Source organism: Oncorhynchus kisutch, linkage group LG10 (assembly GCF_002021735.2).
Source record: "Oncorhynchus kisutch isolate 150728-3 linkage group LG10, Okis_V2, whole genome shotgun sequence".
In the NCBI taxonomy this organism is placed as follows: Eukaryota; Metazoa; Chordata; class Actinopteri; order Salmoniformes; family Salmonidae; genus Oncorhynchus; species Oncorhynchus kisutch.
The window spans coordinates 6,319,634-6,457,700 of record NC_034183.2 but is presented as its reverse complement, the minus strand read 5'-3'; the positions used below and the strand labels follow the sequence as shown (position 1 = coordinate 6,457,700).

The 138,067-nt window shown below is 42.8% G+C and overlaps 1 protein-coding gene across 2 annotated transcripts; it reads right to left on the bottom strand.

Annotated features, from left to right (window-relative positions):
- Nucleotides 1-56,745: 56,745 nt before the first annotated feature.
- LOC109881126 (plakophilin-3) lies at nucleotides 56,746-129,860 on the bottom strand. 2 transcript variants are annotated; one of them, XM_031832950.1, is made up of 17 exons: nucleotides 129,179-129,860; nucleotides 96,648-96,739; nucleotides 92,742-92,927; nucleotides 92,507-92,629; nucleotides 91,555-91,746; nucleotides 91,064-91,309; nucleotides 90,318-90,475; nucleotides 80,712-80,835; nucleotides 79,420-79,624; nucleotides 77,337-77,511; nucleotides 74,370-74,487; nucleotides 71,340-71,504; nucleotides 71,001-71,183; nucleotides 69,976-70,129; nucleotides 69,154-69,349; nucleotides 63,114-63,201; nucleotides 56,746-58,295 (listed from the first exon to the last, which is right to left on the bottom strand). In XM_031832950.1, the coding sequence occupies exons 1-17, from the start codon at nucleotides 129,405-129,407 to the stop codon at nucleotides 58,254-58,256; spliced, it is 2,676 nt and encodes an 891-aa protein (XP_031688810.1). In that variant the 5' UTR covers nucleotides 129,408-129,860; the 3' UTR covers nucleotides 56,746-58,253. The 2 variants fall into 2 exon arrangements, with proteins under 2 accessions (XP_031688810.1, XP_031688811.1); XM_031832951.1 differs by lacking the exons at nucleotides 96,648-96,739; nucleotides 129,179-129,860 and adding an exon at nucleotides 96,076-96,641.
- Nucleotides 129,861-138,067: the final 8,207 nt, after the last annotated feature.

The following is a 138,067-nucleotide window of genomic DNA, read 5'->3' as shown; positions in this document are numbered from 1 at the left end:
CGACGTAGTATGGAGCGCGTGTGAAAAAGTACCCAATTCTCATACTGTAATCTCACCGACGTCGACCCGACGTAGTATGGAGCGCGTGTGAAAAAGTACCCAATTCTCATACTGTAATCTCACCGACGTCGACCCGACGTAGTATGGAGCGCGTGTGAAAAAGTACCCAATTCTCATACTGTAATCTCACCGACGTCGACCCGACGTAGTATGGAGCGCGTGTGAAAAAGTACCCAATTCTCATACTGTAATCTCACCGACGTCGACCCGACGTAGTATGGAGCGCGTGTGAAAAAGTACCCAATTCTCATACTGTAATCTCACCGACGTCGACCCGACGTAGTATGGAGCGCGTGTGAAAAAGTACCCAATTCTCATACTGTAATTTCACCGACGTCGACCCGACGTAGTATGGAGCGCGTGTGAAAAAGTACCCAATTCTCATACTGTAATCTCACCGACGTCGACCCGACGTAGTATGGAGCGCGTGTGAAAAAGTACCCAATTCTCATACTGTAATCTCACCGACGTCGACCCGACGTAGTATGGAGCGCGTGTGAAAAAGTATCCAATTCTCATACTGTAATCTCACCGACGTCGACCCGACGTAGTATGGAGCGCGTGTGAAAAAGTACCCAATTCTCATACTGTAATCTCACCGACGTCGACCCGACGTAGTATGGAGCGCGTGTGAAAAAGTACCCAATTCTCATACTGTAATCTCACCGACGTCGACCCGACGTAGTATGGAGCGCGTGTGAAAAAGTACCCAATTCTCATACTGTAATCTCACCGACGTCGACCCGACGTAGTATGGAGCGCGTGTGAAAAAGTACCCAATTCTCATACTGTAATCTCACCGACGTCGACCCGACGTAGTATGGAGCGCGTGTGAAAAAGTACCCAATTCTCATACTGTAATCTCACCGACGTCGACCCGACGTAGTATGGAGCGCGTGTGAAAAAGTACCCAATTCTCATACTGTAATCTCACCGACGTCGACCCGACGTAGTATGGAGCGCGTGTGAAAAAGTGCCCAATTCTCATACTGTAATCTCACCGACGTCGACCCGACGTAGTATGGAGCGCGTGTAAAAAAGTACCCAATTCTCATACTGTAATCTCACCGACGTCGACCCGACGTAGTATGGAGCGCGTGTGAAAAAGTACCCAATTCTCATACTGTAATCTCACCGACGTCGACCCGACGTAGTATGGAGCGCGTGTGAAAAAGTACCCAATTCTCATACTGTAATCTCACCGACGTCGACCCGACGTAGTATGGAGCGCGTGTGAAAAAGTACCCAATTCTCATACTGTAATCTCACCGACGTCGACCCGACGTAGTATGGAGCGCGTGTGAAAAAGTACCCAATTCTCATACTGTAATCTCACCGACGTCGACCCGACGTAGTATGGAGCGCGTGTGAAAAAGTACCCAATTCTCATACTGTAATCTCACCGACGTCGACCCGACGTAGTATGGAGCGCGTGTGAAAAAGTACCCAATTCTCATACTGTAATCTCACCGACGTCGACCCGACGTAGTATGGAGCGCGTGTGAAAAAGTACCCAATTCTCATACTGTAATCTCACCGACGTCGACCCGACGTAGTATGGAGCGCGTGTGAAAAAGTACCCAATTCTCATACTGTAATCTCACCGACGTCGACCCGACGTAGTATGGAGCGCGTGTGAAAAAGTACCCAATTCTCATACTGTAATCTCACCGACGTCGACCCGACGTAGTATGGAGCGCGTGTGAAAAAGTACCCAATTCTCATACTGTAATCTCACCGACGTCGACCCGACGTAGTATGGAGCGCGTGTGAAAAAGTACCCAATTCTCATACTGTAATCTCACCGACGTCGACCCGACGTAGTATGGAGCGCGTGTGAAAAAGTACCCAATTCTCATACTGTAATCTCACCGACGTCGACCCGACGTAGTATGGAGCGCGTGTGAAAAAGTACCCAATTCTCATACTGTAATCTCACCGACGTCGACCCGACGTAGTATGGAGCGCGTGTGAAAAAGTACCCAATTCTCATACTGTAATCTCACCGACGTCGACCCGACGTAGTATGGAGCGCGTGTGAAAAAGTACCCAATTCTCATACTGTAATCTCACCGACGTCGACCCGACGTAGTATGGAGCGCGTGTGAAAAAGTACCCAATTCTCATACTGTAATCTCACCGACGTCGACCCGACGTAGTATGGAGCGCGTGTGAAAAAGTACCCAATTCTCATACTGTAATCTCACCGACGTCGACCCGACGTAGTATGGAGCGCGTGTGAAAAAGTACCCAATTCTCATACTGTAATCTCACCGACGTCGACCCGACGTAGTATGGAGCGCGTGTGAAAAAGTACCCAATTCTCATACTGTAATCTCACCGACGTCGACCCGACGTAGTATGGAGCGCGTGTGAAAAAGTACCCAATTCTCATACTGTAATCTCACCGACGTCGACCCGACGTAGTATGGAGCGCGTGTGAAAAAGTACCCAATTCTCATACTGTAATCTCACCGACGTCGACCCGACGTAGTATGGAGCGCGTGTGAAAAAGTACCCAATTCTCATACTGTAATCTCACCGACGTCGACCCGACGTAGTATGGAGCGCGTGTGAAAAAGTACCCAATTCTCATACTGTAATCTCACCGACGTCGACCCGACGTAGTATGGAGCGCGTGTGAAAAAGTACCCAATTCTCATACTGTAATCTCACCGACGTCGACCCGACGTAGTATGGAGCGCGTGTGAAAAAGTACCCAATTCTCATACTGTAATCTCACCGACGTCGACCCGACGTAGTATGGAGCGCGTGTGAAAAAGTACCCAATTCTCATACTGTAATCTCACCGACGTCGACCCGACGTAGTATGGAGCGCGTGTGAAAAAGTACCCAATTCTCATACTGTAATCTCACCGACGTCGACCCGACGTAGTATGGAGCGCGTGTGAAAAAGTACCCAATTCTCATACTGTAATCTCACCGACGTCGACCCGACGTAGTATGGAGCGCGTGTGAAAAAGTACCCAATTCTCATACTGTAATCTCACCGACGTCGACCCGACGTAGTATGGAGCGCGTGTGAAAAAGTACCCAATTCTCATACTGTAATCTCACCGACGTCGACCCGACGTAGTATGGAGCGCGTGTGAAAAAGTACCCAATTCTCATACTGTAATCTCACCGACGTCGACCCGACGTAGTATGGAGCGCGTGTGAAAAGTACCCAATTCTCATACTGTAATCTCACCGACGTCGACCCGACGTAGTATGGAGCGCGTGTGAAAAAGTACCCAATTCTCATACTGTAATCTCACCGACGTCGACCCGACGTAGTATGGAGCGCGTGTGAAAAAGTACCCAATTCTCATACTGTAATCTCACCGACGTCGACCCGACGTAGTATGGAGCGCGTGTGAAAAAGTACCCAATTCTCATACTGTAATCTCACCGACGTCGACCCGACGTAGTATGGAGCGCGTGTGAAAAAGTACCCAATTCTCATACTGTAATCTCACCGACGTCGACCCGACGTAGTATGGAGCGCGTGTGAAAAAGTACCCAATTCTCATACTGTAATCTCACCGACGTCGACCCGACGTAGTATGGAGCGCGTGTGAAAAAGTACCCAATTCTCATACTGTAATCTCACCGACGTCGACCCGACGTAGTATGGAGCGCGTGTGAAAAAGTACCCAATTCTCATACTGTAATCTCACCGACGTCGACCCGACGTAGTATGGAGCGCGTGTGAAAAAGTACCCAATTCTCATACTGTAATCTCACCGACGTCGACCCGACGTAGTATGGAGCGCGTGTGAAAAAGTACCCAATTCTCATACTGTAATCTCACCGACGTCGACCCGACGTAGTATGGAGCGCGTGTGAAAAAGTACCCAATTCTCATACTGTAATCTCACCGACGTCGACCCGACGTAGTATGGAGCGCGTGTGAAAAAGTACCCAATTCTCATACTGTAATCTCACCGACGTCGACCCGACGTAGTATGGAGCGCGTGTGAAAAAGTACCCAATTCTCATACTGTAATCTCACCGACGTCGACCCGACGTAGTATGGAGCGCGTGTGAAAAAGTACCCAATTCTCATACTGTAATCTCACCGACGTCGACCCGACGTAGTATGGAGCGCGTGTGAAAAAGTACCCAATTCTCATACTGTAATCTCACCGACGTCGACCCGACGTAGTATGGAGCGCGTGTGAAAAAGTACCCAATTCTCATACTGTAATCTCACCGACGTCGACCCGACGTAGTATGGAGCGCGTGTGAAAAAGTACCCAATTCTCATACTGTAATCTCACCGACGTCGACCCGACGTAGTATGGAGCGCGTGTGAAAAAGTACCCAATTCTCATACTGTAATCTCACCGACGTCGACCCGACGTAGTATGGAGCGCGTGTGAAAAAGTACCCAATTCTCATACTGTAATCTCACCGACGTCGACCCGACGTAGTATGGAGCGCGTGTGAAAAAGTACCCAATTCTCATACTGTAATCTCACCGACGTCGACCCGACGTAGTATGGAGCGCGTGTGAAAAAGTACCCAATTCTCATACTGTAATCTCACCGACGTCGACCCGACGTAGTATGGAGCGCGTGTGAAAAAGTACCCAATTCTCATACTGTAATCTCACCGACGTCGACCCGACGTAGTATGGAGCGCGTGTGAAAAAGTACCCAATTCTCATACTGTAATCTCACCGACGTCGACCCGACGTAGTATGGAGCGCGTGTGAAAAAGTACCCAATTCTCATACTGTAATCTCACCGACGTCGACCCGACGTAGTATGGAGCGCGTGTGAAAAAGTACCCAATTCTCATACTGTAATCTCACCGACGTCGACCCGACGTAGTATGGAGCGCGTGTGAAAAAGTACCCAATTCTCATACTGTAATCTCACCGACGTCGACCCGACGTAGTATGGAGCGCGTGTGAAAAAGTACCCAATTCTCATACTGTAATCTCACCGACGTCGACCCGACGTAGTATGGAGCGCGTGTGAAAAAGTACCCAATTCTCATACTGTAATCTCACCGACGTCGACCCGACGTAGTATGGAGCGCGTGTGAAAAAGTACCCAATTCTCATACTGTAATCTCACCGACGTCGACCCGACGTAGTATGGAGCGCGTGTGAAAAGTACCCAATTCTCATACTGTAATCTCACCGACGTCGACCCGACGTAGTATGGAGCGCGTGTGAAAAAGTACCCAATTCTCATACTGTAATCTCACCGACGTCGACCCGACGTAGTATGGAGCGCGTGTGAAAAAGTACCCAATTCTCATACTGTAATCTCACCGACGTCGACCCGACGTAGTATGGAGCGCGTGTGAAAAAGTACCCAATTCTCATACTGTAATCTCACCGACGTCGACCCGACGTAGTATGGAGCGCGTGTGAAAAAGTACCCAATTCTCATACTGTAATCTCACCGACGTCGACCCGACGTAGTATGGAGCGCGTGTGAAAAAGTACCCAATTCTCATACTGTAATCTCACCGACGTCGACCCGACGTAGTATGGAGCGCGTGTGAAAAAGTACCCAATTCTCATACTGTAATCTCACCGACGTCGACCCGACGTAGTATGGAGCGCGTGTGAAAAAGTACCCAATTCTCATACTGTAATCTCACCGACGTCGACCCGACGTAGTATGGAGCGCGTGTGAAAAAGTACCCAATTCTCATACTGTAATCTCACCGACGTCGACCCGACGTAGTATGGAGCGCGTGTGAAAAAGTACCCAATTCTCATACTGTAATCTCACCGACGTCGACCCGACGTAGTATGGAGCGCGTGTGAAAAAGTACCCAATTCTCATACTGTAATCTCACCGACGTCGACCCGACGTAGTATGGAGCGCGTGTGAAAAAGTACCCAATTCTCATACTGTAATCTCACCGACGTCGACCCGACGTAGTATGGAGCGCGTGTGAAAAAGTACCCAATTCTCATACTGTAATCTCACCGACGTCGACCCGACGTAGTATGGAGCGCGTGTGAAAAAGTACCCAATTCTCATACTGTAATCTCACCGACGTCGACCCGACGTAGTATGGAGCGCGTGTGAAAAAGTACCCAATTCTCATACTGTAATCTCACCGACGTCGACCCGACGTAGTATGGAGCGCGTGTGAAAAAGTACCCAATTCTCATACTGTAATCTCACCGACGTCGACCCGACGTAGTATGGAGCGCGTGTGAAAAAGTACCCAATTCTCATACTGTAATCTCACCGACGTCGACCCGACGTAGTATGGAGCGCGTGTGAAAAAGTACCCAATTCTCATACTGTAATCTCACCGACGTCGACCCGACGTAGTATGGAGCGCGTGTGAAAAAGTACCCAATTCTCATACTGTAATCTCACCGACGTCGACCCGACGTAGTATGGAGCGCGTGTGAAAAAGTACCCAATTCTCATACTGTAATCTCACCGACGTCGACCCGACGTAGTATGGAGCGCGTGTGAAAAAGTACCCAATTCTCATACTGTAATCTCACCGACGTCGACCCGACGTAGTATGGAGCGCGTGTGAAAAAGTACCCAATTCTCATACTGTAATCTCACCGACGTCGACCCGACGTAGTATGGAGCGCGTGTGAAAAAGTACCCAATTCTCATACTGTAATCTCACCGACGTCGACCCGACGTAGTATGGAGCGCGTGTGAAAAAGTACCCAATTCTCATACTGTAATCTCACCGACGTCGACCCGACGTAGTATGGAGCGCGTGTGAAAAAGTACCCAATTCTCATACTGTAATCTCACCGACGTCGACCCGACGTAGTATGGAGCGCGTGTGAAAAAGTACCCAATTCTCATACTGTAATCTCACCGACGTCGACCCGACGTAGTATGGAGCGCGTGTGAAAAAGTACCCAATTCTCATACTGTAATCTCACCGACGTCGACCCGACGTAGTATGGAGCGCGTGTGAAAAAGTACCCAATTCTCATACTGTAATCTCACCGACGTCGACCCGACGTAGTATGGAGCGCGTGTGAAAAAGTACCCAATTCTCATACTGTAATCTCACCGACGTCGACCCGACGTAGTATGGAGCGCGTGTGAAAAAGTACCCAATTCTCATACTGTAATCTCACCGACGTCGACCCGACGTAGTATGGAGCGCGTGTGAAAAAGTACCCAATTCTCATACTGTAATCTCACCGACGTCGACCCGACGTAGTATGGAGCGCGTGTGAAAAAGTACCCAATTCTCATACTGTAATCTCACCGACGTCGACCCGACGTAGTATGGAGCGCGTGTGAAAAAGTACCCAATTCTCATACTGTAATCTCACCGACGTCGACCCGACGTAGTATGGAGCGCGTGTGAAAAAGTACCCAATTCTCATACTGTAATCTCACCGACGTCGACCCGACGTAGTATGGAGCGCGTGTGAAAAAGTACCCAATTCTCATACTGTAATCTCACCGACGTCGACCCGACGTAGTATGGAGCGCGTGTGAAAAAGTACCCAATTCTCATACTGTAATCTCACCGACGTCGACCCGACGTAGTATGGAGCGCGTGTGAAAAAGTACCCAATTCTCATACTGTAATCTCACCGACGTCGACCCGACGTAGTATGGAGCGCGTGTGAAAAAGTACCCAATTCTCATACTGTAATCTCACCGACGTCGACCCGACGTAGTATGGAGCGCGTGTGAAAAAGTACCCAATTCTCATACTGTAATCTCACCGACGTCGACCCGACGTAGTATGGAGCGCGTGTGAAAAAGTACCCAATTCTCATACTGTAATCTCACCGACGTCGACCCGACGTAGTATGGAGCGCGTGTGAAAAAGTACCCAATTCTCATACTGTAATCTCACCGACGTCGACCCGACGTAGTATGGAGCGCGTGTGAAAAAGTACCCAATTCTCATACTGTAATCTCACCGACGTCGACCCGACGTAGTATGGAGCGCGTGTGAAAAAGTACCCAATTCTCATACTGTAATCTCACCGACGTCGACCCGACGTAGTATGGAGCGCGTGTGAAAAAGTACCCAATTCTCATACTGTAATCTCACCGACGTCGACCCGACGTAGTATGGAGCGCGTGTGAAAAAGTACCCAATTCTCATACTGTAATCTCACCGACGTCGACCCGACGTAGTATGGAGCGCGTGTGAAAAAGTACCCAATTCTCATACTGTAATCTCACCGACGTCGACCCGACGTAGTATGGAGCGCGTGTGAAAAAGTACCCAATTCTCATACTGTAATCTCACCGACGTCGACCCGACGTAGTATGGAGCGCGTGTGAAAAAGTACCCAATTCTCATACTGTAATCTCACCGACGTCGACCCGACGTAGTATGGAGCGCGTGTGAAAAAGTACCCAATTCTCATACTGTAATCTCACCGACGTCGACCCGACGTAGTATGGAGCGCGTGTGAAAAAGTACCCAATTCTCATACTGTAATCTCACCGACGTCGACCCGACGTAGTATGGAGCGCGTGTGAAAAAGTACCCAATTCTCATACTGTAATCTCACCGACGTCGACCCGACGTAGTATGGAGCGCGTGTGAAAAAGTACCCAATTCTCATACTGTAATCTCACCGACGTCGACCCGACGTAGTATGGAGCGCGTGTGAAAAAGTACCCAATTCTCATACTGTAATCTCACCGACGTCGACCCGACGTAGTATGGAGCGCGTGTGAAAAAGTACCCAATTCTCATACTGTAATCTCACCGACGTCGACCCGACGTAGTATGGAGCGCGTGTGAAAAAGTACCCAATTCTCATACTGTAATCTCACCGACGTCGACCCGACGTAGTATGGAGCGCGTGTGAAAAAGTACCCAATTCTCATACTGTAATCTCACCGACGTCGACCCGACGTAGTATGGAGCGCGTGTGAAAAAGTACCCAATTCTCATACTGTAATCTCACCGACGTCGACCCGACGTAGTATGGAGCGCGTGTGAAAAAGTACCCAATTCTCATACTGTAATCTCACCGACGTCGACCCGACGTAGTATGGAGCGCGTGTGAAAAAGTACCCAATTCTCATACTGTAATCTCACCGACGTCGACCCGACGTAGTATGGAGCGCGTGTGAAAAGTACCCAATTCTCATACTGTAATCTCACCGACGTCGACCCGACGTAGTATGGAGCGCGTGTGAAAAAGTACCCAATTCTCATACTGTAATCTCACCGACGTCGACCCGACGTAGTATGGAGCGCGTGTGAAAAAGTACCCAATTCTCATACTGTAATCTCACCGACGTCGACCCGACGTAGTATGGAGCGCGTGTGAAAAAGTACCCAATTCTCATACTGTAATCTCACCGACGTCGACCCGACGTAGTATGGAGCGCGTGTGAAAAAGTACCCAATTCTCATACTGTAATCTCACCGACGTCGACCCGACGTAGTATGGAGCGCGTGTGAAAAAGTACCCAATTCTCATACTGTAATCTCACCGACGTCGACCCGACGTAGTATGGAGCGCGTGTGAAAAAGTACCCAATTCTCATACTGTAATCTCACCGACGTCGACCCGACGTAGTATGGAGCGCGTGTGAAAAAGTACCCAATTCTCATACTGTAATCTCACCGACGTCGACCCGACGTAGTATGGAGCGCGTGTGAAAAAGTACCCAATTCTCATACTGTAATCTCACCGACGTCGACCCGACGTAGTATGGAGCGCGTGTGAAAAAGTACCCAATTCTCATACTGTAATCTCACCGACGTCGACCCGACGTAGTATGGAGCGCGTGTGAAAAAGTACCCAATTCTCATACTGTAATCTCACCGACGTCGACCCGACGTAGTATGGAGCGCGTGTGAAAAAGTACCCAATTCTCATACTGTAATCTCACCGACGTCGACCCGACGTAGTATGGAGCGCGTGTGAAAAAGTACCCAATTCTCATACTGTAATCTCACCGACGTCGACCCGACGTAGTATGGAGCGCGTGTGAAAAAGTACCCAATTCTCATACTGTAATCTCACCGACGTCGACCCGACGTAGTATGGAGCGCGTGTGAAAAAGTACCCAATTCTCATACTGTAATCTCACCGACGTCGACCCGACGTAGTATGGAGCGCGTGTGAAAAAGTACCCAATTCTCATACTGTAATCTCACCGACGTCGACCCGACGTAGTATGGAGCGCGTGTGAAAAAGTACCCAATTCTCATACTGTAATCTCACCGACGTCGACCCGACGTAGTATGGAGCGCGTGTGAAAAAGTACCCAATTCTCATACTGTAATCTCACCGACGTCGACCCGACGTAGTATGGAGCGCGTGTGAAAAAGTACCCAATTCTCATACTGTAATCTCACCGACGTCGACCCGACGTAGTATGGAGCGCGTGTGAAAAAGTACCCAATTCTCATACTGTAATCTCACCGACGTCGACCCGACGTAGTATGGAGCGCGTGTGAAAAAGTACCCAATTCTCATACTGTAATCTCACCGACGTCGACCCGACGTAGTATGGAGCGCGTGTGAAAAAGTACCCAATTCTCATACTGTAATCTCACCGACGTCGACCCGACGTAGTATGGAGCGCGTGTGAAAAAGTACCCAATTCTCATACTGTAATCTCACCGACGTCGACCCGACGTAGTATGGAGCGCGTGTGAAAAAGTACCCAATTCTCATACTGTAATCTCACCGACGTCGACCCGACGTAGTATGGAGCGCGTGTGAAAAAGTACCCAATTCTCATACTGTAATCTCACCGACGTCGACCCGACGTAGTATGGAGCGCGTGTGAAAAAGTACCCAATTCTCATACTGTAATCTCACCGACGTCGACCCGACGTAGTATGGAGCGCGTGTGAAAAAGTACCCAATTCTCATACTGTAATCTCACCGACGTCGACCCGACGTAGTATGGAGCGCGTGTGAAAAAGTACCCAATTCTCATACTGTAATCTCACCGACGTCGACCCGACGTAGTATGGAGCGCGTGTGAAAAGTACCCAATTCTCATACTGTAATCTCACCGACGTCGACCCGACGTAGTATGGAGCGCGTGTGAAAAAGTACCCAATTCTCATACTGTAATCTCACCGACGTCGACCCGACGTAGTATGGAGCGCGTGTGAAAAAGTACCCAATTCTCATACTGTAATCTCACCGACGTCGACCCGACGTAGTATGGAGCGCGTGTGAAAAAGTACCCAATTCTCATACTGTAATCTCACCGACGTCGACCCGACGTAGTATGGAGCGCGTGTGAAAAAGTACCCAATTCTCATACTGTAATCTCACCGACGTCGACCCGACGTAGTATGGAGCGCGTGTGAAATAGTACCCAATTCTCATACTGTAATCTCACCGACGTCGACCCGACGTAGTATGGAGCGCGTGTGAAAAAGTACCCAATTCTCATACTGTAATCTCACCGACGTCGACCCGACGTAGTATGGAGCGCGTGTGAAAAAGTACCCAATTCTCATACTGTAATCTCACCGACGTCGACCCGACGTAGTATGGAGCGCGTGTGAAAAAGTACCCAATTCTCATACTGTAATCTCACCGACGTCGACCCGACGTAGTATGGAGCGCGTGTGAAAAAGTACCCAATTCTCATACTGTAATCTCACCGACGTCGACCCGACGTAGTATGGAGCGCGTGTGAAAAAGTACCCAATTCTCATACTGTAATCTCACCGACGTCGACCCGACGTAGTATGGAGCGCGTGTGAAAAAGTACCCAATTCTCATACTGTAATCTCACCGACGTCGACCCGACGTAGTATGGAGCGCGTGTGAAAAAGTACCCAATTCTCATACTGTAATCTCACCGACGTCGACCCGACGTAGTATGGAGCGCGTGTGAAAAAGTACCCAATTCTCATACTGTAATCTCACCGACGTCGACCCGACGTAGTATGGAGCGCGTGTGAAAAAGTACCCAATTCTCATACTGTAATCTCACCGACGTCGACCCGACGTAGTATGGAGCGCGTGTGAAAAAGTACCCAATTCTCATACTGTAATCTCACCGACGTCGACCCGACGTAGTATGGAGCGCGTGTGAAAAAGTACCCAATTCTCATACTGTAATCTCACCGACGTCGACCCGACGTAGTATGGAGCGCGTGTGAAAAAGTACCCAATTCTCATACTGTAATCTCACCGACGTCGACCCGACGTAGTATGGAGCGCGTGTGAAAAAGTACCCAATTCTCATACTGTAATCTCACCGACGTCGACCCGACGTAGTATGGAGCGCGTGTGAAAAAGTACCCAATTCTCATACTGTAATCTCACCGACGTCGACCCGACGTAGTATGGAGCGCGTGTGAAAAAGTACCCAATTCTCATACTGTAATCTCACCGACGTCGACCCGACGTAGTATGGAGCGCGTGTGAAAAAGTACCCAATTCTCATACTGTAATCTCACCGACGTCGACCCGACGTAGTATGGAGCGCGTGTGAAAAAGTACCCAATTCTCATACTGTAATCTCACCGACGTCGACCCGACGTAGTATGGAGCGCGTGTGAAAAAGTACCCAATTCTCATACTGTAATCTCACCGACGTCGACCCGACGTAGTATGGAGCGCGTGTGAAAAAGTACCCAATTCTCATACTGTAATCTCACCGACGTCGACCCGACGTAGTATGGAGCGCGTGTGAAAAAGTACCCAATTCTCATACTGTAATCTCACCGACGTCGACCCGACGTAGTATGGAGCGCGTGTGAAAAAGTACCCAATTCTCATACTGTAATCTCACCGACGTCGACCCGACGTAGTATGGAGCGCGTGTGAAAAAGTACCCAATTCTCATACTGTAATCTCACCGACGTCGACCCGACGTAGTATGGAGCGCGTGTGAAAAAGTACCCAATTCTCATACTGTAATCTCACCGACGTCGACCCGACGTAGTATGGAGCGCGTGTGAAAAAGTACCCAATTCTCATACTGTAATCTCACCGACGTCGACCCGACGTAGTATGGAGCGCGTGTGAAAAAGTACCCAATTCTCATACTGTAATCTCACCGACGTCGACCCGACGTAGTATGGAGCGCGTGTGAAAAAGTACCCAATTCTCATACTGTAATCTCACCGACGTCGACCCGACGTAGTATGGAGCGCGTGTGAAAAAGTACCCAATTCTCATACTGTAATCTCACCGACGTCGACCCGACGTAGTATGGAGCGCGTGTGAAAAAGTACCCAATTCTCATACTGTAATCTCACCGACGTCGACCCGACGTAGTATGGAGCGCGTGTGAAAAAGTACCCAATTCTCATACTGTAATCTCACCGACGTCGACCCGACGTAGTATGGAGCGCGTGTGAAAAAGTACCCAATTCTCATACTGTAATCTCACCGACGTCGACCCGACGTAGTATGGAGCGCGTGTGAAAAAGTACCCAATTCTCATACTGTAATCTCACCGACGTCGACCCGACGTAGTATGGAGCGCGTGTGAAAAAGTACCCAATTCTCATACTGTAATCTCACCGACGTCGACCCGACGTAGTATGGAGCGCGTGTGAAAAAGTACCCAATTCTCATACTGTAATCTCACCGACGTCGACCCGACGTAGTATGGAGCGCGTGTGAAAAAGTACCCAATTCTCATACTGTAATCTCACCGACGTCGACCCGACGTAGTATGGAGCGCGTGTGAAAAAGTACCCAATTCTCATACTGTAATCTCACCGACGTCGACCCGACGTAGTATGGAGCGCGTGTGAAAAAGTACCCAATTCTCATACTGTAATCTCACCGACGTCGACCCGACGTAGTATGGAGCGCGTGTGAAAAAGTACCCAATTCTCATACTGTAATCTCACCGACGTCGACCCGACGTAGTATGGAGCGCGTGTGAAAAAGTACCCAATTCTCATACTGTAATCTCACCGACGTCGACCCGACGTAGTATGGAGCGCGTGTGAAAAAGTACCCAATTCTCATACTGTAATCTCACCGACGTCGACCCGACGTAGTATGGAGCGCGTGTGAAAAAGTACCCAATTCTCATACTGTAATCTCACCGACGTCGACCCGACGTAGTATGGAGCGCGTGTGAAAAAGTACCCAATTCTCATACTGTAATCTCACCGACGTCGACCCGACGTAGTATGGAGCGCGTGTGAAAAAGTACCCAATTCTCATACTGTAATCTCACCGACGTCGACCCGACGTAGTATGGAGCGCGTGTGAAAAAGTACCCAATTCTCATACTGTAATCTCACCGACGTCGACCCGACGTAGTATGGAGCGCGTGTGAAAAAGTACCCAATTCTCATACTGTAATCTCACCGACGTCGACCCGACGTAGTATGGAGCGCGTGTGAAAAAGTACCCAATTCTCATACTGTAATCTCACCGACGTCGACCCGACGTAGTATGGAGCGCGTGTGAAAAAGTACCCAATTCTCATACTGTAATCTCACCGACGTCGACCCGACGTAGTATGGAGCGCGTGTGAAAAAGTACCCAATTCTCATACTGTAATCTCACCGACGTCGACCCGACGTAGTATGGAGCGCGTGTGAAAAAGTACCCAATTCTCATACTGTAATCTCACCGACGTCGACCCGACGTAGTATGGAGCGCGTGTGAAAAAGTACCCAATTCTCATACTGTAATCTCACCGACGTCGACCCGACGTAGTATGGAGCGCGTGTGAAAAAGTACCCAATTCTCATACTGTAATCTCACCGACGTCGACCCGACGTAGTATGGAGCGCGTGTGAAAAAGTACCCAATTCTCATACTGTAATCTCACCGACGTCGACCCGACGTAGTATGGAGCGCGTGTGAAAAAGTACCCAATTCTCATACTGTAATCTCACCGACGTCGACCCGACGTAGTATGGAGCGCGTGTGAAAAAGTACCCAATTCTCATACTGTAATCTCACCGACGTCGACCCGACGTAGTATGGAGCGCGTGTGAAAAAGTACCCAATTCTCATACTGTAATCTCACCGACGTCGACCCGACGTAGTATGGAGCGCGTGTGAAAAAGTACCCAATTCTCATACTGTAATCTCACCGACGTCGACCCGACGTAGTATGGAGCGCGTGTGAAAAAGTACCCAATTCTCATACTGTAATCTCACCGACGTCGACCCGACGTAGTATGGAGCGCGTGTGAAAAAGTACCCAATTCTCATACTGTAATCTCACCGACGTCGACCCGACGTAGTATGGAGCGCGTGTGAAAAAGTACCCAATTCTCATACTGTAATCTCACCGACGTCGACCCGACGTAGTATGGAGCGCGTGTGAAAAAGTACCCAATTCTCATACTGTAATCTCACCGACGTCGACCCGACGTAGTATGGAGCGCGTGTGAAAAAGTACCCAATTCTCATACTGTAATCTCACCGACGTCGACCCGACGTAGTATGGAGCGCGTGTGAAAAAGTACCCAATTCTCATACTGTAATCTCACCGACGTCGACCCGACGTAGTATGGAGCGCGTGTGAAAAAGTACCCAATTCTCATACTGTAATCTCACCGACGTCGACCCGACGTAGTATGGAGCGCGTGTGAAAAAGTACCCAATTCTCATACTGTAATCTCACCGACGTCGACCCGACGTAGTATGGAGCGCGTGTGAAAAAGTACCCAATTCTCATACTGTAATCTCACCGACGTCGACCCGACGTAGTATGGAGCGCGTGTGAAAAAGTACCCAATTCTCATACTGTAATCTCACCGACGTCGACCCGACGTAGTATGGAGCGCGTGTGAAAAAGTACCCAATTCTCATACTGTAATCTCACCGACGTCGACCCGACGTAGTATGGAGCGCGTGTGAAAAAGTACCCAATTCTCATACTGTAATCTCACCGACGTCGACCCGACGTAGTATGGAGCGCGTGTGAAAAAGTACCCAATTCTCATACTGTAATCTCACCGACGTCGACCCGACGTAGTATGGAGCGCGTGTGAAAAAGTACCCAATTCTCATACTGTAATCTCACCGACGTCGACCCGACGTAGTATGGAGCGCGTGTGAAAAAGTACCCAATTCTCATACTGTAATCTCACCGACGTCGACCCGACGTAGTATGGAGCGCGTGTGAAAAAGTACCCAATTCTCATACTGTAATCTCACCGACGTCGACCCGACGTAGTATGGAGCGCGTGTGAAAAAGTACCCAATTCTCATACTGTAATCTCACCGACGTCGACCCGACGTAGTATGGAGCGCGTGTGAAAAAGTACCCAATTCTCATACTGTAATCTCACCGACGTCGACCCGACGTAGTATGGAGCGCGTGTGAAAAAGTACCCAATTCTCATACTGTAATCTCACCGACGTCGACCCGACGTAGTATGGAGCGCGTGTGAAAAAGTACCCAATTCTCATACTGTAATCTCACCGACGTCGACCCGACGTAGTATGGAGCGCGTGTGAAAAAGTACCCAATTCTCATACTGTAATCTCACCGACGTCGACCCGACGTAGTATGGAGCGCGTGTGAAAAAGTACCCAATTCTCATACTGTAATCTCACCGACGTCGACCCGACGTAGTATGGAGCGCGTGTGAAAAAGTACCCAATTCTCATACTGTAATCTCACCGACGTCGACCCGACGTAGTATGGAGCGCGTGTGAAAAAGTACCCAATTCTCATACTGTAATCTCACCGACGTCGACCCGACGTAGTATGGAGCGCGTGTGAAAAAGTACCCAATTCTCATACTGTAATCTCACCGACGTCGACCCGACGTAGTATGGAGCGCGTGTGAAAAAGTACCCAATTCTCATACTGTAATCTCACCGACGTCGACCCGACGTAGTATGGAGCGCGTGTGAAAAAGTACCCAATTCTCATACTGTAATCTCACCGACGTCGACCCGACGTAGTATGGAGCGCGTGTGAAAAAGTACCCAATTCTCATACTGTAATCTCACCGACGTCGACCCGACGTAGTATGGAGCGCGTGTGAAAAAGTACCCAATTCTCATACTGTAATCTCACCGACGTCGACCCGACGTAGTATGGAGCGCGTGTGAAAAAGTACCCAATTCTCATACTGTAATCTCACCGACGTCGACCCGACGTAGTATGGAGCGCGTGTGAAAAAGTACCCAATTCTCATACTGTAATCTCACCGACGTCGACCCGACGTAGTATGGAGCGCGTGTGAAAAAGTACCCAATTCTCATACTGTAATCTCACCGACGTCGACCCGACGTAGTATGGAGCGCGTGTGAAAAAGTACCCAATTCTCATACTGTAATCTCACCGACGTCGACCCGACGTAGTATGGAGCGCGTGTGAAAAAGTACCCAATTCTCATACTGTAATCTCACCGACGTCGACCCGACGTAGTATGGAGCGCGTGTGAAAAAGTACCCAATTCTCATACTGTAATCTCACCGACGTCGACCCGACGTAGTATGGAGCGCGTGTGAAAAAGTACCCAATTCTCATACTGTAATCTCACCGACGTCGACCCGACGTAGTATGGAGCGCGTGTGAAAAAGTACCCAATTCTCATACTGTAATCTCACCGACGTCGACCCGACGTAGTATGGAGCGCGTGTGAAAAAGTACCCAATTCTCATACTGTAATCTCACCGACGTCGACCCGACGTAGTATGGAGCGCGTGTGAAAAAGTACCCAATTCTCATACTGTAATCTCACCGACGTCGACCCGACGTAGTATGGAGCGCGTGTGAAAAAGTACCCAATTCTCATACTGTAATCTCACCGACGTCGACCCGACGTAGTATGGAGCGCGTGTGAAAAAGTACCCAATTCTCATACTGTAATCTCACCGACGTCGACCCGACGTAGTATGGAGCGCGTGTGAAAAAGTACCCAATTCTCATACTGTAATCTCACCGACGTCGACCCGACGTAGTATGGAGCGCGTGTGAAAAAGTACCCAATTCTCATACTGTAATCTCACCGACGTCGACCCGACGTAGTATGGAGCGCGTGTGAAAAAGTACCCAATTCTCATACTGTAATCTCACCGACGTCGACCCGACGTAGTATGGAGCGCGTGTGAAAAAGTACCCAATTCTCATACTGTAATCTCACCGACGTCGACCCGACGTAGTATGGAGCGCGTGTGAAAAAGTACCCAATTCTCATACTGTAATCTCACCGACGTCGACCCGACGTAGTATGGAGCGCGTGTGAAAAAGTACCCAATTCTCATACTGTAATCTCACCGACGTCGACCCGACGTAGTATGGAGCGCGTGTGAAAAAGTACCCAATTCTCATACTGTAATCTCACCGACGTCGACCCGACGTAGTATGGAGCGCGTGTGAAAAAGTACCCAATTCTCATACTGTAATCTCACCGACGTCGACCCGACGTAGTATGGAGCGCGTGTGAAAAAGTACCCAATTCTCATACTGTAATCTCACCGACGTCGACCCGACGTAGTATGGAGCGCGTGTGAAAAAGTACCCAATTCTCATACTGTAATCTCACCGACGTCGACCCGACGTAGTATGGAGCGCGTGTGAAAAAGTACCCAATTCTCATACTGTAATCTCACCGACGTCGACCCGACGTAGTATGGAGCGCGTGTGAAAAAGTACCCAATTCTCATACTGTAATCTCACCGACGTCGACCCGACGTAGTATGGAGCGCGTGTGAAAAAGTACCCAATTCTCATACTGTAATCTCACCGACGTCGACCCGACGTAGTATGGAGCGCGTGTGAAAAAGTACCCAATTCTCATACTGTAATCTCACCGACGTCGACCCGACGTAGTATGGAGCGCGTGTGAAAAAGTACCCAATTCTCATACTGTAATCTCACCGACGTCGACCCGACGTAGTATGGAGCGCGTGTGAAAAAGTACCCAATTCTCATACTGTAATCTCACCGACGTCGACCCGACGTAGTATGGAGCGCGTGTGAAAAAGTACCCAATTCTCATACTGTAATCTCACCGACGTCGACCCGACGTAGTATGGAGCGCGTGTGAAAAAGTACCCAATTCTCATACTGTAATCTCACCGACGTCGACCCGACGTAGTATGGAGCGCGTGTGAAAAAGTACCCAATTCTCATACTGTAATCTCACCGACGTCGACCCGACGTAGTATGGAGCGCGTGTGAAAAAGTACCCAATTCTCATACTGTAATCTCACCGACGTCGACCCGACGTAGTATGGAGCGCGTGTGAAAAAGTACCCAATTCTCATACTGTAATCTCACCGACGTCGACCCGACGTAGTATGGAGCGCGTGTGAAAAAGTACCCAATTCTCATACTGTAATCTCACCGACGTCGACCCGACGTAGTATGGAGCGCGTGTGAAAAAGTACCCAATTCTCATACTGTAATCTCACCGACGTCGACCCGACGTAGTATGGAGCGCGTGTGAAAAAGTACCCAATTCTCATACTGTAATCTCACCGACGTCGACCCGACGTAGTATGGAGCGCGTGTGAAAAAGTACCCAATTCTCATACTGTAATCTCACCGACGTCGACCCGACGTAGTATGGAGCGCGTGTGAAAAAGTACCCAATTCTCATACTGTAATCTCACCGACGTCGACCCGACGTAGTATGGAGCGCGTGTGAAAAAGTACCCAATTCTCATACTGTAATCTCACCGACGTCGACCCGACGTAGTATGGAGCGCGTGTGAAAAAGTACCCAATTCTCATACTGTAATCTCACCGACGTCGACCCGACGTAGTATGGAGCGCGCGTGAAAAAGTACCCAATTCTCATACTGTAATCTCACCGACGTCGACCCGACGTAGTATGGAGCGCGTGTGAAAAAGTACCCAATTCTCATACTGTAATCTCACCGACGTCGACCCGACGTAGTATGGAGCGCGTGTGAAAAAGTACCCAATTCTCATACTGTAATCTCACCGACGTCGACCCGACGTAGTATGGAGCGCGTGTGAAAAAGTGCCCAATTCTCATACTGTAATCTCACCGACGTCGACCCGACGTAGTATGGAGCGCGTGTGAAAAAGTACCCAATTCTCATACTGTAATCTCACCGACGTCGACCCTACGTAGTATGGAGCGCGTGTGAAAAAGTACCCAATTCTCATACTGCGCGTGTAAAAAAGTACCCAATTCTCATACTGTAATCTCACCGACGTCGACCCGACGTAGTATGGAGCGCGTGTAAAAAAGTACCCAATTCTCATACTGTAATCTCACCGACGTCGACCCGACGTAGTATGGAGCGCTTTTGAAAAAGTACCCAATTCTCATACTGTAATCTCACCGACTTCGACCCGACGTAGTATGGAGCGCGTGTGAAAAAGTACCCAATTCTCATACTGTAATCTCACCGACGTCGACCCGACGTAGTATGGAGCGCGCGTGAAAAAGTACCCAATTCTCATACTGTAAATTCACCGACGTCGACCCGACGTAGTATGGAGCGCGTGTGAAAAAGTACCCAATTCTCATACTGTAATCTCACCGACGTCGACCCGACGTAGTATGGAGCGCGTGTGAAAAAGTACCCAATTCTCATACTGTAATCTCACCGACGTCGACCCGACGTAGTATGGAGCGCGTGTGAAAAAGTACCCAATTCTCATACTGTAATCTCACCGACGTCGACCCGACGTAGTATGGAGCGCGTGTGAAAAAGTGCCCAATTCTCATACTGTAATCTCACCGACGTCGACCCGACGTAGTATGGAGCGCGTGTAAAAAAGTACCCAATTCTCATACTGTAATCTCACCGACGTCGACCCGACGTAGTATGGAGCGCGTGTGAAAAAGTACCCAATTCTCATACTGTAATCTCACCGACGTCGACCCGACGTAGTATGGAGCGCGTGTGAAAAAGTACCCAATTCTCATACTGTAATCTCACCGACGTCGACCCGACGTAGTATGGAGCGCGTGTGAAAAAGTACCCAATTCTCATACTGTAATCTCACTGACGTCGACCCGACGTAGTATGGAGCGCGTGTAAAAAAAGTACCCAATTCTCATACTGTAATCTCACCGACGTCGACCCGACGTAGTATGGAGCGCGTGTGAAAAAGTACCCAATTCTCATACTGTAATCTCACTGACGTCGACCCGACGTAGTATGGAGCGCGTGTGAAAAAGTACCCAATTCTCATACTGTAATCTCACCGACGTCGACCCGACGTAGTATGGAGCGCGTGTGAAAAAGTACCCAATTCTCATACTGTAATCTCACCGACGTCGACCCGACGTAGTATGGAGCGCGTGTGAAAAAGTACCCAATTCTCATACTGTAATCTCACCGACGTCGACCCGACGTAGTATGGAGCGCGTGTGAAAAAGTACCCAATTCTCATACTGTAATCTCACCGACGTCGACCCGACGTAGTATGGAGCGCGTGTGAAAAAGTACCCAATTCTCATACTGTAATCTCACCGACGTCGACCCGACGTAGTATGGAGCGCGTGTGAAAAAGTACCCAATTCTCATACTGTAATCTCACCGACGTCGACCCGACGTAGTATGCAGCGCGTGTGAAAAAGTACCCAATTCTCATACTGTAATCTCACCGACGTCGACCCGACGTAGTATGCAGCGCGTGTGAAAAAGTACCCAATTCTCATACTGTAATCTCACCGACGTCGACCCGACGTAGTATGGAGCGCGTGTGAAAAAGTACCCAATTCTCACACTGTAATCTCACCGACGTCGACCCGACGTAGTATGGAGCGCGTGTGAAAAAGTACCCAATTCTCATACTGTAATCTCACCGACGTCGACCCGACGTAGTATGGAGCGCGTTTGAAAAAGTACCCAATTCTCATACTGTAATCTCACCGACGTCGACCCGACGTAGTATGGAGCGCGTGTGAAAAAGTACCCAATTCTCATACTGTAATCTCACCGACGTCGACCCGACGTAGTATGGAGCGCGTGTGAAAAAGTACCCAATTCTCATACTGTAATCTCACCGACGTCGACCTGACGTAGTATGGAGCGCGTGTGAAAAAGTACCCAATTCTCATACTGTAATCTCACCGACGTCGACCCGACGTAGTATGGAGCGCGTGTAAAAAAGTGCCCAATTCTCATACTGTAATCTCACCGACGTCGACCCGACGTAGTATGGAGCGCGTGTGAAAAAGTACCCAATTCTCATACTGTAATCTCACCGACGTCGACCCGACGTAGTATGGAGCGCGTGTGAAATAGTACCCAATTCTCATACTGTAATCTCACCGACGTCGACCCGGCGTAGTATGGAGCGCGTGTGAAAAAGTACCCAATTCTCATACTGTAATCTCACCGACGTCGACCCGACGTAGTATGGAGCGCGTGTGAAAAAGTACCCAATTCTCATACTGTAATCTCACCGACGTCGACCCGGCGTAGTATGGAGCGCGTGTGAAAAAGTACCCAATTCTCATACTGTAATCTCACCGACGTCGACCCGACGTAGTATGGAGCGCGTGTGAAATAGTACCCAAATCTCATACTGTAATCTCACCGACGTCGACCCGAAGTAGTATGGAGCGCGTGTGAAATAGTACCCAATTCTCATACTGTAATCTCACCGACGTCGACCCGAAGTAGTATGGAGCGCGTGTGAAATAGTACCCAATTCTCATACTGTAATCTCACCGACGTCGACCCGACGTAGTATGGAGCGCGTGTGAAATAGTACCCAAATCTCATACTGTAATCTCACCGACGTCGACCCGACGTAGTATGGAGCGCGTGTGAAAAAGTACCCAATTCTCATACTGTAATCTCACCGACGTCGACCCGACGTAGTATGGAGCGCGTGTGAAAAAGTACCCAATTCTCATACTGTAATCTCACCGACGTCGACCCGACGTAGTATGGAGCGCGTGTGAAATAGTACCCAATTCTCATACTGTAATCTCACCGACGTCGACCCGACGTAGTATGGAGCGCGTGTGAAAAAGTACCCAATTCTCATACTGTAATCTCACCGACGTCGACCCGACGTAGTATGGAGCGCGTGTGAAAAAGTACCCAATTCTCATACTGTAATCTCACCGACGTCGACCCGACGTAGTATGGAGCGCGTGTGAAAAAGTACCCAATTTTCATACTGTAATCTCACCGACGTCGACCCGACGTAGTATGGAGCGCGTGTGAAAAAGTACCCAATTCTCATACTGTAATCTCACCGACGTCGACCCGACGTAGTATGGAGCGCGTGTGAAAAAGTACCCAATTCTCATACTGTAATCTCACCGACGTCGACCCGACGTAGTATGGAGCGCGTGTGAAAAAGTACCCAATTCTCATACTGTAATCTCACCGACGTCGACCCGACGTAGTATGGAGCGCGTGTGAAAAAGTACCCAATTCTCATACTGTAATCTCACCGACGTCGACCCGACGTAGTATGGAGCGCGTGTGAAAAAGTACCCAATTCTCATACTGTAATCTCACCGACGTCGACCCGACGTAGTATGGAGCGCGTGTGAAAAAGTACCCAATTCTCATACTGTAATCTCACCGACGTCGACCCGACGTAGTATGGAGCGCGTGTGAAAAAGTACCCAATTCTCATACTGTAATCTCACCGACGTCGACCCGACGTAGTATGGAGCGCGTGTGAAAAAGTACCCAATTCTCATACTTTTTAAACTATCAAAAGTAAATGCAAATGCTTTAATATACTTTAGTATTAAAAGTAAAAGTACAAATCATTTCTAATTCCTTATATTAAGCTAATCAGATGACACCATTTAGTTGTTTTTTAAATGTCCGGCTAATCAGGGGCATGCTCCTACACTCAGACATCATTTACAAACGAAGCATGTGTGCTTAGTGAGTCCACCAGATCAGATGCAGTAGGGATGACCAGGGATGTTCTCTGTTTAGTGAGTCCACCAGATCAGATGCAGTAGGGATGACCAGCGATGTTCTCTGTTTAGTGAGTCCACCAGATCAGATGCAGTAGGGATGACCAGGGATGTTCTCTGCTTAGTGAGTCCACCAGATCAGATGCAGTAGGGATGACCAGCGATGTTCTCTGTTTAGTGAGTCCACCAGATCAGATGCAGTAGGGATGACCAGCGATGTTCTCTGTTTAGTGAGTCCACCAGATCAGATGCAGTAGGGATGACCAGGGATGTTCTCTGCTTAGTGAGTCCACCAGATCAGATGCAGTAGGGATGACCAGCGATGTTCTCTGTTTAGTGAGTCCTCCAGATCAGATGCAGTAGGGATGACCAGCGATGTTCTCTGTTTAGTGAGTCCGACAGATCAGATGCAGTAGGGATGACCAGCGATGTTCTCTGTTTAGTGAGTCCACCAGATCAGATGCAGTAGAGATGACCAGCGATGTTCTCTGTTTAGTGAGTCCACCAGATCAGATGCAGTAGAGATGACCAGCGATGTTCTCTGTTTAGTGAGTCCACCAGATCAGATGCAGTAGAGATGACCAGCGATGTTCTCTGTTTAGTGAGTCCACCAGATCAGATGCAGTAGGGATGACCAGCGATATTCTCTGTTTAGTGAGTCCACCAGATCAGATGCAGTAGGGATGACCAGCGATGTTCTCTGTTTAGTGAGTCCACCAGATCAGATGCAGTAGGGATGACCAGCGATGTTCTCTGTTTAGTGAGTCCACCAGATCAGATGCAGTAGGGATGACCAGCGATGTTCTCTGTTTAGTGAGTCCACCAGATCAGATGCAGTAGGGATGACCAGCGATGTTCTCTGTTTAGTGAGTCCACCAGATCAGATGCAGTAGAGATGACCAGCGATGTTCTCTGTTTAGTGAGTCCACCAGATCAGATGCAGTAGAGATGACCAGCGATGTTCTCTGTTTAGTGAGTCCACCAGATCAGATGCAGTAGAGATGACCAGCGATGTTCTCTGTTTAGTGAGTCTACCAGATCAGATGCAGTAGAGATGACCAGCGATGTTCTCTGTTTAGTGAGTCCACCAGATCAGATGCAGTAGGGATGACCAGGGATGTTCTCTTGATAAGTGCGTGAATTGGACCATTTTCCTGTCCTGCTAAGAACTCAAAAAAGGAACGAGTGCTTTTGGATGTCATGGTAAATGTATGGAGTAAAAAATACATTATTTTCTTTAGAAAAAGTAAAAGTTGTCAAAAATATAAATAGTTTAAAGTATACTTTAAAGTATTTTTTACTTAAGTACTTTACACCACCGCACCTTGGCCAGATGCCTGGCCGATGTATAAACGATGTAGACCTGTAGAATGTCGGTATTAGATCACATTTGCCCTTCAGCCGCTGTTTGGACGATGCGTGTCAAAGCTGCTAAATTATACTGAAAATATTTTTTTAAACTACACGGTTTCCATGTTAGTCATTTAGCAGACACAATTTACAGTAGTGAGTGGGTACATTATATATATATATCTTTTTTTTTCATACCTGAGCCCCGTGTGAATTGACCTCGCAGCCCGTGCATTCTAAGCACTATGCTCTAGCAATGCTTTTGTTTGTGGTTAAAATGAAGAGATAAAGATTCAAGTTAATGTCACGTTTATTAGGCTATTGCTATAACATCAAGTTGTTAAAAGATCTGCAGCACAGAGAAGAGAGAAACAAGGAACTGGGAAACAGAAACATCACATTTCACCAATATATAGCTGATGCAGAGGATGTGCAGTTAGTTCGATAAAGATGGATTTAAGGTTTTATTACAGGCTAAGCGCAGTGAATATATTTACCGAAATAATTAACATTTGATCCACCTGGTGAAAAGAATGCACGAGACAAGCACTGTAATCAGAAAAGGCGTCTTGTTAATTAATGTAAGCTTATGGGCTTTATACATATTTTGTGATAAAAACACTGCACAAACATGACCCGAAACTGTTTGACTGGCCATGGGTAGGCTATGAATAAAATATGTGAAACGTGCCTCCCACGGGTGAGAAATAGTTATGGATTGAGAGAAGACAGCATTGTGACACTAGTCCCCAGTCACCACGCTCACCTTTGGTCGACGTATCAAACTGCGTAGGGAACATGTCGTTTGGAGAGCGTTTGTACATCGGCAAGATGACACCGAGACATCAGAATAGATTGTTGATGCCTGGCCGATGTATAAACGATGTAGACCTGTAGAATGTCGGCACTCTACATTCTTCTGAAAGACGTCTTGACAATGTGCTAAACGCTCTCCATACTACATCTTCCAGATGTATCATGCATACATCGTGTCTACGTTGGGCAGACGTATTGTGCTTTCAATTTGGACGTCTACACAATCTATGGTCAAATCTGTGGTGCTGAGCGGCCATGACGGTGCAGGGCGCATGCATTTCAACCTCCCACACTCACAGCCGCCCACCCGCCGCCCCTCTAAACCGAACACAATCTACTAACGATATACCGCTTTCATGTCGACGCCTGGGAGATGTAGGTGTGCTGTCTGGGTACTGTAGGTGTGCTGTCTGGGTACTGTAGGTGTGCTGTCTGGGTACTGTAGGTGTGCTGTCTGGGAACTTTACGGAACAGGATCCCCTTGTGTGCTGGAGGTAAGAATCCGTTCTATTGCCTTTCCAATCTGTTGATAATGTTGTGTAATATATCAAACTATGTCTTTTTTTTTTATCAGAAAATTAGATGTTTTTGGCACTTATAAAACCTTCCCAGCAAACAATTCTAGGGAAAATGTTGTAATGTTATTCGTAATGTTTTTGCAAAAATCGTTAGTTAGGAGAACATTCCCTTAATGTCAAACATAATTTACCCAGAAAGTGATTACAATGTTCTCAGAATAAACAGTAATCACTAACTCAGAGAGTTGACAACAACCCCCCAACCCACTGCCTGTTCACACCTCTATCATCCAAAAGGCGAGGTCAGTACAGGTGTTCACACCGCTATCATCCAAAAGGTGAGGTCAGTACAGGCGTTCACACCGCTATCATCCAAAAGGCGAGGTCAGTACAGGTGTTCACACCGCTATCATCCAAAAGGTGAGGTCAGTACAGGTGTTCACACCGCTATCATCCAAAAGGCGAGGTCAGTACAGGTGTTCACACCGCTATCATCCAAAAGGCGAGGTCAGTACAGGTGTTCACACCGCTATCATCCAAAAGGCGAGGTCAGTACAGGTGTTCACACCGCTATCATCCAAAAGGCGAGGTCAGTACAGGTGTTCACACCGCTATCATCCAAAAGGCGAGCTCAGTACAGGTGTTCACACCGCTATCATCCAAAAGGCGAGGTCAGTACAGGTGTTCACACCGCTATCATCCAAAAGGCGAGGTCAGTACAGGTGTTCACACCGCTATCATCCAAAAGGTGAGGTCAGTACAGGTGTTCACACCGCTATCATCCAAAAGGCGAGCTCAGTACAGGTGTTCACACCGCTATCATCCAAAAGGCGAGCTCAGTACAGGTGTTCACACCGCTATCATCCAAAAGGCGAGCTCAGTACAGGTGTTCACACCGCTATCATCCAAAAGGCGAGCTCAGTACAGGTGTTCACACCGCTATCATCCAAAAGGCGAGCTCAGTACAGGTGCATCAAAGAGAAACAGCTTCTATCTAAACGTGTCAGGCTGATGGAGGTAAACACTGGACTGACAATCCCCATAGACCCCACCAACCAGGGAATGTGTAATTGTGTCATGATAGAATGTGCAGACTGTGAAGGTGATCGTGATGCGTTTAGGAGTGTTTGCACTTCTTCCAGGCCACAGGAGTGTTCCAGGGAAAGATGTGGCATTTGATATACAGTGCTTTCGGGTAATGTTTTCCACATTTTGTTACATTACAGCATTATTCTAAAATTGATTATATTGTTTTGTCGTCTCATCAATCTACACACAAAACCCCATAATGACAAAGCAAAAACGGTTTTTTTAGACATTTTTGCACATTTATTTATATCTACAGTAACTTGCGAAAGTATTCGGCCCCCTTGAACTTTGCGACCTTTTGCCACATTTCAGGCTTCAAATATAAAGATATAAAACTGTATTTTTTTGTGAAGAATCAACAACAAGTGGGACACAATCATGAAGTGGAACGACATTTATTGGATATTTCAAACTTTTTTAACAAATCAAAAACTGAAAAATTGGGCGTGCAAAATTATTCAGCCCCTTTACTTTCAGTGCCGTAAACTCTCTCCAGAAGTTCAGTGAGGATCTCTGAATGATCCAATGTTGACCTAAATGACTAATGATGATAAATACAATCCACCTGTGTGGATTGAGATTTGTCTTCCAACAAGACAATGATCCAAAACATAAAGCAAAATCTACAATGGAATGGTTCAAAAATAAACATATCCAGGTGTTAGAATGGCCAAGTCAAAGTCCAGACCTGAATCCAATCGAGAATCTGTGGAAAGAACTGAAAACTGCTGTTCACAAATGCTCTCCATCCAACCTCACTGAGCTCGAGCTGTTTTGCAAGGAGGAATGGGAAAAAATGTCAGTCTCTCGATGTGCAAAACTGATAGACATACCCCAAGCGACTTACCGCTGTAATCGCAGCAAAAGGTGGCACTACAAAGTATTAACTTAAGGGGGCTGAATAATTTTGCACGCCCAATTTTTCAGTTTTTGATTTGTTAAAAAAGTTTGAAATATCCAATAAATGTCGTTCCACTTCATGATTGTGTCCCACTTGTTGTTGATTCTTCACAATACAGTTTTATATCTTTATGTTTGAAGCCTGAAATGTGGCAAAAGGTCGCAAAGTTCAAGGGGGCCGAATACTTTCGCAAGGCACTGTATATATAAAACCTAATCTCCACCAGGCACAGCCAGAAGAGGACTGGCCACCCCTCATAGCCTGGTTCCTAGCCACTGTGCTTCTACACCTGCATTGCTTGCTGTTTGGGGTTTTAGGCTGGGTTTCTGTACCGCACTTTGAGATATCAGCTGATGTAAGAAGGGCTATATAAATACATTTGATTTGATATTTACATAAGTATTCAGACCCTTTACTCAGTACTTTGTTGAAGCACCTTTGCCAGTGACTACAGACTTGAGTCTTCTTGGGTATGACACTACCAGCTTGGCACAACTGTATTTGGGGAGTTTCTCCCATTCTTCCCTGTTGATCCTCTTAAGCTCTGTCAGGTTGGATAGGGAGCTTCGCTGCACAGTTATTTTTGGTTTCTCCAGAGAGGTTCGGTTGGGTTCAAGTCCAGGCTTGGCTGGGCCACTCAAGGACATTCAGAGACTTGTCCCGAAGCCACTCCCGTGCTGTCTTGGCTGTGTGCTTAGGGTCGTTGTCCTGTTGAAAGGTGAACATTCAGCCCAGTCTGAGGTCCTGAGTGCTCTGGAGCAGGTTTTCATCAAGGATCTCTCTCTTGTTTGCTCCGTTCATCTTTGCCTGGATCCTAACTAGTTTCCTAGTCCCTGCCACTGAAAAACATCCCCACAGCATGATGCTGCCATCACCACGTTTCAACGTAGGGATGGTGCCAGGTTTCCTCCAGATGTGACGCTTGGTATTCAGCCGAAAGAGTTCAATATTGGTTTCATCAGACCAGAGAATCTTGTTTCTCATGGTCTGAGAGTCCTTTAGGTGCCTTTTGGCAAACCCCAAGTGGGCTGTCATGGACCTTTTACTGAGGAGTGGCTTCCGCCTGGCCACTCTACCAGAAAGGCCTGATTGGTGGAGTGCTGCAGAGATGGTTGTCCTTCTGGAAAGTTCTCCCATCTCCACAGAGAAACTCTGGAGCGCTGTCAGAGTGACAATCGGGTTCTTGGTCACCTCCCTGACCAATGCCCCTTTCCCTCGATTGCTCAGTTTGGCCGGACGGCTTCTTCCATTTAAAAATGATGGAGGCCACTGTGTTCTTGGGGACCTTCAATGCTGCAGACATTTTTTGATACCCTTCCTCAGATCTGGTACCCTTCCCCAGATCTGTGCCTCGACACAATCCTGTTGCGGAGTTCTACGGACAATTCCTTCGACCTCATGGCTTGATTTTTGCTCAGACATGCACTGTCAACTGTGGGACCTTAAATAGACAGGTGTGTGCCTTTCCAAATAATGTCCAATCAATTGAATTTACCACAGGTGGACTCCAATCAAGTAGAACAAACATCTCAAGGATGATCAACGGAAACAGGATGCACCTGAGCTCAATTTCGAGTCTCATGTCAAAGGGTCTGAATACTTACGTAAATAAGGTATTTCATTTGTTATATATTTTTATATATATATATATATATATATATATACATTTTCTTCTAGCCCACAAACTTAGACTTGGTTTTTCAAATGAGCGAAGTCCTAGGGATTCCTTCCTTGCATCTCAGCTCATAAACACAGACAAGACAGGCAAATAAAAAAGGGGGAGGAGCCCATTATTGTCAGGTGACTTCCTGTGTATAAATAATATTCATTTCCTTTCTCCGGCAAAAGTGAAGAAGAAAAAAAAAACCAGAGTGATAGGAAAACATAACTATACAATGAGACTGTCAGTTAGGCCTACGGTGTCACAGGGCTGTTAATTAATAACGTGACATGAAATGGACATATTTATGGAAAGTACATTGTAATTGCATTCGCCAATATTTATCTGTCATTTTCTCAAAATGACATGTACCCGGTTTGCGCCAAATCCATTTTTCTCAGTCTTCTAAAGACATTTTGAGAAATATTTTGACATTTCCCATTATTCCACACACGGGTTCTTAGGTCTTTCAGTCAGACTAATACAGAGGCTCTTTTTTTGATATCGTGTATCGTTTCGATTTTTAAGTGTAACGCTCATCTGTAAATATATGCAAAAGGACAATATTTTGATGAACTGTTCTGTTAAAAGTATGACCCTATGGTCATACTGCCTTGAAGCAATGTGTTGCAATGTGTTGTATAAACTGATTCTCCTCATTTGCATATTCTGCAAATTTGCGCATATTTAAAGGAGGGGTTTGCCTCATTTGCATATTTTAATTCAAAAAATAAATCCAACTTTGTAACACAAAAAAATATATTGTATTTCTGTATACTTTTCAGGTGGTAATGTTTCAGTCTGAAAAACTTTACCAGTGTTGTGCCAGAATAGTCTCTATCAAAATTCTTAACTTTTATTAAAAGGTCTATACATTCAGAATGATAGTTTAGCCTACAGTGATCTGCACAGGTTGTTGATGACAAATAGGAGACTAACGTGTTGGGTTACTCAACGATCAGAGGTTTAACTAGTTGCCCCAGGGTAGGTTTCACTATGAGAGGTTTAACTAGTTTTCTCAGGGCAGGTTTCACTGCAGCCTACTCATTGCCATAAATGAATATGTTGACAAACTGGTCATTGAAGAGAGGGAAAAGAAAGAAAGAGACATCTCTTAATCCTCTGGGTGTGTTTGTACTATATATATCCTGCTGTGTTTACCATTCAAATAAAACTATATTTGTACATGTGCTGAATACAACAGCTGTAGACCTTACAGTGAAATGCTTACTTACAAGCTCTTAACCAACAATGCAGTGTTAAGAAAACAATAAGTGTGAAGTAAAAAATGTAAGTAACAAATCATTAAAGAGCAACAGTAAAATAACAAGAGCGAGACTATATACAGGGGGTACCGGGGGTACTCGGTTAGCCGAGGTAATTGAGGTAATATGTACATGTAGGTAGAGTTAAAGTGACTATGCATAGATAATAAACAGAGAGTATAGATTGATGCTGATATTAATGGATCTGTTGTTGCCGTTTATGGCAGGATATGCAGGACCAGCTAATATGAACACTTTTTAACAGGCTAGAATATAAGAAAATATTATAGGCCTGTTATAGACTAACTCTTTATGTTTTAATCGGTTAAACTTAGAATTGTTCAAATCAGGCAGTAGAAAGACAAATCTTTCAGTAGAAAGACAAGGAACTTACGGACCAAAATGTTCTGGTTCCCCCCCCATTTTGTTTTTATAGAAAACACTTTTTCTTTAGAGGAACTCTTGAAAATTGCAATAGTAGAATGCACAGGGTGCAATTTCTAAATTGGGTCGTGCATCATCAGTTGTCCTCTTTGTCAAGTCATTGCAGACCTTAGACTCTTAGAGAGCTATTGTCACGACTTCCGCCAAAGTCGGTTCCTCTCCCTGTTCGAGCGGCTCTCGGCGTCGCCGGTCTTCTAGCCATCTTCGATCCACTTTTCATTTTCCATTTGTTTTGTCTTGTCTTCTCACACACCTGGTCTCAATTTCCCTCGTTACATGTTGTGTATTTAACCCTCTGTTCCCACCATGTCTTTGTGTGGTATTGTTTACTGAAAGTGCATGTGTGTGTTTTCTCTGGTGCGCGACGGGTTTTGTTACCCATTTGTTTATTGTTCTGGTTTCCCGTGGTTTTTATGAATAAAACTGCCCCGTTGATCACCCAGTTTCGCTCTCCTGTGCCTGACTTCCCTGCTGCCAGTTTTGAACTCCCTTACAGCTATAACGTCAGAAATGTCTAGATCAATTAGCCCATGTCAGCTAATGTTTTTTTAATCTAAGTTTTTAGCCCATAGATTTTGTTGTAATGTTTGAGCCAATGTTTTTTATGATCTAAGTGATTTAAGACATCATCTAGAACAGGGATGGGCAACTTTGATCTGTGTGAGGACCACAAAATGTCTGATCTCATCAGCGGCCCCTTACCCACATCCACACATAGTCAGAGCCGGCCCTAAGCCTTTTGGGGGACCCTAAGCAACATTTTGTTTCTCCCACCTTGCGAGCAAAACATTTTAGAGGCCCCCTCTTGAGAGTGGAGAGAAAAATGTTGCAGTTTTTGACTTAATATCCTGTAAATCTACACATTTTGCAATGGGGCAGAGAGAAGATTTAGCCATTTTACTACAACATTTAATGCAATTCTACACATTTTGCCATAGTATGATATCTGAGTGAAAGTGACTAAGAAAATCTAAGGATGTACACAGAGTCGGGAAGCAAGTTCAGGAAGTGAAGACATTTAATTAATAAACGAACACAACAAGAAATACGAACAGCGCACCGACATGACGCAGATGCAGAAACAACGACGACTGGGGAAGACACCAAAGGGAGGGACATATAAAGGGCAGGTAATCAAGGAGGTGATGGAGTCCAGGTGAGTGTCATTACGCGCAGGTGCGCGTAACGCTGGTGACAGGTGTGCGCCATAACAAGCAGCCTGGTGACCTAAGAGGCCGGAGAGGAAATACACTTGACAGAAAATCAATGGGGGGGGAGCGACACATTTGGTAATTCGACCATGATTACTACAAGTTTAGATAGCTGGCTGCTTGACTAATTTATCAATCTAAAAAAACTGTTAGCTGACGTGCTAATTGTGTGACTGCCAGTGACTGACAGAACAAGAGAGAAACTGCTGATGCACAACCCGAATGTTGAAATTGCACCTTGCGTATTCTACTATTCTAACCTACAAAAGTGGAGACGCCAACTGCCCATCCCTGATCTAGGACAAATCAAATCACATTTTATTTCAAATACATTTTTATTGGTCACATCCGCTGAATACACCTTACAATTAGACCTTACAATTCCACCTTGCAATTAGACCTTACTAACCAACAGGTGTAGACCTTACAGTGAAATGCTTACTGACAGGCCCTAACCAACAGGTGACCTTACAGTGAAATGCTTACTGACAGGCCCTAACCAACAGGTGACCTTACAGTGAAATGCTTACTGACAGGCCCTAACCAACAGGTGACCTTACTGTGAAATGCTTACTGACAGGCCCTAACCAACAGGTGACCTTACTGTGAAATGCTTACTGACAGGCCCTAACCAACAGGTGACCTTACTGTGAAATGCTTACTGACAGGCCCTAACCAACAGGTGACCTTACTGTGAAATGCTTACTGACAGGCCCTAACCAACAGGTGACCTTACAGTGAAATGCTTACTGACAGCCCTAACCAACAGGTGACCTTACTGTGAAATGCTTACTGACAGGCCCTAACCAACAGGTGACCTTACTGTGAAATGCTTACTGACAGGCCCTAACCAACAGGTGACCTTACTGTGAAATGCTTACTGACAGGCCCTAACCAACAGGTGACCTTACTGTGAAATGCTTACTGACAGGCCCTAACCAACAGGTGACCTTACAGTGAAATGCTTACTGACAGCCCTAACCAACAGGTGACCTTACTGTGAAATGCTTACTGACAGGCCCTAACCAACAGGTGACCTTACTGTGAAATGCTTACTGACAGGCCCTAACCAACAGGTGACCTTACAGTGAAATGCTTACTGACAGGCCCTAACCAACAGGTGACCTTACTGTGAAATGCTTACTGACAGGCCCTAACCAACAGGTGACCTTACTGTGAAATGCTTACTGACAGGCCCTAACCAACAGGTGACCTTACTGTGAAATGCTTACTGACAGGCCCTAACCAACAGGTGACCTTACTGTGAAATGCTTACTGACAGGCCCTAACCAACAGGTGACCTTACAGTGAAATGCTTACTGACAGCCCTAACCAACAGGTGACCTTACTGTGAAATGCTTACTGACAGGCCCTAACCAACAGGTGACCTTACTGTGAAATGCTTACTGACAGGCCCTAACCAACAGGTGACCTTACTGTGAAATGCTTACTGACAGGCCCTAACCAACAGGTGACCTTACTGTGAAATGCTTACTGACAGGCCCTAACCAACAGGTGACCTTACAGTGAAATGCTTACTGACAGGCCTTTAACCAACAGGTGACCTTACTGTGAAATGCTTACTGACAGGCCCTAACCAACAGGTGACCTTACTGTGAAATGCTTACTGACAGGCCTTTAACCAACAGGTGACCTTACTGTGAAATGCTTACTGACAGGCCTTTAACCAACAGGTGACCTTACAGTGAAATGCTTACTGACAGGCCCTAACCAACAGGTGACCTTACAGTGAAATGCTTACTGACAGGCCCTAACCAACAGGTGACCTTACAGTGAAATGCTTACTGACAGGCTCTAACCAACAGGTGACCTTACTGACAGGCCCTAACCAACAGGTGACCTTACAGTGAAATGCTTACTGACAGGCCCTAACCAACAGGTGACCTTACTGTGAAATGCTTACTGACAGGCCCTAACCAACAGGTGACCTTACAGTGAAATGCTTACTGACAGGCCCTAACCAACAGGTGACCTTACAGTGAAATGCTTACTGACAGGCCCTAACCAACAGGTGACCTTACAGTGAAATGCTTACTGACAGGCCCTAACCAACAGGTGACCTTACAGTGAAATGCTTACTGACAGGCCCTAACCAACAGGTGACCTTACTGTGAAATGCTTACTGACAGGCCCTAACCAACAGGTGACCTTACTGTGAAATGCCTACTGACAGGCCCTAACCAACAGGTGACCTTACAGTGAAATGCTTACTGACAGGCCCTAACCAACAGGTGACCTTACTGTGAAATGCTTACTGACAGGCCCTAACCAACAGGTGACCTTACAGTGAAATGCTTACTGACAGCCCTAACCAACAGGTGACCTTACAGTGAAATGCCTACTGACAGGCCTTTAACCAACAGGTGACCTTACAGTGAAATGCTTACTGACAGGCCCTAACCAACAGGTGACCTTACTGACAGGCCTTTAACCAACAGGTGACCTTACTGACAGGCCCTAACCAACAGGTGACCTTACAGTGAAATGCTTACTGACAGGCCCTAACCAACAGGTGACCTTACTGACAGGCCTTTAACCAACAGGTGACCTTACTGACAGGCCCTAACCAACAGGTGACCTTACAGTGAAATGCTTACTGACAGGCCCTAACCAACAGGTGACCTTACTGACAGGCCCTAACCAACAGGTGACCTTACAGTGAAATGCTTACTGACAGGCCCTAACCAACAGGTGACCTTACTGTGAAATGCTTACTGACAGAACGTAACCAACAGGTGACCTTACAGTGAAATGCTTACTGACAGGCCCTAACCAACAGGTGACCTTACAGTGAAATGCTTACTGACAGGCCCTAACCAACAGGTGACCTTACTGACAGGCCTTAAACCAACAGGTGACCTTACTGACAGGCCTTTAACCAACAGGTGACCTTACAGTGAAATGCTTACTGACAGGCCTTTAACCAACAGGTGACCTTACAGTGAAATGCTTACTGACAGGCCCTAACCAACAGGTGACCTTACTGTGAAATGCTTACTGACAGGCCCTAACCAACAGGTGACCTTACTGACAGGCCCTAACCAACATGTGACCTTACTGTGAAATGCTTACTGACAGGCCTTTAACCAACAGGTGACCTTACAGTGAAATGCTTACTGACAGGCCCTAACCAACATGTGACCTTACTGACAGGCCTTTAACCAACAGGTGACCTTACTGACAGGCCCTAACCAACAGGTGACCTTACTGACAGGCCTTTAACCAACAGGTGACCTTACTGACAGGCCTTTAACCAACAGGTGACCTTACTGACAGGCCTTTAACCAACAGGTGACCTTACTGACAGGCCTTTAACCAACAGGTGACCTTACTGACAGGCCTTTAACCAACAGGTGACCTTACTGACAGGCCTTTAACCAACAGGTGACCTTACTGACAGGCCTTTAACCAACAGGTGACCTTACTGACAGGCCTTTAACCAACAGGTGACCTTACTGACAGGCCTTTAACCAACAATGCAGAGTTTTTAAAAAGTAAGTAAGAACATGTGCTAAATAAACGAAAGTAAAAATGGTAACACAATAAAATAACAATAACGAGACTATATAGAGGGGGTACCGGTACCAAGTCAATGTTCGGGGGTGCAGGTTAGTTGAGATAATTTAGGTAATATGTACATGTAGGTAGGGGTAAAGGTAGGGGTAATATGTACATGTAGGTAGGGGTAAAGGTAGGGGGTAATATGTACATGTAGGTAGGGGTAATATGTACATGTAGGTAGGGGTAAAGGTAGGGGGTAATATGTACATGTAGGTAGGGGTAAAGGTAGGGGTAATATGTACATGTAGGTAGGGGTAAAGGTAGGGGTAATATGTACTTGTAGGTAGGGGTAAAGGTAGGGGTAATATGTACATGTAGGTAGGGGTAAAATGTACATGTAGGTAGGGGTAAAGGTAGGGGTAATATGTACATGTAGGTAGGGGTAATATGTACATGTAGGTAGGGGTAATATGTACATGTAGGTAGGGGTAAAGGTAGGGGTAATATGTACTTGTAGGTAGGGGTAAAGGTAGGGGTAATATGTACATGTAGGTAGGGGTAAAGGTAGGGGGAATATGTACATGTAGGTAGGGGTAATATGTACATGTAGGTAGGGGTAAAGGTAGGGGGTAATATGTACATGTAGGTAGGGGTAAAGGTAGGGGTAATATGTACTTGTAGGTAGGGGTAAAGGTAGGGGTAATATGTACATGTAGGTAGGGGTAAAGGTAGGGGGTAATATGTACATGTAGGTAGGGGTAATATGTACATGTAGGTAGGGGTAATATGTACATGTAGGTAGGGGTAATATGTACATGTAGGTAGGGGTAATATGTACATGTAGGTAGGGGTAAAGGTAGGGGTAATATGTACATGTAGGTAGGGGTAAAGGTAGGGGTAATATGTACATGTAGGTAGGGGTAATATGTACATGTAGGTAGGGGTAATATGTACATGTAGGTAGGGGTAAAGGTAGGGGTAATATGTACTTGTAGGTAGGGGTAAAGGTAGGGGTAATATGTACATGTAGGTAGGGGTAATATGTACATGTAGGTAGGGGTAATATGTACATGTAGGTAGGGGTAATATGTACATGTAGGTAGGGGTAAAGGTAGGGGTAATATGTACATGTAGGTAGGGGTAATATGTACATGTAGGTAGGGGTAAAGGTAGGGGTAATATGTACTTGTAGGTAGGGGTAAAGGTAGGGATAATATGTACATGTAGGTAGGGGTAATATGTACATGTAGGTAGGGGTAAAGGTAGGGGTAATATGTACTTGTAGGTAGGGGTAAAGGTAGGGGTAATATGTACATGTAGGTAGGGGTAATATGTACATGTAGGTAGGGGTAAAGGTAGGGGTAATATGTACATGTAGGTAGGGGTAAAGGTAGGGGTAATATGTACTTGTAGGTAGGGGTAAAGGTAGGGGTAATATGTACATGTAGGTAGGGGTAAAGGTAGGGGGTAATATGTACATGTAGGTAGGGGTAAAGGTAGGGGTAATATGTACATGTAGGTAGGGGTAAAGGTAGGGGGTAATATGTACATGTAGGTAGGGGTAATATGTACATGTAGGTAGGGGTAAAGGTATGGGTAATATGTACATGTAGGTAGGGGTAAAGGTAGGGGGTAATATGTACATGTAGGTAGGGGTAATATGTACATGTAGGTAGGGGTAAAGGTAGGGGTAATATGTACATGTAGGTAGGGGTAAAGGTAGGGGGTAATATGTACATGTAGGTAGGGGTAATATGTACATGTAGGTAGGGGTAATATGTACATGTAGGTAGGGGTAAAGGTAGGGGTAATATGTACTTGTAGGTAGGGGTAAAGGTAGGGGTAATATGTACATGTAGGTAGGGGTAAAGGTAGGGGGTAATATGTACATGTAGGTAGGGGTAAAGGTAGGGGTAATATGTACATGTAGGTAGGGGTAAAGGTAGGGGGTAATATGTACATGTAGGTAGGGGTAATATGTACATGTAGGTAGGGGTAAAGGTAGGGGTAATATGTACATGTAGGTAGGGGTAAAGGTAGGGGGTAATATGTACATGTAGGTAGGGGTAATATGTACATGTAGGTAGGGGTAATATGTACATGTAGGTAGGGGTAAAGGTAGGGGTAATATGTACATGTAGGTAGGGGTAAAGGTAGGGGTAATATGTACATGTAGGTAGGGGTAATATGTACATGTAGGTAGGGGTAAAGGTAGGGGGTAATATGTACATGTAGGTAGGGGTAATATGTACATGTAGGTAGGGGTAAAGGTAGGGGTAATATGTACATGTAGGTAGGGGTAATATGTACATGTAGGTAGGGGTAAAGGTAGGGGTAATATGTACATGTAGGTAGGCGTAATATGTACATGTAGGTAGGGGTAAAGGTAGGGGGTAATATGTACATGTAGGTAGGGGTAATATGTACATGTAGGTAGGGGTAAAGGTAGGGGGTAATATGTACATGTAGGTAGGGGTAAAGTAACTATGCATAAATAATAAACAGAGGTTACCAGCAGTGTATATGAAGAGCGTGAAGGAATGTGAATGTATGTGTGTGTGTGGCGTCAATATGTGTGTGTGTTGGATTGTCAGTGTAGTGTGTCTGTGTGTGTGTGTGTGTGGCGTTAATATGTGTGTGTGTTGGATTGTCAGTGTAGTGTGTCTGTGTGTGTGTGTGTGTTTATAGAGTCCAGTGAGTTTACATTGAGCCTGTGCAAGAAAGTCAGTGCAAAACAATCACAATAAAATGAAGGGGATCAATGCAAACAAGCTGCTTCTGTCCAGGTCTAAAAGTAGACTGGTACACATTATTAACAATGAGGAGTTGGAAAAGTTATTCTCTTAGAGTTGGCCAGAGATTCTAAAACTTTGGAAAGGCAAGATAACTTCTCTTAGAGTTGGCCAGAGATTCTAAAACTTTGGAAAGGCAAGATAACTTCTCTTAGAGTTGGCCAGAGATTCTAAAACTTTGGAAAGGCAAGATAACTTCTCTTAGAGTTGGCCAGAGATTCTAAAACTTTGGAAAGGCAAGATAACTTCTCTTAGAGTTGGCCAGAGATTCTAAAACTTTGGAAAGGCAAGATAACTTCTCTTAGAGTTGGCCAGAGATTCTAAAACTTTGGAAAGGCAAGATAACTTCTCTTAGAGTTGGCCAGAGATTCTAAAACTTTGGAAAGGCAAGATAACTTCTCTTAGAGTTGGCCAGAGATTCTAAAACTTTGGAAAGGCAAGATAACTTCTCTTAAGCGTTGGCCAGAGATTCTAAAACTTTGGAAAGGCAAGATAACTTGGACGTTCAATCAATCGATCAAATGTTTTGATAGAGCCCTTCAAAAAATATGTTTTAATACAGAAACCCACAGAGAGCAAGCAATGCAGATGTAGAGACATGGTGGCTAGGGAAATATTCCCTAGAAAAGCAGGAACCTAGGAAGAAACCTAGAGAGGAAGCAGGCTCCGAGGGCTGGCCAGTCCTTTTCTGGCTGTGCCGGGTGGAGATAAGAATACAAATAAGAGTGTTCTTCAAGATACAGTACATTGGACGGTAGTTATCTAAGTCAAAAGGATCTCTGTGCCACTTTCCCAGACTTAGAGATAACACCAGAAACAACTGTCAAGTAAAATCATCTAGGTTAATGATTCTGCAATAAGTGGGGCAGAGAGCTGCAGTAAGAAGAGATCAGCAGTTTGAGTTAATTTTATTTTTTACAGGGACAGTGCACATTAATCAACATTTCAGTAAAAGTGTCGGTTTTAGCCAGCCGGCTAATTTTCAACCGCAGTCCCTGGGCAGGTTATTAAAAACAATTACAATATAGACAATCATTGAGCAGTGAGCACACGCAGAGCAACATAGAACAAGAAAGACATAGCATACAGACAGAGCAACATAGAACAAGCACGACATAGCATACAGACAGAGCAACATAGGACAAGCAAGACATAGCATACAGACAGAGCAACATAGGACAAGCAAGACATAGCATACAGACAGAGCAACATAGAACAAGCAAGACATAGCATACAGACAGAGCAACATAGGACAAGCAAGACATAGCATACAGACAGAGCAACATAGGACAAGCAAGACATAGCATACAGACAGAGCAACATAGAACAAGCAAGACATAGCATACAGACAGAGCAACATAGAACAAAAAGCAGCAAGACAAAATTCATAAAAGCAACAAAGTGTTTCCACACCTCACAAGCTACAGACAACAGACAACATGGAAGACGGCAACACACAGCTAGAGATTATGATCACAAATCTGATTGACCTTTAGCCATGTCTTCATGCATTTTGTGAAAGTGTGATATGTGGTGCAGTTATGTGTGTCTGATGGCAGTGTATTCCAGACATGGGAAGCTCTCACAGAGAATGCAGATTTACTAAAGGTGCTTTTCCTTAAGGGAACTATACAGTCACCTCTCATGGCAGACCTTGTGGATCTGCTGCCATATGTTTGGGTTTTCTGTTTAACAAAAATACTGAGTGGAGGGGGAGCCAGGCCATTGAGGATCTTGAATACAAGACATGCGTCGGTGGATTGCACAAGATTTTCCCAACTCAGGAGCTCATGCTTTCTGAGGATGTAACAGTGATGATGGATATTGGGCTTCCTATCAAGCACTTTGAGAGCCTGTTTGTAGACAGACTGAATAGGTCTTAATGTTGTACAGCAAGCCTGGGCCCAACTAGTCAAGCTGTATGTTAAGTGGGGGAGTATCATAGATTTGAAGTACAGTTTTGCTACCTCTGTAGTCAAATAATTTCGTATAAATCGGAAATTAGCTAGGTTGATTTTGGTTATTTGAATGACCTTTTTCACATGCTTTTTAAAAGAGAGGTTGGAATCAAGTATGATACCAAGGTACTTAAACTCAGATACCACCTGGAGATTCTCCCCTGACACATAGACATCTGGTTCAGTAGCATCTGTTGCCCTCTTTGTGAAGAACATGCAAACAGTTTTTGTCACATTGAGACGCAAACACGAATCTCTGAGCCACTTTGTAACCTGGACCATTACAGTAGTGAGTCCTTGTGCATCTTGTTATTTGCTCTTTGCACATATCACTGTATCATCTGCATACATTTGAACTTCAGACCCAGTACAGACAGAAGGCAGATCATTAATGTACAGGCTGAACAAGAGGGGCCCCAGTATTGACCCTTGGGGCACGCCCACATCATAACTAAGAGTGGGCGACAGCTCATTGCTCACTCTGACACACTGAGTTCTGCCTTCAAGTTGTGATTTCATCCATCTCAACGCATCGGGGGAGAAGTTGAACTTGGACAATTTTGTGATGAGAATCTCATGGTTAACAGTATCAAAAGCCTTCCTTAGGTCCAGAAACACAGCCCCAACAACGCCCCCTTTGTCCATCTTGGACTTCACAGTTTCCAGAAGAAAGCAGTTGGCCGTTTCTGTGGAGTGTTTCGCTCTGAAGCCAAACTGCATGGAGTGTAATGTGAAGGGGCTGTTGTTGAGGTCGGCAATCAGTTGTTCTGCTACACACTTTTCAACAACCTTTGACACCACAGGTAGTATACTAATGGGCCTGTAGTTACTCACGTCAGCAGGGTCGCTTGATTTAAAGATGGCCGTTATTATGGCCGACTTCCATACCCTTGGAAACACCCCGAGACCAATAGATGTGTTGGTGACCTTAGTAATGGGGCCAATGAGTGACTCTTTGTAGTTTTTAAGTAAGGTAGAGTCCAGCCCAAACACATCTTTGACTTTAGAGTTCTTTAGTGAGCTAATCACCTTGTTCACCTTTGACTCAGAAACCTCCCTTATATGATGAAGACAGGTTGAGCGTCATTCACTAGCACTGAGCCCAAGAAACCAGTGGAGGGCTTCTGTGTCAGTACCCTGACAGAGTCAATAAAGTAGGAATTGAAGGCTATTGCTATTTCGACTGCATCCTGTGTTAGATTGTTATTCACCATGATTTCTAGTCTTTTTGCAGTGTTACTATGGTCTTTCCCTGTTAACTTTTTTAGATTCTTAAAAATCAGTTTAGAATTTCCCTTTGCTTCATCAATTATGTTAATAAAAAAGTTTGCCTTGGCCTGTCTGATTTCTTTCATCACCTTATTTCTCAACATGGTAAACCTACGTCTGTCATGCTCTAATTTAGATCTTAGGGCTATTTTTAGAGCACAATCTCGTTCTTTCATCAGTTTCCAGATTTCTCCATTTAGCCAAGGAAGAGTTCTCTTTTGGCCAGGTTTGGATTTGATTTCCTTTAGGAAACCATTTATTGTAGTCTGGATTGTGGATAGAAAAACCTGACTATCTATCAGCTTCCACGTCTGTATAGGACAAGAGATCATTCCAGTTAATTCCCTTCATTACATTTTCAAAATAGTTTAATTCACTCTTAGGTATTCTTAGTAGATCCGGCATTCTAACAGTAGAGAGGTTAAACCTGTTCTTAGACAGCTTTCTGGCTATAAGTGTCAGATTATGATCAGACAGCCCAGTAACCATATTGAATGATTTAGTCACTCTCTCTGGTTTATCACTGAACACCAAATCAATCTGTGTTTTAGAGCAACAAGTCACCCTGGTTGGCCTTTTAACTAGCTGTGTAAGGTCAAAGGTATTAGTGATCCGTTTGAGGGTTTTCCTACAAGTCTTGTCTTCATAATTAATGTTAAAATCTCCCATTTAAGATGACCTCTTTCCCAAAATCACATTCCCTAAGCATGTTATTGAGGATCAGGCCCTGTGGATTTTTTAACATAGATTTTTTTCCGCAAGGAACATAGTACATCATATAGATATAAAATGGTTGAAATTAAAATAGAGAACGTGTATCTGGGAGTGCATCGTTCCCTACAGTCTGTTTCGGAGGTGAATAAAGCACTCCCTCTACTGGTAGAACCAGGGATAGACATATATTTCTCAAACGCCTGAAGCACTGCCAGTCAGACGTAGTATCAGTCAATCTTAGCCCAAACTACATTTATTTTCAGTAAATTTCCAGGATTATCCTTTAGTCTTAGTTTGTTTTATATGGAGAATGGTTTTCTGCAACAGTGTTAAATAGAGAAGTAAAACAAGTTAGAGCCTGATCCGAGTCACACCCTCCCAGTCACACAACCCGCAGATCAGAATTTGCTCATTCAAATTCCTAAAATGTTTCTTTGTAAGAATGTGTGGGCGGGACTTAGGTAGTTTAGCATTTCTTATGCGAGAAATGAGACACGGTTCACTGAGCACAATAGCAAAGATTCCAGTGGTGTCACGCCTTGGTCATAGTATTTTGTGTTTTCGTTATATATTTGGTCAGGCCAGGGTGTGACATGGGTTTATTTAGTTGTGTTTTGTATTGGGGTTTTGTAGGCATTGGGATTGCGGCTGTGTAGGGGTGTAGCATAGGTTTGGCTGCCTGAGGCGGTTCTCAATCAGAGTCAGGTGATTCTCGTTGTCTCTGATTGGGAACCATATTTAGGTAGCCGGTGTTTCACTGTGTATTTTGTGGGTGATTGTTCCTGTCTCTGTGTAGTTTCACCAGATAGGCTGTAATAGGTTTTCGCGTTCCGTTTGTTGTTTTGTTTATATATAGTATTTCATGTATCGCTATTCTTCATTAAAAGACATGAGTAACCACCACGCTGCATTTCGGTCCGACTCTCCTTCAACAGACGAACGCCGTTACAAGTGGCAGTATGTTTAGATTTTTAAGCGTGTTTGAGGTTGGGGCGTGTTGGTTTAGTTATCAGCTGAGTTAGGCTGAAAGATATTTGTAATGAGCTAAATCTATCTGATACTGGCATCAACCAATCCAGATTAAAATCAACCAATATTAATAATTCAAATGTAGCATAGTGACTCAGATTTAATCATTCAGATTTAGCATAGTGACTCAGATTTAATCATTCAGATTTAGCATAGTGACTCAGATTTAATCATTCAGATTTAGCATAGTGACTCAGATTTAATCATTCAGATTTAGCATAGTGACTCAGATTTAATCATTCAGATTTAGCATAGTGACTCAGATTTAATCATTCAGATTTAGCATAGTGACTCAGATTTAATCATTCAGATTTAGCATAGTGACTCAGATTTAATCATTCAGATTTAGCATAGTGACTCAGATTTAATCATTCAGATTTAGCATAGTGACTCAGATTTAATCATTCAGATTTAGCATAGTGACTCAGATTTAATCATTCAGATTTAGCATAGTGACTCAGATTTAATCATTCAGATTTAGCATAGTGACTCAGATTTAATCATTCAGATTTAGCATAGTGACTCAGATTTAATCATTCAGATTTAGCATAGTGACTCAGATGTAATCATTCAGATTTAGCATAGTGACTCAGATGTAATCATTCAGATTTAGCATAGTGACTCAGATGTAATCATTCAGATTTAGCATAGTGACTCAGATTTAATCATTCAGATTTAGCATAGTGACTCAGATTTAATCATTCAGATTTAGCATAGTGACTCAGATTTAATCATTCAGATTTAGCATAGTGACTCAGATTTAATCATTCAGATTTAGCATAGTGACTCAGATTTAATCATTCAGATTTAGCATAGTGACTCAGATGTAATCATTCAGATTTAGCATAGTGACTCAGATTTAATCATTCAGATTTAGCATAGTGACTCAGATTTAATCATTCAGATTTAGCATAGTGACTCAGATGTAATCATTCAGATTTAGCATAGTGACTCAGATGTAATCATTCAGATTTAGCATAGCGACTCAGATTTAATCATTCAGATTTAGCATAGTGACTCAGATTTAATCATTCAGATTTAGCATAGTGACTCAGATTTAATCATTCAGATTTAGCATAGTGACTCAGATTTAATCATTCAGATTTAGCATAGTGACTCAGATTTATTAATTCAGATTTAGATCATAAGGTAGAGCCGAGGTGCCAGATCTATAACCCTTATAACCAGTCAGATACACATCAGAATTCAACATAAACTTCTTTAACCAAAATTCCATAATAATCAGAATTTCCGCGTTGGTTTGAGAAGACAGAGGTCCAATAAAATACCTTTTCTAAATCAAACTTGTAGCATTTACATCAATCAGCTCAAAGTCACAGTTGCAGGATTTCAGATCAGACGGAGTCTCGAAAATAACCATGCTATCTATGTTCAGTAGGTAACCCTCTGTTTCAAGATACCATAGAGCCGGCTTGAATTGGTATAGATACAAGATTTCCCAGGACTGTACCTTAAGCCCTATGCCTCAAACGAGGACATGACTTAAAACAAGAGTCAATGAGGGTTACCTGTTGCGGGCCATGACTGAAATCCCGGTACTAATTTCTTAGTTACTGTGTATACTACTTAGTTACTATTTAGACTACGTAGTAGTTACTATGTAGACTATGTAGTAGTTACTATGTAGACTATGTAGTAGTTACTATGTAGACTATGTAGTAGTTAGTATATAGTAGTGACTATGTAGTAGTTACTATGTAGTAGTTACTATGTAGTAGTTACTATGTAGTAGTTACTATGTAGAATATGTAGTAGTTAGTATATAGTAGTGACTATGTAGTAGTTACTATGTAGACTATGTAGTAGTTAGTATATAGTAGTGACTATGTAGTAGTTACTATGTAGAATATGTAGTAGTTACTATGTAGTAGTTACTATGTAGAATATGTAGTAGTTAGTATATAGTAGTGACTATGTAGTAGTTACTATGTAGAATATGTAGTAGTTACTATGTAGACTATGTAGTAGTTAGTATATAGTAGTGACTATGTAGTAGTTACTATGTAGAATATGTAGTAGTTACTATGTAGTAGTTAGTATATAGTAGTGACTATGTAGTAGTTACTATGTAGAATATGTAGTAGTTAGTATATAGTAGTGACTATGTAGTAGTTACTATGTAGACTATGTAGTAGTTACTATGTAGAATATGTAGTAGTTAGTATATAGTAGTGACTATGTAGTAGTCACTATGTAGACTATGTAGTAGTTACTATGTAGACTATGTAGTAGTTACTATGTAGTAGTTACTATGTAGAATATGTAGTAGTTAGTATATAGTAGTGACTATGTAGTAGTTACTATGTAGAATATGTAGTAGTTAGTATATAGTAGTGACTATGTAGACTATGTAGTAGTTAGTATATAGTAGTGACTATGTAGTAGTTACTATGTAGAATATGTAGTAGTTACTATGTAGACTATGTAGTAGTTACTATGTAGATAATATAGTAGTGACTATGTAGTAGTTAGTATATAGTAGTGACTATGTAGTAGTTACTATGTAGAATATGTAGTAGTTACTATGTAGATAATATAGTAGTGACTATGTAGTAGTTAGTATATAGTAGTGACTATGTAGTAGTGACTATGTAGTAGTGACTATGTAGTAGTTAGTATGTAGTAGTTCATATATAGTAGTTAGTATGTAGTAGTTAGTATATAGTAGTTAGAATGTAGTAGTACTCTAGTATGAAGTAGTTAACATGTAATAGTATATAGTAGTACTGTAATATGTAGTAGTACTGTAGTATGTAGTAGTTAGTATATAGCAGAGATGTAGTATGTAGTAGTTAGCATGTAGTAGTTAGTTTATAGTCGTTAGTAAATAGTAGTTTGTTTATATTAGTAGTTAGATTATAGTTGTTAATACATAGTAGTACTGTAGTATGTAGTAGTTAATATGTAATAGTTATTATGTAGTAGTATTGTAATATGTAGTAAAACTGTAGTATGTAGTAGTTAGTATATAGTAGAACTGTAGTATGTAGTAGTTAGTATATAGTAGAACTGTAGTATGTAGTAGTTAGTATATAGAACTGTAGTATGTAGTAGTTAGTATATAGAACTGTAGTATGTAGTAGTACATTAGTATATAGTAGAACTGTAGTATGTAGTTGTACTATAGTATATAGTAGAACTGTAGTATGTAGTTGTACAATAGTATATAGTAGAACTGTGGTATGTAGTACTGTAGTATATAGTAGAACTGTGGTATGTAGTAGTTAGTATGTCGTATAACTGTAGTATGTAGTAGTACTATAGTATATAGTAGAACTGTGGTATGTAGTACTGTAGTATATAGTAGAACTGTGGTATGTAGTAGTTAGTATGTCGTATAACTGTAGTATGTAGTAGTACTATAGTATATAGTAGAACTGTGGTATGTAGTAGTTAGTATGTCGTATAACTGTAGTATGTAGTAGTACTGTAGTATGTAGTAGTTAGTAGGTAGTAGAACTGTAGTATGTAGTAGTACTGTGGTATGTAGTACTGTAGTATATAGTAGAACTGTGGTATGTAGTAGTTAGTATGTCGTATAACTGTAGTATGTAGTAGTACTGTAGTATGTAGTAGTTAGTAGGTAGTAGTACTGTAGTATGTAGTAATTAGTATATAATAGTAGGTAGTAGTACTGTAGTATGTAGTAATTAGTATATAAGTTAGTATATAATAGTTTGTGTGTAGTAGTACTGTAGTTAGTATGTAGTAGTTAGTATATAGTAGTTAGTATATACTACCCCACGACTAACCCTAACCACCCCTGAGGCCTGAGCCCTAACCCTTACCACCCAGACCCTCTTCCAGGACGATAAGCACCCCCATGCTCACCCTAAACCCAGACTACCTGGACTGTCGCCCTGACCCAGACCCTGCAGGAGACATGGGGCTGCCTGGCATTGGGTCCTTGGACCTAAAGCATATTGGATTGGGATAGATAGTGTAGTGGACAACAAAATTACAAAGTGAATAGTTCATATTCATGCACAGTATCCACATGAATGATATTGGTATGTGCTTGTCTAGCTAGAATAATCAGCTATGACAGCGTGGTTGGTAAGATTGAGGGTTCATTTGGACTTTAACCTTCTCCTTTCCTCTCGCCTGTGGTCCAGGGCTGCCTCTCCCTGTCTACAAGGCCTTGACGTCCAGAGCTCCTGTGGTCCAGGGCTACCTCTCCCTGTCTACAAGGCCTTGACGTCCAGAGCTCCTGTGGCCCAGGGCTGCCTCTCCCTGTCTACAAGGCCTTGACGTCCAGAGCTCCTGTGGTCCAGGGCTGCCTCTCCCTGTCTACAGGGCCTTGACGTCAAGAGCTCCTGTGGTCCAGGGCTACCTCTCCCTGTCTACAAGGCCTTGACGTCCAGAGCTCCTGTGGTCCAGGGCTGCCTCTCCCTGTCTACAAGGCCTTGACGTCAAGAGCTCCTGTGGTCCAGGGCTGCCTCTCCCTGTCTACAAGGCCTTGACGTCCAGAGCTCCTGTGGTCCAGGGCTGCCTCTCCCTGTCTACAAGGCCCGCGATGACTTCTACTGCCTGGCCATGGAGGAAGACATCTGAAGAAGAAGAAGAAGAGGAAGAAGCCCTACTCTTCAGAAGGAAACACTTTAATTGCCTTTGTTTCTGATTAACCACTGACATGAAATAATGTATGCTTGAGAAGAACATGATCGGACTGAGTGAGTGAATGCAAGCTGATGTATGGTGGATGTACAGTTACTATGTTTTGTAGTTTAGATCTGTTGGTCCTGTGGGTACCTTTGCCACTGTCCTTGTGTGTTGCGTTGTCTTGGTGTATTTGTTCATGTTGTTCATCATGTTGTTTTGTATTCAGTGTATGAAATGCAGTTATATTCTCTCTCCAACAGTATCTGTTACTTCATAGTGTATATTTCCACACTTAAGGAAGTGTTACATTTGTAATATATGAGTTATGGCCTTTAATCTTGTAAACCAGTAATTCCAACTATAGTAGTTATATCTAGTTCAACTAAATACAACACTTTAAGGGGTGAAATTGTTCAAATGAAAGGTTAGGGAAGAGCTGCATCGTTTAATTTAGTGTTTCTTTGGATAATTTAAGATTTTTATCACAGATTTATTCAATTTGTGCATATAAAAAAAAAAAATCATTTGCATATTATTTATCGATTTACTTTTCTATCTAAAGTTAGATTTCAATTTAATTACGTCAGCTAAAAACATTAAAGACATTAAAGACATTATTGTCCGATCTGGCATCAGCCAAGGCGCAAACAAGACCAGTCCCCTGCTTATTCCTCCCCGGCAACAAACAAGACCAGTCCCCTGCTTATTCCTCCCCGGCAACAAACAAGACCAGTCCCCTGCTTATTCCTCCCCCGCAACAAACAAGACCAGTCCCCTGCTTATTCCTCCCCGGCAACAAACAAGACCAGTCCCCTGCTTATTCCTCCCCCGCAACAAACAAGACCAGTCCCCTGCTTATTCCTCCCCGGCAACAAACAAGACCAGTCCCCTGCTTATTCCTCCCCGGCAACAAACAAGACCAGTCCCCTGCTTATTCCTCCCCCGCAACAAACAAGACCAGTCCCCTGCTTATTCCTCCCCGGCAACAAACAAGACCAGTCCCCTGCTTATTCCTCCCCGGCAACAAACAAGACCAGTCACCTGCTTATTCCTCCCCGGCAACAAACAAGACCAGTCCCCTGCTTATTCCTCCCCGGCAACAAACAAGACCAGTCCCCTGCTTATTCCTCCCCGGCAACAAACAAGACCAGTCCCCTGCTTATTCCTCCCCGGCAACAAACAAGACCAGTCCCCTGCTTATTCCTCCCCGGCAACAAACAAGACCAGTCCCCTGCTTATTCCTCCCCCGCAACAAACAAGACCAGTCCCCTGCTTATTCCTCCCCGGCAACAAACAAGACCAGTCACCTGCTTATTCCTCCCGGCAACAAACAAGACCAGTCCCCTGCTTATTCCTCCCCGGCAACAAACAAGACCAGTCCCCTGCTTATTCCTCCCCGGCAACAAACAAGACCAGTCCCCTGCTTATTCCTCCCCGGCAACAAACAAGACCAGTCCCCTGCTTATTCCTGTGTGTGGCAATTGTACTCAATGTCAGTACACCAAACATATGAAGTTTCTCGTGCCCATCAGTTGTAATTGTCACAATGCGATCTATGTGATTCGCTGCCCGCGCGGCTTATTTTACCCAGGAGAAACTTCAAGGGAGTTACGGCAGTAGAATGTGTGAGCACCGAAGTGCCTTTCAACTGCTGACTCCACCAGCCCAGTCGTCCTCTTTTTTTGTTTTGGAATTAGAACAAAGTCGGTGAAACCAAACGCGGTGGCTATGTTGACAAACACCGAAAAGTCCAGAGAGACATTCTGGATCCATTCCTTAGATACTTTAGTCCCCAGAGGTCTTAAAACTTCTTCGGGATCGGTGTCCTGTCCACGGGACGGGAGCTAACATATGCTAATCGCATTAGCCTGAGGTTGTAAATAACAAGAAAATCTCCCAGGACATAGACATATGATATTGGCAGAAAGCTTAAATTCTTGTTAATCTAACTGCACTGTCCAATTTACAGTAGCTATTACAGTGAAATAATGCCATGCTATTGTTTGAGGAGAGTCCACATTTATGAACTTGAAAAGTTATTAATAAACCAATTAGGCACATTTGGACAGTCTTGATACAACATTTTGAACATAAATGCAATGGTTCATTGGATCAGTCTAAAACTTTTTTTCTCGTGGCCAAAATCTAAATTTCAACTGAGCTGGAGTAATACATTATGGCCTTTATCTTGGATTTCAAAGAGGATGGTACAAAGAAAAGCAAAACAAACCTTTTTCTTTTGTATTATCTTTTACCAGATCTATTGTGTTATATTCTCCAACATTCCTTTCACATTTCCACAAACTTCAAAACTTTCAAATGGTACCAAGAATATGCGTATCCTTGCTTCAGGTCCTGAGCTACAGGCAGTTAGATTTGGGTAGGTCATTTTAGGTGTACATTTTTTTTTAAAGGGCGGATCCTTAAAAGGTTTTAATTGTGAGAAGAGATGCTTTTGTGAAGGGCCCCATCCCTTTGTTGGTTCAGTGACAACACCCCCCCATCCCAACCCTATTTGCACTTCTTGTTTACACATGGAGGGAGATTACTAGGCCGCCATTGTAAGTAAGAATTTGTTCTTAACTGAAGTGCCTAGTTTAAATAGTTTAAATGTCTCAGCCTCCAGTATTTATGCTGCAGTAGTTTATGTGTCGGGGGGCTAGGGTCAGTTTGTTATATCTGGAGTACTGCTCCTGTCCTATTCGGTGTCCTGTGTGAATCTAAGTGTGCGTTCTCTAATTCTCTCCTTCTCTCTTTCTTTCTCTCTCTCGGAGGACCTGTGCCCTAGGACCATGCCCCAGGATTACCTGACATGATGACTCCTTGCTGTCCCCAGTCCACCTGGCCGTGCTGCTGCTCCAGTTTCAACTGTTCTGCCTTATTATTATACGACCATGCTGGTCATTTATGAACATTTGAACATCTTGGCCATGTTCTGTTATAATCTCCACCCGGCACAGCCAGAAGAGGACTGGCCACCCCACATAGCCTGGTTCCTCTCTAGGTTTCTTCCTAGGTTTTGGCCTTTCTAGGGAGTTTTTCCTAGCCACCGTGCTTCTACACCTGCATTGCTTGCTGTTTGGGGTTTTAGGCTGGGTTTCTGTACAGCACTTTGAGATATCAGCTGATGTACGAAGGGCTATATAAATAAATTTGATTTGAAATAAAGTTTTCACAAGCTCACTAACTGTGGTCCAAACCAGTTGTTAGACCTCTTTGCCTAAGCTTTTAATGTTTTTGTTGTTGTTATCCCTAGTTTTCCTTAGCCCTGTTGTATATTTTTTTAAACCCAACATCCTTGTATTATATACTGTTTTAGTAGTTGTATATCAATTCCACATACTGCAGTTGAAAAAGCAGTTGTCCAGTTGTTGTTTATTGGATTCGGTCCTGTATTTCAACACCAGGTGGAGACATTGATCACAGCACACACTGAGTACCAGCCTGTATCGGCTACCACACTGGCTCCTCATTAGCACCACCAGCTGAAGAGTTTTGTCCCTGATTGTCTTCCTCATGCCCTATGTGAACTCTGGCCCAACCTACTAGACTAACCCTTATATCTGGCCCAACCTACTAGACTAACCCTTATATCTGGCCCAACCTACTAGACTAACCCTTATATCTGGCCCAACCTACTAGACTAACCCTTATATCTGGCCCAACCTACTAGACTAACCCTTATATCTGGCCCAACCTACATCTGGCCCAACCTACTAGACTAACCCTTATATCTGGCCCAACCTACTAGACTAACCCTTATATCTGGCCCAACCTACTAGACTAACTCTTATGTCTGTAATATTCCATCCATCCTCTCTGAGAACCAGCTAGTATGCAAACAAGGACATCTCACAGGTAGTGTTTGAAAGCAACAGTCCAACTCCTAAATTGAACTCAACCACTGAAAACAGATTTTTTATTCAATAGGGTTTTCAGTACATGTGTCTAAAACCATCCTTTAAAAAAAACAATAAACCTATAATTCAACATTGTTTCGGGGTCAGAAAAAGGATCAATGAAAGAAAACCACGTATATTGGTGGATTTACTCTAATCTGGTATATTATTTAGGATTAGGAAAGTATTTATGAAAAATATAAACAGGTTTGGAACGCCTTTACCCACAACATATCTGATTCATCTTGAAAGTTGCCTTATTCAATTGTTAAATCCATGAAATATTGAAAGGTGAGGAAAGTGATAGGAGTTGAACAGTAGTCTATATAGTAGTCTATACATTTACCAGTGGCGTCCGGTGACGTTTAATATGGAGTACTGCTATTTTTTTTAATGAGCATGGCCGTATACTTTTATAGTGTACAGTCAGTAATCAGTTTAGCAGTTACACCGACAGGCCCCTTGGCAATAAATGAATAAAACCAAAAGCTTACCTTGACTTGGAAGAGTTCCGGTGTTGGATAGCCAGCTAGCTAACATAGCATCCCTCTCTGTTGGATAGCCATAGCCAGCTAGCTAACATAACATCCCTCTCTGTTTGATAGCGACAGCCAGCTAGGTAACATAGCATCCCTCTCTGTTTGATAGCCATAGCCATAGCCAGCTAGCTAACATAGCATCCCTCTCTGTTTGATAGCGACAGCCAGCTAGGTAACATAGCATCCCTCTCTGTTGGATAGCCATTGCCAGCTAGCTAACATAGCATCCCTCTCTGTTTGATAGCGACAGCCAGCTAGGTAACATAGCATCCCTCTCTGTTTGATAGCCATAGCCAGCTAGGTAACATAGCATCCTTCTCTGTTTGATAGCCATAGCCAGCTAGGTAACATAGCATCCTTCTCTGTTTGATAGCCATAGCCAGCTAGGTAACATAGCATCCCTCTCTGTTGGATAGCCATAGCCAGCTAGCTAACATAGCATCCCTCTCTGTTTGATAGCCATAGCCAGCTAGGTAACATAGCATCCCTCTCTGTTGGATAGTCATAGCCAGCTAGCTAACATAGCATCCCTCTCTGTTGGATAGTCATAGCCAGCTAGCTAACATAGCATCCCTCTCTGTTTGATAGCCATAGCCAGCTAGCTAACATAGCATCCCTCTCTGTTTGATAGCCATAGCCAGCTAGGTAACATAGCATCCCTCTCTGTTGGATAGTCATAGCCAGCTAGCTAACATAGCACCCCTCTCTGTTTGATAGCCATAGCCAGCTAGCTAACATAGCATCCCTCTCTGTTGGATAGTCATAGCCAGCTAGCTAACATAGCATCCCTCTCTGTTGGATAGTCATAGCCAGCTAGATAACATAGCATCCCTCTCTGTTTGAGTAGACTAAACTAGCTAGCTGCATTCGCTAACTAAAAAAATATTAAATGTAGCTAGCTCTCAGTCTCTCTTGCTTCGCCTTCATTTAAACTTTTTTTTTTCAAAACTGTTAATCTATTGTCTTTTTCTCTCTTTGAGACAAACTACTCACCACATTTTATTCTGCAGTGCTAGCTAGCTGTAGCTTCTGCTTTCAGTACTAGAATCGTTCTCTGATCCTTTGATTGGGTGGACAACATGTCAGTTCATCTTGCAAGAGCTCTGATAGGTTGAAGGACGTCCTCCCGAAGTTGTCATAAGTCCAGTGTAAGTCTATGGAAGGGGGTGAGAACCATAAGCCTCCTAGGTTTTCTATTGAAGTCAATGTCCCTGAAGCTAGCTGTCCTCAAGCTACACCATGGTGCTACCCTACAGAGTGCTGCTGAGGCCTTCATTGCAAAACAGTGTGTTTTAATCAATTATTTGGTGACGTGAATATATTTAGTATAGATATATCTAAAAAAAGGCTATGTTTCATTTCTGTTTCACAAAAAAACAAACATCTGCAATTCACTGATGAGAATGGTCCTACTCTGAGGAGCCTCCACTGAAATCTACCCTAATCCTCCTCACTAATCATAGCTACAGAAGCCCCTAGTTTGATTCTCCACATTTCATATCTGCAAGTTATAATTACCAGCATTTCATAAACTTCACTGTGGAAAAGGTGATATGCTTCAGTTTGCTGCCATGTGACTGGTTTCACATTTGTCTCCAGCGATCAGAAGGTAAACTAGATCTAAAATAATTGTATTTTATATTTACAATCCACTTATCCAAACAGTTTACTCATTTACCTCTTAACAATAGCTCTTATCCATAGCTCTTATCCATAGCTCTTAATAATAGCTCTTATCCATAGCTCTTATCCATAGCTCTTATCCATAGCTCTTATCCATAGCTCTTAATAATAGCTCTTATCCATAGCTCTTATCCATAGCTCTTAATAATAGCTCTTATCCATAGCTCTTAACAATAGCTCTTATCCATAGCTCTTAATAATAGCTCTTATCCATAGCTCTTAACAATAGCTCTTATCCATAGCTCTTATCCATAGCTCTTAACAATAGCTCTTATCCATAGCTCTTATCCATAGCTCTTAACAATAGCTCTTATCCATAGCTCTTAACAATAGCTCTTATCCATAGCTCTTAACAATAGCTCTTATCCATAGCTCTTATCCATAGCTCTTATCCATAGCTCTTAACAATAGCTCTTATCCATAGCTCTTATCCATAGCTCTTAACAATAGCTCTTATCCATAGCTCTTATCCATAGCTCTTATCCATAGCTCTTATCCATAGCTCTTAACAATAGCTCTTATCCATAGCTCTTAACAATAGCTCTTATCCATAGCTCTTAACAATAGCTCTTATCCATAGCTCTTAACAATAGCTCTTATCCATAGCTCTTATCCATAGCTCTTATCCATAGCTCTTAACAATAGCTCTTATCCATAGCTCTTAACAATAGCTCTTATCCATAGCTCTTAACAATAGCTCTTATCCATAGCTCTTAACAATAGCTCTTAACAATAGCTCTTATCCATAGCTCTTAACAATAGCTCTTATCCATAGCTCTTAACAATAGCTCTTATCCATAGCTCTTAACAATAGCTCTTATCCATAGCTCTTAACAATAGCTCTTATCCATAGCTCTTAACAATAGCTCTTATCCATAGCTCTTAACAATAGCTCTTATCCATAGCTCTTAACAATAGCTCTTATCCATAGCTCTTAATAATAGCTCTTATCCATAGCTCTTAACAATAGCTCTTATCCATAGCTCTTAACAATAGCTCTTATCCATAGCTCTTGATAATAGCTCTTATCCATAGCTCTTAACAATAGCTCTTATCCATAGCTCTTAACAATAGCTCTTATCCATAGCTCTTAACAATAGCTCTTAACAATAGCTCTTATCCATAGCTCTTAACAATAGCTCTTATCCATAGCTCTTAACAATAGCTCTTATCCATAGCTCTTAATAATAGCTCTTATCCATAGCTCTTAATAATAGCTCTTATCCATAGCTCTTAACAATAGCTCTTATCCATAGCTCTTATCCATAGCTCTTAATAATAGCTCTTATCCATAGCTCTTATCCATAGCTCTTAATAATAGCTCTTATCCATAGCTCTTATCCATTGGCCCCATAGAGTAGTTATTTAGGAAGCAAGTTGATTTGTAGATCAGTCGGTCTGTCAGAGTCGATGCTCTCAAAACACGGCCACTTTCAGTCTTCTGCACGGAGCTGAAATGCTGATTGATCCTGTTATGAAAGAGCAGAAGTTTTTCTCTGAACACGTGACCTGACCAGCAGAAGCTAAGGCCCAGAGTTTTTCATATCGCATTTAATGCATTGTTTGTTTAATAAAACACCCTGACCCTGGTTGACGTGAAACCTCAAAAGAACATCTATTTTCTATTCTCACACTCGATAACAAAACTCCTTCAGTGACGTCAGCTTTATTAGTTACAAATGACGCAGATTTATTCGACCTGCAAGTTAACAGTTAAAAAGTACATTGGTAAAAATAGTTGTTGATTATTTTTTTCATACCGTAAATGGAAATAAGAATGGTCTCAGTCTAATGACGGACACAAAGCACTTCTTTGTCTTCTCTTTGATGTAAAACAAAATAAGTTTAAGCCACCGTGTAAAGCTTTTAAAAGCAATTGCATGATTCCCTTTCTGAGTCATAATTGTAGGTCATTCATGCAGGTGTCAGTAGTTCAGTTTTTCCACACATCCACAAAAACATACATTCCGTTCTAATGTATAACTCATTAGAACTCTCAGCGATACTCTGGTTTATAACTCATTATAACTCAGTGATACTCTGGTTTTGTCTGAGAAATAAACAACACCAAACTAATACAAAACACAATGAACAACATCAATAATTCAACCCTTCAGCAAAAGTAAAAAGCACCATTGATAGCAAACCATCCCTTTTACCATCCCTCTACTAGCAGTGTTGTGTTGTTTTGTGACAATGGCCATAAGTGTAGGCTATACAGCACAAACTGATCTGGGACCCAGGGTTAACAAAAATGGGGGGCCTGAAGTCTTTGGGATTGTGTCAAACCACGCTTGCTAAGGCAGGAGAAATGAGTCATAGCATTATTGCTTACAGCAGACTGATTGGTTACATTGAGAAAAAAAGTCCTTGATTCTATCATATAGAACATACAGCATACAAAGCTACAGTATTGAATACATACATTAAACTCAACATATAGTATTGAATACATATATTAAACTCAACATATAGTATTGAATACATGTAAACTCAACATATAGTATTGAATACATATATTAAACTCAACATATAGTATTGAATACATATATTAAACTCAACATATAGTATTGAATACATATATTAAACTCAACATATAGTATTGAATACATACATTAAACTCAACTTATAGTATTGAATACATATATTAAACTCAACATATAGTATTGAATACATATATTAAACTCAACATATAGTATTGAATACATGTAAACTCAACATATAGTATTGAATACATATATTAAACTCAACATATAGTATTGAATACATATATTAAACTCAACATATAGTATTGAATACATATATTAAACTCAACATATAGTATTGAATACATATATTAAACTCAACATATAGTATTGAATACATATATTAAACTCAACATATAGTATTGAATACATACGGTATTCAAGCTCACAAGGAAAAGGGGGTACGTTATCATCATAGTCCACCATTAAGGTCGTAAGGTCCTAAACAGGTTCCATCTTTGTCGTCACTTGCACTGTAGTATAGTTCATCCAACTCCATGTGTGCGTAAGTAGGAAGTAGCCCAAGGAGCAATGTTTTCAGTTGTACAGACCAGTCTTTGACCACTGAAGTGATCGGATACGTTTCCAACCGCTTGGCAGAAGGAGAGAGAGAGACGTTGTATCTGTTCCTAGATTGTCATGTCTGCAAAGTCTGGTCGTGTGAACCCTTTCTGTAAAACACAAACATGAGAGACATTTTGTCAGGGCATATATCAAAGTATGTCTTATACTGTTAGCTTTGTCCCAGATTTGCTTGTCCAGAAGGACAATGACAACTGTGTATAAGTCTTGAATTAGAAAAAAAAAAAAAATGTATTTTTGTCAACTCCGTAAAACATTAACATAAAAACATAAATTTGTATGTTTTCATTTTCCATATTTTACAAATGTTTGTATTGAACTTTAATTTTTAGAGGCAAAAATTTGAGGTCTGTGTTGAGTATTTGTTGTTAACTCAATCAAAGACCTAAAAACTCTCTTTTGGTATTTGTTTCATTAGTCCATTGTTGCAAAACCTGATCTGGGACCAGGCTAACATCCTGATCTGGGACCAGGCTAACATACTGATCTGGGACCAGGCTAACATCCTGATCTGGGACCAGGCTAACATACTGATCTGGGACCAGGCTAACATACTGATCTGGGACCAGGCTAACATCCTGATCTGGGACCAGGCTAACATACTGATCTGGGACCAGGCTAACATACTGATCTGGGAACAAGTAAAAAAATGCAGTGCGCGTGACCTTTGAGCTTGACACACACAGCCTGTACACTAACTCATGTTGCTGTCTAATGTCCATAAGGTGTAACAACCTATCAGAGATGTTCTAACAGAACTCAGTCCCAAGGAATTTATTACACGTGACAGTTGAACATGTGGAACATGTTTGGAATTGTTTCTTTTATGACAAACTGTTCAAATAGTTCTACTGAGAAAAAACATTCCGTGGAGAAGAAGCATGCAGGTACTGTAGAGGGAGGTAGATATGTTGGGTGTGTTGGGACTTGTTCACCAGGAAATCACTTCAGATAGAGAGAGCTGCACCCTTTAGGTAGGGCTAACCACAATCTAAAACAGCAATCATTCTAGCAAGCCTCTCCCTAAGTGTGTGTGTGTGTGTGTCAATCGGTAGTGCGTGGCGCTTACAAAAGCGTATATCGTGGGTTTGATTCCCGCTGGGGCCACCCATACGTAAAATCTACGCATGTATGTCGCTTTGGATAAAAGAGTCTGCTAAATGGCAGATATTTCTATACACTACTGTGTGTGAGCATACGGATTACATTAAGCTGGAACAAAAACATCTAGGTTAAGTGTAATGTGTTGTTTTACAGGGTCAGTCATAGTAGTACAACACCCCTGGAGCAAATTAAGGTTAAGTGCCTTGCTCAAGGGCTCAAGGGCACGTGTTCACCTGGTGGGGCTCAGGTATTCGGACCTCTCGGTGACTGTCCCAACGCTCTAACCACCAGATTACCGGCTGCCCAACCATTTGGGGGTCTATCTTCTTTTGTTTGAACCCTCCCTATCCTCAAGGCTGGTTAACGGAATGCAAAACAACGTCACACACACACACACACACACACACACACACACAGGAATGAGGGTTGGGTTCTACAGTCACCCATTCACTTCGAGGTGAATGATTAGGTGAGAGTTTCCCAGCTTTATATCTAAGCACTGATAATTTACTTTACAACGTGTGTGTGTGTGTGTGTGTGTGTTTGTGTACATGCATACATGTGAATGACAGATAAAAAGCTCTGACTCTCTACCAGACAAGAGGAGACAGCAGACAGCTCTACTGTAGTTGAAAGCTCTGACCCTCTACCAGACAAAAGGAGACAGCAGACAGCTCTACTGTAGTTGAAAGCTCTGACTCTCTACCAGACAAGAGGAGACAGCAGACAGCTCTACTGTAGTTGAAAGCTCTGACCCTCTACCAGACACTAGAAGACAGCAGACAGCTCTACTGTAGTTGAAAGCTCTGACTCTCTACCAGACAAGAGGAGACAGCAGACAGCTCTACTGTAGTTGAAAGCTCTGACTCTCTACCAGACAAGAGGAGACAGCAGACCGCTCTACTGTAGTTGAAAGCTCTGACCCTCTACCAGACAAGAGCAGACAGCAGACAGCTCTACTGTAGTTGAAAGCTCTGACTCTCTATCAGACACTAGGAGACAGCAGACAGCTCTACTGTAGTTGAAAGCTCTGACCCTCTACCAGACACTAGGAGACAGCAGACAGCTCTACTGTAGTTGAAAGCTCTGACCCTCTACCAGACACTAGGAGACAGCAGACAGCTCTACTGTAGTTGAAAGCTCTGACTCTCTACCAGACACTAGAAGACAGCAGACAGCTCTACTGTAGTTGAAAGCTCTGACTCTCTACCAGACAAGAGAAGACAGCAGACCGCTCTACTGTAGTTGAAAGCTCTGACTCTCTACCAGACAAGGGGAGACAGCAGACAGCTCTACTGAAGTTAAAAGCTCGGACTCTCTACCAGACACTAGGAGACAGCAGACAGCTCTACTGTAGTTGAAAGTAGATGATTTTTACAGGGAATCCCCTCCCTACTGAATGGTAACCAATGTCCACAGGAATTTGGGTTCCTCATATTGTATTCACACAGTTTTTTCAGACTTTGAGAGATGTTACATGAACAATAAGCTCCTCTGAAACCAGCCGTTTTAGCACCCCCCTCCAAACCAAGAGATTCTTCTCAAACTACTCTCTACCAGTACAACACATGTTCTGTCCTTAATGTCCCCTCTACCATTCTCTCTACCATTCTCTCTACCATTCTCTCTACCATTCTCTCTACCATTCTCTCTACCATTCTCTCTACCATTCTCTCTACCATTCTCTCTACCATTCTCTCTACCATTCTCTCTACCATTCTCTCTACCATTCTCTCTACCATTCTCTCTACCATTCTCTCTACCATTCTCCAGTAGTCTGTGATCCTCCTCTCTACCATTTTTTAAATTTTACCTTTATATAACTAGGCAAGTCAGTTAAGAACAAATTCTTATTTTCAATGACGGCCTAGGAACAGTGGGTTAACTGCCTGTTCAGGAGCAGAACGACAGATTTGTACCTTGTCAGCTCGGGGGTTTGAATTTGCAACCTTCCGGTTACTAGTCCAATGCTCTAACCACTAGGCTACCCTGCCGCCCCATTCTCCAGTAGTCTGTGATCCTCCTCTCTACCATTCTCTAGTGGTCTGTGATCCTCCTCTCTACCATTATCCAGTAGTCTGTGATCCTCCGCTCTACCGTTCTCCAGTAGTCTGTGATCCTCCTCTCTACCATTCTCCAGTAGTATGTGATCCTCCTCTCTACCGTTCTCCAGTAGTCTGTGATCCTCCTCTCTGCCATTCTCCAGTAGTCTGTGATCCTCCTCTCTGCCATTCTCCAGTAGTCTATGAACCTCCTCTCTACCATTCTCCAGTAGTCTATGATCCTCCTCTCTACCGTTCTCCAGTAGTCTGTGATCCTCCTCTCTACCGTTCTCCAGTAGTCTGTGATCCTCCTCTCTACCATTCTCCAGTAGTCTATGATCCTCCTCTCTACCGTTCTCCAGTAGTCTATGATCCTCCTCTCTACCATTCTCCAGTAGTATGTGATCCTCCTCTCTACCATTCTCCAGTAGTCTATGAACCTCCTCTCTACCATTCTCCAGTAGTCTATGAACCTCCTCTCTACCGTTCTCCAGTAGTCTGTGATCCTCCTCTCTACCATTCTCCAGCAGTCTGTGATCCTCCTCTCTACCATTCTCCAGTAGTCTATGATCCTCCTCTCTACCGTTCTCCAGTAGTCTATGATCCTCCTCTCTACCATTCTCCAGTAGTATGTGATCCTCCTCTCTACCATTCTCCAGTAGTCTATGAACCTCCTCTCTACCATTCTCCAGTAGTCTATGAACCTCCGCTCTACCATTCTCCAGTAGTCTATGATCCTCCTCTCTACCATTCTCCAGTAGTCTATGATCCTCCTCTCTACCATTCTCCAGTAGTCTATGATCCTTCTCTCTACCATTCTCTAGTGGTCTGTGGTCCTCCTCTCTACCATTCTCCAGTAGTCTATGATCCTCCTCTCTACCATTCTCCAGTAGTCTATGATCCTCCTCTCTACCATTCTCCAGTAGTCTATGATCCTCCTCTCTACCGTTCTCCAGTAGTCTATGATCCTCCTCTCTACCGTTCTCCAGTAGTCTGTGATCCTCCTCTCTACCATTCTCCAGTGGTCTGTGATCCTCCTCTCTACCGTTCTCCAGTGGTCTGTGATCCTCCTCTCTACCGTTCTCCAGTGGTCTGTGATCCTCCTCTCTACCGTTCTCCAGTGGTCTGTGATCCTCCTCTCTACCGTTCTCCAGTGGTCTGTGATCCTCCTCTCTACCGTTCTCCAGTGGTCTGTGATCCTCCTCTCTACCGTTCTCCAGTAGTCTGTGATCCTCCTCTCTACCGTTCTCCAGTAGTCTGTGATCCTCCTCTCTACCATTCTCCAGTGGTCTGTGATCCTCCTCTCTACCATTCTCCAGTAGTATGTGAACCTCCTCTCTACCATTCTCCAGTAGTCTATGATCCTCCTCTCTACCATTCTCCAGTAGTCTATGATCCTCCTCTCTACCATTCTCCAGTAGTCTATGATCCTCCTCTCTACCATTCTCCAGTAGTCTATGATCCTCCTCTCTACCATTCTCCAGTAGTCTATGATCCTCCTCTCTACCGTTCTCCAGTAGTCTATGAGCCTCCTCTCTACCGTTCTCCAGTGGTATGTGAACCTCCTCTCTACCATTCTCCAGTAGTCTATGGTTCTCCTCTCTACCATTCTCCAGTAGTCTATGGTTCTCCTCTCTACCATTCTCCAGTAGTCTGTGATCCTCCTCTCTACCGTTCTCCAGTAGTCTGTGATCCTCCTCTCTACCGTTCTCCAGTAGTCTATGGTTCTCCTCTCTACCGTTCTCCAGGGGTATTTCTCACCTGTTTGTAGTCCTTGTGCAGCTTCTTGTATTGGAACATGTTGCAGAGGACTGTGGCCGCTGCTTTGGCTGCTTTCAGCTTCCCAGGACTACAAGAGAGACAACATAAAGACCAGGTTAGGAACTAGCAGGACTACAAGAGAGACAACATCAAGACCAGGATATGAACTAGCAGGACTACAAGAGAGACAACATAAAGACCAGGTTAGGAACTAGCAGGACTACAAGAGAGACAACATCAAGACCAGGATATGAACTAGCAGGACTACAAGAGAGACAACATAAAGACCAGGATATGAACTAGCAGGACTACAAGAGAGACAACATAAAGACCAGGATATGAACTAGCAGGACTACAAGAGAGACAACATAAAGACCAGGATATGAACTAGCAGGACTACAAGAGAGACAACATAAAGACCAGGATATGAACTAGCAGGACTACAAGAGAGACAACATAAAGACCAGGTTAGGAACTAGCAGGACTACAAGAGAGACAACATCAAGACCAGGATATGAACTAGCAGGACTACAAGAGAGACAACATAAAGACCAGGATATGAACTAGCAGGACTACAAGAGAGACAACATAAAGACCAGGATATGAACTAGCAGGACTACAAGAGAGACAACATAAAGACCAGGATATGAACTAGCAGGACTACAAGAGAGACAACATAAAGACCAGGATATGAACTAGCAGGACTACAAGAGAGACAACATAAAGACCAGGATATGAACTAGCAGGACTACAAGAGAGACAACATAAAGACCAGGATATGAACTAGCAGGACTACAAGAGAGACACCATAAAGACCAGGATATGAACTAGCAGGACTACAAGAGAGACAACATCAAGAGCAGGATATGAACTAGCAGGACTACAAGAGAGACAACTTAAAGACCAGGATATGAACTAGCAGGACTACAAGAGAGACAACATAAAGACCAGGATATGAACTAGCAGGACTACAAGAGAGACAACATCAAGAGCAGGATATGAACTAGCAGTTGGACTGAGATTCGCTCTAATTGCAGGAAAGTGTAGGGTGGGAGCAACAGAAGACAGAGAAAATGACAAGGTGTCGTTGAGGAACTGGAGCAAGCACACTTGTCGTTGTTTTGTTTTGTAAAGCAAATCTGCATTCCTGCCATCACTATTACTGTTGTTGTTTGTGCAATCCAAACAACAACAACAACAAACGGTCCGTTATAGATCTCAATCTGGGTCAGGTGAGCATCATTTGAAAGGCTGTTCTATTGCTAAGTTCTACGTTCTAAAGTACTATGTTCTAAAGTTCTAGGTTCTAAAGTTCTAGGTTCTAAAGTTCTAGGTTCTAAAGTTCTAGGTTCTAAAATACGATCCTACAGTGTTAGGCGTCACAAGGCAATTCAGAGAAACACAATCATTTTGGTGCACACAGAAAGGACAAGACTTTGGGACAACATGATTCTCTATGACATTTTTGTCCAAAAAATGAGTTTGTCACATATAATTGACCTTTAGATGGTTTTTCTTATGTCTGTGGATTAAAAAAAAATTTTTTTAAGTACATTTTAAGTGAAGAAAATAATAAAAAACTAGAAAGATCTATCTGCATGAAACTATTTTGAACTTGGGCACTATAAGGTTACATCGGGGGGGGGGGGGGGGGGGCAGGGTAGCCTAGTGGTAAGAGTATTGGACTAGTAACCGGAAGGTTGCAAGTTCAAACCCCCGAGCTGACAAGGTACAAATCTGTCGTTCTGCCCCTGAACAGGCAGTTAACCCACTGTTCCTAGGATGTCACTGAGAGTAAGAATTTGTTCTTAACTGACTTGCCTGGTTAAATAAAGGTAAATAAAAAAATATAAAAAAATATCTGCAATCCAATCACAAGCCTGAACAAATACAGACGGACCAATCAGAACACATCTTTGCCATCTGTCTCTAAATAAAGCAACAACAAAAAACACAGACAGAAATCTTAAAAGTAAATGATTGTTGTTCAGTGACGACAGTAATTAGTCTGATGATCATAATACAATTCTTAAAGTATTTGATGATGTGTTCTGACTCTTTCTTGGTAAAAAAAAATACCCTTATTCTATCATGTTTGTATTCAAATAGCTACAGTTTTGTTAAAAACGAAACATGTCTGACTCAGGATTGTCAGCCTGATTACAGCTGAACCCAGATGAACATTTCAGAGACATACGGTTTTATCTGCGACCGTATCCTCCTGAAAACCCACACATTTACAAATGACTCAGGATTTTAATACTCTGCACTCTTTAGCTACCTTTAAGGTGAAGACTATAATGGGTTATAAAGAAGAATTCACTACAAAACAGTTGTGAGATCTGCGATGTGAAAGTGTTGCTGCTCAATATCTCAGAACTATGCTTTGCAGAGATAAAACCTTCCGAGTCTCATGACTTCCTAGTGCCAAGGTCACGAGGAGTCATGAGTGCACTCAGGAGTGTTCCGGCGGCAAATTGTCTTCACAATAGACAAACATAGGCTCATTCCGTTCAGAACAACCCAGGGGTTATGACCCCAAGTGATCTTGTAACTGTACATCAGACATGGTGGTCATAAACGTTACTGTATTATGACATCAGTTTTATGATTTGGAAATGTGAAGTGCATATTTGGGACTCGGGTGTTTTGGCTTGTTTAATGTCAAAGTGGTATTTATTATAATCCTCAACGTCTCGTCTTTTCAAAATACACAGAGTCGTCTTAATTTACAGCATTTCCCTTCACTCAGACGACAATAAATGTGCAAAAGTTGCCCAATTAGCAAGGAGGGATGGTGGGGACAACTTGTTGTTGCGAGGTGCTCAAGTTCAGAACGGCTGTCAGGCAAAACCCCATGTGGCACCGTGAAGAGCAGAGCCAGAGCTCTGACGTCAGGAAGAGCATCAAATGAAATCAAATTGTATTTGTCACATGCGCGGAATACAACAGAGCATCACCTTACAGTGAAATGCTGAATACAACAGGTGTTTTTACCGTACAGTGAAATGCTGAATACAACAGGTGTAGACTTCAACAGTGAAATGCTGACTTAGGAGCCCTTTCCAACGATGCATAGTTAAAACAATGATCCTACAAATAATAGTGTGTGTGTGTGTTTATATGTGTGTGTATGTGTGTGTGTGTATATGTGTGTGTATGTGTGTGTTTATGTATATTTGTGTGTATATATGTGTGTGTGTGTCTATATGTGTGTGTGTATATGTGTGTGTATATGTGTGTCAAATCAAATCAAATTGTATTTGTCACATACACATGGTTAGCAGATGTTAATGCGAGTGTAGCGAAATGCTTGTGCTTCTAGTTCCGACAATGCAGTAATAACCAACAAGTAATCTAACTAACAATTTCAAAACTACTGTCTTATACACAGTGTAAGGGGATAAAGAATATGTACATAAGGATATATGAATGAGTGATGGTACAGAGCAGCATAGGCAAGATACAGTAGATGGTATCGAGTACAGTATATACATATGAGATGAGTATGTAAACAAAGTGGCATAGTTAAAGTGGCTAGTGATACATGTATTACATAAGGATGCAGTAGATGATATAGAGTACAGTATATATGTATGCATATGAGATGAATAATGTAGGGTATGTAACATTATATTAGGTAGCATTGTTTAAAGTGGCTAGTGATATATTTTACATCATTTCCCATCAATTCCCATTATTAAAGTGGCTGGAGTTGAGTCAGTGTCAGTGTCAGTGTGTTGGCAGCAGCCACTCAATGTTAGTGGTGGCTGTTTAACAGTCTGATGGCCTTGAGATAGAAGCTGTTTTTCAGTTTCTCGGTCCCAGCTTTGATGCACCTGTACTGAACTCGCCTTCTGGATGATAGCGGGGTGAACAGGCAGTGGCTCAGGTGGTTGTTGTCCTTGATGATCTTTATGGCCTTCCTGTAACATCGGGTGGTGTAGGTGTCCTGGAGGGCAGGTAGTTTGCCCCCGGTGATGCGTTGTGCAGACCTCACTACCCTCTGGAGAGCCTTACGGTTGTGGGCGGAGCAGTTGCCGTACCAGGCGGTGAAGAGTATATGTGTATATGTGTGTGTGTGTGTGTGTATGTGTGTGTGTGTACAGTGCCTTCAAAAAGTATTCACACCTTTGATTTTATCCAAATGTTGTTGTGTTACAGCCTGAATTTTAAATGGATTACATTCAGATTGTGTCACTGGCCTAAACACAACACCCCCAAAAGTGGAATTTTTCCAGATTAATTAAATCATGAAAAGCTTGAATGTTATGAGTCAGTAAGTATTCAACCCCTTTGTTATTTAAGCCTAAATAAGTTCAGGAGTAAACATTTGCTTAACAAGTCACATAATAAGTTGCATGGACTCACTCTGTGTGCAATAATAGTGTTTAACATAATATTTGAATGACTGCCTCATCTCTGTAACCCACACATACAATTATCTCTAAGGTCCCTCAGTCAAGCAGTGAATTTCAAACACAGATTCAATCACAAAGCCCAGGGAGGTTTTCCAATGCCTCACAAAGAAGGGAACCTATTGGTAGATGGGTAAAAACAAGTGGAGTTGCTTACCAAGACGACATTGAATGTTTCTGAGTGGCCTAGTTACAGTTTTGGACTTAAAATCGGCTTAAATCTATGACAAGACTTGAAAATGGCTGACTAGCAATGATCAACAACCAACTTGATTAAAGTGCAAATATTGCACAATCCAGGTGTGTGAAGCTCTTAGAGACTTACCTAGAAAGACCCATAGCTTTAGCTGCTATCAAAGGTGATTCTAACATGTATTGACTCAGGTGTGTGAATACTACTCATTATGGGGTATTGTGTGTAGATGGGTGAGATACAAAATGTGGAATAAGTCAAGGGGTGTGGACACTTTCTGAAGGCAAGTATATCCAGTGAGGGAAAAAAGTATTTGATCCCCTGCTGATTTTATATGTTTGCCCGCTGACAAAGACATGATCAGTCTATAGTCTTGTGAGTGTGCATAGAGACAGTGCAGAAGTCTGGGTAACCATTAATAAACTATTTAGCAGTCTTATTGCTTGGAGGTAGAAAATGTCTCGGAGCCTTTTGGTCCGAGAGCCGATGCTCCGGTACTCTTTGCCGGAGGGTGGCTGGAATCTTTGGAAATTTCTTCGGTCTTTCCTCTGATACCGCCTGATATAGAGGTCTTAGATGGCAGGGAGCTCAGCCCCAGGGATGCACTGTGCTGTCCGCACCACCCTTCGTAGTGCTTTGCGGTCGAGGGTGGTGCTTTTGCCATACCGAGCAGTGATGCAGTCAGCCAAGATGCTCTCGACGGTGCAGAGGTGGGACTGTGAAGGTATATGTGGCATGCTACTGTACAGCCACTGCGTTCCAATTTAGGCACTTAACATTTTGCTCAAATCTGCCATTTTCTAACCAGTTTACAGGTACGAGAGTAAAGGGTTACATTCAACCCTGTTACGTGAAATACACTCTCGTTTTAATATGGTGAAACTATTCCTTTAAAAAAATAATTTAAAAGAAAACTTGATCATCTAATAGTTAAATCATCTAATAGTTAAATCAATGTAAAAGCACATGCGCTTGCTCTACTCTTTAAAAAAACTAACTTCTTCTGGGGTTTTGTGGTGGAAAGAAAAGCGGGTCGAGCGTAACATGTCAACCCCGTTACCCAACAGATAGACAGGCTAGAAATGTTTTAGCGATGACAATTTTTTTTTGTCAAGCTTGCATTCAATTGCTACTTCCTGTTGCACACAACAAGCTTCCATTGCCCCCTGTCATAAGGGTATTTATGGCTGGTTTAAGAAGAAATCTTCAACCCTGTTACGGTCAACCCTGTTACGGTCAACCGTGTTACTTTATAGGCACTTATTATAGCCATTTAAAAAAAAAAATGTATCTTCTTGAGATGGGAAAACATGTTTTTTATGAAGTTAAACATGTGCTCTTTATGACAGAATGTTGACAGAATGAAGTCAAACATTACACGACCGAGCAGCAAGAAACACTGCTACCAATATTTCTCCCTATCCCGTACCTGCTGTCGTTGGAGTTCTTGATGGCCACCAGTTTTTGCAGCCCGTCAAAGAAAGTGATGTCCCGGGCTGCGACGGAGCTGCAGGTCACCAGGTTATTCAACGTTCCACAGATGTTGACCACCACGTCGCTGGACGGCTCCTTCTGTTGACCGTCAGCAGGCAGCTTGTCCACCAGGTTGTTCACCGTCTTGGTTGCTAGAAGGAGAAAAGAAAAAAGGGTTGATGGGACGGCAGGGTAGCCTAGTGGTTAGAGCGTTGGACTTGTAACCGGAAGGTTGTGAGGTCAAATCCCCGAGCTGACAAGGTACAAATCTGTCGTTCTGCCCCTCAACAGGCAGTTAACCCACTGTCAGTGAGGATTTCATGCCAGAGCAAGGACCAAAACAAACACACGAAGACTAAAAAATATATCCGTCTATTTCAGGGTGGATTTGACTGCCGTGTGGGATGAATTAAATTAGATTTTTTATTTATTTAACTAGTCAAGTCAGTTAAGAACAAATTCTTCTTTTCAATGACGGCCTAGGGTCATTGAAAAGAAGAATTTGTTCTTAACTGACTTGACTAGTTAAATAAATAAAAAATCTAATTTAATTCATCCCACACGGCAGTCAAATCCACCCTGAAATAGACGGATATATTTGTTAGTCTTCGTGTGTTTGTTTTGGTCCTTGCTCTGGCATGAAATCCTCCGTTTGTTATTAACACATATCTCACATTGACATCCTTGAATTGCTCTCCTTTCTCTCAAAGCTTATATGGAGGATGAGGTTCTGAGGCAATCAAGGAATTTATTTTAAAAAAGGGTCATGGTTACTGACCCATGGCGTTCTTGTCCTTGGCATGGCGTGACAGGTTTCTGAGGAAGCCGGTGAGGGATCTCAGCTCCAGGTCATTATTGGTCCTCAGTTTGTCCAACATCACAGGAAGCATCCTCTCTTGCTCGAGAGCCACACGACTCAGCACCCCCGCCCACTGAGGAGGAAAAGAGAGAAATGTCTTTCTGCGTTAGTATTTCTCAAACTAATTACAGTACCCCCCCCCCCCCTCCCCCAAATCCCGTTTTGCTCTGTCTGAAGTAAGCCCTTATGTGCAACTGATCATTGGGCTTATTTTCTTATGAGTCAATTACAACCTGTAGAAAGGCAAGGTACCCACAGGGGTTCTAGAACCCCAGCTAGAGAGACGCTGTCGTCGTTCTATGAATGCTGAGTGAGCTATAGAGATCACTGATGTGAGTTGCAGTTTTCATTGTCAGGTGTCCAAGTCCGGTACAAAACAAAAGGACCCTGGAGCACATATCAGTGGCCTGGTCACAGAGGCTTTACGGATAGTTTGAGGAGCCTGTTTATGATCCCCTAGTTTATCTGGCACAGGGGACGGGTGGTGAGTTGAGATGAATCCATAGTCTATCTGACTCCGCCAGGGGACAGGTGGTGAGTTGAGATGACTCCATAGTCTATCTGACACCGCCAGGGGACGGGTGGTGAGTTGAGATGACTCCATAGTCTATCTGACACCGCCAGGGGACGGGTGGTGAGGTGAGATGACTCCATAGTCTATCTGACACCGCCAGGGGACGGGTGGTGAGTTGAGATGACTCCATAGTCTATCTGACACCGCCAGGGGACGGGTGGTGAGGTGAGATGACTCCATAGTCTATCTGACACCGCCAGGGGACGGGTGGTGAGGTGAGATGACTCCATAGTCTATCTGACACCGCCAGGGGACGGGTGGTGAGGTGAGATGACTCCATAGTCTATCTGACACCGCCAGGGGACGGGTCGTGAGGTTTGAGATGGTGATGAGAGAAGGACCATTGGCAGTGGGAATTATCAACACTCACTCTCTTGTCTCCAGCTGTGATGTTCTGCAGGGCCCCGGCTGCAGCCTCGCGGGTGGTGAAGTTGAACTCACAGCCCTGCAGCACGCGGTTATACAGCCCCACCACCTGGGGGTGCCACAGCCACTCCAGACCCTTGGGCACGCGGGCCACCTCCGTGAATGTAACCAGGTCCTGGTTCATCTTCTGTAAAAAGGAGAAGGTCAGGGGTCAATGTGATGTAGGCGATGTGATACAGGACTTCCGTTTAGACACGGACAGGGTCATTCTGAAGACCATCAAGACTACAGTTCAACTGCTAAACTGACAGAAGAAGAAGAAGATTGACACTGTGATACATACATTTTTTACTTTCTTGCTCTGAGGCGTGAAGCAACCAATGGCTTCACTCCTGCTGGTGTCCTGGCCTCTGCTTGGTCCTTCCAGACGTAGCATGGCCGAGGGCGGGATCTCACTGTACAGCTGATAGGAGAGGTTCCTCATAACACACACTGCGTTCTCCACTCCCTGGACACACACACACACAAGTTGAATAGATTTTAATACCAAAGTACAACACGTGAGGCTTTCACATGAACAAATGTACCATAGAATGTTGAGTATACATTTAATTCCCATGACGACACGTTCGACACTTGATCGAAGAAAAACACTGAAGGTACAGTTACGCATTGTGACAATTGTTCTGCAAATACCACACGATTAAGTCACTTTCCTATCTGTACTCCTATCTGTACTGCAGTCTACTATCTGTACACCTATCTGTACTCCAGTTTACTATCTGTACTCCAGTTTACTATCTGTACTCCTATCTGTACTGCAGTCTACTATCTGTACTCCAGTTTACTATCTGTACACCTATCTGTACTCCAGTCTACTATCTGTACTCCAGTTTACTATCTGTACACCTATCTGTACTCCAGTCTACTATCTGTACTCCAGTCTACTGTCTGTACTCCAGTCTACTATCTGTACTCCAGTCTACTATCTGTACTCCAGTCCACTGTCTGTACTCCAGTCTACTGTCTGTACTCCAGTCTACTATCTGTACTCCAGTTTACTATCTGTACACCTATCTGTACTCCAGTCTACTGTCTGTACTCCAGTCTACTGTCTGTACTCCAGTCTACTATCTGTACTCCAGTCTACTATCTGTACTCCAGTCCACTGTCTGTACTCCAGTCTACTGTCTGTACTCCAGTCCACTGTCTGTACTCCAGTCCACTGTCTGTACTCCAGTCCACTGTCTGTACTCCAGTCCACTGTCTGTACTCCAGTCCACTGTCTGTACTCCAGTCCACTGTCTGTACTCCAGTCCACTGTCTGTACTCCAGTCCACTGTCTGTACTCCAGTCCACTGTCTGTACTCCAGTCTACTGTCTGTACTCCAGTCCACTGTCTGTACTCCAGTCCACTGTCTGTACTCCAGTCCACTGTCTGTACTCCAGTCCACTGTCTGTACTCCAGTCCACTGTCTGTACTCCAGTCTACTGTCTGTACTCCAGTCTACTGTCTGTACTCCAGTCTACTGTCTGTACTCCAGTCTACTGTCTGTACTCCAGTCTACTGTCTGTACTCCAGCCTACTGTCTGTACTCCAGTCCACTGTCTGTACTCACTGTCTGTACTCCAGTCCACTATCTGTACTCCAGTCCACTGTCTGTACTCCAGTCCACTGTCTGTACTCCAGTCCACTGTCTGTACTCCAGTCCACTGTCTGTACTCCAGTCCACTGTCTGTACTCCAGTCCACTGTCTGTACTCCAGTCCACTGTCTGTACTCCAGTCCACTGTCTGTACTCCAGTCCACTGTCTGTACTCCAGTCCACTGTCTGTACTCCAGTCTACTGTCTGTACTCCAGGCCACTGTCTGTACTCCAGTCCACTGTCTGTACTCCAGTCCACTGTCTGTACTCCAGTCCACTGTCTGTACTCACTATCTGTACTCCAGTCCACTATCTGTACTCCAGTCCACTGTCTGTACTCCAGTCCACTGTCTGTACTCCAGTCCACTGTCTGTACTCCAGTCCACTGTCTGTACTCCAGTCCACTGTCTGTACTCCAGTCCACTGTCTGTACTCCAGTCCACTGTCTGTACTCCAGTCCACTGTCTGTACTCCAGTCCACTGTCTGTACTCCAGTCTACTGTCTGTACTCCAGGCCACTGTCTGTACTCCAGTCCACTGTCTGTACTCCAGTCCACTGTCTGTACTCCAGTCCACTGTCTGTACTCACTGTCTGTACTCCAGTCCACTATCTGTACTCCAGTCCACTGTCTGTACTCCAGTCCACTGTCTGTACTCCAGTCCACTGTCTGTACTCCAGTCCACTGTCTGTACTCACTGTCTGTACTCCAGTCCACTATCTGTACTCCAGTCCACTATCTGTACTCCAGTCCACTATCTGTACTCCAGTCCACTATCTGTACTCCAGTCCACTATCTGTACTCCAGTCCACTATCTGTACTCCAGGCCACTATCTGTACTCCAGGCCACTATCTGTACTCCAGTCCACTGTCTGTACTCCAGTCTACTGTCTGTACTCCAGTCTACTGTCTGTACTCCAGTCTACTGTCTGTACTCCAGTCTACTGTCTGTACTCCAGTCTACTATCTGTACTCCAGTCCACTGTCTGTACTCCAGTCTACTGTCTGTACTCCAGTCTACTATCTGTACTCCAGTCCACTATCTGTACTCCAGTCTACTATCTGTACCCCTATCTGCACTCCATTTGCCTATCTGTACTCCAGTCCACTGTCTGTACTCCAGTCCACTGTCTGTACTCCAGTCCACTATCTGTACTCCAGTCCACTATCTGTACTCCAGTCCACTATCTGCACTCCAGTCCAATATCTGCACTCCAGTCCACTATCTGCACTCCAGTCCACTATCTGCACTCCAGTCCACTATCTGCACTCCAGTCCACTATCTGTACTCCAGTCTACTATCTGTACTCCAGTTTACTATCTGCACTCCAGTCCACTATCTGTACTCCAGTCCACTATCTGTACTCCAGTCCACTATCTGTACTCCAGCCCACCATCTGTACTCCAGTCCACTATCTGTACTCCAGTTTAATATCTGTACTCCTATCTGTACTCCAGTTTACTATCTGTACTCCAGTTTACTATCTGTACTCCAGTTTACTATCTGTACTCCAGTTTCACTATCTGTACTCCAGTCCACTATCTGTACTCCAGTCCACTATCTGTACTCCAGTCCACTATCTGTACTCCAGTCCACTATCTGTACTCCAGTACACTATCTGTACTCCAGTCCACTATCTGTACTCCAGTCCACTATCTGTACTCCAGTCTACTATCTGTACTCCAGTCTACTATCTGTACTCCATTCCACTACGTAGCTCATTCTCACCTTCTCCTCCACCTTGCCTTCCTGTAGCGAGGCCTGGATGTATCCTACCAGGGCATCCACCAGACCGTTGGTCTCCCGCATCTGGCGTCTGGTCTTCTCATTCACTGAGCTCAGGTTCCTGGGGACAGCAGGGTGAGAGGTCAGAGACGGGATAGGCAAACAGAAATCATAGAACAAAGAACTGAAATGGGTCAATGAACTGACATATCAATTAACTGAAATGGGTCAATGAACTGACATATCAATTAACTGAAATGGGTCAATGAACTGAAATGGGTCAATGAACTGACATATCAATTAACTGACATGGGTCAATGAACTGACATATCAATTAACTGAAATGGGTCAATGAACTGACATATCAATTAACTGAAATGGGTCAATGAACTGACATATCAATGAACTGAAATGGGTCAATGAACTGACATATCAATGAACTGAAATGGGTCAATGAACTGAAATGGGTCAATGAACTGAAATGGGTCAATGAACTGACATATCAATGAACAGACATATCAATGAACTGAAATGGGTCAATGAACTGACATATCAATTAACTGAAATGGGTCAATGAACTGAAATGGGTCAATGAACTGGAATGAGCCAATGAACTGGAATGAGCCCATGAACTGAAATGGGTCAATGAACTGACATGTCAATGAACTGAAATGGGTCAATTAACTGAAATGGGTCAATGAACTGAAATGGGTCAATGAACTGAAATGCGTCAATGAACTGACATATCAATGAACTGAAATGGGTCAATGAACTGACATATCAATGAACTGACATATCAATGAACTGAAATGGGTCAATGAACTGAAATGGGTCAATGAACTGAAATGGGTCAATGAACTGACATATCAATGAACAGACATATCAATGAACTGAAATGGGTCAATGAACTGACATATCAATTAACTGAAATGGGTCAATGAACTGAAATGGGTCAATGAACTGAAATGGGTCAATGAACTGGAATGAGCCAATGAACTGGAATGAGCCAATGAACTGAAATGGGTCAATGAACTGACATGTCAATGAACTGAAATGGGTCAATGAACTGAAATGGGTCAATGAACTGAAATGGGTCAATGAACTGAAATGCGTCAATGAACTGACATATCAATGAACTGAAATGGGTCAATGAACTGAAATGGGTCAATGAACTGACATATCAATGAACTGAAATGGGTCAATGAACTGAAATGGGTCAATGAACTGAAATGGGTCAATGAACTGACATATCAATGAACAGACATATCAATGAACTGAAATGGGTCAATGAACTGACATATCAATTAACTGAAATGGGTCAATGAACTGAAATGGGTCAATGAACTGAAATGGGTCAATGAACTGGAATGAGCCAATGAACTGGAATGAGCCAATGAACTGAAATGGGTCAATGAACTGAAATGGGTCAATGAACTGAAATGCGTCAATGAACTGACATATCAATGAACTGACATATCAATGAACTGACATATCAATGAACTGAAATGGGTCAATGAACTGACATATCAATGAACTGAAATGGGTCAATGAACTGACATATCAATGAACTGACATGGGAAGATAGGACACTGTTGTCACAGAGGAGGAGCTGGAACGAGAAGAAGAAGGCTGTACTATAGTGTGAAATACTGTACAATAGTGTTATATATTGTACTATACTACTATATTGCACTATAGTGTAATATACTGTACAATACTATCCTATACTGTACTATACCATCCTATACTGTCCTTTAGTGTACTGTACTATAGTGTACTATACTGTATTATAGTGTAATATACTGTACTATAGTGTAATATACTGTACTATGATATACTGTACTATACTGTCCTACACTGCCATATACTGTACTTTAGTGTGCTGTACTATACTGGACTATAGTGTAATATACTGTACTATGCTTTACTATACTGTACTATAGTGTACAATACTGTACTATACAATACTGGTGTAATATACTATACTGTACTATCCTATAGTGTACTATATCGTACTATAGTGTACATTACTGTGCTATAGTGTACTGTACTATACTATAGAATACTGTACTATCCTACAGTGTACTATATTGTACTATCCTATAGTGCACTATAGTGTACTGTACTATCCTATAGTGTACTATATTGTACTATAGAGTACTGTACTATACTGTCCTATACTGTCATATACTGTACTTTAGTGTACTGTACTATACTGGACTATAGTGTAATATACTGTACTATGATTTACTATACTGTACTATAGTGTAATATACTGTACTATCCTATAGTGTACTATATCGTACATTACTGTACTATAGTGTACTATATTGCACTGTACTCTCCTATAGTGTACTATATTGTACTATAGAGTACTGTACTATCCTACAGTGTACTATCCTATAGTGTACTATATTGTACTATAGTGTACTATCCTATAGTGTACTATATTGTACTATAGTGTACTGTACTATCCTATAGTGTACTGTACTATCCTATAGTGTACTATACTCTCCTATAGAGTACTGTACTATCCTAGTGTACTATATTGTACTATCCTATAGTGTACTATATTGTATTATAGTGTACTGTACTATCCTATAGTGTACTATAGTGTACTATATTGTACTATAGTGTACTATCCTATACTGTACTATATTGTATTATAGTGTACTGTACTATACTGTACTAGTTTACTGTAATATCCTATAGTGTACTATACTGTACTATCCTATAGTATACTACTGTGTACTGTACTATCCTATAGTGTACTATACTGTACTATAGTGTACTGTACTATTCTATAGTGTACTATAGTGTACTATATTGTACTATAGTGTACTATCCTATACTGTACTATATTGTACTATAGTGTACTGTACTAGTTTACTGTACTATCCTATAGTGTACTATCCTATAGTATACTATTGTGTACTGTACTATCCTATAGTGTACTATAGTGTACTGTACCTAAGACATCCGGTGGTGTTGTAGAAGATGTCAACCTCAGAGGGGCTCTGCTGGATGACCTCAGTGTCTCCACTGCCTGAGAGCGGGATCAGGATCCTCTCTGTGAGCTCAGATAGCGTCTCCTTGGCTAGTTTCTCCTTCAGGTTGTCTTTGGATGACAGGTTCCACAGAATACCTGACAGAAAACCCAATGACCAAACCTTGTATCATTACCTCTACTATTGTACATTGTGCTCCTAAATTTCTTTCTGTGCTCCCCCCAAAAATTATACTTAGGAGCACATGTCAGCGTAGAGCCCTACATTGTACAGAGTACTTTGCATCTCAAGAAAGTTTTACTTACTATAAGTGTGATATGTGTTAGTCTTACCTAGCTACCTTCAGATGAATGTAAGTCGCTCTAACCTCTGGGTAGCCTAGTGGTTAGAGCGTTGGACTAGTAACCGGAGGGTTGCAAGTTCAAACACCCGAGCTGACAAGGTACAAATCTGTCATTCTGCCCCTGAACAGGCAGTTTAACCCACTGTTCCTAGGCCATCCTTGAAAATAAGAATTTGTTCTTAACTGACCTGCCTGGTTAAATAAAGTTAAAATATACAACAAACAAAAAACAGGAGGGTATTGAGTAGCTTGGATGAATAAGGTTCCCAGAGTAAACTGCCTGCTACTCTGTCCCAGATGCTAATATATGCATATTATTAGTAGTATTGGATAGAAAACACTCTGAAGTGTCTAAAACTGTTTGAATGATGTCTGTGAGTATAACAGAACTCATGTGGCAGGCAAAAACCTGAGAAAAAAATCCAACCAGGAAGTGGGAAATCTGAGGTTTGTAGTTTTTCAACTCTTTGCCATTCCAATATACAGTGTAAATGGGGTCATATTACACTTCCTAATGCTTCCACTAGATGTCAACTGTCTTTAGAACTTTGTTTGAGGCTTCTACTATCAAGGGGGAGAGAATGAGAGGGGATTGAGCCAGTTGTCTGGCAGATTGCCACAGGCTCATGACACGTGGTCACGAGAGGGTTAGCTCTCGTTCCATTGCTTTTCTACATACAATGGAATTCTCCATTTGGAACATTATTGAAGATTTATGATAAAAACATCCTAAAGATTTATTCTATACTTAGTTTGACATGTTTCTACGACCTGTAATATAACTTTTTTAATTTTTCGTCCGACGTTCAGCTGGACCTGAACGAGCGTTTGGATTTGTTTACCAAACGCCCTAACAAAAGAAGCTATTTGGACATAAATTATGAACTTTATCGAACAAATCAAACATTTCTTGTGGAACTGGGATTCCTGGAAGTGCATTCTGATGAAGATCATCAAAGGTAAGTGAATATTTAGAATGCTATTTCTGACTAATGTTGACTACACAATATGGCAAACATCTTTTTGGCTGCTTTATTGTCTGAACGCTGTACTCAGATTATTGCATGGCTTGCTTTTTCCGTAACATAAAAAAAATAATAATAATCTGACACAGCGTTTGCATTAAGGAGAAGTATATCTCTAATTCCATGTATAACACTTGTATTGTCATCAACATTTATGATGAGTATTTCTGTAAAATGATGTGGCTCTCTGCAAAATCACTGCATGTTTTAGAACTACTGAACGTAACGCGCCAATGAAAAATGAGATTTTTTTATATAAATATGCACTTTAGCAAACAAAACATACATATATTGTGTAACATGAAGTCCTATGAGTGTCATTTGATGAAGATCATCAAAGGTTAGTGATTGATTTTATCTCTATTTGTGCTTTTTGTGACTCCTCTCTTTGGCTGGAAAAATGGCTGTGTTTTTCTGTGACTTGGTGGTGACCGAACATAATCGTTTGTGATGCTTTCACTGTAAAGCCTTTTTGAAATCAGACACTGTGGCTGGATTAACGAGAATTTTATCTTTAAAATGATGTAAAATACTTGTATGCTTGAGGAATTTTAATTATGAGATTTTTGTTGTTTTGAATTTGGCGCCCTGGACTTTCACTGGCTGTTGGCGAGGCAGGACGCTACCGTCCCACATATCCCAGAGAGGCTAAAGGACTAAAATGTAAAACGTCATACCTGTGATGTTCTTGCGTAGCTCGTCGTCATTCACCTTCAGAGCCTCTATGAGTTGTGGGATCCCTCCCCCCTCGATAAGGGCCACCTTGTTGTCCATGTTCTCGTAGATGAGGTTCCTGGTGGCGCCCGTGGCGTAGCGAGCCACCTCCTGGTTCTCACTGTTGAACAGCCTCACCAGCTCTGGGATGCCCTTATAGCGGTGCACCTAGTGATTGGAGGGAAGAACAACTCTGTAAGGTTTAGACTAATTCTGAATCCCAGTGACCCCTAGCCTAGCCCCTATTCCCTAGGCAATCCTGTATATCTAAAATGATTAGACAGCGTAGCCTAGTGGTTAGAGAGTTGGATTAGTAACCGTAAAGGTTGCAAGATCAAGTCCCCGAGCTGACAAGGTACAAAATCTGTCGTACTGTTCCTAGGCCGTCATTGAAAATAATAATTTGTTCTTAACTGACTTGCCTAGTTAAATAAAGGTAAAATAATAAAGTCCATATTGCTTAAAGCTGTCAAATATTTTAAAATTTACAGGACCTTTGGCTTGATTTAGAATCCAGCATCTATGCTTGGACTGCTGAGCAAACCTGTCAACCGGCAACAAGAGACCACACACATAAATCTCTGTTCCTGCTGCTTTCAACAAAACCACAGCTGGAAAAAAAACAGACAAGCACCTACAAGCTACCTGTCTGTGGCAAAATACTTCACACCTGCTTGAAACAAAATGGTGTCCGTCACTTCAACAAGACAACATTCTTTTAGAATGACTTAGATCACATTTACTGTATGTCTGCTGAACTATGACATTAAATCAAAGATGAGGCTTTTAACGTTAAGCACCTAGGCCAAGATTGACAGTTGGCACAACCGGAGCATGTCAATGTGTTGATATACCTGGAGCACGTCAGTCAATGTGTTGATATACCTGGAGCACGTCAATCAACGTGTTGATATACCTGGAGCACGTCAGTCAATATGTTGATATACCTGGAGCACGTCAGTCAATATGTTGATATACCTGGAGCACCTCAGTCAATGTGTTGATATACCTGGAGCACGTCAGTCAATGTGTTGATATACCTGGAGCACGTCAGTCAATGTGTTGATATACCTGGAGCACGTCAATCAATGTGTTGATACACAATAGTTCTTATGCAACTAGCAACTTCACTTCTATTGTTCCTTATATTATGTTAATGAACATACGCACACCGAATGGGACGCATATTTGACATTGTAAATATCATAAGGAAGTACCAGAGAAACAGAGAATGAAGAGGAACTCCCTTTAGTACCTCTTTCTTGGCCTCAGTGTCGCTGTAACACTCATGTTGGATAAACGCTGCTCCCTGAACCTGCAGCTCAGCATCCCCCTCTGCCAGGTACCTCACCGCCGTAGCCATGTCCAGGTTAATGATCCTGTACAATTAGAAAGATCAATCAATCAACCAACCAATCAAATGTACCTGTATTTGTAAAGCCCAGATGACACAAAGTGCTTAACAGTAAGCCAGCCCCTGGTCAGGTTAGAGAGACTGAGACAAATAATAGATTATGAATGATGGGGGATTTCGTGGTGATAACACTCTATAGCAGCGGTGTCAAAGTCCTTTTTCCCAGCAGGCCACGTTTGGTTCTTCACTCAGGGCCGCCTTTGGTTCTTCACTGAGGGCCGCCTTTGGTTCTTCACTGAGGGCCGCCTTTGGTTCTTCACTGAGGGCCGCCTTTGGTTCTTCACTGAGGGCCGCCTTTGGTTCTTCACTGAGGGCCGACCTTTGGTTCTTCACTGAGGGCCGCCTTTGGTTCTTCACTGAGGGCCGCATTTGGTTATGTTTCAGATATTGACTGTTTCCCCGCAGTAAAAAATTTGCAAAAAATGTTCCTCTATCCATTGCTTTTTGGAATTTTCTATGCTTCCTGACTGTCTAGTTGTCCGATAACAGATAAAGCTAAGCCTAGTCCTGGAATGAAAAGCAATTGAGAATCACCATTGAAATAGCTTTTTAGTCTTGTCTCCGGGAAACTGCCCCTATAAAGGTAACACTCTGTGGTTTTTCCATCTGCTGTGCTAACAGCTAGGTGCCGGCTGTTTGTGTGTGAAATGTGAAACCTGATGAAAGTCCTCTGGTGCCACACCCAAACCAGTCCTGCCACTACGGGGGCCATGTAGCAGCCAGCTCAGAATCTACAGCTCTTGGTAAAGAGACGCTGCTTTGAAAGTGCTCTATCACGATCCAGAATAGCAAAACAGACAAAAACTTTGGTCACACACACACCCCCCTGCACCACACAATGTACACACTCAATGGATGCCAGACCTGCCCACGCACCTAGGACAACAGGTCCCTGTTCAATGGGAGTTGTCACGGGTCCTCGACTAACCAAGGTCGCTTGGGACAACAGGGAGCCACAAGAATCTACAACAAGCCCTCCAGCCACACCCTCTCCAGCGTGGGATGAAACAGGTCCACAAGGGAAACATGTAAAGGAGGGTCTGAGGTCACGGGTGCGTGAGAGCATCCATTCCCAACGGAACAGTCAGGTCCCTTATCAGAAAAACAGCCGACAATGAGCCTTTTCTCTCTCAAAGATCTATGATGGCCCTGCCAACATTGTCCCGCAGTCAGTCCTCACCACCACTGTCAGCCCTCACCAACACTGTTGGTCCTCACCAACACTGTCCCGCAGTCAGTCCTCACCACCAATGTCCCGCTGTCAGTCCTCACCACCACTGTCCCGCTGTCAGTCCTCACCACCACTGTCAGTCCTCACCACCACTGTCAGTCCTCACCACCACTGTCCCGCTGTCAGTCCTCACCACCACTGTCCCGCTGTCAGTCCTCACCACCACTGTCAGTCCTCACCACCACTGTCCCGCTGTCAGTCCTCACCAACACTGTCAGCCCTCACCACCACTGTCAGTCCTCACCAACACTGTCCCCCTGTCAGTCCTCACCACCACTGTCCCGCTGTCAGCCCTCACCAACACTGTCCCACTGTCAGCCCTCACCAACACTGTCAGCCCTCACCAACACTGTCCCGCTGTCAGCCCTCACCAACACTGTCCCACTGTCAGTCCTCACCACCACTGTCAGTCCTCACCACCACAGTCCCGCTGTCAGTCCTCACCACCACAGTCCCGCTGTCAGTCCTCACCACCACAGTCCCGCTGTCAGTCCTCACCACCACAGTCCCGCTGTCAGTCCTCACCACCACTGTCCCGCTGTCAGTCCTCACCAACACTGTCCCGCTGTCAGCCCTCACCAACACTGTCCCGCTGTCAGCCCTCACCACCACTGTCAGTCCTCACCACCACTGTCAGCCCTCACCACCACTGTCAGTCCTCACCACCACTGTCAGTCCTCACCACCACTGTCAGTCCTCACCACCACTGTCAGCCCTCACCACCACTGTCAGCCCTCACCACCACTGTCAGTCCTCACCACCACTGTCAGTCCTCACCACCACTGTCAGTCCTCACCAACACTGTCCCACTGTCAGTCCTCACCAACACTGTCCCGCTGTCAGTCCTCACCAACACAGTCCCGCTTTCAGTCCTCACCACCACTGTCAGCCCTCACCAACACAGTCCCGCTGTCAGTCCTCACCATCACTGTCAGTCCTCACCATCACTGTCAGTCCTCACCATCACTGTCAGTCCTCACCATCACTGTCAGTCCTCACCATCACTGTCAGTCCTCACTATCACTGTCCCGCTGTTAGTCCTCACCAACACTGTCCCACTGTCAGTCCTCACCATCACTGTCCCGCTGTCAGTCCTCACCACCACTGTCAGTCCTCACCACCACTGTCCCGCTGTCAGTCCTCACCAACACTGTCAGCCCTCACCACCACTGTCAGTCCTCACCAACACTGTCCCCCTGTCAGTCCTCACCACCACTGTCCCGCTGTCAGCCCTCACCAACACTGTCCCACTGTCAGCCCTCACCAACACTGTCAGCCCTCACCAACACTGTCAGCCCTCACCAACACTGTCCCACAGTCAGCCCTCACCAACACTGTCCCGCTGTCAGCCCTCACCAACACTGTCCCGCTGTCAGCCCTCACCAACACTGTCAGCCCTCACCAACACTGTCCCACTTTCAGCCCTCACCAACACTGTCCTGCTGTCAGTCCTCACCAACACTGTCGGTCCTCACCAACACTGTCAGCCCTCACCACCCCTGTCAGCCCTCACCAACACTGTCCCTATGTCAGCCCTCACCAACACTGTCCCACTGTCAGCCCTCACCAACACTGTCAGCCCTCACCAACACTGTCCTGCTGTCAGTCCTCACCAACACTGTCAGTACTCACCAACACTGTCAGTCCTCACCAACACTGTCCCACTGTCAGCCCTCACCAACACTGTCAGTCCTCAGCCCACAGTCCCGCTGTCAGTCCTCACCACCACTGTCCCGCTGTCAGTCCTCACCACCGTCCCGCTGTCAGTCCTCACCAACACAGTCCCGCTTTCAGTCCTCACCACCACTGTCAGTCCTCACCACCACTGTCAGTCCTCACCAACACTGTCAGTCCTCACCATCACTGTCAGTCCTCACCATCACTGTCAGTCCTCACCAACACTGTCCCGCTGTCAGTCCTCACCAACACTGTCCCGCTGTCAGTCCTCACCACCACTGTCCCGCTGTCAGCCCTCACCAACACTGTCCCGCTGTCAGTCCTCACCACCACTGTCCCGCTGTCAGCCCTCACCAACACTGTCTCGCTGTCAGTCCTCACCAACACTGTCCCACTGTCAGTCCTCACCACCACTGTCAGTCCTCACCACCACAGTCCCGCTGTCAGCCCTCACCAACACTGTCCCGCTGTCAGCCCTCACCACCACTGTCAGCCCTCACCACCACTGTCAGTCCTCACCACCACTGTCAGTCCTCACCACCACTGTCAGTCCTCACCACCACTGTCAGCCCTCACCACCACTGTCAGTCCTCACCACCACTGTCAGTCCTCACCAACACTGTCCCACTGTCAGTCCTCACCAACACTGTCCCGCTGTCAGTCCTCACCAACACAGTCCCGCTTTCAGTCCTCACCACCACTGTCAGCCCTCACCAACACAGTCCCGCTGTCAGTCCTCACCATCACTGTCAGTCCTCACCATCACTGTCAGTCCTCACCATCACTGTCAGTCCTCACCATCACTGTCCCGCTGTTAGTCCTCACCAACACTGTCCCACTGTCAGTCCTCACCATCACTGTCAGTCCTCACCAACACTGTCCCGCTGTCAGTCCTCACCAACACTGTCCCGCTGTTAGTCCTCACCAACACTGTCCCACTGTCAGTCCTCACCAACACTGTCCCGCTGTCAGTCCTCACCAACACTGTCCCGCAGTCAGTCCTCACCAACACTGTCGGTCCTCACCAACACTGTCCCACTGTCAGTCCTCACCAACACTGTCGGTCCTCACCAACACTGTCCCACTGTCAGTCCTCACCACCCCTGTCAGTCCTCACCATCACTGTCAGTCCTCACCATCACTGTCAGTCCTCACCATCACTGTCAGTCCTCACCATCACTGTCCCGCTGTCAGTCCTCACCAACACTGTCCCGCTGTCAGTCCTCACCAACACTGTCCCGCTGTCAGCCCTCACCAACACTGTCCTACTGTCAGTCCTCACTGAGCACTGTGTACTGTGCCAAAAGCTCCAGGTAATTACCACCTGCTCCTTGGACTCCACTATCAGGTTGAAACTACATAGGCTCCACGACTTTGGTGAAAGTGCGAGGCGACAGGGAAAGCCCAAAAAGGGAGGACCAGAAACTCATCGGCTACAGTCTCAAAATGGAACCTCAGGGACTTCCTGTAAGGAGATACATGGCCACGTGAAAGTGTGTGTCCTTCAGGTCGATGGAGGTGAACCAATAGTGAGCAAATTCTGAATTTGTAGACCTTGAAGTGCTTGCTTAGTGCACGCAGTTCTAAAATGGATGCAAAGTCCCAGGACTTCTGGGAACCAGGAAATACCAGCTGTACCATCCGTCCTGGACCCCTGACATAGGAACCACACTGACAGAAACACAACGAATGGTAGCCTGTACCCCGACGTCAGCGTTAGCATAATCCAGGGCAACACTGCACATGTGCACCATTTGTCGACACAGACAGCGAGTGTCCAGTAAAGTGTCATCTGGAGGGGTAGAACGAAACCTTGTAAACTGAGAGAATTATGTATATATAGAATTATTAGCTCTAAAACAGCGATACTGCGGTACCGCCACTGTGAAAAGATAACCTCTTTGGACTTAAAGTGATGCTTCACTGTCCCCTATGTGCACCATGTCATTGTTCTCTCTCTCTGCTGTGTCCACTGAGCCGTTTGGGCCCGCCCTGCAATCTCATTGGATAACGCTGGGCAGGCCTCTTGCTAGCTGTCCCTCAAATGCTAGGGGCAGAAGCTCATTGGCTAGAACTCAAATTGCTAGGGGACTGAGCCACGTGGAGGTACATGTAGCGAAATGGCGTGGCACAACTTCAAGAAAACAGACTCTTTCAAACTAGGGATTCCGTGGCTAATTGAGGTAAGACAGTAATTATGCTCATAGATTAGGCTTGTATGACACAACCAGCCCAAACCGGGAGGTTTAAAAAATACTTTCGAAGTACCGGAGCATGTTTTAACATACTGCTGTAACGAAATGTCCACAAGAAATACAGTAGTAGTCCAATATGTAACTATAGTGTCTGTATCTTTACGACAGTCTCTACCTGTTCTTTTGGATGGACGGAGCAGGTTCACTCTGTGGTTTTCTATAGTCAATATAATGTTCAACCCTGCTTCAAGACAAATACCAACCCAAATGTCACATATTCTAATGCACACATTCTAACGCACACATTCTAATGCACACATTCTAATGCACACATTAACGCACACATTCTAATGCACACATTCTAATGCACACATTAACGCACACATTCTAATGCACACATTCTAATGCACACATTCTAATGCGCACATTTTAACACACCCATTCTAACACACACATTTTAACACACACACATTTTTATGTACACATTTTAACACACATTCTAACACACACATTCTAACACACACATTTTAACACACACATTTTAACACACATTCTAAAGCAACAATTTTAACACACACATTCTAAAGCACACATTCTAACACACACATTCTAACACACACATTTTAACACACACATTTTAACACACATTCTAAAGCACCAATTTTAACACACACATTCTAAAGCACACATTCTAACACACACATTCTAACGCACACATTTTAACACACACACATTTTAATGTACACATTTTAACACACATTCTAACACACACATTTTTAACACACACACATTCTAATGCACACATTTTACTTCACACATTCTAATGCACACATTTTACTTCACACATTCTAACGCACACATTTTAACACACACATTCTAACACACACACATTCTAATGCATACATTTTAACACACACATTTTACTTCACACATTCTAACACACACATTTTAACACACACACATTCTAACACACACACATTCTAATGCATACATTTTAACACACACATTCTAAAGCACACATTCTAACACACACACATTCTAATGCATACATTTTAACACACACCTTTTACTTCACACATTCTAACACACACATTCTAATGCATACATTTTAACACACACATTTTAACACACACACATTCTAATGCATACATTTTAACACACACATTCTAATGCACACATTCTAATGCATACATTTTAACACACACACACATTCTAATGCATACATTTTAACACACACATTTTAACACACACACATTCTAATGCACACATTCTAATGCATACATTTTAACACACACATTTTAACACACACACATTCTAATGCATACATTTTAACACACACATTTTAACACACACACACATTCTAATGCATACATTTTAACACACACATTTTAACACACACACATTCTAATGCATACATTTTAACACACACATTTTAACACACACATTCTAATGCATACATTTTAACACACACATTCGAATGCATACATTTTAACACACACATTCTAATGCATACATTTTAACACACACATTCTAATGCATACATTTTAACACACACATTTTAACACACACATTCTAATGCATACATTTTAACACACACATTCTAATGCACACATTCTAATGCACACATTCTAATGCACACATTTTACTTCACACATTCAAACACAATCTGCTTTCCCTGAGGCTTGTATTTTTATTGCCCAGTTTCGTAAAGGAATGTGTGGTAAGAATGTTCACACTATATTTCAACCTGTTCAGTATTATTACACCCGGGATTGGAGAGGAAGTGTTGACCACACTGTATCATCTGAAACCTCGCTGACCTAACCGCTACATTTAAGAAGTATCAGATATCACTGTGTATTAGTGGTGAGTTAGTTGGGGAGTTTAGCCCGTGTGGGTGAGATTGGGAGTTAACTTGAGAAACTAAGAGAGACTTTCCTATTCAGGCATAATCCCAAAATAACAATCATGATCACGGTAGGTAGTGTTTACAAAACATGCGCTTAAGAGGTTATGTGTTTCCGTGCACTGCTACACGTGCACTGCTACACGTGCACTGCTACACGTGCACTGCTACACGTGCACTGCTACACGTGCACTGCTACACGTGCACTGCTACACGTGCACCGTGTCACAACAGATTGTCCTGTATGGCTCCGATGGTAAGAACATGGCACTATTCACGCAGGGGGACAAACTCACTGCCCCTTTATTATATCTACACTTAATACCCTGACTAGAGTATCTTTTGTATGTTTAATTTTTTACCTTTATTTAACTAGGCAAGTCAGTTAAGAACAAATTCTTATTTTCAATGACGGCCTGGGAACAGTGGGTTAACTGCCTGTTCAGGGGCAGAACGACAGATTTGTACCTTGTCAGCTCAGATTTGTACCTTGTCAACCTTCCGGTTACTAGTCCAACACTTTAACCACTAGGCTACCCTGCCACCTCTACACTCTAACCACTACCCTGCCGCCTCTACACTCTAACCACTAGGCTACCCTGCCACCTCTACACTCTAACCACTACCCTGCTACCTCTACACTCTAACCACTACCTCTACACTCTAACCACTAGGCTACCTGCCACCTCTACACTCTAACCACTACCCTGCTACCTCTACACTCTAACCACTAGGCTACCTGCCACCTCTACACTCTAACCACTACCCTGCCGCCCCGTATTTGAGTGCTGAGGTTGTATGTAGATGTTGTATGCACACACTGCACTGTAGGTGTTTGCACAATAGTGTCTGCTAAGTGGCATATATTGGTACAGTATTTAAGCAATAAGGCACCTCGGGGGTGTGGTATATTGGCTAACATACCACGGCTAAGAGCTGTTTTTAAGCACGACGCATCGCGCTCTTAGCCGTGGTATATTGGCCATATACCACAAACCCCCGAGGTGCCTTATTGCTATTATAGAAAATTCAGGCCTACCTGTCACAAGAAAAAAAGTTACCATGATGAGATGATAGGTCTACATACATTGTGTATTGTCCTCCACCCCGAGAAGGGCCGCCTGTCCCCACCCCGAGATGGGCCGCCTGTCCCCACCCCGAGATGGGCCGCCTGTCCCCACCCCGAGATGGGCCGCCTGTCCCCACCCCGAGATGGGCCGCCTGTCCCCACCCCGAGATGGGCCGCCTGTCCCCACCCCGAGATGGGCCGCCTGTCCCCACCCCGAGATGGGCCGCCTGTCCCCACCCCGAGATGGGCCGCCTGTCCCCACCCCGAGATGGGCCGCCTGTCCCCACACCGAGATGGGCCGCCTGTCCCCACCCCGAGAAGGGCCGTCTGTCCCCACCCCGAGAAGGGCCACCTGTCCCCACCCCGAGATGGGCCGCCTGTCCCCACCCCGAGAAGGGCCGCCTGTCCCCACCCCGAGATGGGCCGCCTGTCCCCACCCCGAGATGGGCCGCCTGTCCCCACCCCGAGATGGGCCGCCTGTCCCCACCCCGAGATGGGCCGCCTGTCCCCACCCCGAGATGGGCCGCCTGTCCCCACCCCGAGATGGGCCGCCTGTCCCCACCCCGAGATGGGCCGCCTGTCCCCACCCCGAGATGGGCCGCCTGTCCCCACCCCGAGATGGGCCGCCTGTCCCCACACCGAGATGGGCCGCCTGTCCCCACCCCGAGAAGGGCCGCCTGTCCCCACCCCGAGAAGGGCCACCTGTCCCCACCCCGAGATGGGCCGCCTGTCCCCACCCCGAGAAGGGCCGTCTGTCCTCCACCCTGAGATGGGCCGTCTGTCCTCCACCCTGAGAAGGGCTGTCTGTCCTCCACCCTGAGAAGGGCTGTCTGTCCCCACCCTGAGAAGGGCTGTCTGTCCCCACCCTGAGAAGGGCTGTCTGTCCTCCACCCTGAGATGGGCCGTCTGTCCTCCACCCTGAGAAGGGCTGTCTGTCCTCCACCCTGAGAAGGGCTGTCTGTCCCCACCCTGAGAAGGGCTGTCTGTCCCCACCCTGAGAAGGGCTGTCTGTCCTCCACCCTGAGAAGGGCTGTCTGTCCTCCACCCTGAGAAGGGCTGTCTGTCCCCCACCCTGAGAAGGTCTGTCCCCCACCCTGAGAAGGGCTGTCTGTCCTCCACCCTGAGAAGGGCTGTCTCTCCCTACCCAGAGCGTTGATGGTTCATCATCAGAGGCCGTAGGGCAGCCAGATTTAGACATCTCATATCATTTAACAGTTCCATTTCACACCATGCTGTTCATATGAATCGTTTATTATTATAATTTACCGGTTTTCTCACAGCTATTTATCCCGGGAAAAGGGAGTGTTTTTTGGGGGGGCGGGGGTTAAAATCTCAGTATCCGGGTTCGCGATATTTAACCACTCCTTACCTGCTGAGGTTGCCCATGCTGCCTGTCATGTCCATCTGTCCGTCGTAGATATCCATGCCCTTCCCAACACTGTGCATGCTCTTGATAGACATGGTCCTGGGCAGAGTGGTCTGCCTCTGTTGCTGCATCATCAGATTCCCCTGAGACCCAGACGACATCTAATAACAATAACATTATATTCAATTACAATAATACATTTTCAATTGTATAACGCTTTTCAATATACCAAAGCTCTACTTCGGCAAAAAAATATATAATATAAGAAAATAATGTAAACTACCAATGACATGAAAACATTTTTTATTTTTAGAATCAAGGCAGGTAAAATAGCAATATAGGACTAGATGCTGAGAATCCGCTCAGATTAGCCCTGGTCCATCATGGGGCTATGTGAATATGTGAACCCTCCCGAGTGGCGCAGCGGTCTAAGAGGTACGGACATCACTACAGACCCTGGTTCGATTCCAGGCTGTATGAGAACCGGCCGTGATTGGGAGTCACATAAGGCGGCGCACAATTTGCCCAGCGTCGTCCGGGTTAAGATTTGGCCGGTGTAGGCCGTCATTGTAAAATAAGAACTTGTTATTAACTGACTTGCCTGGTTAATACATTTGAAAAATGAATGTGTGTCCACTCACTTCTCAGAGTTGTTGTATTCATTTTGTGTATTCCGTTTTGCTTTCTGATCACACATAACAAAATGTCCATGCCAATAGGCTATAAACCTATCACATCGCAATCCTCACCTGGCCCATCATGAATCCTCCTCCACTGCCGTAGCTGCTCCCCCCAAGGGGGAGGGTGGAAGCCCCAGACATGACGAAGCTTCCCCCTCCACCGCCGTAGCTGCTTCCCCCAGGGGGGAGGGTAGAAGCCCCAGACATGGAGCCCATGGACATCCTGTTGTTCCTGTTGTTGATCCTGCTGATGGTACGAAACGCTGGCCCTTTAAAGGAATGCTGCTGCTGGACCGACATCATCTCCTCTCCCCCCTAGTGGGAATGTAAATGTTCATAAAAAATAACAACGTGCTGTAAATATAATAATAATTATATTGTAACGCAAATTAAATGAACATATTTGCTTTTTACAAACACCTGAAAAGCTAGTTTGGACTTGGTGCATTATTTGTTCCTAAATGTATTTGAAATACATAACTCATTTTCACATGCCATGGAACATATATGAATTGCAATGTGTTAATCTCGTTTGAAAATTTCGGTAGGGCTTCACCAACCATCCTCATGGGGGCTTGGTAGGCCATGGACCCTCCTCCTCCTGCCTGTCTCATCTGGGTCCCAGAGCTGTAGGCTCCTCCATTGACGGTGCTGTAGACAGACTGCTGGCGGTTGAATGTGGCATCGTGGTCCGAGACGAGGCTGACCCCATCGCTGCCATCCGCATCTACCCAGGCTGCCACTGGGGACGGCTGAAACAAGATTCAGAACGAGTCAGAATCATAAAACTACCTCATCAATACAGACAGAACATCAACATTAATACAGACAGAACATCAACATCAACATCAATACAGACAGAATATCAACATCAACATCAATACAGACAGAACGTCACCATCAATACAGACAGAACATCAACATCAATACAGACAGACAGAACATCAACATTGATACAGACAGACAACATAAACATAAATACAGACAGACAACATCAACACAGACAGAACATCAACATCAATACAGACAGAACATCAACACCACATCAATACAGACAGACAACGTCAATACAGACAGTACATCAACATCAATACAGACAGAAGACATCAACATCAATACAGACAGAACATCGCCATCAATACAGACAGAGGACATCAACATCAATACCACATCAATACAGACAGAATATCAACATTGATACAGACAGAGAGAACATCAACATGAATACAGATAGAACATCAATACAGACAGACAGAACATCAACATGAATACAGACAGAGAACATCAACATGAATACAGACAGAACATCAACATCGATACAGACAGAGGACATCAACATCAACACCACATCAATACAGACAGAACATCAACATGAATACAGACAGAGAGAACATCAACATGAATACAGACAGAGCATCAATACAGATATACAACACTTGAAAGAAAAACCTTACGTTGACATTGACACAATACACACAGAACACATAATGCAGTGTATCTAAAGTCAGATACCTGAGCGGGCATGTTCTGGAGCCTAACGGAACGCAGGGACATGGTCTCTAGATCTGGGCCGGGAGCACGGCTCATCGCCCGGTTCACGGTGGACATCTGTTGCCTCATGGCCCCTCCGCCAGCCTGGTAGAACAGAGTTAATCAGCACACTGGTACACATACATGATTAACATATCGCCCCCCCAAAATGATCTGTATGGTAGTCGAAGAATACAGTAACTCATTAACGTGGTACCTGGTAGCCCCCTCCCCCCTGGTAGCCCCCTCCCCCCTGGTAGCCCCCGCTCAGGCTCATGTTATCGTGGTACTGGTACCCTCCTCCTCCTCCTCCTCCACCCCCCATGCTGAGCCTCTGACCACCACTCAGGTCCATCGCCGAGCGGGAAGAGAAACCACCAGAGTAGTGAGACATCCTGGGTGCCTGGGACAGAGGAAGAAGAAGAGGAGAAGTTGAACAAATATTGTATTGTACATTTGCATTAAAGTCCATGGAAATTAGTCTTTATTGCTTCTAACCAGCCCACAAGACACAGACTGGATGAAAGGCATGGTGAATCGTTATTACTACGCAATAATGAAGGCCTGGGAGGTGATCAATAATGAAGACCTGGGGAGGTGATCAATAATGAAGACCTGGGGAGGTGATCAATAATGAAGACCTGGGGAGGTGATCAATAATGAAGGCCTGGGGAGGTGATCAATAATGAAGGCCTGGGGAGGTGATCAATAATGAAGGCCTGGGGAGGTGATCAATAATGAAGACCTGGGGAGGTGATCAATAATGAAGGCCTGGGGAGGTGATGAATAATGAAGACCTGGGGAGGTGATCAATAATGAAGACCTGGGGAGGTGATCAATAATGAAGGCCTGGGGAGGTGATCAATAATGAAGACCTGGGGAGGTGATCAATAATGAAGACCTGGGGAGATGATCAATAATGAAGGCCTGGGGAGGTGATCAATAATGAAGGCCTGGGGAGGTGATCAATAATGACGAGCGATCAGGATGACATGTTTACCTGACAAAGACAGGTGGAGACATGCCAGGAGCCCGGGAGAAAACTCTAGGACATATCTGAGTAAACTGGTCGACCATATTTGGCTAAGCTTCCAGATGGTGAACTTCACCATTACATCAGTGTTGTTGACATTATCTTGTTAGCGGTTGGAGTGAACAACAGGGCCTCTTCTCTCTCGACCTTGGGAGGAAACCCTCCCTATCTCAGACTCAATGGATTCTTAGAATGAGCTAATTATTTTTCAAAAACCACATACAGCATGTTATCTGACTGTTATCAGAAATAAAACGTATTTGGTCTTTCGAAGGCCAGAGGCATATTTCTATCCTTTATGTTGAGAATTACTGTGGTTCTATCATTATACGTCTACTGCTAATGCTAATCACTATGACTCCGCCTCTATGACTCCGCCTCTATGACTCCGCCTCTATGACTCCGCCTCTATGACTCCGCCTCTATGACTCCGCCTCTATGACTCCGCCTCTATGACTCCGCCTCTATGACTCCGCCTCTATGACTCCGCCTCTATGACTCCGCCTCTATGACTCCGCCTCTATGACTCCGCCTCTTAGCGGGGACAACAAACTCTGACCTTTCCAGATCTACCTTTAGTAGATACTGTAAATGCTGTGAGTCACTGTCATAAAAAGGGAGTGGCTCATGTCTATGGACTAGTGTTGACACAAGTAAAAATTATGTGTACCTTCATTGTGCAAAGCTAATTTGTAAAAGTCACGGGGAAATTGTTGAGTTTAGAATTATAATTTTTTTATGCAGTCAACAAGGCCACTATAATGGAGTTCTTTCTGTCGTTACCATTACCGTGTACATGTGAATCATTTACTTACTGTATATATTCTACTGTATGTACCACAGGAGGGTAGTGGGACCTTCATTAGGGAGAACAGGCTCGTGGTAATGGCTGGAGTGGAATCAGTGGAATGGTTTTAAATACATCAAACACATGGTTTCCATGGTTTCCATTGTTTCCATGGTTTCCAGGTGTTTGGTGCCATTCCATTTGCGCCGTTCCAGACATTAGTATGAGCCGTCCTCCCCTTGGCAGCCTCCAATGGTGTGTAATGTACATTTGCTGAATACAAAAACACAATATACATCTTGTAAAATGTTACATTCATTAATTTAATTAATTTCATCAATGGCAAGTTCATTCAGCAATGTCATTGTGTAATGGTGTCATAGTCTAATGATATCTGCTATGCTAACGTGAGGTGGGAACATTCTGACTGTGAGATGTGGAGGAATCTGAAGGGTGGACCATAGGTCCTGGAGAGATTGGTGGAGAGCTGCTGTGAAATACCACACTTACAGAGCCCAGAGAAGACCTAGCTCGATGGCTCTGGCAACACTGCACTGTGAAACCATCCCACTGTGTTGATAGCTGACTGTATTTACAGGAAGCGGCAGAGAGCGGACACAGTGTTTAAGCTGCATATTTTCACGTAGACAGACACCGTCTATAATATCTCTTTACTGGCAACAACACGTCTGCAGGGATCTTTTGACCATCTGCTGAACATATCAAGTGGAACTCAGAAACCATCGGATGTGTAATGGAGGCAGTATTTTCCTAAGAAAATACTGCATGTTGGCCGATATTGTTTATAATACATTTATAATACCTGGTCCCTAAAACTGAGTAGAACTCACCATGACAGGTGTGGAGGCTGTGTGGATGTAGGACTACCACTCACCATGACAGGTGTGGAGGCTGTGTGGATGTAGGACTACCACTCACCATGACAGGTGTGGAGGCTGTGTGGATGTAGGACTACCACTCACCATGACAGGTCTGGAGGCTGTGTGGATGTAGGACTACCACTCACCATGACAGGTGTGGAGGCTGTGTGGATGTAGGACTACCACTCACCATGACAGGTGTGGAGGCTGTGTGGATGTAGGACTACCACTCACCATGACAGGTGTGGAGGCTGTGTGGATGTAGGACTACCACTCACCATGACAGGTGTGGAGGCTGTGTGGATGTAGGACTACCACTCACCATGACAGGTGTGGAGGCTGTGTGGATGTAGGACTACCACTCACCATGACAGGTGTGGAGGCTGTGTGGATGTAGGACTACCACTCACCATGACAGGTGTGGAGGCTGTGTGGATGTAGGACTACCACTCACCATGACAGGTGTGGAGGCTGTGTGGATGTAGGACTACCACTCACCATGACAGGTGTGGAGGCTGTGTGGATGTAGGACTACCACTCACCATGACAGGTGTGGAGGCTGTGTGGATGTAGGACTACCACTCACCATGACAGGTGTGGAGGCTGTGTGGATGTAGGACTACCACTCACCATGACAGGCGTGGAGGCTGTGTGGATGTAGGACTACCACTCACCATGACAGGTGTGGAGGCTGTGTGGATGTAGGACTACCACTCACCATGACAGGCGTGGAGGCTGTGTGGATGTAGGACTACCACTCACCATGACAGGCGTGGAGGCTGTGTGGATGTAGGACTACCACTCACCATGACAGGTGTGGAGGCTGTGTGGATGTAGGACTACCACTCACCATGACAGGTCTGGAGGCTGTGTAGATGTAGGACTACCACTCACCATGACAGGTGTGGAGGCTGTGTGGATGTAGGACTACCACTCACCATGACAGGTGTGGAGGCTGTGTGGATGTAGGACTACCACTCACCATGACAGGTGTGGAGGCTGTGTGGATGTAGGACTACCACTCACCATGACAGGCGTGGAGGCTGTGTGGATGTAGGACTACCACTCACCATGACAGGCGTGGAGGCTGTGTGGATGTAGGACTACCACTCACCATGACAGGTCTGGAGGCTGTGTAGATGTAGGACTACCACTCACCATGACAGGTGTGGAGGCTGTGTGGATGTAGGACTACCACTCACCATGACAGGCGTGGAGGCTGTGTGGATGTAGGACTACCACTCACCATGACAGGCGTGGAGGCTGTGTGGATGTAGGACTACCACTCACCATGACAGGTCTGGAGGCTGTGTAGATGTAGGACTACCACTCACCATGACAGGTCTGGAGGCTGTGTAGATGTAGGACTACCACTCACCATAACAGGTCTTGAGGCTGTGTGGATGTAGGACTACCACTCACCATGACAGGTCTGGAGGCTGTGTAGACATAGGACTTAGAGCTGAACCCTGGGTTGAAGGTCTGGTACTTCATTGTTGAAGAACCGCTGTGTTCTACAAAACAAAAAGAGAGAGGGGAAATCAGAAAATGTCATGAATCAACACTAAGAAAGGACCTGAATCAGCCCACCAAAAACGGATCCAATTTAAAGACAACACTAAGGTAGGACCTGAATCAGCCCACCAAAATCTGATCCAATTTAAAGACAACACTAAGAAAGGACCTGAATCAGCCCACCAAAAACTGATCCAATTTAAAGACAACACTAAGAAAGGACCTGAATCAGCCCACCAAAAGCTGATCCAATTTAAAGACAACACTAAGAAAGGACCTGAATCAGCCCACCAAAAACTGATCCAATTTAAAGACAACACTAAGAAAGGACCTGAATCAGCCCACCAAAAACTGATCCAATTTAAAGACAATACTAAGAAAGGACCTGAATCAGCCCACCAAAAACTGATCCAATTTAAAAACAACACTAAGAAAGGACCTGAATCAGCATACCAAAAACTGATCCAATTTAAAGACAACACTAAGAAAGGACCTGAATCAGCCCACCAAAAACTGATCCAATTTAAAGACAACACTAAGAAAGGACCTGAATCAGCCCACCAAAATCTGATCCAATTTAAAGACAACACTAAGAAAGGACCTGAATCAGCCCACCAAAAACTGATCCAATTTAAAGACAATGATATAGGACATGACATTGGTATAACTAGTTTAATGATATAGGACATGACAATGGTATAACTAGTTTAATGATATAGGACATGACATTGGTATAACTAGTTATAGGCTACCTAGTGGTTAGAGCGTTGGACTAGTAACCGAAAGATTGCAAGTTCGAATCCCCAGGCTGAGAAGGTACAAATCTGTCGTTCTGCCCCTGAACAGGCAGTTAACCCACTGTTCCTAGGCCGTCATTGAAAATAAGAATTTGTTCTAAAACTGACTTGCCTAGTTACATAAAGGTAAAATAAAAAAATAAAAATGGGACATGACACAGAGAGCAGAGATCGTACAGAGTAGAGATTGTACAGAGTAGAGATTGTACAGAGTAGAGATCGTACAGAGTAGAGATCGTACAGAGTAGAGATTGAACAGAGTAGAGATCGTACAGTGTAGAGATTGAACAGAGTAGAGATCGTACAGAGTAGAGATTGTAGAGATCGAACAGAGTAGAGATTGAACAGAGTAGAGATTGTACAGAGTAGAGATAGGACAGAGTAGAGATTGTACAGAGTAGAGATTGTACAGAGTAGAGATCGTACAGAGTAGAGATCGTACAGAGTAGAGATCGTACAGTGTAGAGATTGAACAGAGTAGAGATCGTACAGAGTAGAGATTGTAGAGATCGAACAGAGTAGAGATTGAACAGAGTAGAGATTGTACAGAGTAGAGATAGGACAGAGTAGAGATTGTACAGAGTAGAGATTGTACAGAGTAGAGATGGTACAGAGTAGAGATAGGACAGAGTAGAAATAGGACAGAGTAGAGATAGGACAGAGTAGAGATAGGACAGAGTAGAGATAGGACAGAGTAGAGATTGAACAGAGTAGAGATTGAACAGAGTAGAGATTGTACAGAGTAGAGATTGTACAGAGTAGAGATCGTACAGAGTAGAGATTGTAGAGATCGAACAGAGTAGAGATTGTACAGAGTAGAGATTGTACAGAGTAGAGATCGTACAGAGTAGAGATTGTACAGAGTAGAGATTGTACAGAGTAGAGATTGTAGAGAGATAGGACAGAGTAGAGATAGGACAGAGTAGAGATAGGACAGAGTAGAGATAGGACAGAGTAGAGATAGGACAGAGTAGAGATTGAACAGAGTAGAGATCGTACAGTGTAGAGATTGAACAGAGTAGAGATCGTACAGAGTAGAGATTGTAGAGATCGAACAGAGTAGAGATTGAACAGAGTAGAGATCGTACAGAGTAGAGATTCTACAGAGTAGAGATTGAACAGAGTAGAGATAGTAGAGATTGAACAGAGTAGAGATAGTAAAGCAAAGTGAATAGTACAGAGCAGAGATAGTACAGAGCAGAGATAGTACAGAGCAGAGATAGTAAAGTAAAGTGAATAGTACAGAGGGCAGAGATCAAATCAAATCAAATGTTATTATTCAAATGCGCTGAGTACAACAGGTGTAGGTAGACCTCACAGTAAAATCCTTACTTACGAGCCCCTAACCGACAGTGCAGTTTCAAAAAATACGGATAAGAATAAGAGATAAAAGTAACAAGTAATTAAAGAGCAGCAGTAAAACAACAATATACACAGGGGGATTTCGGTACAGTTAATGTGTGGGGGCACCGGTTAGTTGAGGAAGTAAGTACATGTATTAAAGTGACTATGCATAGATGACAACAGAGAGTGGCAGTGGTGTGGTGAGGGGAGGGGGGGGGGCAATGTGAATAGTCAGGATGGCCATTTGACTAGATGTTCAGGAGTCTTATGGCTTGGGGGGGGGGGGGGAGCTGTTTAGAAGCCTCTTGGACCTAGACTTGGCGCTCCGGTACTGCTTGCCGTACAGTAGCAGAGAGAACAGTCTATGACTAGGGTGGCTGGAGTCTTTGATAATTAGTACAGTGTGCAGAGATAGCACAGAGCAGAGCTAGTACAGAGCAGAGATAATACAGAGTAGAGATAATACAGAGTAGAGATAGGACAGAGCAGAGATAATACAGAGTAGAGATAGGACAGAGCAGAGATAATACAGAGTAGAGATAGGACAGAGCAGAGATAATACAGAGTAGAGATAGGACAGAGCAGAGATAATACAGAGAGCAGAGATAGTACAGAGAGCAGAGATAGTACAGAGAGCAGAGATAGTACAGAGTAGAGATAGGACAGAGCAGAGATAGTACAGAGTAGAGATAGTACAGAGAGCAGAGATAGGACAGAGAGCAGAGATAGGACAGAGAGCAGAGATAGGACAGAGAGCAGAGATAGGACAGAGAGTAGAGATAGGACAGAGAGCAGAGATAGTACAGAGAGCAGAGATAGTACAGAGAGCAGAGATAGTACAGAGAGCAGAGATAGTACAGAGAGCAGAGATAGTACAGAGAGCAGAGATAGTACAGAGAGCAGAGATAGTACAGAGAGCAGAGATAGTACAGAGAGCAGAGATAGTACAGAGAGCAGAGATAGTACAGAGTAGAGATAGGACAGAGTAGAGATAGGACAGAACAGAGATAGTACAGAGAGCAGAGATAGTACAGAGAGCAGAGATAGTACAGAGAGCAGAGATAGTACAGAGAGCAGAGATAGTACAGAGAGCAGAGATAGTACAGAGAGCAGAGATAGGACAGAGTAGAGATAGGACAGAGCAGAGATAGGACAGAGAGCAGAGATAGTACAGAGTAGAGATAGGACAGAGCAGAGATAGTACAGAGAGCAGAGATAGTACAGAGAGCAGAGATAGTACAGAGTAGAGATAGGACAGAGCAGAGATAGTACAGAGAGCAGAGATAGGACAGAGCAGAGATAGTACAGAGTAGAGATAGGACAGAGAGCAGAGATAGTACAGAGAGCAGAGATAGTACAGAGAGCAGAGATAGTACAGAGAGCAGAGATAGTACAGAGAGCAGAGATAGGACAGAGCAGAGATAGGACAGAGTAGAGATAGGACAGAGCAGAGATAGGACAGAGTAGAGATAGGACAGAGAGCAGAGATAGGACAGAGCAGAGATAGTACAGAGAGCAGAGATTGCACAGAGCAGAGTTTGCACAGAGCAGAGTTTGCACAGAGAGCAGAAGGACAGAAGGACAACAATTGTATATAGTAGTTTACAGGTATTTGTTTTCTTTCAAACACCTTGAGCGTATGATTGAGCAAGCTTGTTAGCGCCGGAGGGGCAGGATCTGCAACGGGGCTACTCCACTGGTTGTGTTACTCCAGACGACATCAAATAAAGCACAGACAAAATATTTCAAACAAACAATCCTATTTGGACCCAACCCAGCGTCCTCGGGGAAGAGAAACAGTGACTAATTAAATGTTTCTGTATAAGTAAAGCACTGAGAGGCATAAAGAGCAGTGATCTTAGGGTGGTGTGTGTGTGTGTGTGTGTAATTACAGAGTCATGTGTTAGTGACAGGCTAAGTCAGAAGGAGTTGGGGAACAGACTGACTAACCTCTGCAGTTCACTGACACTGTTATCTGGCTTTACTAGCTGTACAAGGCTGGACACACACACACACACACACACCACACACCACAGGTGGTTGACACGGTTATCTGGCTTCAATGAAACTAGTTAACAAGGCCAAATGAAGGTTTCTGTCTCAGTATGTAAAACTACACCGCTCAATAGAAATGTTCAATAAATACAGAATATTGTTGTTGTTCTATAACATACTGTCACGCCTTGGTCTTAGTATTTTGTGTTTTCTTTAATTATTTGTTCAGGCCAGGGTGTGACATGGGGTTATTGTTTGTCTTATTGGGGTTTTTGTAGGCATTGGGATTGTGGTTGATTAGGGGTGTGTCTAGCATAGGCTTGCCTGCCTGAGGCAGTTCTCAATCAGAGTCAGGTGATTCTCGTGGTCTCTGATTGGGAACCATATTTAGGTAGCCGGGGTTTCACTGTGTATTTTGTGGGTGATTGTTCCTGTCTCTGTGTAGTGTTCACCAGATAGGCTGTAATAAGTTTCACGTTCCGTTTGTTGTTTTTCGTATTCATAAGTTATTTCATGTATCGTCACTTTTTTTTCATTAAAATCATGAGTAACCACCACGCTGCATTTCGGTCCGACTCTCTTTCTACAAACGAAGAACGCCGTTACAGAATCACCCACCACACTCGGACCGAGCAGCGTGGTAACAGGCAGGAAAAGCGAAAGGAGGAATGGACATGGGAAGACGTATTGGATGGCAAAGGTTGTTACACTTGGGAGGAGATACTGGCTGGAAGAGATCGCCTCCCATGGGAACAGGTGGAGGCACTTAGGAGAGCAGAAGCAGCTGGAGATAAGAGCCGACGATACAAGGGAACACGGTTGGCAAGGAAACCCGAAAAGCAGCCCCAAAAATTTATTGGGGGGGGGGCTCAGAGGGAGAGTGGATTTTTTAATTTTATTTTTTATTTCACCTTTATTTAACCAGGTAGGCTAGTTGAGAACACCTTTATTTAACCAGGTAGGCTAGTTGAGAACACCTTTATTTAACCAGGTAGGCTAGTTGAGAACACCTTTATTTAACCAGGTAGGCTAGTTGAGAACACCTTTATTTAACAAGGTAGGCTAGTTGAGAACACCTTTATTTAACAAGGTAGGCTAGTTGAGAACACCTTTATTTAACCAGGTAGGCTAGTTGAGAACAAGTTCTCATTTGCAACTGCGACCTGGCCAAGATAAAGCATAGCAGTGTGAGCATACAACAAAGAGTTACACATGGAGTAAACAATTAACAAGTCAATAACACAGTAGAAAACAAAGGGGGGGTCTATATACAATGTGTGCAAAAGGCATGAGGAGGTAGGCAAATAATTACAATTTTGCAGATTAACACTGGAGTGATGAATGATCAGATGGTCATGTACAGGTAGAGATATTGGTGTGCAAAAGAGCAGAAAAGTAAATAAATAAAAACAGTATGGGGATGAGGTAGGTGAAAAGGGTGGGCTATTTACCAATAGACTATGTACAGCTGCAGCGATCGGTTAGCTGCTCAGATAGCTGATGTTTGAAGTTGGTGAGGGAGATAAAAGTCTCCAACTTCAGCGATTTTTGCAATTCGTTCCAGTCACAGGCAGCAGAGTACTGGAACGAAAGGCGGCCAAATGAGGTGTTGGCTTTAGGGATGATCAGTGAGATACACCTGCTGGAGCGCGTGCTACGGATGGGTGTTGCCATCGTGACCAGTGAGCTGAGATAAGGCGGAGCTTTACCTAGCATGGACTTGTAGATGACCTGGAGCCAGTGGGTCTGGCGACGAATATGTAGCGAGGGCCAGCCGACTAGAGCATACAAGTCGCAGTGGTGGGTGGTATAAGGTGCTTTAGTGACAAAACGGATGGCACTGTGATAGACTGCATCCAGTTTGCTGAGTAGAGTGTTGGAAGCCATTTTGTAGATGACATCGCCGAAGTCGAGGATCGGTAGGATAGTCAGTTTTACTAGGGTAAGCTTGGCGGCGTGAGTGAAGGAGGCTTTGTTGCGGAATAGAAAGCCAACTCTTGATTTGATTTTCGATTGGAGATGTTTGATATGAGTCTGGAAGGAGAGTTTGCAGTCTAGCCAGACACCTAGGTACTTATAGACGTCCACATATTTTAGGTCGGAACCATCCAGGGTGGTGATGCTAGTCGGGCATGCGGGTGCAGGCAGCGACCGGTTGAAAAGCATGCATTTGGTTTTACTAGCGTTTAAGAGCAGTTGGAGGCCACGGAAGGAGTGTTGTATGGCATTGAAGCTTGTTTGGAGGTTAGATAGCACAGTGTCCAAAGACGGGTCGAAAGTATATAGAATGGTGTCGTCTGCGTAGAGGTGGATCAGGGAATCGCCCGCAGCAAGAGCAACATCATTGATATACACAGAGAAAAGAGTCGGCCCGAGAATTGAACCCTGTGGCACCCCCATAGAGACTGCCAGAGGACCGGACAGCATGCCCTCCGATTTGACACACTGAACTCTGTCTGCAAAGTAATTGGTGAACCAGGCAAGGCAGTCATCCGAAAAACCGAGGCTACTGAGTCTGCCGATAAGAATATGGTGATTGACAGAGTCGAAAGCCTTGGCAAGGTCGATGAAGACGGCTGCACAGTACTGTCTTTTATCGATGGCGGTTATGATATCGTTTAGTACCTTGAGTGTGGCTGAGGTGCACCCATGACTGGCTCGGAAACCAGATTGCACAGCGGTGGGATTCGAGATGGTCAGTGACCTGTTTGTTGACTTGGCTTTCGAAGACCTTAGATAGGCAGGGCAGGATGGATATAGGTCTGTAACAGTTTGGGTCCAGGGTGTCTCCCCCTTTGAAGAGGGGGATGACTGCGGCAGCTTTCCAATCCTTGGGGATCTCAGACGAGATGAAAGAGGTTGAACAGGCTGGTAATAGGGGTTGCGACAATGGTGGCAGATAGTTTCAGAAATAGAGGGTCCGGATTGTCAAGCCCAGCTGATTTGTACGGGTCCAGGTTTTGCAGCTCTTTCAGAACATCTGCTATCTGGATTTGGGTAAAGGAGAACCTGGAGAGGCTTGGGCGAGGAGCTGCGGGGGGGGGCGGAGCTGTTGGCCGAGGTTGAAGTAGCCAGGCGGAAGGCATGGCCAGCCGTTGAGAAATGCTTATTGAAGTTTTCGATAATCATGGATTTATCAGTGGTGACCGTGTTACCTAGCCTCAGTGCAGTGGGCAGCTGGGAGGAGGTGCTCTTGTTCTCCATGGACTTCACAGTGTCCCAGAACTTTTTGGAGTTGGAGCTACAGGATGCAAACTTCTGCCTGAAGAAGCTGGCCTTAGCTTTCCTGACTGACTGTGTGTATTGGTTCCGGACTTCCCTGAACAGTTGCATATCACGGGGACTATTCGATGCTATTGCAGTCCGCCACAGGATGTTTTTGTGCTGGTCGAGGGCAGTCAGGTCTGGGGTGAACCAAGGGCTGTATCTGTTCTTAGTTCTGCATTTTTTGAACGGAGCATGCTTATCTAAAATGGTGAGGAAGTTACTTTTAAAGAATGACCAGGCATCCTCAACTGACGGGATGAGGTCAATGTCCTTCCAGGATACCCGGGCCAGGTCGATTAGAAAGGCCTGCTCACAGAAGTGTTTTAGGGAGCGTTTGACAGTGATGAGGGGTGGTCATTTGACTGCGGCTCCGTAGCGGATACAGGCAATGAGGCAGTGATCGCTGAGATCCTGGTTGAAGACAGCGGAGGTGTATTTGGAGGGCCAGTTGGTCAGGATGACGTCTATGAGGGTGCCCTTGTTTACAGAGTTAGGGTTGTACCTGGTGGGTTCCTTGATGATTTGTGTGAGATTGAGGGCATCTAGCTTAGATTGTAGGACTGGCGGGGTGTTAAGCATATCCCAGTTTAGGTCACCTAACAGAACAAACTCTGAAGCTAGATGGGGGGGCGATCAATTCACAAATGGTGTCCAGGGCACAGCTGGGAGCTGAGGGGGGTCGGTAGCAGGCGGCAACCGTGAGAGACTTATTTCTGGAGAGAGTAATTTTCAAAATTAGTAGTTCGAACTGTTTGGGTATGGACCTGGAAAGTATGACATTACTTTGCATGCTATCTCTGCAGTAAACTGCAACTCCTCCCCCTTTGGCAGTTCTATCTTGACGGAAGATGTTATAGTTAGGTATGGAAATCTCTGAATTTTTGGTGGCCTTCCTGAGCCAGGATTCAGACACAGCAAGGCCATCAGGGTTAGCAGAGTGTGCTAAAGCAGTGAGTAAGACAAACTTAGGGAGGAGGCTTCTGATGTTGACATGCAAGAAACCAAGGCTTTTTCGATCACAGAAGTCAACAAATGAGGGTGCCTGGGGACATGCAGAGTCAGACCTGAGCCAACTCTCCTTGTTAATCGTGAAGAGCAGCTGCAGTGGGAGAGGCTGCATCACTTGGAGAATTGGACATGGGAGGAGTCTATAACAGACATATTGTTGTTGTTCTATAACATACATATTGTTGTTGTTCTATAACAGACATATTGTTATTGTTGTTGTTCTATAACAGACATATTGTTGTTGTTCTATAACATACATATTGTTATTGTTATTGTTCTATAACATACATATTGTTATTGTTCTATAACAGACATATTGTTGTTGTTCTATAATATACAGATTGTTATTGTTGTTGTTCTATAACAGACATATTGTTGTTGTTCTATAACATACATATTGTTATTGTTCTATAACATACATGTTGTTGTTGTTCTATAACATACATATTGTTGTTCTATAATATACATATTGTTATTGTTGTTGTTCTATAACATACATATTGTTGTTGTTATTGTTATTGTTCTATAACATACATATTGTTGTTGTTGTTGTTCTATAACATACATATTGTTATTGTTGTTATTCTATAACATACATATTGTTATTGTTGTTATTCTATAACATACATATTGTTATTGTTCTATAACATACATATTGTTGATGTTCTATAACATACATATTGTTGTTGTTGTTGTTCTATAACATACATATTGTTATTGTTGTTATTCTATAACATACATGTTGTTGTTGTTCTATAACATACATATTGTTGTTGTTCTATAACATACATATTGTTGTTGTTCTATAACATACATATTGTTATTGTTATTGTTCTATAACATACATATTGTTGATGTTCTATAACATACATATTGTTGTTGTTGTTGTTCTATAACATACATATTGTTATTGTTGTTATTCTATAACATACATGTTGTTGTTGTTCTATAACATACATATTGTTGTTGTTCTATAACATACATATTGTTGTTGTTCTATAACATACATATTGTTGTTGTTCTATAACATACATATTGTTGTTGTTCTATAACATACATATTGTTGTTGTTCTATAACATACATATTGTTATTGTTATTGTTCTATAACATACATATTGTTGTTGTTCTATAACATACATATTGTTATTGTTATTGTTCTATAACATACATATTGTTATTGTTCTATAACATACATGTTGTTGTTGTTCTATAACATACATATTGTTGTTCTATAACATACATATTGTTGTTGTTCTATAACATACATATTGTTGTTGTTCTATAACATACATATTGTTGTTGTTCTATAACATACATATTGTTATTGTTATTGTTCTATAACATACATATTGTTGTTCTATAACATACATATTGTTGTTGTTCTATAACATACATATTGTTGTTGTTCTATAACATGCATATTGTTGTTGTTCTATAACATACATATTGTTGTTGTTCTATAACATACATATTGTTGTTGTTCTATAACATACATATTGTTGTTGTTCTATAACATACATATTGTTATTGTTATTGTTCTATAACATACATATTGTTATTGTTCTATAACATACATATTGTTATTGTTCTATAACATACATATTGTTGTTGTTCTATAACATACATATTGTTGTTGTTCTATAACATACATATTGTTGTTGTTATTGTTCTATAACAGACATGTTGTTGTTGTTCTATAACATACATATTGTTGTTGTTCTATAACATACATATTGTTGTTGTTCTATAACATACATATTGTTGTTGTTCTATAACATACATATTGTTATTGTTATTGTTCTATAACATACATATTGTTGTTCTATAACATACATATTGTTGTTGTTCTATAACATACATATTGTTGTTGTTCTATAACATACATATTGTTGTTGTTCTATAACATACATATTGTTGTTGTTCTATAACATACATATTGTTATTGTTATTGTTCTATAACATACATATTGTTATTGTTCTATAACATACATATTGTTATTGTTCTATAACATACATATTGTTGTTGTTCTATAACATACATATTGTTGTTGTTCTATAACATACATATTGTTGTTCTATAATATACATATTGTTATTGTTATTGTTCTATAACATACATATTGTTATTGTTCTATAACATGCATATTGTTATTGTTCTATAACATACATATTGTTGTTGTTCTATAACATACATATTGTTGATGTTCTATAATATACATATTGTTATTGTTATTGTTCTATAACATACATATTGTTATTGTTCTATAACATGCATATTGTTATTGTTCTATAACATACATATTGTTATTGTTCTATAACATACATATTGTTGTTGTTCTATAACATACATATTGTTGTTCTATAATATACATATTGTTATTGTTATTGTTCTATAACATACATATTGTTATTGTTCTATAACATGCATATTGTTATTGTTCTATAACATGCATATTGTTATTGTTATTGTTCTATAACATACATATTGTTATTGTTCTATAACATGCATATTGTTATTGTTCTATAACATGCATATTGTTATTGTTCTATAACATGCATATTGTTATTGTTCTATAACATACATATTGTTATTGTTCTATAACATACATATTGTTATTGTTCTATAACATGCATATTGTTATTGTTCTATAACATACATATTGTTGTTGTTCTATAACATACATATTGTTGATGTTCTATAACATACATATTGTTGTTCTATAATATACATATTGTTATTGTTATTGTTCTATAACATACATATTGTTGTTGTTATTGTTCTATAACGTACATATTGTTGTTGTTATTGTTCTATAACATACATATTGTTGTTGTTCTATAACATACATATTGTTATTGTTATTGTTCTATAACATACATATTGTTGTTGTTCTATAACATACATATTGTTGATGTTCTATAACATACATATTGTTGTTCTATAATATACATATTGTTATTGTTATTGTTCTATAACATACATATTGTTATTGTTCTATAACATGCATATTGTTATTGTTCTATAACATGCATATTGTTATTGTTCTATAACATGCATATTGTTATTGTTATTGTTCTATAACATACATATTGTTATTGTTCTATAACATGCATATTGTTATTGTTCTATAACATGCATATTGTTATTGTTCTATAACATGCATATTGTTATTGTTCTATAACATACATATTGTTATTGTTCTATAACATACATATTGTTATTGTTCTATAACATGCATATTGTTATTGTTCTATAACATACATATTGTTGTTGTTCTATAACATACATATTGTTGATGTTCTATAACATACATATTGTTGTTCTATAATATACATATTGTTATTGTTATTGTTCTATAACATACATATTGTTGTTGTTATTGTTCTATAACGTACATATTGTTGTTGTTATTGTTCTATAACATTCATATTGTTATTGTTATTGTTCTATAACATACATATTGTTGTTGTTCTATAACATACATATTGTTATTGTTCTATAACATACATATTGTTGTTGTTGTTCTATAATATACATATTGTTGTTGTTATTGTTCTATAACGTACATATTGTTGTTGTTATTGTTCTATAACATACATATTGTTATTGTTCTATAACATACATATTGTTATTATTCTATAACATACATATTGTTGTTGTTATTGTTCTATAACATACATATTGTTATTGTTATTGTTCTATAACATACATATTGTTGTTGTTCTATAACATACATATTGTTGTTGTTGTTGTTCTATAACATACATATTGTTGTTGTTCTATAACATACATATTGTTATTGTTATTGTTCTATAACATACATATTGTTGTTGTTCTATAACAGACATATTGTTGTTGTTCTATAACATACATATTGTTATTGTTGTTGTTCTATAACATACATATTGTTATTGTTGTTGTTCTATAACATACATATTGTTATTGTTATTGTTCTATAACATACATATTGTTATTGTTGTTGTTCTATAACATACATATTGTTATTGTTGTTGTTCTATAACATACATATTGTTATTGTTGTTCTATAACATACATATTGTTGTTGTTCTATAACATACATGTTATTGTTCTATAACATACATGTTATTGTTCTATAACATACATGTTATTGTTCTATAACATACATGTTGTTATTGTTCTATAACATACATATTGTTGTTGTTGTTGTTCTATAACATACATGTTGTTATTGTTCTATAACATACATATTGTTGTTGTTCTATAACATACATATTGTTGTTGTTGTTGTTCTATAACATACATGTTGTTATTGTTCTATAACATACATATTGTTGTTGTTGTTGTTCTATAAGATACATATTGTTGTTGTTGTTGTTCTATAATATACATATTGTTGTTGTTCTATAACATACATATTGTTATTGTTGTTGTTCTATAACATACATATTGTTATTGTTGTTGTTCTATAATATACATATTGTTGTTCTATAATATACATATTGTTGTTGTTCTATAACATACATATTGTTGTTGTTCTATAACATACATATTGTTATTGTTATTGTTCTATAACATACATATTGTTATTGTTATTGTTCTATAACATACATATTGTTATTGTTATTGTTCTATAACATACATATTGTTGTTGTTGTTCTATAACATACATATTGTTGTTGTTCTATAACATACATATTGTTATTGTTATTGTTCTATAACATACATATTGTTATTGTTATTGTTCTATAACATACATATTGTTATTGTTATTGTTCTATAACATACATATTGTTGTTGTTGTTCTATAACATACATATTGTTATTGTTATTGTTCTATAACATACATATTGTTGTTGTTGTTCTATAACATACATATTGTTGTTGTTCTATAACATACATATTGTTATTGTTCTATAACATACATATTGTTGTTGTTCTATAACATACATATTGTTATTGTTCTATAACATACATATTGTTATTGTTATTGTTCTATAACATACATATTGTTATTGTTATTGTTCTATAACATACATATTGTTATTGTTATTGTTCTATAACATACATATTGTTGTTGTTGTTCTATAACATACATATTGTTGTTGTTGTTCTATAACATACATATTGTTGTTGTTGTTGTTCTATAACATACATATTGTTGTTGTTGTTGTTCTATAACATACATATTGTTGTTGTTGTTGTTGTTCTATAACATACATATTGTTGTTGTTGTTGTTCTATAACATACATATTGTTGTTGTTGTTGTTCTATAACATACATATTGTTGTTGTTGTTGTTCTATAACATACATATTGTTGTTGTTCTATAACATACATATTGTTGTTGTTGTTGTTCTATAATATACATATTGTTGTTGTTGTTGTTCTATAACATACATATTGTTGTTGTTCTATAACATACATATTGTTGTTGTTGTTGTTCTATAATATACATATTGTTGTTGTTGTTGTTCTATAACATACATATTGTTGTTGTTGTTGTTCTATAATATACATATTGTTGTTGTTGTTGTTCTATAACATACATATTGTTGTTGTTGTTGTTCTATAATATACATATTGTTGTTGTTGTTGTTCTATAACATACATATTGTTGTTGTTGTTCTATAACATACATATTGTTGTTGTTGTTCTATAACATGCATATTGTTGTTGTTCTATAACATACATATTGTTGTTGTTCTATAACATACATATTGTTGTTGTTCTATAACATACATATTGTTGTTGTTCTATAACATACATATTGTTGTTGTTCTATAACATACATATTGTTGTTGTTATTGTTCTATAACATACATATTGTTGTTCTATAACATACATATTGTTATTGTTATTGTTCTATAACATACATATTGTTATTGTTATTGTTCTATAACATACATATTGTTATTGTTATTGTTCTATAACATACATATTGTTGTTGTTCTATAACATACATATTGTTGTTGTTCTATAACATACATATTGTTGTTGTTCTATAACATACATATTGTTGTTGTTCTATAACATACATATTGTTATTGTTATTGTTCTATAACATACATATTGTTGTTGTTCTATAACATACATATTGTTATTGTTATGTTCTATAACATACATATTGTTATTGTTCTATAACATACATATTGTTGATGTTCTATAACATACATATTGTTGTTGTTCTATAACATACATATTGTTGATGTTCTATAACATACATATTGTTGTTGTTCTATAACATACATATTGTTATTGTTCTATAACATACATATTGTTGTTGTTCTATAACATACATATTGTTGTTGTTCTATAACATACATGTTGTTGTTGTTCTATAACATACATATTGTTGTTGTTCTATAACATACATGTTGTTGTTGTTCTATAACATACATATTGTTATTGTTCTATAACATACATATTGTTGTTGTTCTATAACATACATATTGTTGTTGTTCTATAACATACATGTTGTTGTTGTTCTATAACATACATATTGTTGTTGTTCTATAACATACATGTTGTTGTTGTTCTATAACATACATGTTGTTGTTGTTCTATAACATACATATTGTTGATGTTCTATAACATACATATTGTTGTTGTTCTATAACATACATATTGTTGTTGTTCTATAACAGACATATTGTTGTTGTTCTATAACATACATATTGTTGTTGTTCTATAACATACATATTGTTGTTGTTCTATAACATACATATTGTTGTTGTTCTATAACATACATATTGTTGTTGTTCTATAACATACATGTTGTTGTTGTTCTATAACATACATGTTGTTGTTGTTCTATAACATACATGTTGTTGTTGTTCTATAACAGACATGTTGTTGTTGTTCTATAACATACATATTGTTATTGTTCTATAACATACATATTGTTGTTGTTCTATAACAGACATGTTGTTGTTGTTCTATAACATACATATTGTTGTTGTTCTATAACAGACATGTTGTTGTTGTTCTATAACATACATGTTGTTGTTGTTCTATAACATACATGTTGTTGTTGTTGTTCTATAACAGACATGTTGTTGTTGTTCTATAACATACATATTGTTGTTGTTCTATAACAGACATATTGTTGTTGTTCTATAACATACATATTGTTGTTGTTCTATAACAGACATGTTGTTGTTGTTCTATAACATACATATTGTTATTGTTCTATAACATACATATTGTTGTTGTTCTATAACAGACATGTTGTTGTTGTTCTATAACATACATATTGTTATTGTTATTGTTCTATAACATACATATTGTTGTTGTTCTATAACACACATATTGTTGTTGTTCTATAACATACATATTGTTATTGTTGTTATTCTATAACATACATATTGTTGTTGTTCTATAACAGACATATTGTTGTTGTTCTATAACAGACATGTTGTTGTTGTTCTATAACATACATATTGTTATTGTTGTTATTCTATAACATACATATTGTTGTTGTTCTATAACAGACATATTGTTGTTGTTCTATAACAGACATGTTGTTGTTGTTCTATAACATACATATTGTTGTTGTTCTATAACAGACATGTTGTTGTTGTTCTATAACATACATATTGTTGTTGTTCTATAACATACATATTGTTATTGTTATTGTTCTATAACATACATATTGTTGTTGTTCTATAACAGACATATTGTTGTTGTTCTATAACATACATATTGTTATTGTTATTGTTCTATAACAGACATGTTGTTGTTGTTCTATAACATACATATTGTTGTTATTCTATAACATACATGTTGTTGTTGTTCTATAACATACATATTGTTATTGTTCTATAACATACATATTGTTGTTGTTCTATAACATACATATTGTTGTTGTTCTATAACAGACATGTTGTTGTTGTTCTATAACATACATATTGTTATTGTTCTATAACATACATATTGTTGTTGTTCTATAACATACATGTTGTTGTTGTTCTATAACATCCACTTGTTATTGTTTGTTTTAAAAAAATCTGTCACTTGATGGTTTCATTTCAGAAAGACAAATAATCAGTTTTTCTTGGTAAAATTATGTATCTCCGTCTCACTGTCAGATAAATAAGTAGTACTGCTAGGTTTTAATGTAAAAAATAAAATAAGAAATACCTTTTTAATAAAGAACTATACAAATGATACATTTGTGACATCATAATGATTATAAAAACATCTAAGAACAATAATGAAATACATTAATATGAGATCTGTATGTAAAACATTTACATTTGACATTTCTAATTTAGCAGATGCTCTTACCCAGAGTGCCTTACAGTTAGTGCATTGATCTTAAGATATCTAGGTGAGACAACTACATATCACAGTCTAATATACAGGATATAAAACATTCCATTCCAGCTAAACAATCGATATACAGCATTTTTGCAACAACAAAAAAACGTTTTCATACACATCAAATCAATCGTTTCAAACAGAAAAAAATGATTATTTGAAAAGAAAAATGGTGGATATAGAGTTTAGGAAATAAACGCTTCATATATAGACTGGTATTACATCCTGTCCTGAGGAAATATGGAATATGTTTGTGAGAACCAGGGAGGGAGCTCTGCAGAAAGAACTATGTGATTTCATGTACATTCTTCACATGCTGCGACATGACTGCTTAGATTAAAAAGGGGAGTCATGGCCATAGGCTGGTCGTAACAGAACCTTCATTTACCTGTTGTGAACAAAAATTCAACAAGATCTCACAGAAAATGGTGAAATTGACTTCTGAATCCAAGCTAGTACCTAAAACTGGGATTGAACCCGTGAACCTCAGACCCGGATCGCACCGTTTACGCCAATCCACCATCCCTGTCCACAGTTTTTGATGGTAAAGTTTAGGTATTAATTGAAGTAAATATTCACCCATTTTCAATGTCATATTGTTTTTGTGCATCTCTGAGTTGATGTTCTATCGATTACCTGGGTAATTTCATGTGTATCTGAGTTATTGGCGTTCAAGCAGGCAGAAATCCATCCTGTATTAACGTACCACAGAGATAGTCTCTCTCTACACAGGAAGTTAATAGGAAGTCTCTCTCTCTACACAGGAAGTTAATAGGAAGTATATCTCTCTACACAGGAAGTTAATAGGAAGTCTCTCTCTCTACACAGGAAGTTAATAGGAAGTCTCTCTCTCTACACATGAAGTTAATAGGAAGTCTCTCTCTCTACACACGAAGTTAATAGGAAGTCTCTCTCACTACACAGGAAGTTAATAGGAAGTCTCTCTCACTACACAGGAAGTTAATAGGAAGTCTCTCTCACTACACAGGAAGTTAATAGGAAGTCTCTCTCACTACACAGGAAGTTAATAGGAAGTCTCTCTCACTACACAGGATGTTAATAGGAAGTCTCTCTCACTACACAGGAAGTTAATAGGAAGTCTCTCTCACTACACAGGAAGTTAATATGAAGTCTCTCTCACTACACAGGAAGTTAATAGGAAGTCTCTCTCTCTACACAGGAAGTTAATAGGAAGTATCTCTCTCTACACAGGAAGTTAATAGGAAGTCTCTCTCACTACACAGGAAGTTAATAGGAAGTCTCTCTCTCTACACAGGAAGTTAATAGGAAGTCTCTCTCTCTACACTGGAAGTTAATAGGAAGTCTCTCTCTCTACACTGGAAGTTAATAGGAAGTATCTCTCACTACACAGGAAGTTAATAGGAAGTCTCTCTCTCTACACAGGAAGTTAATAGGAAGTCTCTCTCTCTCTACACAGGAAGTTAATAGGAAGTCTCTCTCTCTACACAGGAAGTTAATAGGAAGTCTCTCTCTCTACACACGAAGTTAATAGGAAGTCTCTCTCTCTACACACGAAGTTAATAGGAAGTCTCTCTCACTACACAGGAAGTTAATAGGAAGTCTCTCTCACTACACAGGAAGTTAATAGGAAGTCTCTCTCACTACACAGGAAGTTAATAGGAAGTCTCTCTCTCTACACAGGAAGTTAATAGGAAGTCTCTCTCTCTACACTGGAAGTTAATAGGAAGTCTCTCTCTCTACACAGGAAGTTAATAGGAAGTCTCTCTCACTACACAGGAAGTTAATAGGAAGTTTCTCTCTCTCTACACAGGAAGTTAATAGGAAGTCTCTCTCTACACAGGAAGTTAATAGGAAGTCTCTCTCTCTCTACACAGGAAGTTAATAGGAAGTCTCTCTCTCTACACAGGAAGTTAATAGGAAGTCTCTCTCTCTCTCTACACAGGAAGTTAATAGGAAGTCTCTCTCTCTCTCTACACAGGAAGTTAATAGGAAGTCTCTCTCTCTCTACACACACAGGAAGTTAATAGGAAGTCTCTCTCTCTACAGAGGAAGTTAATAGGAAGTCTCTCTCTCGCTACACTGGATGTTAATAGGAAGTCTCTCTCTCTCTCTCTCTCTACACTGGAAGTTAATAGGAAGTCTCTCTCTCTCTCTCTACACAGGAAGTTAATAGGAAGTCTCTCTCTCTACAGAGGAAGTTAATAGGAAGTCTCTCTCTCTACACAGGAAGTTAATAGGAAGAGTCTCTCTCTCTACACTGGAAGTTAATAGGAAGTCTCTCTCACTACACAGGAAGTTAATAGGAAGTCTCTCTCACTACACAGGAAGTTAATAGGAAGTCTCTCTCACTACACAGGAAGTTAATAGGAAGTCTCTCTCACTACACAGGAAGTTAATAGGAAGTCTCTCTCTCTACACAGGAAGTTAATAGGAAGTCTCTCTCTCTACACTGGAAGTTAATAGGAAGTCTCTCTCTCTACACAGGAAGTTAATAGGAAGTCTCTCTCACTACACAGGAAGTTAATAGGAAGTTTCTCTCTCTCTACACAGGAAGTTAATAGGAAGTCTCTCTCTACACAGGAAGTTAATAGGAAGTCTCTCTCTCTCTACACAGGAAGTTAATAGGAAGTCTCTCTCTCTCTCTACACAGGAAGTTAATAGGAAGTCTCTCTCTCTCTCTACACAGGAAGTTAATAGGAAGTCTCTCTCTCTCTCTACACAGGAAGTTAATAGGAAGTCTCTCTCTCTCTCTACACAGGAAGTTAATAGGAAGTCTCTCTCTCTCTACACACACAGGAAGTTAATAGGAAGTCTCTCTCTCTACAGAGGAAGTTAATAGGAAGTCTCTCTCTCTCTACACTGGATGTTAATAGGAAGTCTCTCTCTCTCTCTCTCTACACTGGAAGTTAATAGGAAGTCTCTCTCTCTCTCTCTACACAGGAAGTTAATAGGAAGTCTCTCTCTCTACAGAGGAAGTTAATAGGAAGTCTCTCTCTCTACACAGGAAGTTAATAGGAAGAGTCTCTCTCTCTACACTGGAAGTTAATAGGAAATCTCTCTCTCTACACTGGAAGTTAATAGGAAGTCTCTCTCTCACTACACTGGAAGTTAATAGGAAGTCTCTCTCTCTCTCTACGACTGTGTGATCACACTCTCCGCAGCCGATGTGAGTAAAACCTTAAAACAGATCAACATACACAAGGCCACAGGGCCAGAGGGATTACAAGGATGTAAACTGTTACTGTTAGTCTTCACTGACATTTTCAACCTCTCCCTGTCCGAGTCTGTAATACCAACGTGTTTTAAGCAGACCACCATAGTCCCTGTGCCCAAAGAACACTAAGGTAACCTGCCTAAATGACTACCGACCCATAGCACTCACGTCTGTAGCTATGAAGTGCTTTGAAAGGCTGGTCATGGCTCATATCAACACCATTATCACAGAAACCATAGACCTACTCAAATTTGCATACAGCCCCAACAGATCCACAGATGATGCAATCTCTATTGCTCTCCACACTGCCCTTTCCCACCGGCACAAAATAAATACCTATGTGTGAATGTTATTCATTGACTACAGCTCAGCGTTCAACCCCATAGTGCCCTCAAAGCTCATAACTAAGCTAAGGACACTGGGACTAAACACCTCCCTCTGCAACTGGATCCTGGACTTCCTGACGGGCCGCCTCCAGGTGGTAAGGATCACATCCGCCAAACACATCCGCCATATTGATCCTCAACACAGGGACCCCTAAGGGGTGCGCGCTCAGTCCCCTCCTGTACTCCCTGTTCACTCATGACTGCATGGCCAGGCACGACTTCAAAACCGTCATTAAGTTTGCCGATGACACAACAGTGGTAGGCCTGATCACCGACAACAACGAGACAGCCTATAGGGAGGAGGTCAGAGACCTGGCCATGTGGTGCCAGGACAACCTCTCCCTCAACGTGAGTAAGACAAAGGAGATGATTGTGGACTATAGGAAAAGGAGGACCGAGCACGTCCCCATTCTCATCGATGGGGCTGTAGTGGAGCAGGTTGAGAACTTCAATTTCCTTTGTGTCCACATAACCAACAAACTATCATGGTCCAAGCACACCAAGACAGTCGTGAAGAGGGTGCGACAAAGCCTATTCCCCCTCAGGAGACTGAAAAGATTTGGCATGGGTCCTCAGATCCTCAAAAGGTTCTACAGCTGCACCATCAAGAGCATGGTGGTTGCCATGGTTGCATCACTGCCTGGTATGGCAACTGCTCAGCCCCCGACCGCAAGGCACTACAGAGGGTAGTGCGTATGGCCCAGTACATCACTGGGGCCAAGCTTCCTGCCATCCAGGACCTCAATACCAGGCGGTGTCAGAGGAAGGCCCTAAAAATGGTCAAAGACTCCAGCCACCCTAGTCATAGACTGTTCTCTCTGCTACAGCACGGCAAGCTGTACCAGAGTGCCAAGTCTAGATCCAAGAGGCTTCTAAACAGCTTCTACCCAAAGCCATAAGACTCCTGAACATCTAATCAAATGGCTACCCAGACTATTTGCATTGCCCACTCCACCCTCTTTTCGCTACTGCTACTCTCTGTTGTTATCATCTATGCATAGTCACTTTAATAACTATACCTACATGTACATATTACCTCAACTAACCGGTGCCCCTGCACATTGACTCTGTACCGGTACCCCCTGTATATAGCCTCCACATTGACTCTGTACCGGTACCCCCTGTATATAGCCTCCACATTGACTCTGTACCGGTACCCCCTGTATATAGCCTCCACATTGACTCTGTACCGGTACCCCCTGTATATAGCCTCCACATTGACTCTGTACCGGTATCCTCTGTATATAGCCTCCACATTGACTCTGTACCGGTATCCTCTGTATATAGCCTCCACATTGACTCTGTACCGGTACCCCCTGTATATAGCCTCCACATTGACTCTGTACCGGTACCCCCTGTATATAGCCTCCACATTGACTCTGTACCGGTACCCCCTGTATATAGCCTCCACATTGACTCTGTACCGGTACCCCCTGTATATAGCCTCCACATTGACTCTGTACCGGTACCCCCCTGTATATAGCCTCCACATTGACTCTGTACCGGTACCCCCCTGTATATAGCCTCCACATTGACTCTGTACCGGTACCCCCTGTATATAGCCTCCACATTGACTCTGTACCGGTACCCTCTGTATATAGCCTCCACATTGACTCTGTACCGGTACCCCCTGTATATAGCCTCCACATTGACTCTGTACCGGTACCCCTGTATATAGCCTCCACATTGACTCTGTACCGGTACCCTCTGTATATAGCCTCCACATTGACTCTGTACCGGTACCCCCTGTATATAGCCTCCACATTGACTCTGTACTGGTACCCCCTGTATATAGCCTCCACATTGACTCTGTACCGGTACCCCCTGTATATAGCCTCCACATTGACTCTGTACCGTAATACCCTGTATGTAGCCTCCACATTTTATTTTATTTTTTACCTTTATTTAACCAGGCAAGTCAGTTAAGAACAAATTCTTATTTTCAATGACGGCCTGGGAACAGTGGGTTAACTGCCTGTTCAGGGGCAGAACGACAGATTTGTACCTTGTCAGCTCGGGGGATTGAACTCGCAACCTTCCGGTTACTAGTCCGACGCTCTAACCACTAGGCTACGTTGCCGCACATTGACTCTGTACCGGTACCCCCTGTATATAGCCTCCACATTGACTCTGTACCGGTACCCCCTGTATATAGCCTCCACATTGACTCTGTACCGGTACCCCCTGTATATAGCCTCCACATTGACTCTGTACCGGTACCCCTGTATATAGCCTCCACATTGACTCTGTACCGGTACCCCTTGTATATAGCCTCCACATTGACTCTGTACCGGTACCCCTGTATATAGCCTCCACATTGACTCTGTACCGGTACCCCCTGTATATAGTCTCCACATTGACTCTGTACTGGTACCCCCTGTATATAGCCTCCACATTGACTCTGTACCGGTACCCCCTGTATATAGTCTCCACATTGACTCTGTACCGTAATACCCTGTATATAGCCTCCACATTGACTCTGTACCGTAATACCCTGTATATAACCTCCACATTGACTCTGTACTGGTACCCCCTGTATATAGCCTCCACATTGACTCTGTACCGTAACACCCTGTATATAGCCTCCACATTGACTCTGTACCGTAATACCCTGTATATAGCCTCCACATTGACTCTGTACCGTAATACCCTGTATATAGCCTCCACATTGACTCTGTACCGTAATACCCTGTATATAGCCTCCACATTGACTCTGTACCGTAATACCCTGTATATAGCCTCCACATTGACTCTGTACCGTAATACCCTGTATATAGCCTCCACATTGACTCTGTACCGTAATACCCTGTATATAGCCTCCACATTGACTCTGTACCGTAATACCCTGTATATAGCCTCCACATTGACTCTGTACCGTAATACCCTGTATATAACCTCCCTGTTGTTATTTTACTGCTGCTCTTTAATTACTTGTTCCTTTGATTTCTTATTCGTATTTAAACTGCATTGTTGGTTAGGGGCTTGTAAGTAAGCATTTCACTGTAAGATCTACACCTCTTGTATTCGGCGCACATGACTAATTCAATTTGATATGATTTGATTTTACAGTACAAAGTTAAAGACAACAAGACTGTACTTGTGGGTGTGTGTGTGTGCACGCGTTTGTGTGTTCCCAGGCAGGTAGGCTGGAGGGAGGGGTGTGTGAGCTTCATACTTGGCTAAGTCAAAGCCTCAGGGAACAGGCAACAAACTGGTTGGTGGAGAATGAGGCCAGAAAGCTAGAGGGATAGAGTGAGAGTGTCCAGAAAATGAGAGAGAAAGATTAAAGAGACAGCACCCCAAGGACTTGGGCCTAACCCTGCTGACAACATGCAAACACTACCTGTCACTCAACAGCCACCTTTTTCCTGGTCTGTCTACAACAAGATCTCAAAGGTTCCCTTCTAAATTCAACATAGTTCCATTTAGAACACATTATATATGGTTCCATTTAGAACACATTATATATGGTTCCATTTAGAACACAATATATATGGTTCCATTTAGAACACATTATATATGGTTCCATTTAGAACACATTATATATGGTTCCATTTAGAACACATTATATATGGTTCCATTTAGAACACATTATATATGGTTCCATTTAGAACACATTATATATGGTTCCATTTAGAACACATTATATATGGTTCCATTTAGAACACATTATATATGGTTCCATTTAGAACACATTATATATGGTTCCATTTAGAACACAATATATATATGGTTCCATTTAGAACACATTATATATGGTTCCATTTAGAATGCATTATTAAGGGTTCCATTTAGAACACATTATATATGGTTCCATTTAGAACACAATATATATATGGTTCCATTTAGAACACATTATATATGGTTCCATTTAGAACACATTATATATGGTTCCATTTAGAACACATTATATATGGTTCCATTTAGAACACATTATATATGGTTCCATTTAGAATGCATTATTAAGGGTTCCAAAGGTTCCCTTCTATAGTTTGGACGAACGGCAATGTTTCTTTGACGCATTCATTCCGAGTGGTTACAAGGTAAACAAAAAAATGAACAGTTTAGGCATTATTCCGCGGTAAGGTAAGGTAAACTTAAAAATGAACAGTTTAGGCATTATTCCGCGGTAAGGTAAGGTAAACTTAAAAATGAACAGTTTAGGCATTAATTCCACATGGTTACAAGGTAAACTTAAAAATGAACAGTTTAGGCATTAATTCCGAGTGGTTAAGCTTAGGGCTTTGTTTTTTGTTCATTTTTTTTACCTTTATTTAACTAGGAAAGTCAGTTAAGAACTAATTCTTATTTTCAATGACGGCCTAGGAACAGTGGGTTAAACTGCCTGTTCAGGGGCAGAACGACAGATTTTCTACCCTGTCAGCTCGGGGATTTGATCGTGCAACCTTTGCGGTTACTAGTCCAACGCTCTAACCACTAGGCTACCCTGCCGCCCCTACACTCTAACCACTAGGCTACCCTGCCGCCCCTACACTCTAACCACTAGGCTACCCTGCCACCCCTACACTCTAACCACTAGGCTACCCTGCCGCCCCTCCACTCTAACCACTAGGCTACCCTGCCGCCCCTCCACTCTAACCACTAGGCTACCCTGCCGCCCCTACACTCTAACCACTAGGCTACCCTGCCGCCCCTACACTCTAACCACTAGGCTACCCTGCCGCCCCTACACTCTAACCACTAGGCTACCCTGCCGCCCCTACACTCTAACCACTAGGCTACCCTGCCGCCCCTACACTCTAACCACTAGGCTACCCTGCCACCCCTACACTCTAACCACTAGGCTACCCTGCCGCCCCTCCACTCTAACCACTAGGCTACCTTGCCGCCCCTCCACTCTAACCACTAGGCTACCCTGCCGCCCCTCCACTCTAACCACTAGGCTACCCTGCCACCCCTCCACTCTAACCACTAGGCTACCCTGCCGCCCCTACACTCTAACCACTAGGCTACCTGCCGCCCCTCCACTCTAACCACTAGGCTGTCTGCCGCCCCCCACTCTAACCACTAGGCTACCCTGCCGCCCCTCCACTCTAACCACTAGGGTCAGGCTTAAAACAAACAAAATAACTAAAATAATGAAATACAATGCACTCTTACCATCAAATATCATTGAGTATTCTCATGGTTTGCTACTGTGGTGGTGCAGTGACCTAAGCAATGTGCTCCCACAGCATCATGAATTCACACCCAGTGCCGGCCAAACATTTAATCATTTGATTCATTTAATTCATTTGATTCATTTAATTCATTTAATTCATTTGATTCATTTAATTCATTGGATGAAGACATGAATCCACGTCCTTTTCAAACATCTGAAATTGGGAGTCTATTTCCAGAGATCAGGCTGCTGTCTAGGCCCACAGGCTTACAAACGGGAATTGAAGAAATCAATTTTCATTGTGTTCTTATCCAAATCAATGATACTGTTAATCATCCGTTAACAATGTTATCAATACATCACGATATTTCGTAGTATTGATCAAATGTTATGAATTATGTTACAAATCATTATTGTATTATGGTATGTATTTATTTGTATCCTCTATTTACAGCCAAAGTTAGTCATGTAAAGCGGAATTTGAATAAAAGGTGCAATCCCCTCAGGAAGATGTCATCTGTGGATGTTTTATCCTTGCTCTAGTATTGTCTGCGTGTTGTTCTACTAGCACATAACGCATAACTGCATTCATAGTGTGAAAAGTTCTACATTGTATTTGTTCTGAAATCCCTGCCAGTGACTCGTAGCACCATCTCACAGAAAACAACATTGTGTTGTAATGATAAACGGCACTTCCCATTGCCATACACTGTGTTGTTCAATAGATTGCTTAAGGTGACTATTACTGATGAAATGATTGGATATCTCCATTAAGGCAGCAGGGCCCTGAGCTGTCACTGGAATAGAATATTCATTAATTTAGGCTACTGCGCCAATAGGCTACTAGGCTACTGTGCCAATAGGCTACTGGGCTACTGGGCATATAGGCTACTGGGCATATAGGCTACTGAGATACTGGGCCAATAGGCTACTGAGATACTTGGCCAATAGGCTACTGTGCCAATAGGCTACTGTGCCAATAGGCTACTGGGATACTGGGCCAATAGACTACTGGACCAATAGGCTACTAGGCTACTGGGATACTGGGCCAATAGGCTACTGGGCTACTAGGCCAATAGGCTACTGGGCTACTAGGCCAATAGGCTACTAGGCTACTGTGATACTTGGCCAATAGGCTACTGGGCTACTGGGATACTGGGCCACTGGGCATATAGGCTACTGAGATACTGGGCCAATAGGCTACTGGGATACTTGGCCAATAGGCTACTGTGCCAATAGGCTACTGGGATACTGTGATACTGGGCCAATAGGCTACTGGGCTACTAGGCTACTGGGCCAATAGGCTACTAGGCTACTGTGATACTTGGCCAATAGGCTACTGGGCCAATAGGCTACTGGGATACTGGGCCAATAGGCTACTGGGCTACTGTGATACTGGGCCAATAGGCTACTTGGCTACTGGGCTACTGGGCCAATAGACTACTAGGCTACTGTGATACTTGGCCAATAGGCTACTGGGCCAATAGGCTACTGGGATACTGGGCCAATAGGCAACTGGGCCAATAGGGCAATTAGGCTACTGGGATACTTGGCTACTGGGCTATTGGGCTACCGGGATACTCTGCATTTAATTTCACTGCCTACTCATACAAAGGCTGTGGGGTTAGGAGACTACTTGCATTAAAATATTATCCTAAACTGGGATATGCTATTCAGCCTCTATGATACAATACCTTACAACAATAAAACATGCTTCGAAGCATCCGGAAGGCTTCATTACACCTTCAAAGTTGTAGTTAGTCGGTGGAGGAAGGGGAGGACCATCCTCCTCAGTGAATTTCACCAAAATAAAAATGGTGAAATATTTAATAAAGTTTGCCTTTTTAGATAAAACTATACTTCATATATTCATGTCACCAAATAATTGATTAAAACACACCTGTTTTGCCTTGAAGGTCTACAGTAGCCTCAACAGCACTCTGTAGGGTAGCACCATGGTGTAGCCGGAGGACAGTTAGCTTCCGTCCTCCTCTGGGTACATTGGCCTCAATACAAAACCTAGGAGGCTCATGGTTCTCACCCCCTTTCATAGACTTACACAGTAATTATGACAACTTCCAGAGAATGTCCTCCAACCTATCAGAGCTCTTGTAGCATGAACTGACATGTTGTCCACCCAATCAAAGGATCAGAGAATGAATCTAGTACTGAAAGCATAAGCTATAGCTAGCTAGCACTGCAGTGCATACAATGTGGTGAGTAGTTGACTCAAAGAGAGAAAGACAATAGATGAACAGTTAAGAACAAATAAAACACATAAAAAGGAGGAGCAACACAAAGAGAGAACTGTGAACTGTGTTTACGTGTGATCATGGGTGTATTCATTCCGCTGATTCTGTTGAAAAACATTTCTTAAACGGAAGCAAATGGAACGAAACGAGGATAAAGGTACCTGGATTTGTCCAATAGAAACTCATGTTTGCAACTGGTTGACTAATGATTACACCCAAATCACCTAGATTCAGGCAAGAGTGTGCAAGTTGGTATTGAATGTGTTACATGGTTGCCACCTTGATTACTTAAATGTCTCTTGAACTGTGCATCTACGTCATAGAGCTTGTATTCATAGAATAGGTTGTAGCAACCTCATGATGTGTATAGGGAAAATTAGAGTATCATGTAGTAAACCTAAACCTATCGCTGTTACATCAAATCAAATCAAATGTTATTTGTCACATACACATGGTTAGCAGATGTTAATGCGAGTGTAGCGAAATGCTTGTGCTTCTAGTTCCGACAATGCAGTAATAACCAACAAGTAATCTAGCTAACAATTCCAAAACTACTACCTTATAGAGCTGGGTGAATGGAAGATGAATGAGAGTCATCCAATATGCTGTAATAGAAATAAGGCCACGTTTCTCCCTCATCCTAAACGGCACCGGCCTACCACTGTAGTTAGTGTAGTTAGCAATTTGTTTAAGTGCAACCCTTTTATCTATTTCAACGTAGTCCCGCTTTAAACATGAATTTGGGAGACATACTCTGTTTGTTTGTTCAGTTTGCACTCAGTTGACCTAGATAGAAGAAGACATGTTGTACTGTTCCTCTCAGGTATGTGTCTCTGGCTGCCTAGAGAATACACCCCTTGACTTATTCAACATTTGTTGCGTTACAGTTTGGTCTTGTGCTTTAGGTTATTGTCCTGCTGAAAGGTGAATTTGTCTCCCAGTATCTGTTGGAAAGCAGACTAAACCAGGTTTTCCTCCAGGATTTTTGCCTGTGCTTAGCTCTATTCCATTTTTTCTTATCCTAAAAAAAAACTCCCTAGTTCTTGCCAATGACAAGCATCCCCATAACATGATGCAGCCACCACCATGCTTAAAAATATGTAGAGTGGTACTCAGTGATGTGTTGTGTTGGATTTGCCCCAAACATAATGCCTTCATTCAGGACATAAAGTTAATTTAGACATGTTGTTTTGCAGTATTACTTTAGTGCCTTATTGCAAACAGGATGCATGTTTTGGAATATTTATATTCTGTAGAGGCTTCCTCCTTTTCACGCTGTTATTCATGTTAGTATTGTAGAGCAAGTACAACGTTGTTGATCCATCCTCAGTTTTCTCCTTTCACAGCCATTAAACTGTAAATGTTTTAAAATCACCATTGGCCTCATGGTGAAATCCCTGAGTGGTTTCCTTCCTCTCCAGCAGCTGAGTTATGAAGGATGCCTGTATCTTTGTAGTGACTGGGTGTATTGATGCGCCATCCAAAGTGTAATTAATAACTTCACCATGCTCAAACGGACATTCAATGTCTGCTTTAAAAAAAATCTTTACCCATCTATCAATAACTGACCTTCTTTGCGAGACATTGGAAAACCTCCCTGGTCTTTGTGGTTGAAATTCACTGCTGGCGTACAGAGATGAGGTAGTCATTTAAAAATAATGTTAAACATGATTATTATTTCACATAGAGTGAATCCATGCAACTTATTATGTGACTTGTTAAACGAAATTTGACTTCTGAACGTATTTAGGCTTAAATAACAAAGGGGTTGAATACTTATTGACTCATAACATTCCAGCTTTTCCTTTTTAATTCATTTGTAAACATTTCTAAAAACAAAATTCCACTTTGACATTATGGGGTATTTGTGTGTAGATCAGTGACACAAAATCTAAATGAAATCCATTTTAAATTCAGGCTGTAACACAACAGTGGGGGGGGGGAATACTTTCTGAAGGCAATGTACCGTAAAACCTCATGCGAGGTATGGATCAGTGAGTCAACATTAGGTATATGGGCATTTGACATTTCTAAACTGTTCGAGCACTCACATATTTTTTGGTTGAATAATCGAGTACTCAAAATGGGAAAAATATTTTAAAAATTATAACATATTATAACATGCATTGGAAAAACATATACGCGCACATCTATCTATAGGCCTTTGTCAAAAGTGCACAATAATATATGATTTCTCATAACCATTATAGATAACAAATCATAGTTGCTAAATTGCCACATGTATATTAAAGTCAATAAAAAAGCAATAACAATTGATTTAAACTGTAATATCAACTGGTTACATTATATTGGGGAACACAGTCCTGAAAGAGGTCTGTAACCTCAGCAGTGGTGCTTGCTTGAAAATTACCTACTTTATTCTGCTTGTTCTGTGGAATTTTCTAAACGGATGAACAAGTCCATATTTTTTAAAACAAATGTAATGGACCTTTATTTCACTAGGCACGTCAGTTAAGAACAAATTCTTATTTACAATGACGGGCTAAGAACAGTGGGTAAATGACGGCCTTCCCCAGCCAACGCTGGGTCAATGGTGCACCGCCCTATGGGACTCCCAATCACAGCCAGATGTGATACAGTCTGGATTCAAACCAGGGACTGCAGTGACACCTCTTGCACTAAAATGCAGTGCCTTAGACCGCTGCGCCACTCAGGAGCCTATGCTTAATGATTCTGATGAAAATATGCTCTTTGTCTACATCAAAATAATTTTCAGTCTCTCCTGGTAGCAGCCTGAGGCTACACTGTCACTGACTACTGAACACCATAATGTAACACCTGGGATAACTCTGAAGACTTTAGGAAACTTTTAACTTAAAATCCAGGGAGTACCACAGTTTAGCTAATCCTTGACAGTCCCAGAGAGCTTACATAACAAGACCACTTAGACACCCAGCCTGCTTTGTGTTGACAGAGAGAAAGACCATTGATATGTAATTTCCCTGACAAGACTGGGCAGACGAGAATCACAGAAACCTGGTCTCTCCACCTCTCATTTACTACATATACATTAAACCCTCTCCTCTCTAAAGCGGACTAAGACAGACCTGTAACTCAATCTCACTGAACCAAGTCTGACTGAACCAAGTCTGACTGAACCAAGTCTGACTGAACCAAGTCTCACTGAACCAAGTCTCACTGAACCAATTCTGATTCAACCAGGTCTGACTGAAGCGCTTTATTTTCATCCTAGTCCTCATTGTTTCAGGGTAGCTGTGAGTTCATAGGTCATTTTAGAGCAGACTCAGCCGGAGTAACACCTGTAACCCAATCTTCTGGATCTCAATCTCACTCAAGGCTTAGATTGTTGACAACATGTCAACTATATTTAGTCTCAAATGTTTATTGAATACATAAATACATTGGACAATGAGCACTTGTTGTCACTCAAAAACATTGCTGCAGTTGATGGTTAGCTGGCTATTTTATGGTTGCCATGGTTGCAAAGACGTGAGAACAGTCAAAACATCAAAACAAGACATGGTATCAAGAACAAGATAAAACTAGCTGAAACCAGCCTCTTACGATTCTCCACATGGCAGCTTCTTGTCATTGTTGCTAGCTATCTGGCCATTCAGAATCACAACAACAACACACAGACCGTCTGCCCCGTCGCGCGCTTCGTGACATTGTCAACTAACCGATCTATGAAAGCCATGCTTGTTTGAGTCTGTCAGCTAAAGATTCAATTGTATAAAAACTTCATGGTAAAGCACAGCTATAACCCAAAACAATTTTTTTAAATTTTATTTTATTATATTCTATACATATTCTATATATTCTTATACAAAGACTGAGGTAGCCGGTGGAGAGAGGGGAGGGAGAGAGAGAAAGAAAGAGAGGGGTGAGAGATGGAGAGAGGGGAGAGAGAGAAAGAGAGGGGAGAGAGATGGAGATAGGGGGGAGAGAGAAAGGGAGGTAGAGAATGGGAGAGAGGGGGGAGAGGGAGAGGGGGAGTGAAGAAAGGGAGTGGAGAGAGAGAGAGAGAGAGAGGGGTGGGAGAGAAAGGGAGGTGGAGAATGGGAGAGAGAAAGGGAGAGAGAGAGAGAGAAGAGTGGCAGAACTGGATCAGGTAGTTTCATACACTGTATACAACAGTAAACAATTAATCTACAGTGGTCCCGCGTAGCTCAGGTGGTAGAGCATTGTGCTTGTGAGGTTGATTCCCAGGGGCACCAGTATGGGGAAAATAAGTAAGAGAATGTAGACATTCACTACTCTAAGTTGCTCTGGATAACATCATCTGCTAAATGACTAAAATTAATTGAATAAAAAAATATATAATTAGTAAGAATTCATGCAAGTTGTTTACATGATTTGTTCATTTAATTTAACCCAAAAAAGTTAAGAATAAATCCAACTCCTGTATGTTGCTCAAAATCTAAGTATTTTAAATAATACTTTTTATTTTAAATAATATTTGAAGTTCTTGCAATAACTTGCAGCATGCCTGTTTTTAGAGGATTGTGGGTTAATTCTACATTTGTAGACTTTATGATAATTTTACACAATGTTGTATACATGTTTGAAAAAAGAAAGGTATATTTATTTAACAGTATTAAGCAGTTTGTCATGAGGCAAATGTATCACATTGCAATGCAGTTCTACCGACAGTTGCTACAGGTGGATTGTCAATAGTTTGCTTATGTATCACATCAAGTCAGTAAATTGTCTCTGAGCGCAGCAATGTAGTAGGTAGTCTACGGTACATTTGAGTACCATGTCGCCATAGGAGGCTAGGTCCTACCTGAGGAGGTATAGTGTGTGGCTGAGCCGTTCTGTCGTGAAAGCGTCGAGGTTTTCTCGGCGAGCCGCATAGCAACCTGCTGCTGGACCCGCTTGGCCCGGGTCATCTCATCCGACAGGTTGCCCCCTTTCCCCTCGAGTTGGATCTCGGACGGGACCGCGTAAGTACTGACGGCGGTATTGGGCTGCAAAGCAGACAGAAAGACGTGATCTTGAGCCCCGAAACTCATTGTCGAAACTCGGAAGGCAATTTAAAAGTTCCAAGGATTCCAACCGAGAGCGCAATGTGTGTTTCTCGTCTAAACAATTTCTGATCTGGAAATAATGAATTTGGTCATCGGTAAAGTCGGTATTCGGTGTTGAGTTGCTCGTTCCTGTGTGAGATACTTTTCTTACGACTACTCCCTCGGTAATGAACTATACAGTATATGCCGAAATAACAACGGGGTGGAGTCTGTGAGGGAGAGTAGGCTACCTGGCACAGGAAAATAAACTCTCTCATTGAGTACGGTTACATGCACACAATAGTTAGATTCATATAGTAGTTATTGCTTTGCTAAGAAGAACGATTCCCCTAATCATTATGTTTACATGGACACATCTGAAAAAGGCTACATGATGGCACTCTGATAAATGCAGAACATCGCCAATCAAAAGACACTTTCTAAGCACACTGGTCATGTGCTTCATTTGTAAATCGGGAGGTGCCGGAACTAACAGTAAGCGGGAGGGGGGGGTGACCTGGGAAGCTCTGAGGTACGGGACATCTGAGAAAAACAACAACAACAACAACATATCTAACAAAGCATTGCATGCATATCATCTCATTTGCGTAGTGGCATAGGGCAATAGAGTAGAGGCATTTATACATGGGGAACATTTTAATAGCCTCGGGTCCGGAAATAAATTGGTAAGGGAAAACATGTTTGTTTTATAAACGCATTTCATGCAATTTTACATAATTTTACACGACTGGAGACTTAATTTTTCTTTAATGCCGCACAAATGATCGAAATGACAGACTATTTTGACACTGACAAACTGAGAATCTGAGATGAATAAAAACGACCTTGAATCTATCAATAACCTAGGGCTAGGTGTTTGGAGACACACATTGTAGGCTACATTATGAGGAGGAAATTATAGTCCTAAACATGCGTTCCAGTTTCACTGACTCACCCCAATGATGCGCATCTCACTCACCGGCGATGGCCAACGCGATTTTAAACAATATTTGGAAGTTGATTAAATATTTTTGGTAGCAGACAGATTAGCATTCTTTTTTTTTCAGCAGTAGCCATTTGGTTTCCAACCGGTGTTTTCTCCCGATTGTATTTGACATATTGCGAAAGGCTTGTTTTGACCGCATGCTTGTTCACTGACAGATTTGCCGCGCGTCCCCGACTGTAGGCCATGCCATGTTATTGGGTTACGCACAATCCACAGCAATTAAATCAACTGTTGATCCTCTGTGACAAAATGACGGGCATTTGCATGGTGTAGTAGGACATTCTGAATCATTTAATTTATTTCTGAACATCAGTTATTCAATAGCTAACTTTGGCAAATATATTTAAATTCCAGATCCCTTTTCCAGAACCCTCAGCGCGTCTATGATTCTATAAACAAATACATGAGGAAGTGCAACGCTAAAAATAGGAGAGTTGTAGGATCATGTCTATCAGAGCAGAGCGAGGGAGGCAGATCATACAAAGTGAATCTCATTCTAGTTCTGTGAGAGATACAGGCGCGCTACTCACACAGCTAAGGCCACGCATTGGTCTCAAACAAAGGTTACAATGTTACGCAAACCACAAACACTGGCCGACCCAACCCGAATCAACTCTTAGAATATCAGGCCGTGGGGCAGGACAATTAACAAAGATGTAACTCGAATTAACTTTAATAGGAGAGGTGCCGAATCCTGTTCCGGCAGGCTCACCTTAAGCCCTGCTGCGATGTTATTTTTGGGAAGCATATTTGATTCTGATTCCGGACATATAAAGTGTGTAAGAATTTGTTACGAACTTTACTCGCGCAGCAGTCTAAAGCACCGCATCTCAGTGCTAGAGTCACTAGAGACCCTGCTTCGATTCCGGGCTGTATCACAACCGGTCGTGATCGGGAGTCCCATAAGGTGGAGCACAATTGTCCCAGCGTCGGCATTTATATATTATATATATATTATTTATCCTAATAATTCGAAAGAAAACCAGGTGTTTTTAAACCGTGTAATGCTTACTTCGATTTTGACTTTATACCAATTAAGATAAGAAGAGTAATGTGTTTCCATGACTATTGCATAATCTACCTACTACCAAAATCAAATTAATATCGAATTATTACTGTGCATGTAAAGGTACTCTGAATGTAGACCGGGGCATGTTGTCGCACTTAACCACTTAAGTGTAGATTTCTCAGCATTGGTATTGTTGAATAGATTAAAGTAAGGATTTCACTGTAATGTCTACTATTGTTGTATTCGGTGCATGTGACAAATACAATTTGATTTGATTAGAAAAAAGTTACTTTTACATATTTTCTAACATAAATTAAAGTTGCACTATGCAGAAATTGCTCCTCCACCATGTCCTGGTTGCTAAAACTGTAATCGTTTGCCTAATTTCCGTTTATGTGACACAATAAGCTAGTATATATATATATAGCTGTATAGTAAAGAGAATAATTGTACCATCTTTTATTTATTTTTATTTAACCTTTATTTAACCAGGTAGGCTAGTTGAGAACACCTTTATTTAACCAGGTAGGCTAGTTGAGAACACCTTTATTTAACCAGGTAGTCTAGTTGAGAACACCTTTATTTAACCAGGTAGGCTAGTTGAGAACACCTTTATTTAACCAGGTAGGCTAGTTGAGAACACCTTTATTTAACCAGGTAGGCTAGTTGAGAACACCTTTATTTAACCAGGTAGGCTAGTTGAGAACACCTTTATTTAACCAGGTAGGCTAGTTGAGAACACCTTTATTTAACCAGGTAGGCTAGTTGAGAACACCTTTATTTAACCAGGTAGGCTAGTTGAGAACACCTTTATTTAACCAGGTAGGCTAGTTGAGAACACCTTTATTTAACCAGGGAGGCTGGTTGAGAACACCTTTATTTAACCAGGTAGGCTAGTTGAGAACACCTTTATTTAACCAGGGAGGCTAGTTGAGAACACCTTTATTTAACCAGGTAGGCTAGTTGAGAACACCTTTATTTAACCAGGTAGGCTAGTTGAGAACACCTTTATTTAACCAGGTAGGCTAGTTGAGAACACCTTTATTTAACCAGGTAGGCTAGTTGAGAACACCTTTATTTAACCAGGTAGGCTAGTTGAGAACACCTTTATTTAACCTTTATTTAAACCAGGTAGGCTAGTTGAGAACACCTTTATTTAACCTTTATTTAACCAGGTAGGCTAGTTGAGAACACCTTTATTTAACCTTTATTTAACCAGGTAGGCTAGTTGAGAACACCTTTATTTAACCTTTATTTAAACCAGGTAGGCTAGTTGAGAACACCTTTATTTAACCAGGTAGGCTAGTTGAGAACACCTTTATTTAACCAGGTAGGCTAGTTGAGAACACCTTTATTTAACCAGGGAGGCTGGTTGAGAACACCTTTATTTAACCAGGTAGGCTAGTTGAGAACACCTTTATTTAACCAGGTAGTCTAGTTGAGAACACCTTTATTTAACCAGGTAGGCTAGTTGAGAACACCTTTATTTAACCAGGTAGGCTAGTTGAGAACACCTTTATTTAACCAGGTAGGCTAGTTGAGAACACCTTTATTTAACCAGGTAGGCTAGTTGAGAACACCTTTATTTAACCAGGTAGGCTAGTTGAGAACACCTTTATTTAACCAGGTAGGCTAGTTGAGAACACCTTTATTTAACCAGGTAGGCTAGTTGAGAACACCTTTATTTAACCAGGTAGGCTAGTTGAGAACACCTTTATTTAACCAGGTAGGCTAGTTGAGAACACCTTTATTTAACCAGGGAGGCTGGTTGAGAACACCTTTATTTAACCAGGTAGGCTAGTTGAGAACACCTTTATTTAACCAGGTAGTCTAGTTGAGAACACCTTTATTTAACCAGGTAGGCTAGTTGAGAACACCTTTATTTAACCAGGTAGGCTAGTTGAGAACACCTTTATTTAACCAGGTAGGCTAGTTGAGAACACCTTTATTTAACCAGGTAGGCTAGTTGAGAACACCTTTATTTAACCAGGTAGGCTAGTTGAGAACACCTTTATTTAACCAGGTAGGCTAGTTGAGAACACCTTTATTTAACCAGGTAGGCTAGTTGAGAACACCTTTATTTAACCAGGTAGGCTAGTTGAGAACACCTTTATTTAACCAGGGAGGCTGGTTGAGAACACCTTTATTTAACCAGGTAGGCTAGTTGAGAACACCTTTATTTAACCAGGTAGGCTAGTTGAGAACACCTTTATTTAACCAGGTAGGCTAGTTGAGAACACCTTTATTTAACCAGGTAGGCTAGTTGAGAACACCTTTATTTAACCAGGTAGGCTAGTTGAGAACACCTTTATTTAACCAGGTAGGCTAGTTGAGAACACCTTTATTTAACAGGTAGGCTAGTTGAGAACACCTTTATTTAACCAGGTAGGCTAGTTGAGAACACCTTTATTTAACCAGGTAGGCTAGTTGAGAACACCTTTATTTAACCAGGTAGGCTAGTTGAGAACACCTTTATTTAACCAGGTAGGCTAGTTGAGAACACCTTTATTTAACCAGGTAGGCTAGTTGAGAACACCTTTATTTAACCAGGTAGGCTAGTTGAGAACACCTTTATTTAACCAGGTAGGCTAGTTGAGAACACCTTTATTTAACCAGGTAGGCTAGTTGAGAACACCTTTATTTAACCAGGTAGGCTAGTTGAGAACACCTTTATTTAACCAGGTAGGCTAGTTGAGAACACCTTTATTTAACCAGGTAGGCTAGTTGAGAACACCTTTATTTAACCAGGTAGGGCTAGTTGAGAACACCTTTATTTAACCAGGTAGGCTAGTTGAGAACACCTTTATTTAACCAGGTAGGCTAGTTGAGAACACCTTTATTTAACCAGGTAGGCTAGTTGAGAACACCTTTATTTAACCAGGTAGGCTAGTTGAGAACACCTTTATTTAACCAGGTAGGCTAGTTGAGAACACCTTTATTTAACCAGGTAGGCTAGTTGAGAACACCTTTATTTAACCAGGTAGGGCTAGTTGAGAACACCTTTATTTAACCAGGTAGGCTAGTTGAGAACACCTTTATTTAACCAGGTAGGCTAGTTGAGAACACCTTTATTTAACCAGGTAGGCTAGTTGAGAACACCTTTATTTAACCAGGTAGGCTAGTTGAGAACACCTTTATTTAACCAGGTAGGCTAGGTTGAGAACACCTTTATTTAACCAGGTAGGCTAGTTGAGAACACCTTTATTTAACCAGGTAGGCTAGTTGAGAACACCTTTATTTAACCAGGTAGGCTAGTTGAGAACACCTTTATTTAACCAGGTAGGCTAGTTGAGAACACCTTTATTTAACCAGGTAGGCTAGTTGAGAACACCTTTATTTAACCAGGTAGGCTAGTTGAGAACACCTTTATTTAACCAGGTAGGCTAGTTGAGAACACCTTTATTTAACCAGGTAGGCTAGTTGAGAACACCTTTATTTAACCAGGTAGGCTGGTTGAGAACACCTTTATTTAACCAGGTAGGCTAGTTGAGAACACCTTTATTTAACCAGGTAGGCTAGTTGAGAACACCTTTATTTAACCAGGTAGGGCTAGTTGAGAACACCTTTATTTAACCAGGTAGGCTAGTTGAGAACACCTTTATTTAACCAGGTAGGCTAGTTGAGAACACCTTTATTTAACCAGGTAGGGCTAGTTGAGAACACCTTTATTTAACCAGGTAGGCTAGTTGAGAACACCTTTATTTAACCAGGTAGGCTAGTTGAGAACACCTTTATTTAACCAGGTAGGCTAGTTGAGAACACCTTTATTTAACCAGGTAGGCTAGTTGAGAACACCTTTATTTAACCAGGTAGGCTGGTTGAGAACACCTTTATTTAACCAGGTAGGCTAGTTGAGAACACCTTTATTTAACCAGGTAGGCTAGTTGAGAACACCTTTATTTAACCAGGTAGGGCTAGTTGAGAACACCTTTATTTAACCAGGTAGGCTAGTTGAGAACACCTTTATTTAACCAGGTAGGCTAGTTGAGAACACCTTTATTTAACCAGGTAGGCTAGTTGAGAACACCTTTATTTAACCAGGTAGGCTAGTTGAGAACACCTTTATTTAACCAGGTAGGCTAGTTGAGAACACCTTTATTTAACCAGGTAGGGCTAGTTGAGAACACCTTTATTTAACCAGGTAGACCAGTTGAGAACACCTTTATTTAACCAGGTAGGGCTAGTTGAGAACACCTTTATTTAACCAGGTAGGGCTAGTTGAGAACACCTTTATTTAACCAGGTAGACCAGTTGAGAACACCTTTATTTAACCAGGTAGGGCTAGTTGAGAACACCTTTATTTAACCAGGTAGACCAGTTGAGAACACCTTTATTTAAACCAGGTAGGCTAGTTGAGAACACCTTTATTTAACCAGGTAGGCTAGTTGAGAACACCTTTATTTAACCAGGTAGGCTAGTTGAGAACACCTTTATTTAACCAGGTAGGCTAGTTGAGAACACCTTTATTTAACCAGGTAGGCTAGTTGAGAACACCTTTATTTAACCAGGTAGGCTAGTTGAGAACACCTTTATTTAACCAGGTAGGCTAGTTGAGAACACCTTTATTTAACCAGGTAGGCTAGTTGAGAACACCTTTATTTAACCAGGTAGGCTAGTTGAGAACACCTTTATTTAACCAGGTAGGCTAGTTGAGAACACCTTTATTTAACCAGGTAGGCTAGTTGAGAACACCTTTATTTAACCAGGTAGGCTAGTTGAGAACACCTTTATTTAACCAGGTAGGCTAGTTGAGAACACCTTTATTTAACCAGGCAGGCTAGTTGAGAACACCTTTATTTAACCAGGTAGGCTAGTTGAGAACACCTTTATTTAACCAGGTAGGCTAGTTGAGAACACCTTTATTTAACCAGGTAGGCTAGTTGAGAACACCTTTATTTAACCAGGTAGGCTAGTTGAGAACACCTTTATTTAACCAGGTAGGCTAGTTGAGAACACCTTTATTTAACCAGGTAGGCTAGTTGAGAACACCTTTATTTAACCAGGTAGGCTAGTTGAGAACACCTTTATTTAACCAGGTAGGCTAGTTGAGAACACCTTTATTTAACCAGGTTGGCTAGTTGAGAACACCTTTATTTAACCAGGTAGGCTAGTTGAGAACACCTTTATTTAACCAGGTAGGCTAGTTGAGAACACCTTTATTTAACCAGGTAGGCTAGTTGAGAACACCTTTATTTAAACCAGGTAGGCTAGTTGAGAACACCTTTATTTAACCAGGTAGGCTAGTTGAGAACACCTTTATTTAACCAGGTAGGCTAGTTGAGAACACCTTTATTTAACCAGGTAGGCTAGTTGAGAACACCTTTATTTAACCAGGTAGGCTAGTTGAGAACACCTTTATTTAACCAGGTAGGCTAGTTGAGAACACCTTTATTTAAACCAGGTAGGCTAGTTGAGAACACCTTTATTTAAACCAGGTAGGCTAGTTGAGAACACCTTTATTTAAACCAGGTAGGCTAGTTGAGAACACCTTTATTTAAACCAGGTAGGCTAGTTGAGAACACCTTTATTTAAACCAGGTAGGCTAGTTGAGAACACCTTTATTTAAACCAGGTAGGCTAGTTGAGAACGAGTTCTCATTTACAACTGCGACCTGGCCAAGATAAAGCAAAGCAGTGAGACACAAACAACAACAACACAGAGTTACACGTGGAATAAACAAAACATACAGTCAATAACACAATAGAAGAAGAAAAAGAAAGTCTATGTACAGTGTGTGCAAATGGCGTGAGGAGGTAAAGGCAACAAATAGGCCATAGTGAACAAGAACAGGAAGCATAGAAATAGCACACATAGAACTGATCTACCGCTTCTTAGACTTGCGTTCAAGTGGAATGACAGATCTATAACACACATTTCTATGCAGCTTTTTTTCAGGTTCGCCCCCCCCCAAAAAAGTTACACATTGCCATTTTTAAGTTATTATTGGTAGAGTAACACTTTGATCAGTTGTGACATCTTGCCCCGTAGCTGAGCAAGTTATCACACAGTATGGGGCCAGATGTAACAATGGTTCATGTGCTGTTAGTGTCGAAAGCATTGTGCTTATCACCTGATACTATTTGAAGTAAGAATATTCTGAAATTAAATAATAATAACTAGATTATTGCAAGTATATCTAATTTCTCTGCTTATTGGAGATAAATACACTTTATTAGGTTTTGTCCTTATACATGAACTGAACACGGTTCTTTATTACAACATATTAGAATAAAATATTTTGTTTGACAAAACATTTATCATTTAAAAAGCTGTGTGTGTGTGTGTGTGGTGTGTGTGTGTGTGGTGTGTGTGTGTGTGGTGTGTGTGTCTGTGTGTGTGTGTGTGTGTGTCAAATCAAATCAAATTTGATTGGTCACATACACATGGTTAGCAGATGTTATTGCGAGTGTAGCGAAATGCTTGTGCTTCTAGTTCCCAAAGGTGCAGCAATATCTAACAATTCCACAATAACTCCTTAATACACACAAATCTAAGTAAAAGAATGGAATAAGAATATATACATATAAATATATGGATGAGCAATGACAGAACGACATAGGCTAAGATGCAGTAGATGGTATAAAATACAGATTATTTCAGTTAAAATTCACTGTATCACAATTCCAGTGGGTCAGAAGTTTACATACACTA

Coding starts and splice junctions, on each gene's coding strand:
- LOC109881126 (XM_031832950.1), bottom strand. CDS start 129,407: ATGAGTTTCGGGGCTCAAGATCACGTCTTTCTGTCTGCTTTGCAGCCC. Junction 91,310..91,554: donor ACCAAGCCCCCATGAGGATG/GTTGGTGAAGCC, acceptor CATTCCCACTAG/GGGGGAGAGGAGATGATGTC. Junction 77,512..79,419: donor GCTACGCAAGAACATCACAG/GTATGACGTTTT, acceptor GTTTTCTGTCAG/GTATTCTGTGGAACCTGTCA.